This window comes from Dendrobates tinctorius, unplaced genomic scaffold, assembly GCF_039654945.1.
Source record: "Dendrobates tinctorius isolate UK_male_01 unplaced genomic scaffold, ASM3965494v1 ptg000199l, whole genome shotgun sequence".
Lineage (NCBI taxonomy): Eukaryota > Metazoa > Chordata > Amphibia > Anura > Dendrobatidae > Dendrobates > Dendrobates tinctorius.
The window spans coordinates 5,749,231-5,893,409 of NW_027361866.1; the positions used below are offsets into that span (position 1 = coordinate 5,749,231).

At 43.5% G+C, this 144,179-nt stretch overlaps 1 protein-coding gene across 6 annotated transcripts; it reads right to left on the reverse strand.

The window, feature by feature from the left end:
- Positions 1–2,502: 2,502 nt before the first annotated feature.
- On the reverse strand, positions 2,503–99,554 carry IKZF2 (IKAROS family zinc finger 2). 6 transcript variants are annotated; one of them, XM_073553212.1, is made up of 8 exons: positions 98,874–99,546; positions 86,481–86,529; positions 82,285–82,389; positions 26,847–27,035; positions 18,665–18,832; positions 11,436–11,573; positions 9,930–10,073; positions 2,503–5,596 (listed from the first exon to the last, which is right to left on the reverse strand). In XM_073553212.1, exons 2-8 carry the CDS (start codon positions 86,512–86,514, stop codon positions 4,872–4,874), a joined length of 1,503 nt encoding a protein of 500 aa, XP_073409313.1. In that variant the 5' UTR covers positions 86,515–86,529; positions 98,874–99,546; the 3' UTR covers positions 2,503–4,871. The 6 variants fall into 6 exon arrangements, with proteins under 6 accessions (XP_073409313.1, XP_073409311.1, XP_073409315.1 ...); XM_073553210.1 differs by having other exon boundaries at positions 26,769–27,035; XM_073553214.1 differs by lacking the exon at positions 9,930–10,073 and having other exon boundaries at positions 98,874–99,554.
- Positions 99,555–144,179: the final 44,625 nt, after the last annotated feature.

The window sequence follows — 144,179 nt, forward strand, 5'->3', positions numbered from 1 at the left end:
TTAAGAGTTTCTCACAAGTGAGGCTCCAGCCTAAGACTGATTATAGCACCCAATGGCATATTGGCATACATGTATTTCAAAAGTTAATTTTATTTTGCCAAAGATGAGACTCAAGGATAGTAGAGTTCTTCCTCATGACTCCGTTATCTATGTGAACAATATTCCAGCCTCTTGAATTCCACATTCCGCGAGTGAAAAAACACAAAACCTCCTGAAAATCAATTGAGAACAATCCACTTGATATTTTCTTTGGCCGTAATATGTCACATAATATTGAGCATAGTTTTCCATTTAGCAAAGGCAAAAAGAAAAAGTCTGATAATTTTTCTCTTTTCATTATATAAAAATAATGCTACTCAATCTAGAGCAGGGATGCACAATCTTTTCTGGTCTTAGGGTCTCATTGTCATAGATGTGGGTGTCAATTCAAGTACTTCATTCCATCACACAAGTTGAGGCCACTTCTTTCCCAGTCACACTACAGAAGAGCCCAGCTCTATCCTTATTGTTTAACCCCTTCATGACTGTGATTTTAGGTATTTTTTTCCACTTTAGTATTTTCCTCCGCTTCTTTCCAGAGCTATAATTTTTTTTTATTTTTGCGTCAATATGGCCATGTGAGGACTTGTTTTTTTTGCAGGACAATTTGTACTTTTGGATTACACCAATGATTTTACCATGTAGTGTACTGGAAACTGGTGCTGTGAAAAAGTTCAGTGAAATTGCAAAAAAAAGTGGAACTTTACAATTGGTTTTTGTTTGTTTTTTTTTTTCATTTACCATGTTTAGTACGAGTACGCAGATGACAATTATCTATAGGTTTTTTTTCTTTATTATTCAAGTGGTGAAAAAAAATACTTTGTGAGAATATTTTGGGATTAGGTCGTCATTTTTCGAGACACGTAGCATTTTCATTATTAGAGATCTGGGGCTGGGTAAGGTCTTTATTATTTGTATCCTGAGCTGACATTTTATTGATACCATTTTAGGGTAGATATGACTTTTTCATAAACTCTTATTGCATTTTATTGCACTTCTACAGCAGCCAAAAAAAAAATTTAATTCTGGCATTTTGATCTCATTCCTCAGATTACTAAATCGGATTGTTTTTATATTTTGATTGATTGGACATTTCTGAATGTAGTGATACCAAATGTGTATTTTTTACTTTTTTTAAATGTTTTTTTTTTTATGGGGCAAAAAAGGGGGGTGATTTGAACTTGTGCTTTTTTTTCACACTTAACTGACCTCAATAGTCCCCTTAAGAGATCTGATGCAGTGATCGCCTGATCACTTGTGCTATAGCAGAAATCAAAATCTGATGAATGGCAACCACAAGCTGGCGTTCACAGGAGATTGACACTCACAGGCACAGGGGTCTTGTTCATAACCTTGGCTGTCATGAAAAACCATCGTCGCCCCACGATCATGCAACAGTAGCGCCGATGGGCGGGATTTGTGACGCGTGTTAAATATACGTCAAAAGTCATGAAGGAGTTAAGAGAGTAGCAATAATGAATGAGCTTTGCAAAACTCCCCCCCCACCCAAAAAAAAGGAGAGAAATCAAATAAAGCCACAAACATACATTGGCATCTACTTACATCCTCTTTCTCATGTGCCACATTGGTCAGGAGATTTCTGCTTATATATGGTGATGCAAAGATGCCGCCAAATTACACCACTGGTACTTAATGGCCCCGATCCAAGGAGACCTACTACTCTGCTCCAAGCATAGAAATATATGTGAGCTGGAACCAGACACAGAAGGTTACGAGCCACAAGAAAATGGCATCATCAGCTGGATGTAGTCCCAGACAAAAATATACGAGTTATTTTTCAAAGCCTCCATCTTCACCTGTACTCACTCCAGGAGGAAATATCTAATTTTTGTGAGGTCATTACAACATATCAATTGACGTAGGGTAGGGATCAGGACTATCACAATTTATAGGACAAACAAGTTTGCAGACCCATTATCAGGAAATAAAAGCCTTTTTGAGTTTACGTCTAGGTTTTTGGAACAGCTAGAATGTTAAAAGAGGAGATGACACAGTTAAGGCGATTTATGAAAAGGTCAAAAAATATTTTTAAAAAATAAAATTTATGTCCAAAAATGTATGAACAAAAAAAAAAAAAAAAAAAAAGCTCCAAATGACTGATGCTGGGCCAAGTGCCATGGTTGAGAATAGCATGAAATCTTTGTTGAACATGCCTTAAAGTGAACGGGCATGTGGTACAGTTATGCATGAATGTTAAAATATATTTTACTGTTAAATAAAAATTATACAAATTTTTCAAACTTGGGAGAATAAAATATTAAAGTTGTTTTACAGATGAAAACACTGCTGTTAAAGTGTATAAAAGGGAACGTGAATTCAGTTGTTAAAACTGCACGACACAAAATGTCAAACCACAAGCGAGACGTCCTGAACCCCGCCTTTACAGAAAGGGTTGTCCAAGAATCTTACATTTTCCCCTTAAGGTCTGAAACCTGTTAGAAATAAGAAATGTCAGCAAAGCCATGTACAGTATATACAAAGACCAGATGAGGCCAGTGACAATGCTGGAAGGAACTGATATATTTTTTTACTTTTTAAAACATTTTTTTTATTTGCTGGTTTCAAACAGATTTCTGGCCTCCTTAAATGGGTATTTTCACTTGAGACCTTTATGTCATATCCACATGATATGCCATAAATGTCAGTTGTGGGGTCCCATCTCTATCTTGAAGGGGAAACCCTGGTTCCTCAACTTGTATTCACAGTCACTGGAGTTAAGTCTCTGCATGTGTGGTCTTCTCCATTCATTTCTATGGAAGTTTTGAAAATAGCAAGAGCAGGAGAAAATATGGTGCGAGTAAAAGGGCCGCCACTCTAAATGTAAAGCGTCCTAGATAAACTTCAGAAATTAAGACCTAGATATAATTACTGTTAGACACGAATTAAGCAAAACATGAATGCTTTGTTTGACTGGTGTGTATGAGCCCCAGGAATGCCTAGGGTTTGCATGAACTTTACAGCTTTCTCTTGTTTTGTCTTTAAAGGGGTTGTATATTCCTTGGCCAACCCCTTCTCATTTGCTATATTGCCAAGGCTAAATTATAAACAGCCTATACTCGGGTCTGGTGCTGACGGAACTCTGTCTTCCGTGATGTTGTTATGGCACATGCATCCATCAGCCGCCATTTTACTCTCATTTCCTTTAGCTGTAAATTATATCCGAAGGAAGTCAGAGAGCAGCAGCAGCTCCCACTTCTTCTAGGTGTCAGTTCTATCGGAAAGGAAGTAAGACTAAAGCGGATGCTCAATTGGTACACATGGTTATTTTTACATGTGGGAATATAGTAATTGAGAAAATGCTGTCCAAGACCCACGAATTTCAGTCTTTGAATAAAAATTAAAACGACAGAAATTTGCTAGTGGGGCTGGATTCTCGGACTTTTAACTTGAAAGTCAACCTGATCAATTTATTACCAAGTGTGAACACAAACCACAATGGACTATGGATCGCATCAGTTTTGGTTGAAAGGAATCTTCCATAACTAAGAATTTACAATATGTTCAATAAAGGAAATCCATGTTGAGCTGCTTGGCAACCAGCTTATTCTTACCTTTTATTGAACTTATGTTCTTTTTTCAAAATTGTGGTAATCTTGATCTTAAGGTTATCTTAGTCTAAGACTGACAATATGTTTTATGTTCTCAGAAACTAATGATTTACATGCTTTATGTTTAGTTTTGTAGGTGAAGTGAAAAAATCAGGAGTGTTGTTTATCACAGAAGAAAAGTACCGGTACTTGTGCATATTTGTAGACCTTTAGATCTTCATTTTCATGTATGCATTCAATTTCTATAAACTCTAGAAAGGGAAACAAATAAGATAGGAAATAAGGGTTTGATCACTAGGGGTCCTTTCATCAGGACCCTCAATGATTATGAGAACAGGAATCTAATATCCCCAGTCTGAACAGACAGCAGGTAGCGCATGCACGGTATACTGCTCATAAAGAAAGTAGAGTACCATCACACATCGTACACATGCACTGCCATGGCTCCATTTGAATGAGGAACACAAAAGTTCTGATCTCATGATCAATGGGGGTCCGAATTATTATCACCTATCTTGTATCATGAATGATAAAAACTTACCACCAGTAAGTCATCAAGTGATCATCATCTACAGAACAAGGACTGATTCAATTTTTTAGCTATATATATTATGCATTGCAGGTTAGAAATGTGTACAATGGAGGTCATGTACAAGAAAAAAGAATGTTGACTTTGACAGTAAACTTTTACTTACAACATATCTGCAGACCTTTAAAAGGTCAGTTGAAAATTCTCTGCCATAATCACAAAATTTTAACACACCGAATGTTAAAACTATGGTCCAAGGATAGCTGAAACTAAGTGAAGGCTAACACCAATTTTTGGCTATTGGTACAGAATTATTTTAGAAAGCAATGAAGGCTTTCCACCATTTGAACCACCGATTCCCAATTTAAGTAAATAGTAGCTTTACATAAGCTACATCATATTTATGGATATGTTTTACGAAGTCTGATCTCAACCAGGAGATCAGTTTTGAGGATTCAGTAGTACATGTATTCAAAGTTCACTTACAACAACACACCTCCGCAACGTAAAGTCCCATAGGTTGTACCAAAACATTGGTAGTTGCTCCTTAAATTGTTTCACAAGAAGTGTGGACATTAACATTTTATGAAGAAAGGATATTCTACAAGCTTAAAAATACACCTAACTTAAAATTGCTTTAGAGCAACTAAAGTCTGGAAAGTGGGTGCGTAAGTGCAGTATTCTTCATGTGCAGTTCTACTTCTACTTCATAGAAGCACCTCACCAGTTCTGAGCTATTGAAATGGGTGCTCTCCACGTACTATGTGTGAGGAAAATTCATAGCGGTCCTGACTCCTGTGACCACAAATGTTACATTCAAGAGGGTCCCGATAACCGTGACAGCCCATGTGGATCGTATACATCACATGATCTAGAAAAAGCACACGGCAGTGCTCACATTTGAAGGCTTTGATTTGTTCCCCTTCACTATTATATACTTTATAGACATCTTTGGAAGTGCCCAATCCAGCCTTCGAGGCATCTAGAGCTTTGCCATCTTCCTTGGAATATACTGGACTTTGCTTTCTTTTCGTATTTAAGGCATGATTCCCTTGGTATGACGGTCGATCATCATGGCTGCTTTCAGAATCAGTGGTGTCCAGGCAACTGTTGCTGGGGGATACTTCCCTCTCTTGATGGTGACTCTTTGGTCTGATAAGGGAGATTGGGCCATCCATATGGTTATCAGTGCTGTCTGAGGTTTCCCTGCTGGTAGGCCTCTCCACCCTGCTTGGATGGTAGACTTGTGAGTAAACTGAACTGATAACAGGAGCTACTTCAGACATGGTGCCAGTGGAGTGGTGAATCAGGGGCCGCAGTGCATCTGCACCCAAGTAGGTAATGGCATTGTTAATGGCCTGGTCCATCATCTGCGACTGCATTAATTCCGCTTCTTTCTCGTAAGCCATATTCATGTCAAAGGGCAAATCTGGATAACCAAACCTCATAAGTTTTTCACCTACAAACAAAAACATGCATTAGCAATTAATCATTAAGGATATACATTATTAGGCCAACCTAAAGATTTATAATATAAGTAGTGCAAAACTGTCGAATTTTAACTATCAAGACATACAATGCTTATGTCCAATACTAGGTGAAGTGCTTAGGTCTTGTTGGCTGACTACATACACAGATTTTTTGAGTCTGAGGCATTTTATTATTGAAGCCTGAAACATGTTTGTCAAAATGAACAGTTTTGGGAGATTTATGATATGGACTAATAGAAAAACTGACTTTGTCACCTTTAACAACCAATCACATTGCAACTTTTATTTCTTACAGTGCTGTTAAAAAATAAAAGATGCAGTGTGATTGGCTGGTATTCGTTTACATGGTTTTCATAAATCTGCCCCTAAACTCCAGCACGCAGAGTTCTAGCAGCAAGGGCTGGTCTAAAATGGATGATCTCCAGCATTGTTAAACTTCCAATTACAATGTACACAGTAGCTCTCAGCTTCTCAGCTTTGGCAAAAGTAAAGATAGCCATACACTTAAGAGAAAAGCTGTTGGCTGAACAACCCAACGTCAAACTTAATTCTACAACAAGCAAGATGGAGATTGTAAAAAAAAAAAAAAAAAAAAAAAAAAGAGCACATCTAGATTCTTTTAACAGCTGCCTACCTCCCATTGTAATAATGAATTGGTCATGTTGAAATCCAACATGGCCAATCCACTTGTCTTCTCGTCATCCATCATATATCCCACCATTTAAATGGCTAGTTTCCCTACAGCACTGGTGTGGGGAGAACTGGATTTCAATGGGTGGTCATTATCTAGATATCTAAATCCTCAGAAAAAGCCATGATTGAGTGGTCATATAGCCATGTCAAACAAGGCTGCTTACTGGAATATTTCTAGATTTGCAATTATTTTTAGAAGATCGTAGAAAACGTGAGAAAAAAAAATTGTATTACTTTATATAAGGCAAAAACAAAAAAAACTGCCTTCTTTAACAATATGCTAACAAATTTTCAAGTACCATGTTAATTCTGCACACAGGTACTTTCCCATTATACGCAGTGAAACGTTCTATTTTTCATGTTTTGGACGTCTTTAAAATGGATGTCATTTCCTTTCATAGGAAGCAGTGGTTTACTAACAAAGAATATTCTTACTCTGAAATTTTCAAGGGGAAACAATATCGACACTAAATCTCTGTAGGTAGAGAACAGCCTCATGCACATACATAATGATGGTGGAATAAGGCTGAAAAACACTTTTTTGTTGAAAACAGGAATTTGTAGAGGACTCTTCAGCAGCACAAAACAAGTATTGTTTAATTCTGCTCTGAAATATTGGCCCAAATGGAATGCTTCAATGGAATGGGCGTTTAGAGAGTATAACTGTGTTTGTTATTTTTAAATGAACAAGGAAAGGACTTTATTCTGGCTGTGTGATTATTTACAATTTAAGTATAGGATTAGTAATGGAGAGGTGTCATATACAGACACCTCTCCATTACTATCCCGTGGGCTTGATGTCACCGGACAATACAAAGGTGACATCAACCCCACAAATATGAACCCCTCTAGCCACCACTATGGTGCAAGTGGTAAAAGCTGGGCAAAGCGCCATAAATGGCACATCTAATAGATGCGCCTTTTCTGGGCAACTGCGGGTTGCTATTTTTAGGCTATGTCCATGTTCCCTTACCAGTCTGAGAATTACAGCCCCCAGCTGTCTGTTTTAGCCTGGTTGATTGTCAAAACTAAGGGGAAACCCACGCTGTTTTTTAAAATTATTTTTAAAAATTCAGAATGGGGACCCCTCTATTTTTGATAACCAGCCTTGCTAAAGCTGACAGCTGAGGGCTGCAGCCCACAACTGTTAGTTTTTTGCCTGGCTGGTTATCAAAAATACAGGGGAACCACCACCGGCTTTTTTTATAAATATTTATTTAAAGTGCATGCACAGGCTCATGAATACTCCCATCAGCCACCGCCTGCTCTCGCTGTTATCAGTGGCAGCAGACGTAGGCTGAGGAAGTAGTAGTCCCGTTAGCCAACATCAGTGATCTAACCTTTTTACCTCCAATCACTTGACAGTGTGGGAACTGCGGCTCTCTGACCAGCGGTCATGATGCACATGACAGCGTGGCAAACACTGGATGTTCGGGCCAGCCATTCAAGTGAATGAGGTCCGGGTTTGGGCCCGAGTACCCAAACTTTTTTTTTTTCTTCTTCACTGTTCGGTCAAACTCGCCAGACCCGAACATCCAGGGGTGAGCCCATCTCTATTCACCAACTAAAACTCAGTGGGTCTGCAAAAAATGGAGTTGAACCAGTTTCGTGTCCAAGTATGTTCCAACAGAAAATGGTCCGTTATTCACTGATGCAATCAAAGAGAAGATTTCCATCGTTGAGCTAAAAAGAGCCTAACCTTCAAAAATATTATGAAATTATGAGGAACTTGCATAAATAGCAACTCTCCAACTTGTGATTATAGGACTATCAATCAGGGAAGTTCCCACTGCTTGATATGCCAGACTCATCAGCAAAATACAGGCAGCCATCTACAGCAGTCTGCATTCATGTAAATCCCTGTAGATACAAAAGAACATAATTTCCTAATAAGCTTTACACCAGAAGACTGCAAACACACTAAAGAGAATTTCAACTCAAACATAAAGCTAGCCATATATTAGCAAGTTGAAAATTGGAGCAGCCATATTAGTTTTTGCTTTTGAAGAGGCTTCTCAGAAACTGACCACCAACTTATTTTGTCAGTTCAATTATCAAGTCACTATTTTACTATCAATTGATGAATAGATACACTATGTGGTGAACAGTATTGGGACACCTACACATTACACCTACAGGAGCTTTTAGGAAACCCCAGTCTAAATCCATAGACATTAATATGGAGGTGGTTCTTCCTTTGCAGCTATAACATCTCCCTCTCTTCTGGGATGAAATTCAATAAAATTTTGAAGGTATCTGTTGAACTTCTTGCCCATTCATCCAGAAGAACATTTGTAAGGCAAGACACTGAAGTTAAATCAGTGGGCCTGGCTCACAATCTACATTCTAGTTCAACCCAAAGGTGTTGGATGGGATGGAGGTCAGGGCTCATATCCTGTCACACTATACTGCCTTATCCATGTCTTTACAGATCCTGCTTTGCTAACAGGGCTATAGTCCTGGGGAACAGAAAATGGTTTTCCTCAAACTGTTCCCACAAAGTTTGAAGCATATAATTGTCTAATATGTCTTGTTTTTCAGGGGTTGGCCTAGACCCATTAGGGAAGGGAACTCTAAAGCCTACAGAACACAACTCCAAACTTTACATTTGGCACAATCAGACCGGCAACGTTCTCCTGACATTTGCCAAACCCAGACTCATCCATCATAGTGCCAGAGAAGTTTGATTCATCAATCCAGAGAACACATTTACTCTACTTCAGACTCCGTGATGATGTGCTTTACATCACTCCATCAGACACTTGGCATTGTGCTTGAAGACGCAACGCTTCCATGAAGCTTCATGGGCATGGAAACCCAGGCCATGAAGCTCCCAGAACACAATTTTTGTGATGATGTTAATACCAGAGGAGGTTTGGGGCTCTGTAGTCAGAGTCAGGAGAGCTTTGGCGATTTTTGTGCACCATGTGCCTCAGCGGCCCTTATTATACATGACCTCCTTTGTGGCGGAGTTCCTGAAGTTTCTAAATGCTTTCACTTTTTAATACCATTAACAGTTAATGTGGGAACATACAAGAAAGAGGAAAGTGACCTGTTACAAAGGTGGCATCCTACTTCGGTGCCATACTAAAAATTAGTGAGCTCCTTACAATGAGCCATTCTTTCATAAGATATTTGTAAAGGCAGACGACATGACGAGTGGCTGGACTTTATACATCTGTGACAATAGGACAGAAAGAAAAATCTGAATTCAAATGATGAGGTGCTTCCCAATACTTGTTTTTAGTTTTTTTTTTTTTTGTTTTTTTAACTTGAAATGTCCTAACCAATATGGCTAAACATCCTGTAGCCAATTTTGTAAAGATGGCTGCCAGTATGCAAGCAACAGAAACAAAAATGATGAAACCTTGGATATCACAGCAATATCTAATATTTTTATATCTTAGGTGGGAATTTTCTATTGGATAAAGTAACTACATTATGTCATAAGCAGCAAAAACTTCCCAGTTTTACTGTCACACAGTCAAAAATCTTATAAAAAGAAATATTGTCAACTATAATTACTGGGACATTGCTTAAAATGTTGAAGCTACACAGAATGCCGTCATTTGTACATTATAGACTAAGTAAAAGAAAGCAGATGCTTACCCACAAACTTCTGTGGGGTGGAGCTCTTACGCTTCCCCATGTTGCTGGCAAGTCTCTCTATAACAGCTGGTCTTTCAAAGGGCATCAGAGACATGTTGCTTTCCATCAGGATCTCTGGATTCTTACACTCCTCCATAGGAGATGCTACATAGAACCAAAATGTCACATCAGAATCACTAACCAGCAAGCCACATCCAAGTAAGGCACCACTATAGAACAACAAGGCTACTACCTGGTTAAAAGAGACCTTTCATTGCCATAAGAATAGTGGACAATGCTGTCCAATCTTTCTGGCTACTAGAACTCTGCGTATAGGAGCTGATGGAGTGTATGTGTCATGCCCATTAGCACCATTTAAAAATGGCAGACAAAAACTTTGCAAAACTTTGATCATCCAAATTAAGCCATGCAAAAGTAAAATAAGCAGCTACACCTTTCTACTGCAAGTATTTCATATGAAAATTACTAAACACGAACATGATTTTCTCTGCAAGCCAATCAGTATATATTACCGCATCCGATGCAACTTGGAATGAAAAAAAACTTATGATGGCTTTTATCTTATCAGCAACTTTCTTCTAACAGTTGCAGATATGTTACAAAAACAATTACAAACTATAGAAATTTGTGTATTCTACTTAAAAGGCTATTTCTGCTCTTGTGCTGCTTATGTCACTTGTGACATTAAAGGGAATATGTCACCTATTTTTTCCTATGAGATGCGGCCACCGCCATCAGGGTCTTATCTACAGCATTCTATAATGCTGTAGATAAGCCCCCGATGTAACCTGAAAGAAAAGAAAAACCAGTTGTATTACACTCACCCAGGGGTGGTCCGGGTCTGGAGGGTGTCTCGGTCCGGTGCCTCCCATCTTCTAGCTATGAAGTCCTCTTCTTTGCTTCCCGTCCCGGCTCCGGAGCAGGCGCACTGCTCTGCCCTGTTGAGGGCAGAGCAGAGTACTGCAGTGCGCAGGGAAAGGTCAGAGAGGTCCGGCGCCTGCGCACTGCATTATTCTGCTCTTCCCTCAACAGGGCAGAGTAGTGTGCCTGTTCCGGAGCCGGGACGGGAAGCAAAGAAGAGGATGTCACTGCATAAAGATGGGAGGTGCCGGACCGGACCGAGACACCCTCCGGACCCGGATCGCCCTTGGGTGAGTGTAATACAACTGTTTTTTCTTCTCTTTCAGTTTACATTTGGGGCTTATCTACAGCATTACAGAATTCTGTAGATAAGCTCCTGATGGCGGTGGCCACATCTTATATGCAAAAAAAAAAAAAAATAGGTGACAGATTCCCTTTAAGTTCCGTAATTAAAAGGGAGTGAGCTGCAGTACCAGATATAGCCTATGGATAAGACTGTCGCTATTTCTGGAAAAACGTGCAAAGTTTTTCCTATTTCAGAACAGTGCCTTCAAGCTTAATGGTGTGTCCTATAACGTGAAGTTATCGTTATAGGAGCACAGAGATTGGCCACAAATAAGCAGATATTGATGTTAGTCTACTTACCACCATGAGACCCTGGTCCATGACCTCTCTCCATTCCCACATTTTGCAGGTAATTGTGACAGCGTTCTTTATGTTCTTCCAAGGAGCTGCGCTGCTTGTAGCTTCGGCCGCAGTAGTTGCATTTGTGAGGTTTGCCTACTGCATAGTGATGAAAAATCAGGTTAATAAATTTATGATTTAAGCGAAAGCAGTTTGGTATTTTTCAGAAAACACTAACAATCGAGTATATTTCACCTCTCCTTTTATGATTATTTTGTGTACCTTCAGATAATGTTTATAACTTTAAAATACATAAATTATGCCATTTATATTAGAGATTACCAAATCTAAAATCAACGTGAATTTAATTTCTGTTGAAGTTTGAAATTCGCAGATTCCAGCGACAAACAATTTTCGATTAGATTTGCTTTGTAGAAGACTGCATCAGACACAGGAGGCTGACATGACCCGAGGCTTTCACAATGCCTTGCAGCTTCCACATCACATTACATGGTATTTGCCCAGTAAATCATGAGAGAATATCAAATTCCGTATAAAAGCTAAGGCAAGGAATGCAGCAGCCATTTTAGGGTGATTCAGGATAGTTAAAGGACATCTGAGTTCACTACTCAGCAATATATATGAAGAGTAAGCCCTAAAACATTGGACAGATACTCCAGACAGTAGTATGTGGAATGGCAGCAGTGAAGATGAGAAAATTTGTCTGTGAGTAATACAGAGATGAGAGAGATAGAGACAGAGAGAGCGATAGATAGAAAGAGAAAGAGAGACAGATATAAAAAAAAAAAAAAAAAAGCAAGCCAGACAGAGCGCGCAAGAGAGACAGAGCGCGCAAGAGAGACAGAGACACAGAGATGTTGGTTTATCAGTAGGCTTCAAAGAACAGTTTTCCTGATCACAAGTGGCTAAGAATTTTTGGACAGTTTTTAATAACAAAAAAAGCATGAAAAGTCTGTGAGTGAACCAGGTTTTTAAATGGATTGTTAGTTGCTACTGGGTTACTATCAGTTTCTATGGAAGGGTGACTGACACTTCTAAGACTGGGTTTGTGACAAAGAGCTTGAAAGAGGTAGGATACAGTGCTAGGATATCACAGAATGTTACACATCTTTCTACAGCAAATGGGGGCTTTGCAATTTTGCAATTCATTAGCAAATTGATTAATTGATAATCACATTTTTGGCAAAGTTTGTGGGATCTGACAAATTCAAATTTCAAAAGCTTCACCATCTTTAATATAATCTGTGTATGTACACATGTATACATACACATAGACACACCTCTATACATATACACACACACCTCTATGCATAGACAGATGCAGCAGTGAAGTGGTGTGGTGTAGCGAGAATCAGTATATGAATAAGAATTTTTTTTTCATTAGTCTGTTATGTACTTTTTGACGGCTCAGTCTTTACTTCATGATTCAGATTGTTATTGTGCATGGTGACATGTTTAAATACACATTGTTCTCTCGGGAGCCCTGTGATTTGGGTTTATTTTTGTAAAATACCATTAAGAAACTGCGCTGCTGTGGTAGAATTCAAGATATCTTTATTGCCAACGCGTTTCCTGAGCCAGTCCCAGCTTACTTCATCAGGGCAGATGAAGTGAGCTGGACTGGCTCAGGAAACGCATTGGCAATAAAGATATCTTGAATTCTACCACAGCAGCGCAGTCTCTTACTGCACTACCAGCCTTCTCTTTGTACCAAGTCCTTGGACCTCGTGCAGACTGCTGCAGCTGTTTTATGCGATTATAGGTGTGGAGACTCTCACAACCCTATCAGGTGAGCCTAACACTTGCTGTGTACTCATCTACTTTCCATACAGACCTACGCATTGGAAGCGCCCTGTCTCCCCCTTTTCTTTTGTAAAATACCATTGAAAGAGGGTTTCCATGCTTTAAAAAAGTAACTATGGCAATCACTGGCTTCAGGAACTCCATGTCATCCCATTACCTAATCACATACAGAAATGTAAAGATGATGGGAGTCTACAAGATATATGAGCAGGATTAGTCGGGGGGGGGGGGGGGGGGGGGAAATTTAGAAAGCAAGTACATTTCTATTTGTCATTTTAACCAATATCCAGCTTATTGGGAAATATACATTTCAGCCTGTAAAACCCTGTAAGACGTACCATTATATGCAGGTTCATGAGCGGGGGAAATAGTAAAAGGGGTATTCCCATTTTGTAAATGTATGGCAAAGCCACAAAATATGCCATAAGGGTATGGTAGATGCAAGTACCATACATGAAACCTACATCAATCTTGAGAACGTGGCCTCGTCATATGCAGCTGGCAGGGTAGAGGTACAAATGAAAGGGAATGCTGACTTCCCTCCACTGACCGTGGCATACAAGGCAGATGGAGATCCAAAGTTATGGTATATTAGATTTACACCTAACACCATGGATGTTTTTGCTAATACAGCAAAAGACATATGGAAGAGTAAAAATCGCAACTGCAGATTACGGTATGTATTTCATATCTTTCAGCTTATTCCTTTCAGGCTAAATTCTTTAGTTAAAACCAGTCCGTCACCTACTGCAGAATTGTTAAAAACAATGGTAACTAACCGATGAGAAAGAAGCTAATAAATACACACAAAAAAAAAAAAACAAAGCAAAAAAAAAAAAAAAAAAAAAAAAAAAAAAAAAAGATTTACACACTGCAGATCAGCAGAATTTTGGGGTTAACCAATAAAGGGGGTTCGGAATTTTTATTTATTTATTTTTTTAAATTGCCATTTGAAAAAGTAGGCGCAGAGCCGCATAATTTTTTGGGTCTCACGTATGTGCCATTATTTATTATTGCAACTACACTTTAGTGGTCAACACCAAGGACGAGGATTGAGGCCATACCAGTCTTCAACAACTTCAACTTCCAGCTACCTGATAAGATGTCTAAATACACTTCAGTCCTAACAGGGCTCTTCATAGTGAGCATCGCATATACACAGGTGGTATTTATATCAGTGCTTGGGTTAACTGATCCTCAAACACAGCATTTACCAAAAACTTCAGTCCTCACAGCCCCAACAGATTGCACTGGTGATTAAATAATCATCAAGGCATCAGATATTTCCACAAGTTCTCTCACCTGTGGAATACTAAGGAAATTCTGAAAACCCGATCTGTTGGGGGTCCGTGATGGCTGGCGTTTGGGAAACGCTGGTCTAGGGTGTCAAGTTTTGGGGGTGCACTGGGTCCTTTACTGTGTTCTTACAGATCCAAGTCAGAAAACAAATTACAAGAAAACCAGACTGAAGCCTGTAGTCACATTTCAGGGTGTGGAGTCCCCAGCTCACTCCAGGAATGCTGCTGGACAAACACTCCCTCTCAGACAGGATTTTTTTTCCTCTCCGTTGGGTTTTAATCCCTCAGGGATGTTGCTGAAGTACAGATTTTTTTCTCTGGGTGAAAGGACTGTGAAATATGACATTAGTATGAAACGTGCACATTTTATAAGGTTTCCCTCCTAAAAGGCTTATTTATGGTTAAAATGGAAAAAATGTTGCTTGGCATCATCAAGGTATAGAGGATCATACAACATAAGCTTCTCATTCGAGCAGGACAACCTGTATTCAGAGAAATCTACAGACTGTAAGAGAAGCCTGGGATACAACGTTGTAACCATTGTCCAGCAAAAAAGTGTATTACGTGTCAAGGTTAGTGTGTGTCCGTATATAAGGGTTTAACTTAATTTTTATTTAAATCTCAGCAAAACATGGTTAAGTGGATACGGCGTCAAAGTGTATGTTCCTCTGATCGGCCTTCTCCCAAAGCCAATGGCAGGATCTGGAGTCTGAAAGTAGCAATAATAAAAGAAGAAATGATCCAGCTGAGTGCTCTGGTGATTTATTGAGTGCTGTTCAGACAACAGAACGTTGTTAACGCGTTTCTGGCTAGATGCCCTTAATCATAAAAAAAGTAGCACCTAGAATATAAGGCTGGGGCAATACATTCTAGAGATCAGATCATCTTATGTGTCTCATAATCAGAAGGCAGACAGAAAACCATCATCTAGGACCCCAAATAAGTCCATAAGGGGTGCTGTAAGCAAACCTCTCCAGGGTCATATGAGAGCTTCATAAGCCATATACAGTAGGAAAAATATTTGATACACTGCTGAATTTGCACATTTTCCCACTTACAAAGAATGGAGAGGTCTAATTTTTAACGTAGTTACACTTCACCTGTGAGAGACAGGATCTAAAAAAAAAAAAAAAAAAATCTAGAAGATCACATTGTATGATTGTTATATAATCAATTTGCATTTTATTGCATGAAATAAGTATTTAATACAATAGAAAAACAAATTAATATTTGGTACAGAAACCTTTGTTTGAAATTACAGGGGTCAGATGTTTCCTGTAGTTCTTCACCAAGCTTGCACACACCACAGCAGGGTTTTGGCTCATTCCTCCATACAGATCTTCTCCAGATGTTTCAGGTTTTGGGGCTGTCGTTGGGTGACATTAAGTTTCAGCTCCCTCCAAAGATTTTCTTTTGAGTTCAGGTCTGGAGACTGGCTAGGCCACTCCAGGACCTTGAAATGCTTCTTACAGAGCCACTCCTTAGTTGCCCTGGCTGTGTGTTTTAGGTCATTGTCATGCTGGAAGACCCAGCCATGACCCATTTTTAATGCTCTTACTGAGGGAAGGAGGATGTTGACCAAAATACGGTGCAGTATTTTTTGATGAAAATCACCCCCAAAATATGATGTTTCCCCTACCATGCTTCATGGTTGGGGTGGAGTTCTTGGGATTGTACTCATCCTTCTTCTTCCTCCAAATACGGCGAGTGGAGTGGATACCAAAAACTTCTCTTTTGGTTTCATCTGACCACATGACTTCTCCCATGCCTCCTCTGGATCATTCGGCTGGTCATTGGCAAACTTCAAACGGGCCTGGACATGTGGTGTGAGCAGAGGGACCTTGTGTGCCCTTTAGGATTTTCATCCATAACTGTGGTCCCCAGCTTTCTTCAGGTCATTGACCAGGTCCTCCCATGTAGTTATGGGCTGATTCCTTCCCTTTATGAGAACCAACATTACCCCAACAAGCCAAGATCTTGCACAGAGAGCACAGTAACTCAGTGGTTGGCACTTCAGCCTTGCAGCGCTGGAGTCCTGGGTTCAAATCCCACCAAGGACAACATCTGCAAGGAGTTTGTATCCCTGTGATTGTTCTCCCCGTGTTTGCGTGGGTTTCCTCTGGGTTCTCCGTTTTCCTCCCACATTCCAAAGACATACAGATAGGGAATTTAAATTGTGAGCCCCATCGGGGACAGGGATGATAATGTATGTAAAACGCTGCGGAATATGCTGGCCCTATATAAAGAGATTATTATTTTTATTATTATGGAGCCCCAGACCGAGGAAGAGTGACAGTCATCTTGTTTCTTACATTTTCTAATAATTGTGCCAACAGTTCTTGAATCCTCGCCAAGCTGCTTGCCTATTTTCCTGTAACCCATCCCAGATTTGTGAGGTCTACAATTTTGTCCCTGGTGTCCTTGCTAGCTAGCAGATCTGTGACAGCCAAAATTGTTGCTGGTTGGTATGTGATCAAATACGTACTTCTTGCAATAAAATACAATTTAATTATTTAAAAATCATACAATGTGATTTCCTGGATTTTTATTTTTAGATTCTGTCACTCACAGTTGAAATGTACCTTCGATAAAAATTTCGGATCTCTCCATTCTTTGTAGGTAGGAAAACTTGTAAAGATGGACAGCAACAAAAAGTACAATTAAACTTTGTTAGTGTCATTGCACTCTGAGACAGTCATCAGGGCTGGAGTAGGCACATGCTCACACTATACCACTCTTGCTGGAGTAGAAGGCACCTACGGTAATTCATTAAGAGGCACATGCCACTTAATGAATTTGGCGCCTCTCCTGAGTGGCATGTGCCTCTGTGCACCACCCCATACACATTATTCCAGTCGGTGACGGGAGTAGCATTTCTGGGTGAAAACGCCTGCACTTTTGAGGAACTTGACAATTTTGTGACTTTCAAAAATTGTCAGTCAAAAATATATATTTTTTTAAAAAATAAACCCTAATGAAAACATTTTTTTGGGCCTAAAATATATACACATGTGTGTATATACATATTATATGGAGTCCTAAAAAGGTGGGTTATATTCTTTAATAAAATCCCCTTTAAGTTGCTTTTTGCTTACTTTCGTGTCTTTTTAGACTCTCCTGAAGGTTTACTCAGGTATGCAGATCATAATGCTAATGCAGTTGTAAAGTTTATCCCCCCAAAATTTCTATTCATTTTTCATGTTACACCAACACTTGGATCACCCATAAAGTCTTGGAGAACCATGTATTACTTTGCACACGATCCATTTGGATTAAAAGTAGAATTAAATTAACACTCCCCTTAAGTCTTCCACAATATTTGATACGACACTTTTTTTTTTTTTTTAAATCACAAAACACTGAGAGGACGACTTCTGAGGAAGCCTTGAATTTTGCTCCTGAGCTTCCTTGATGAGTAATGAGCATGGCAGGCAGTTACACCACAATACACTGGAAAATCCAGTCAAAAAAACTTGATTCCAGTCAGCACCACACCCCCAGCTCTTAACAAGGTCTAAACTGCAGAAAAAGAGATTGTGGTGGCAATGGTGCACATCGTGAGAAAGGAAAAGATTCAGAAAACATGTAAAATATTACAGTCACATGCAGGGCTGTGGAGTCAGAGTCATGGAGTCAGAGCCCATTTTGGTGAAGTCGGTGTCATGGAAATTGAGGACTCGGAGGTTTGGCTTACCGACTCCACAGCCCTGGTCATGTGCACACCTTCATACATGGAGAGACAGACACACTGGGTCTGATTAACAAAAAACATCCAAAAAATAACTGAAAGCTACAGTGTGATTGGTTCCTATATCCAACTAGGTTTTTTGTCCACTGGTATCCACGTCTGATGAACAATGTAATGAACCATTTTGATTAAAAATTAATAAAAAAAAATATATATTTCTGAATTCTGACTGAAGTTTAGCAGCTTATACATTAGTATCTCACATAAGCATAGTTGCCAACATTTCTTGGGGCACCGTACCCATCCAATTCACCCCAGACGGCTACCGTTCCGGCTGCGCTTTCATAAACCTGAATTCCATTTTGTCTCAAAGGTTCAGGGAAATGTAGAAAATCATGCATTAGTGGACATCCCCTTTATAAACAGAAATGCCAACTTACCAGAGTGCGTCCTGAGGTGGCCTGTGAGTGCGTCTCTCCGCCGGCACGCATAGCTACAAAATGGACACTTAAAAGGTTTTTCCCCAGAATGCAGCTTAATGTGGCGCAATAAGTTGCCCTTTTGAGTAAATGAAGCTCCACATTGGTTGCAGTGAAACGGGCGCTCCCCTAGACAGAGACAAAATTAATGCCATTGAAATAAACCAACGTACATTAGGAACTATCACAAAGCATACCAGTGTAGATCTATGAAGACGTGGTCACACAAACCGTCACGCAAACTACAACTCAGCAGAGATGGCTCTTACTAATCAAATGGAAGAATTTACTATATATCTCCACCACAACCAGCGAACTATTTTTTATGTCCTATCAGGTCAAGGATGGATGGATGGTCATATACTGCTACTGACAACCTACTTAAATTGAAAACTTTACGGAAATGGTGTCCAATTTAATTTACCTACACATTAGGCCAGATTCCCACATCTGTGCGTTGTGGGCCGATAACAGACAGCGATGCCTGGACTGGCCACAAGTTTCCAGACTCAGAATTGGCAGCTTCACATACGAGGCCATTGGGATCTCGATGGGAAACCAATGGCCGGTTGGTGAATCACGGATGTGTGAATGCAGCATTCATATTAGTAGAGTATGCCATGTAGAGGAGCAGAATGGTGGCACCTCGCTCTTATACATTATACATGCCAACCATAGGATAGATGAGACAGTTGAATACATAAGAATAGATTCAGATCCCAGAAAATGACAAAAAATGTTTTGTTTTTTTAAGATGCAACAAATCAGCATTGGAGACACCAGGCTCAAGCCCAACCTATGAAATATTTATTCCTCTGCAAAGTGACTGCCACCAGCTAAAAATGATACATATGAAGTATATTGGGATAGTTGTATGCTATTAATGTTCATTAAAAACGCAATAAAAAAAAAAAAAAAAAAAGCTTTACGCATTTGAATTAAAGAGATTGCAATACAAACAATTAAATTATAAATTTCCAATTAAGCCAAGTGAGCAGACAGCACATAAAACAGTGGGAAAGTAGATAACAATACCCCAAAATAACACAGGGTGGTCTACATATGTGTTTTGGACAGCTTTTTCAAATCACTGAACTGTGTAATGCTTCATTTCACCTGTGGGGGCAGTGCAGGGGAACTGAACACTTGCTGCAAGGTTTCTTCTGCTTACTGCTGATCCAGGACGCCTCCAGCAGTGGGGAAAAAAAGTGAGTACATAATGTTTGACATTTCTCTATTCTGTTAAGAATTGGAAATGGGTACACACATTAGTAGGCATCCCAACAATCTAACTTTTATGGAATATTCATCAGCTATGTCGCAAATGTTAAAAATCCTTTAAGACAGCCAATATTCTGTGAGAAGCTGCCAAAATATGCACTGCAATACACAAAGTAAGCTCTTCTTTCACATAATACAGACTGCCAAAAACAGCTAATGGTTTGAGATTTTCACACAAAACCTCCTTGTACAACTTTTGGAAGCTTCTTTCTTCCCTGATGATAGGGACTTCTTGGATTTGTGACAACATTTTCTGTGTATGAAATAGACACCGTAACGGTGGCCACCAGTAGTAATTCTGTGTAGCAAAGGACACCAAGAAGTAGGAAGATGGCAGGGAGCAGAACGATGTCACCATGTCAGGGCATAAGTTAGGAAGACAAGTTATGAAGATAGGGAGAAAAGTGATTGGGGGAAAAATTTGGCACAGGTGATTTTAATTAGCAGGAGACTGCAAAGAAAAGGGTCTAGTCCATTTCTGCTTTCACTGAAGAGCTTGAGGAAGTAGAGTTTCAATGCTCCTTACATTTGGCGTGGGTGCTGTGTGGTGGCCATTGTTGCTATGGTTTTGTGCTTGTTGGGCGGTGCGATCTGGAGTCATGGGGACTCAGTCTTGCATCATGGGCGCTGTGAGGCACCAGGCCGTCTGCCCTGCCAGTGAATTGTCACTGCGGTGATGGTCGGTACAAGGCTCCGCTAGGGACCCACTACGAGGTTCACCGCGACGTGGCAGTGGGCTTCATACAGTCTGATCAGAATGTTAAACTAAGAACCTCATTGTCAGTTTTATATATTTTTGCCTAGCGGTATTAGATCAATGTATGGTTTTTGGAGGTGCGGTTCATGATCTTTTTCAGCACATACAGAATGATATTTAGGTTTGCTGGAAAAGACTCAGTAAAAGTCCCCATTCACAAGTCTGTGTGTAAAACTGGTACTGTTGTTTAGGGATCAGTGTTTTCTCAGTATATGGTCCACGTGTCTGTATTTAACTTCACCATTTTCCACGGATGGATAAATAAGTTACAAAGCTTCTCCTATTCTTTGAATGTTAAATACGTACAGAACATGTGGCACACAGATGCCATTTGTGTGCTATATGTGTTTTTCATTGACCCATAGACTTGTATTGGCACTTTTCATCCGTGAAACCAGAGAAAAACTGGCATGTCTCTCTGGGTTTTTCACAGACACACTGACCATGAAAAAGCACAGACATGTGAACAGCACCATAGACTACAATAGCCAAGTGTTGTATCATTGAAAAACACAGACAGAACATGTACGTGCAATACGGTCATGCGAATGGGGCCTAACTTGTATTTTGTTAATTGAAATTCCTATTGTCTGTATGTATACAAGTCCAGTGAGTGGTCCTACTCAATCTCTGAATGCACAGTCATAGAGGGAAGACTGTCAATCACTGACTAGGACCACCTACTGGACCTGTATGCATACAAACACCAGGGATTTCAATGATTAAAATGTAAGTTTTACTGAAACTTTCCCCACAAAAATGATCAGCTTCTCCTGCTCTATAATTATCCATCTATGATATCAAATACCATTTTCAACATGACAGGTCCCATTTAACTTAGGATGAAGAACTCCATGCAGAATGTGATCCACTGGGAGACAAAACCAGGTTCTGCCATCCTAGAACAAAAATCTTGTTATACGGACATTTGTGCCTGATAATGGATTATCATCATTCATCACAAACTTTTCTTGCACTTTGAGTGTCTGTAAGATAATAAAAGGCTGTTGATTTAGCTGGTGTCAGTTACTTTGACGAAGGTTTGAAGAGGATGGATATTGGGTTGGCTGCTCCACTGAAGAATGCCTGAAGGATCAGATTGTAATATTACCTGAGCTATTGCAAGCACACACATGATTAGCATAAACAATTTTACCAGATTTAATGCTCAATGACAGGTAATACCCAACTCGCACTCCAGTTCTTTCTGAGCTACGTCTTCCATGGTGCGCATCCAGTTGAGGTACGGCGCTTATTCCCACTAGTGGTTCAGATCACTGTATATGGCTTATTTTTCAGAGCATGTCTCAGGGATCTGTCAGTGCAAAGTAATTTCGTTCACCTGACAAAAAGGCTAATCAAATAATAAAATACCCATAATGTTAACTGCCATTACCGACATGTCGTACTGCTCTTCTGACTGTGCTGAATAATGAGAACAGCAAGTGTGATGAGTTTCGCCCCAACTTTTCTAACTCGAGAAGAAAGTTAAACAAGAAGTTTATAATCAATTTGGAGTTGGCCAACTTTGCGTACTTCCTCAAATAACTACCTCTTCTGTTGAGGGTACAGGGGTTAGATTCTTTGGAAATAAAGTGCAAGTCTTGTGACGCAACTACCGAGTGCTGAAATTGGACAATGCCATGCAAACTAGAATTAAGCCCAATGGCTAAAGTCATACAGTAGCTACATCATCTGATTACGGCAGTCACCTTCCAGATAATGGTTACATAAAGAATTATCTGCGTTTCTATCTAGTACATTAAAGTACAGCTCCAAAAGCGAGAACGTAAACTTTATTATCTGCCTAGAAAAGAGCCAAATCCACTACCACCTGAAATCCTGGGAAGCGCAAATTCCATAAGTTCTCCATTCCTACGAATCACACGAATAAGCAAAACCCCATGATCCACAAGGTCCTCTGCATACAGAAAGCACAATTATGTTGGCTCTCACAATGAATCATATTAGGGACTCCTACATACATTTAAAAGCACAGGGAAAAAAAGAATGTAAAAGGCTTTACAAGTTTTAAGCGTTTATAAACATGCAATACCCATGGCGCAAAGGAAAAAGGGAAAAAAAAGAAAAAGGACTGAAACAGTGGTAAGAAAGGGACTCTGAGCGGAGTATGTAGCACCTGAAGAAATACAACCGAGCTCCCACTGCATAATAAAAAAAAAAAAAAAACCACACACACAACAAGCGCAGCTTTCCTATCAAAAAATGGGGCCATGCACACCAATAGATCGACAAAAAAAAAAGTCCTTCCATAGATTTTAATTTTTCAGTCCTTTGACAAAAAAATCTAAGGTCCATTATATTGGACAGTAAGGCTATATTCACAAGTAGCTTTTTTTTCCTGCTTTTTTAATCCAAATTTTAAGCTGCATTTTGAAGCACCAGCAAAAAGCTTTGAGAATTTCAGAACTCTCACACACACACTTTTTTTTTTTTCTTGAGTGAATTGGAAAACGGCTGCGTTTTTGAAAACTGCAGCATGTCACTTCTATCAGTGTTTTTTTGATCAGTAGAGAAAGCAATAAGTGCAGAAATGCATTAAAAACAAAAAAAACAAAAAAAAACCACAGGTATCTGGTTTAGCTGCATTTTTGGTGCAGAAAACTCAGGAAGTTGCATCATGTGGTTTTTGGGGGACACTAAACTTTATCAAAAAGGCACAAGAGACAAATGTACCTGATGAAAAAGGAGCAAAACTGGTTTTCTGTAAGCAGCTTCTTAACTGCCAAGAGAGCAGTTTTGCCTGCAGAAAAAAAAAAAAAAATGAAGCAAAAACGCAAGGTGTGAACAAAGCCTTAAGTAGAATTCATCACTCAAAAGAAACAAGCCCTCAGACATCCATGTGATCAGGAAAAAAAAGAAAAAAAAAAAAGAAATGGTTCTTTAATAATCTATAGGGGTAACTAATATGTGTGTGCAATCAACCATTCACCTGGGAGCAACTCAATGCAAAAAAAAAAAAAGCAAGCAAGCAAACATGGTCAAGGGGTTCAGTCATTGTCACACCAAAAATAGAATAACAGTGTCTACAGGTTGCATAGCGTGCAACATAAAGCACCTGGTGAGTGGCAGTCTTGTTAGCAATGACGCCCTGATAATGAGAGTTTAGGAAAAAAATGGCCAGATTAGCTGAAGATGACAATTGACAGTACCTCAGATATCCATGCGTCACAAGAGTGGTATGTGGAGGAACATCTCTGAGCGCACAATTCAGCCTTCAGGTACGGGAACTACAACTGCAGAATACCACACACCAGGCTTTCAGTTGAAAAAAAAAAAATAAAAAAAAAATAATAGAGAAAAAGAGGCCTCACCTGGCACAGGCCAACCAAAAATGAGCTCTCCACCCTTCCTTGTGTGAAGGGTTTGGACGGATGATGGTGGAAAAATGGCCACAGTCTACCAATAATCTAGCAACTAATTCTAGCAGGATAAAACAACATGTCACATGCCAAAAACGAAGAAAGGCAGGATTCTTCAAAAGTGTATCACTGTTCCATCAGCAATTTACAAGACATATGACATTTCAACTCTATATGGGGTCCTTACCAAAGACTTAATATATGGTCAAACCAACTTCCCATATAGGATTGAAATGTTGTCAGTTGTGTGAGCCGATGGTGGAAACAGTTGTAAAGAACCCCTTGGATTTTATTACATACTTCTTTATTTTTTGCACAGTAGTATCCTACCGTGCAATATGGATTCTAAACGCAACGGATAGGTGTGATTTGAACAAGAAATGCCGACATACCAAGTGCAGGTAACCGAGGATTACAATAAACTTTGGTGTACTTTAAAAGGGAATCTGTCACATGAAAAAATGCTATTAAACCTGAAGATATGGGGTTAATCCGCAGGTTACCAGAGTGTTCTCAAGCTGTCCAACAACGGCACTCTCAATACACAGAGCGGTGACTGAAGCCGCACCGATACCGCCTCTCTAACTGGAAGAAGAAAGCTGCCGGGAGGGGGGGGGGGGGGGGGGAGAAAGAGGGGAATAAAATGAATTTCCTCCTGGCAGCGGGGCTCTCAGTGTGGGCACAGGGCAGGTTCAGAATGACTGAAGATTAATCCCTTATTTGCTGCAAATTCCCTTTTATGACCTCTACAATCGCTAAATCGCAGTCAAAAACCGAGCACCTTTGGTATGTGTTGGAACAGGATAATTGCAAAATGAAAAAGTAGCCGTCAATCCTGAGGCAACAGAAAACAGTGGAAGCGGAATATTTCTCTCTTCTGGTTGGGATTAATAGCACAAAGAAAATTAAAATAAATTTTGACAGCCAAGAAGAAATGGTTTTACCCAGCACTAGAAAGGTGTACCTAAAAAAACTACTAAAAAAATGGTCAACGAGTTATTACATGGCTCATACCAAGCACTGAATGTGTTCCAGCTTGTAACTACAATACAATATGGTAAAAAGCGATACAGTCTTCAAATATAGAAATGTGGGACTGAGGCTAAAGGAAGCATAGCATAAATCCATGAAGAGAATGGCATGGACAAACATAGCATTCAACTGGAGCATCAAGGAACTTGGGGATCAGAGTCAGCAATCAGTTATAGGAGCCATAAATAGTCATTGTAAAATACGCCTTTAGATTCACTGATAAAAATGTAATTTGTGTTGGATTTAGGCTTAGAACTACACGGCGACATGTATCGCACTGACACATTGCAATAATGGATGCTTCCTGCAACATACTGTGGTGCAGAGTTGCATAGGTTTAGAAAAGTTCTGGATGCTGGTGACAAGTCACGTGCCACAGCTTTGGCCAAGTTGCAGAAAAATTGCATACAACAATTTTATTTACAGCAAAATCAAAACTCTAATATAGTCCCGTAACACATCTCCATAAAGCCCCAGCCTAAAAGGGTCAGATAAATCACTATATTATTAATGATAGAACCTGAATGAAGTGTAAGTAACAAATTATTGCCCACGTTAAATATCGGTGAATAGTAGCCAAACAATCAAAGACTAGGGCTATAGCTATGCTGTACCTGACAAGACTGAAAAGCGCCAGTACCAGTATATACAAAACATACATTATCTCATCGGTATCTATTTACCCAAAACTAGCACTTTGCTCGTAAAACAATGCAGACAATACTCATCCAGGCAATGAGCTATAGAGAGCTTTCACACAATATTCGGTAATCATTATTTTACTTCTAATTACGACAGGCTTCATCATACCTCAAAAGATTCCGGAAACACTACTGGAAGGCATTGCCCATCTGGATGCTAATCCACCTTCTATTTCCCATCTCAGATTAGAAGGATTGTTCCAAAAGAGACAGTAGTAGCTCATTTGTTTTTTGCCATTTTTAAAAAAAAAATTTCAGCCAATTTTAAGTTAGCATATTATTAAAAGTCAAGAAAGACTCAACAATTCAAAATGCAGCCAACGGGGTCCATGCCCTTTCACGGGGTTAGACAGGTCTTATAAATGCCACTTCAAATTCATCTTATAGGCCGTTTCGTAGGATAATTGGTAAAGACTATCTAGATGTCAGACTTGGGGGCAGATACAGGAGTTCTCATTACTGTTCTACTACATACAATGTCCATTTTCAATGGTGCTCGGACTAACAAAAAGGCAACGATAATCTCAAAATGTTATTATATGCCCTACAGAGAGAGAATATATCTCCAGCATTTGCCATTCTGGACTGAAAAGCTGGTGACAAAACCCCTAGGAACTGTATTGGCCGTCGCCCAACTTTTCTAGAAACCAAAGTTCTATTCAACGTCTTACTTATACCTAATCTTTTTAAAGCGGTAACTTATTTTATTGCAATTTCTATATTAGAGGAACCTACTGTGAGTAAACGGATTACCAAAAAAATTACAGAACTAATACATTCTCTGCTTCTTTACATTTTTTAGTAACATTATGGAGTCTTGCAAAGGGTACAACATGTAAGCAATGACAGGCAATAGTATCAGGTAATATTAACATCAGATTCAACAGGCAGTTTGGCTTCTGGCTGCTTACCCGTATGACTCCTCTTATGGACCATTAGCACATTGGGGCCAATGCAAATCATGCCACAGACGTCACATTTCAGTTTACCATTCGGAAGCCGGATTCCACCGTCCAGAGACATATCCTGGCTCATGCGGCCGTCAGAGATCCCATTGGTGTCAGCTACTGATTCTTCCAGTCCACTCTCATCATCCTGTGACTGTAGTGGTGTGTCTCGACGAAGTGTCTTTCGGTCTCCTTCCTCATCGCTATGCATCTCTAACTTCACAGAATTTGCTAAAAAATAAATATATTAAATATTATTATTATCAACAACAACAACATGCTTTCAATGTAGATCGCTTTACTATTTGGTTCTTACCATACAGAAAATGTTCTTAAAATGGCACGATTACATTTCTATAAACAGTATCAACGCACTAATACATGATATACATTGCATATACTCTACATTATTATAGGTTTATACTTCTATGTATCACTAGCAAAATATGACAATTATAAGGCCGTCATAATAGTTTCCAGAGAAATGGTCATTCGTCATCCCAAAAGTCCTGGAAGGCATCATGGGCTATGCAAGGTAAGCCCTATAGCCGTATTACTACAAACCTAAACAGATATGCCCATCAGTACTCTAGGAAAGCAGTGGGAGACCTCCTATAGAAAGAAAGGACGGTAAGGATGAAATCAAAACACTTGTATACAAGAGGAATCTTAAGATTTTGAGAAATTCAACGAAAAAGTTATTTATACAAATAAAGGCTCCTTCACAGATCCGTTTTTCTGCATACAAGAGCTTTCCGTATATCTATAATAGTGCATTTGGGACATTTCCCATGGCCGAGATTTTTCGAGGACTAAGTGGTCTGTGCAAACTTGCGGAGACATGTCCGAGTGTTGGATGAAAATTGGCAATGCCAGTCTTTGGGTTAGTGACAGAATAAACAAACAAGAAAAAAACAACAAAAAAAAAAAAAAACAAAAACCGGACAGTAAGTGGATACCATTAGTGCTGTCCTTGTTGCAAGGACTGCTAATTTGGAAAAGGTAGAGAACCTTTTTTTGTTTTTTCTCATCCAAGAAAAACTGATGGAACTCAGACCAAACTATAAAAATGGACACTGACCAAACTGTTGAAATTCGGACCAATTTTCTCGCACAATGAAATTGCTGGAGTCTGAATGAGCCCCGAGTAAGAGAATTGGTAATGGACTGTGATCTCAGCCTCGTCAAGTTACTGGCCACAGAGTTCATGAAACTCTGAAGAGACCTCAAACCCCTTCGGCTTGATCAAGAGGTAGTGTATGTAGCATGTACTATATTAATAATATATACAATTATTAAGTAGCAACAAACTAATGCATGAAGCCAAATAAATACATTTATACAGAGTTCTTGAGACGAGATGCAAACATCTTAGATCACGCTTGAAAGGGAGGCTGAACCTCTAGGAAGAGGATCTGGCTTATCACTGTTGGCTGACTACGGTAATTTCACAGTTATGAAGAGCTGAAATATTTAGTATAAAATTTCTGTATCATTCTAGTGTACATGCATGTGTGTGCAATATGTAGTAAATCTTCCTATACATTTGCTTAACTCTTTAGCCTCTGAGCACTCTGGTGACCATTAGGCTGTGTGCACACGCTGCGGATTAGGTGCGGCTTCATCCGCGCGGATTTTGTAAAATCCGCAGGTGAAACCGCAGGTCAAAATACCTGCGGTTTTACCTGCGGATTGCTCTGCGGTTTTTCATCTCCTCAATGGAGGAGATGGCAAACCGCAGGAGAATCCGCAGAAAGAATTGACATGTCAATTCTTTCTGCGGATTGAAAACCGCAGATAATCCGCGCGGAAAATTCCGCACCGTCTGCACTGCGGTTTTTGATTCCCATAGGGAATCATTGTACTGTACATCGCAGCAGAAACTGCTGCGGGTCCACAGCGGCCAAAACCGTTGCGGAACCGCAGCAAAATCCGCAGCGTGTGCACACAGCCTTAGGCTCCCGATAGGTCACCAAGTTGGCTTAAACCTGATTACATTGCTGGTTGTGTAAATAAAAGACAAGTAAATACATACCTTCCTGGGCGCAAGTGTACTGGGGTGCCTGCGGATTCCCAGCTAGAGCATCAATCCTCTGCGTAGCACTACCCCTATGTGCTTGATTGACATCTGCTCAGCGCTGCCATCAGTGACCGAGTATGGCCGATGTCAATCAAGCACATGGCGGTGCAGCTAGGTGGTAAAAAACGTGGAGGACTGCTGTGAACCACCTCATCCACAGTGCACATCACAGTAAATAAGGTTCAGTGATGTGGGGGGACAACAGTATTGAGAAATAAAAAGAAATCGCCATGTGGCAACATTACTTATTTTGTATTGGTGTCCAGGATCATCATGAAGAGAAACTAAGAATAATGAGCTCTAGAATTTTATATTTTGAAAGATTATATACAATCTTGACTTTAGCATGTTTTAAAAAAAATAAAAAAATAAAAAACTGGCTCAAAAAAGAAAATACTATGCGGAGTAGACAAAGAATGACTTCATTGACATTGATTTAATTACCAACGGTTACCCCTTTATGCTTAATAATTAGCACATGGTCTTTACCAGTAACAACACAAAATCCTAATTTTGCCTAAAATAATATATACCTTAAGATAAAATTAAATGGAAATGTATGTACATTGCAATAAATTAGCATGACATTTTTTCAGAAAAAACTAATCACGATCTGTGTAAAATAAGCGGACGCGCCAACATTATGCCAGGATTAAAAAAAAAAAAAAAAAAAAAACAAACAAACAAGCATCAAAATATTCAAGAATACTCTTGCAGAGAGTTGACTGTTTCTTGCTCCCAACTTCTCACCGTACGGTCTCATCTCGCTGCTTTTTGGCTCTCCTCCAGTAGGACAGAACATCTGCCAGGTGTATGCTGCAAGCTGTTTGCCCCTCTCCTTGTGGTGTGCGCGTAGAAGCCCACAAGTAAGAGTGCAGGGTCGATGGCAGCGCAGGAAGGAGTGAAGCCTGACCTCGTGCAGCCCCGGGCTCCTGCTTAGCACATCTCCATCCTTCCACTTATAGATCCTGCCGTCAGTGCTTGTTGTGTGCCAGTATCCTCTCCCACTGGGATGGAAAGGCGAACAGCAGATCTCCATAGAGGATAAACACTGCAAGAGGGATCTCCTCGCAGCTATACAGAACCTACAGTACCTGTACAATAATAATACAGGCACATACATGGTACTGCTACTGTGAATGTGACACATTTTACCACTCTGAATCAACAAGAACCTGTATTATAAGACATCTGGTCATAGACTTGAGTATTACAAGATAGCAACAATATGGCAGAAAAAGGACAGTATCCTTTACGCTCCCATTTTATTAAGCGATATTAGGCACATAAGTTATAATTCTATACAAGTACATATTTTTATATTTAGGCGCCAAAAAAAAAAAAAAAAAGAGAGGAGATCCACAGGCTCTACAAAAAGATTGAGAAAATCCTAAATTCATATCACTAAGGCTACTTTCAGACTTCAGTTTTTTTAAATCCGGCGGGCTGCGGCGAAAAGTTGTCAAACCTGATCCGGTAGAAGCCGCAGCCCGCCGGATTATCTGTTGAGGCCGGAGACGGTGCAGGAGAGGGCGAGAGAGTCTTCTGGCATGTGCAGTGGAAAAAAGCGGTCCGGCGCTGTCAAAAAACGTTGCAGGGAACGCTTTTTGCAGACGTATCCAGCAAGAGCCGGACATGCCGCATGGCCATCAGGTGCAATGCGGCGATAATGCTAGTCTATGGCAAAAAAAGCCGGATCCGGTGGCAACCGGCGCCGGATCCGGCTTTTACACATTTTTCGCCGCATCGCGCCTGATGCAGAAAAACTGAAGTCTGAAAGTAGCCTAAATGCCAGATATTTTAATTGTTATACAGTTACGGCTACCCCCATCATCCATGGATACTAGTCTCCCACTACTCAGAGTAATCGTTGATTTCTATTCATGAATCATAAGATGGCGGTAACAGAGGGTTTGCAATGATAAAAGAACACACAAACACATTGTAAACGGTGAAATACATACACTGACAACTACATCAAATGGATTACGTGTTAAATTTAAAGCTCCGCGGTTGGGAAGTCTAAGTAACGCTGCAAACGAAAGTATAACAAGTCATAGGCTAGTAAGGCACTGTTCACATCAGGGGAGAGCCGTGCATCAGACGCATTGGTAGACCTATACATCCTCGGGAAGATGCGGAAGTCCCTGCACGTTGTTCACTACCCACAATGATAAAAGGAATCTGTCAGTAGGATGAACCCTCCTAAAGCGTCTATAGGACAAGTAGATCATAGAAAACTGAACTTTCTAGGATCTTCATGTCCATGTAGATGACTTAGAAGGGTTTATCCTACCAACAAATTCCCTTTAATTAAATAAAATAATAATAAACTATGTATAGTTTTTTTGTAGTTGCTTGCTGTATACAGGAAAACACAATCTACTTCACTTATTTACATTTTAAATAACTAGGGTATATAATAAAAAAAAAATCTGTGCTTTACATGACAAAAAGTGGACAGAGCTTCAAATTGGGGTGAAAGTATATTGTGTATCTGAGATGCATTTTCTAAGCTGCTTCTTAAGGCCATGTTGTGACAATGCATGAAGGCTACATTCTAAGGCTATGTGCACACGTTGCGGATTCCGCTGCGGATCCACAGCGTTTTTTGGCCTTGAGGATCCGCAGAAGATTTTGCTGCGTTGTACAGTACCTTTAATTTCAATGGAAAAAAAAAAAAAAACCGGATTACTTACCGGTAATACTCTTTTGTAGAGTCCACGACAGCACCCACTGAGAGAGGGGATCCGCCCCAGGAACAGGAAACCTACAGAGAGATAAATGGGGCGGTCCCCCTCGCTCCCTCAGTTTGTATTACCGAGAACAACGGAGGAACCGCCATACATGTTTTAGTCATTTTGCTTGGGCGATTCATTTATCTTACCCCTATGCAGTTTTAAGCTTACTAAGTTTAATCACATATCTAACTTAAATCATAATCTCCACCACCAAGGAGACCCATGTGTGAAAAAATTCTTACGGGAGGGAAGTGAGCGGGTGCTGTCGTGGACTCTACAAAAGAGTATTACCGGTAAGTAATCCGGTTTTTCCTCTTCGCCACGACAGCACCCACTGAGAGATTTTCAGAGATAATCACTTGGGCGGGCACACCGTGTTAAGGACTGATCTACCAAAAGTTAGATCCTCGGTAGAGGACAAATCTAGTCTATAGTGACTATAAAAGGTAGATGGAGAAGACCAGGTTGCAGCCTTACATATTTGTTCAATTGGGACGTTCGCCCTCTCGGCCCAGGAGGATGATATGGCTCTAGTAGAGTGCGCCTTAATCCCCAGTGGAGGGTCTTCTCCTTTTGTCAGATACGCCATTGTGATCGCATCTCTAATCCATCTGGATATCGCGCCCGATGTAACTGCAGACCCCTTCCTGCTGCCCTGGAATGAGACAAAAAGAGACCTACTCTGCCTCCAGGGACTGGTCCTATCAAGGTAGGCTAGCACGGCTCTTTTCACATCTAAGGTGTGATATTTCTCCTCGTCCTGTGTTGACGGGTTCTCATAGAATGAAGGTAGGCATATCTCTTGAGACCTATGAAATTTAGTTGCCCGTTTGGGCAGGTAGGACGGGTCCGTCTTTAAAATGAGACTGTCTCGTGTTGTTAACAGGAACGGTGGGTCTACTGACAGAGCATGAAGATCACTCACTCTCCTGGCCGATACTAAGGCCACCAGCATAGCCGTTTTCAATGAGAGGCACTTTACTGATGCTGAGCTTATGGGCTCAAATGGTGCCTGAGTGAAGGCATCCAAAACCAGAGTAAGGTTCCACGCTGGAAGTCGAGGCACATGCACCGGTTCTGCTCGTTGACAGGCCGAGATAAACCGAGTCACCCATCTATTTGCTGCCACGTTATAGTTAAACAGGGCTCCTAGGACTGACACGTGGACCTTAAGAGTGCTTACTGAGAGTCTAAGTTCTCGGCCTCTTTGTAGAAACTCTAGAATGGCCGTAATGGGTACTTCACCAGCTAGTTTTGTTGGGTGAAAAGCCAGGAACTTCCTCCACACCTTAGCATATATTTTTGTCGTGGACTCCTTCCTGCTTTGTAGCAGGGTATTAATTAGGTTCTTTGAGAAACCCTTCTGCCTCAGTAGCTCCCTTTCAAATTCCAGGCCGCTAGGTGCAGGGCTTTGGCCTGTGGATGGTAGCAGGGTCCCTGCGAGAGAAGGTCCTGGTGCAGCGGCAGGATCCACGGGTCGGTTATTGACATGGCTCTCAGCCATGAAAACCACGGTCTTTTTGGCCAAAACGGGGCTATCAAGATGACCCTCGCCCTCTCCTGTCTTATTTTCCTGACTACTGTTGGTAGTAGTACCATCGGAGGAAAGGCATAGGCTAGTTGGAATGCCCAGGGTGTTTGGAGGGCATCTAGAATATCTGGGTTGTCCGACCTGTAGAGAGAAGCAAACCTTTTTACGCGCCTGTTGGCTCTGGTTGCGAATAGGTCTATCTCCGGTCTGCCCCATTCTGACGCTATCATTTCGAACACGTCTCTGCTGAGGACCCACTCTCCCTGGTATAGGGCCTGGCGACTGAGATAGTCTGCTCGGGAGTTGTCCACTCCTCTTATATGGAGCGCTGACAAGGAGAGAAGATGGACCTCGGCCATCTCCAGAATCTTTCCCGCGATAGACATCAGCGGCATTGACCGCGTGCCTCCTTGCCGGTTTATATAGGCCACTGCGGAGGTATTGTCTGTCTGGATCCTTACGTGGGCGCCTCTTAACTGCGGGAGGAAGCGAGATATCGCATAAAAAAAAATCGCTGTTAGCTCCTTTACATTAGAGGAGGCCTCTATTTCATTCTCCCGCCACCAGCCTTGTACCATGTGCTCCTCTAGGTGGGCTCCCCAACCTAAGGGACTGGCATCTGTGGTGAGTATCTTGGAGGGAGTCACCCACCACTGTACTCCCTTCGATAGCTTGGAAGGAATTAACCACCATTTTAGGGATTCAACCACCTCGGGCGATAGGGATATCTTCCCTTCCAGCCGCCCCTGCAGTCTATCTATCTCCTGCAGAATAGCCCACTGTAGTTCTCTAGAGTGGAACTGAGCCCATTGCACCGCTGGAATGCATGATATTAGTGACCCCAGCAAGGACATGCCCTGTCTCAATGATATCACGGGTCTTCCTGTAGCATTCTGTACTTTGTCAATTATGGCCATTACTTTGGCGTTTGGCAGAAAACACTCCTCAGTTACGGAGTCTACTTGCAGGCCCAAAAACCTTTGACAGGTCACTGGCTCTAGTCTGGATTTCTCCCAGTTAATTAGCCAACCCAGTGTTTGTAGGGATGAAATAATCCTAGCTATTCTTGCTTCACACTGTGAAACAGAATTCCCCACTATGAGTAGGTCGTCTAAATAAGGGACAACTAGGGTGTCATTCAGCCTTACATATGACATTACTTCCAGCATTAATTTGGTAAATACCCGAGGAGCCATGGATAGCCCGAATGGCATTGCCGCAAACTGGAAATGCTGAATCCGACCTCTGAACCAGACTGCTACCCGCAGGAACCTTTGGTGCCCTCGATATATGGGGAGATGGTAGTAGGCGTCCTTTAGGTCCAAGACCGCCATATAACACCTGGGAAACAAGAGCTTTATTGCAGACTTAATTGACTCCATTTTAAACGACCTCAGTCTTAGGAAGGTATTAAGTTTCTTTAAATTTATTATAGTCCTGTAAGAGCCATCTGGTTTTGGGACTAAGAATAGAGGAGAATAAAAGCCCATCCCTGTTTCGTCGTCTGGGACCTCCACTAGAACCTGTTTAGATAGCAGTACCGCAATCTCCATCTCCAGTGCTTCCTGCTGAGATCGGGACTTCATAGAAGTCAATAAGAAGGAGTTCGGTGGATACCGAACGAATTCTAATTTTAGGCCTGATGATACAATACTTAGGGCCCACGGGTTTGATGTCACCTTCATCCATTGGCGGCTGAATCTTAATAGCCTGCCACCTACCGGTATAACGGTTTTATCGGGATCTGTCTCCTCTGAAGGGACGTTTCCCGAATAGGTTGCCTCTTTGCTTGGGGTCCTTATTTCCCCAGCGGTCCTGGGGTCTAAAGTCTTTCTTTTTACCGAACGGCGGCTTCCTGTAGGCCCTCCTGTTGAACGGAACATACGGGTTAGGGAACCCCTTTTTCCTCTCCCCCGCTTTTGTCAAAATTTCATCCAGTTCTGTACCAAACAGGTACTTACCCTGGCAGGGTATAGCACACAATCTAGTTTTTGTTTGTGTGTCTCCTTTCCACCCCTTCAACCATAAGGCCCGCCTGCCAGCATTGGTCAGTCCTGCCGCTCTAGCAGACAACCGGAGAGAATCCGCGGAGGAGTCGGAGAGGAAAGCCGCTGCTCCTTTAATGAGGGGCATAGAGGAAAGAAGCCTACTCCTAGCTACTCCATTTTTAATATTGTCCTCCAAGTCGTTCAGCCACACCAACATAGATCTTGCCGTACATGTGGCTGCTATTGCGGGCTTAAAGGCTGCCGTACAAGCTTCCCAAGATCTTTTGAGGAATGTATCGGTCTTACGATCCGAAGAATCAGCCAAAGTTCCCGAATCCTCCACCGGCAAGGAGGATCTACGGGAGGTAGAGGCCACTGCCGCATCCACCTTGGGGGCTCTCGACCAGGCCGTTAACTCCTCATCGTCAAAGGGATACTTACGCTTTGACGTTAAGGGGAGGAAGGTCCTTTGACCTTGTTTCTCCCATTCCCTCTTAACTAGGTCTTTTACAGCTGAGACCACTGGGAATGCTCGGATCTTTTTACGAGAAATACCAGCAAACATAATGTCCTGAGGGGTCTTGGGGTCCTTACTCTCCGGCAACCCCATGGTATTTCGGACAGACTTTACAAGATTACTGACACTGTCCGTGGGGAAACACGTCTGATCCTCGTCCTCTGAGGAAAGGTATTCCTGGGACTTATCGGAATCTAGTTCTCCGGTATCTGACGGTGACCTGGACGCCAGCGAGACTCCTCCTTTTGGTGAACATATTTCTCTCATGGAGGAGTGACCCCCTAGACTACTGGAACCACCTAAGGCCCGTAGTTCCTCTCTTATCATTGCCCGGATATCCTCCTTCTTTCGTGAGGATTCCTCCTGCAAGGCCTCCTCAACACATGATTGGCATAATCTCTTTGGGTGGCCATCCGGGAGGGGCTGCGAACATAAGGCACACTCTATGTTTCGCCTTCTCTGTTCTTTTAGCCTAAAGGGGTATGGACCAGAAAGAGAAGGCCATCAATTTTCTAACCTGACCAAAAAACACTCACCCGTGAATTTCGTCAGCAACTACCGGCTGCGGTGTCCGGGACCCAGGCTGAGGCGAGGCATGGGACGACTTCTTTTCCTTACGTTTCTTCTCTAACGGCTCATCTTGCCTGGAAGGTCCAATGGAATCCTTCCTAGAGCTGCCACTTCTTCTGGTGCTATTAGATCTTCTCGTAGCACTGCTCTGTCGACTACCAAGTGGGGATACCACTGGCTGACCTAATGGGAGCGAAGCTGAGTCATCTAAGGACGACATGACTGCGCACTGGCGCTGTGTCTGTGGCTTCCTTTTAAAGCCTTTGCTATAGCTGCTCCTCCTTTTTTTTTTTTTTTTTTTGTCCACCATTCTTTTTTTTTTTTTTTTTTTTTCAGCCCCTACTGCGCATGCGCGGGCGTTGTCCCGCGGTCTCTGCCTTCAGCCTGAACCCGGAAGTCCTCCTCCACTTCCGGGTTGCCTCTCCTGCGCTGGGTCACCGCAAATAGTGATGCGGCCGGCGTATCGCGCGTCTGCGCCCCCTCTCCACGCACGGACTCCTCTCCTGTCCAGGTATGACTCCAGCAGCGCCGCTCAGCACACGCCGCCCACTCGGGGGGGGATGGGCGCCGGCCTCAGTACGCCCGATGGCGTTCGCAATGCGTCCAACCCCGGGGGGGGGGGGAGGGGGGGTATAGCCATCACCCCAGTGAGCTTTGGCACCACTTTCGCCTCCAGCCTCACCTGCATTACGCCAGCTCTGGGGGGGGAAAATACACCTCTCCGCCCGACGCTGCCTCCGGACCTGGGGCCCCTGCTGCTCATATTATGCAGGCAGGCGGCTACCAGACCAGGTATCCTCTTCTGCGGGTTCCTTCCTAGGAACAGGAAACCAAACTGAGGGAGCGAGGGGGACCGCCCCATTTATCTCTCTGTAGGTTTCCTGTTCCTGGGGCGGATCCCCTCTCTCAGTGGGTGCTGTCGTGGCGAAGAGGAAAAAAACGCAGTGCACATGCTGTGGATTTTTCCGGGCGGATTTGCTGCGGTTTTAAATCCGCAGCATGTCACTTCTTTGTGCAGATTCTGCAGCGGTTTGACACCTGCTCCATGATCAGGTGTCAAACCGCAGGGGAAAACCGCACGTTAATCCGCAGGTCTCATCTCAACTAAAAGCAGAGATCCTTAGATCAGGAACAGACATTTATAGGACATTTGATAACGTTCCCAAATTCTTAAGAAAAAATGTATAGCACATTCTGCATTGTACTACTGTACCCAGTGTATTATATATTTTAGGAGCCAGTCCATTTTATACAGACGCCACCAAAACGGACACGGACTCCACGACTGATAATAGTAGAGTTGAGACTGCACTAAGCTTCATTACCATGTAGATGCCCAGAAGCCAAATGTGGGATTAACCTCCCACCCTCCACAAGAAAAATTTAAGTAACATAAAGTAGCTTCAGCATCCAACGATCAACTTGCTTCATAACAGCATCAAAAATGCATACACTTCAGCAACTAAGTGAAATCCTTAGAACAGAAAACATACAGTAGTATTAATCGGTCAGACCCTATACCTAGTGGTGAATGAAGCTATAATAGCACAGGACACTCCCATGGTTAATGAAAACACGGAGGAAAAATAGAGCAAAAAAATTGTCCCAGATACGGTAAATAAAAACGTATCAAAGTTTATTAGAAAAAACATATTTAAACATGATAAAAGGGTAACAATAACTAAATATCAGACAAAGTGTATACTTGAATACACAGGCGTAAAAGCAGAAGGTCCACAATTATTTAGTGGATGGGAAGAACAAAAAATAGCAACAAATTACATGAAGTGCCAGCGCCTATGAAGTTAATGCTCCCATAAGTGTGCATGTCTCCAAGAAGATACCAACACGAAATGTCTCAAATACGAATAAAAGGCACCTTGAAAAAGAGGCGAAAAGCGCGTCGGTGGCGGCGCTGCTTGTGGTCCTTGGCAGAGTTCAATATGGGTAAGCACTATGGCTTGGGATAGTGGATTTTTTCAGGATGCGCACCTGTTAGGATCTCTCTTACTTTTATATCCCTCAAATATGGCCCATATTTGTTACAAGCACTAAGCACTTTATTTTGTTAATTCTTAGGACTAACAAGCAGCAGATACTATCTGATCCTTCATATATCTTTTGTCATTTATGTAATTGTCAGTACTATATGTTTAATAAATTTTGATTATTTATATGATATTGGACTTGTACTCCATTTTTTCCCCTGTTTAATATAGTGCCATCTATGTTGATTCTTTTCCCTTAAAGCGTTATATATCTATTCACTTGGCTAGTGATATACACCTCTCCAATGTTGATCCCTCACTTATGCCTCTTAATACTAGTTACTTTCCTTGCACTACCTTATTTATTTGTATTTGAGACATTTAGTGTTGGTATCTTCTTGGAGACATGCACACTTATGGGAGCATTAACTTCATAGGCACTGGCACGTCATGTAATTTGTTGCTATTTTTTGGTCTTCCCATCGACTAAAATAATTGTGGACCTTCTGCTGTGTATTCAACTATACGCTTTGTCTGAAATTTAGTTATGGTTACCCTAAATATTTTTTTTTTTTTTTTATAAAACTTTGATACTATTTATCTGGGACAATTTTTTGCTCTATTTTTCCTCTGTGTTGTCATACACTTCAGTAACGTTCTGACTCCCTAGTATAGGTCCGGGTCAAGCTTGGAGAATGCATCAGCTGTCAGGTTCCCTTAAAAAAAAGTGCTGCACTGTCAAATCTGCACCGAAAATGTAAAAGAAAAAAAAAAAAAAAAAAAAAAAAAAAAACCACACTGAACAAAGAAAAACTTAAATAAAAACTACCCAGCAAAAATGTAACAGCAAAAACCAGACTGCTATTGCGCAATTTTAGTGCAGATACCTGCAAAAACTAAGAGCAGCATTTTTCCACATGGGAACATGGCCAGTAGGTTTCAGTTGCATCAGTACAAGTGAAATGGAAATGGTTTGCCTATTCTTAGAGCCCATTAACAATACAGCTAGCCACTTGCCATCCATTTCTAAGGACGTAGTAGAAGGCCAGTGTGACTTATGGAAGCTGCACTGTGATTACACCTCACACGTGAGCGGAGCACTACTACCATGATGTAATAAGACATGGAAAGTGAAAAGGTATACATATCACATCTGGGTAGATAAAATCGTACGATGAACGTAAAAAAGACTGATCTTCAGACAAGGTGATCGTACATGGCACTGAGAAGAGCATGTGGCAAGATGTGTGATAGATATAAAAAAAAGATTATCTCACTGCTAGATTACAGCGATAGATCTCATCAGCACAGGAAATATTTATGCAATCGTTCAGGATTAGGGTTTTATTGAGAGGTTCTTGACTACGTTTTGGGGTATTCAGATGCCTAGTGAAGATTTAACAGGAGGGTTCAACAAAACCAGAAAGCTGTTGAGGTCACCAATCCATTGCCTTTGAGTGTATTCAGTTGTTCGGCACAATACAAGGAATTCATTAAGTCCTCATTCAGGCGCAAGAGAATTTTCACGCCCGCATTTCGCCACTGTTTTGGACCAGATTTCATCAGTGATTTTTCACATATGACAAAATAAGAAATAAGTTACAAAACTTCACCTGCCCATTGAAATGTTGTTAAAAGGGACTTGGTCAGCACAGAGTAACTGTTCAAATCGTGTACCGCTGCTCAGTACAACTATGGTGTGGCCAAACATTTACATTCACTTTCCCACCTGCTTGATTCCCCTTATTAGGTACCTCCCTTTTGGATTGACAGCTCAGGCTTCATAGAGCCAGAGACGGGCTGACATAGAGCAGTCAAGAGCTTTGACAATCAAAAAAAGACATGGAGGGAAACAAAGTAGGTGGTATGGTGCACTGAACTGTTTGGCCACACCAAGGGTGCACAAAGCGCCTGTACTTGGTTTGAACATTCCTTCTGTGCATATAGACTCCCTTTAAGTCACATGCAGGACATAAATTGCACATCCGTGTGCTGTCCGTAATTCTCCCAGACTCATACTTGTGAGGAGCTTGGATCTGTGACTCGGATCAAAATAAAATAGGTCTCTGATTTTTGTATGTTCTTCCCATGTTTGAGCGAGTTTCCTGTGGGTTCTCTGGTTTCCTAGCACACTTCCAAGACATACTGATAGGGAATTTAGATTGTGAGCCCTAATTGGGACATCAATGATCATGTCTGTAAAGCGCTGTGGAATATGATGGGGCTATATAAGGGATAAATAATTTTATATTTGATACTTCTGTGGAACCTTCTTTGCTAGCTGAGTATGTGGTATGCAAGTAACATGCAAGAAGTAAAGGCTCAGTAAAGTATCTGGGTGGCACTGTACATTATTAAGTGCTTACAGACCTGCGGCATACTTTGTCTCTTATCGCCGGAACATGCAGACACCTTTAAGTCAATGTCATATTCAGTTTCACAACCTGTTGTTTTCAGCCTTTGATAAGGGAATGTGACAACCATCTCATCATTATGAAAGCCTTCGCTATCTAGCTTTCCTTGTGCTGTTTGAGCAACATTCTCAGTAACTGTCTCTTCCTGCATTCACATGACATTTTCAAACTTGCCTCATGTCGCGGATGATCTCAAAATTATCAACAGAAGACATCTTAGAAATTAGAAGAAAAAAAAAAAAATAACCTGTAAAATCTCTTGCTCATTCAAATTCTGAAGATTCTTTTACCAGATACTTCAGGGGGAGCTTGTACCACATATTAAGGCATCATCAGTAGTAATTCTTGGGTGTGCTTACCAATCTCGTGAAAGCTCAACATCTACAAGAGGCTAAAAAAAGGAAACTAAAAAGGAACACTCCATAGATCCAAGAATTCACAAAATGGGAAGACAGTAGCACCTTTAAAAAATTATACCTCAGATCAAATGCTACAAAATATAAAGTACACATTATGTAGTGTAAACTATACGATGGTCTCATTATTTTCTATTGTATCCCGCGGTACACCAAGAGCATCTCCCAACGCAATGGTTTGATCTAAAAAAGGCTTCGGTAAAAAAATAAACTATGTTCACAAACTTTTTGAAAGTGTTCAAAAACAATTAGGTTTTCCCAGCAGAAAAGGTTCAATTTTTGGGACATTTTGGTTTCCTGAAACGGTTTTGAAGATTTTTTTCCTGAAGCTTTTCTTGGAGCATTTTGATTGGACAGTAGTTAAGTTCGGAACAGATTCCATAAGGACCTGCTTCACAGAAATGCCATGCAATGTGTTTTTTTTTTTTTTTTTAAAGAGTTCAAAACAAAAAACACAACTTCAGTAAGGAAATTAATATTAAGACCAGACAGTGGTCCTATATCCATTCCAGATTCTTAAAGGGGTTGACCATTACACAGAGATGCCCCTTCTCAATCCCTAGGTTTCCCGCCCAGGATATAATGAAGTAGGGCGCGTCTTCCCCTGGACTAGTCATGATCATCTAATCCCACCTACTTGTATGTAATTATTAGGCTCCGTAAAAAGGAGCTTATTGAGGTTCTTAATAATAATAATATAAAAAAAAAAAAAAAAAAAAAAAAAAAAAAAATTTCTGGAAAGTTGTTCTAATCAATTAACACAACATGACAAGGAACCATTTGCCAAACTTTTATTTGTGGGCACTTCATGCCATCCTATGTAAATGCAAGCTGCAATATTACTGATGGACTAGAATAAACAGAAGCCACAAATGTTCTTAAGATCAGACTATTGTTTGGCGACTGTAGAGATGTGTTGACGTGAACACTGACAACTAGAACACCGTCTCCCATCTCATCCCAGCAGTCACATCAGGAAAGTCCCTAAGGTCTAATTACTTATTGGATACCCAGAGAACAAGAAATCCAGCCCTACATAGTTTTAAGACAAGAAATCCACAGCAGGACAAAAGCCAAGATGATCTGTCGGAATACAATCGGCACATAAGATAGAGAACTAGAGGCACGTTAGAACATCACCTGCTAAACAAATCGAAATCAGTGGTAGAATCAGTCAAATATCAACTGGTTAAAGTATTTCCTAAGGTAAGAAGTACATATACGATATTAGTTTGCATTTTTGATATTGATAAAAATAGAGAATGAACAAAAAAAAATCTAAATTAAATCACTATTTGGCGTGATTATCCTTTCTCTACAGAAAAGAATCAAATATTCTAGGTACGATTGTACAAAGTCAGTGATTTTGTTTGATTATAGTGAAGTGTATGTGTAACCAGTTATACCTAACAGATTCATGATCATCATTTTCATATGTAGGTTGAAAAAAGTTTAACTGAAATGAACAGCTGTGTAGGAGGCTTAAAACTGGGTGAGGAACAGACAAACTCTGCTACAAAAGGGGAGGATGTGGAAGACAGTTTGTTACACCATGGAAAGATGGAGCACAGCAACAAGGCAGGTAGATAGGCAGCGATAATATATCAGAATCAGCTTTCAAAGCAGACTGGAGTTTAAGATGTGCTGTTCAAGATCTTTTGAAGCAGCCCAAATAAATGGGCAATGTTGAGGACCATAGATGCAGTGATCAGCCAAGGAAACTTCGTAAAACAGAGGAAAGACATCATGCTTCATTCGCTTTGAAATAGAAAGATGTCCAGCAGTGCCAGCAGTTCAGAACTGGCAGCGTCCAGTGGGATCCAGCTACACACATCGATTGTTGTGAGATGTTCGCCCACAAGCGGTCTTCATGGAAGAACTGCATCCAAAAAGCCATACTTTCTAAACGGAAAAATTTGAAATAGGTTTCGGTAAAAGAAGGCAGTTTGTTAGCCCAAGGGCTGGAGAGCAGTAAAATAATGAGTAGCTGCAGGCAACAGTGAAGCATGGTGGAGGTAACTTGCAAGTTTGTAGTTGCATGTCCACAAACGGAATTATGTATTTCGTCAAAATTACTGTTCTGAAAGTTATGATATGGCCCCTACACAGTTCTAGCTGCAACATCGAGTCTGTGGGGTGTTATAAGACGAGACAGCAGGATTTACGCAGTCCTACATCCACAGAAGATCTGAGGTTGTTTCTTCAAAAAGTATGTAGCAAAGTCTCTGCCGAGTGCCCTTAAAAACTGTCCAAGTTTACCTAGAAGAACTGACTCTGGTTTGAAAGCAAAGCGCGGCCTCACCAAATATTGGTTTGATTTAGTTTTCTCTTTTGTTAGTTCACTTTGCATTATGTTAATTGATAAAAATGCACAATGAATAGACCACTGACACTTTAGTAGGGTTTTTCATTTACAGATGGCCCTTCAAATGTTCATCAGTAGGACATAAAAACATGTGGATTATTCTAAGACTGGAAACCACATGTCACACATTTCAAGGGGTCATGCATCAATCATGTATGGCCATTTCAGTTAGGTCAGTCACACATTCAGCACTTGGTCAGTATTTTCCATCAATATTTGTAAGCCAAAATCAGGCTTGGGTGAAAAATACAAAAGTGGTGACGTGTTTCTATTATATACTTTTCCTCTGATTGGCTTACAAATACGGATGTAAAATATCAGGAGTCGAACAAATACTGAAAAAGAGTGCATGTGGCCGTAGTCTTCCTGGACTAGCCACTCCGTTAAAAGGTGGACTGGTGATACAGGTGCATCTCACAAAATTAGAATATCATCAAAAAGTTAATTTCTTTCAGTTCTTCAATACAAAAAGTGAAACTCATTATATAGCGTAGAATGCAAGTCCGCAAGGACAGGGTCCTCTCCCCTCTGTACCAGTCTGTCATTGCAAATTTGTTTACTGTTAACGATGTCTATAACTTTGTATGTAACCCACCTTCTCATGTAGAGCACCATGGAATTAATGGCGCTATATAAATAATAATAATAATAATAATAATAATAACTATAGCGTCATTACATACAGAGTGATCTATTTCAAGTGTTTATTTCTGTTAATGTTGATGATTATGGCTTACAGCCAATGAAAACCCAAAAGTCATTATCTCAGTAAATTAGAATACTTTATAACACCAGCTTGAAAAATGATTTTAAAATCCGAAATGTTGGCCTACTAAAATGTATGTTTAGTAAATGCACTCAATACTTGGTCGGGGCTCCTTTTGCATCAATTACTGCATCAATGCGGCGTGGCATGGAGGCGATCAGCCTGTGGCACTGCTGAGGGGTTATGGAAGCCCAGGTTACTTTTATAGCAGCCTTTAGCTCGTCTGCATTGTTGGGTCTGGTGTCTCTCATCTTCCTCTTGACAATACCCCATAGATTCTCTAAGGGGTGTGGTGTAGTAACCACTGTGTCCACTAGGGGGCGGTGTGTGGAGGTGCCAGGAGAAAGGATGAATGGCAGAATATTGAATGGCCGTTAGGTATCTCAAAGGGGGTGGCTTTGAGATGGAGACTTATGCGTGTGTGATCAGCAAGGTCTTTGCTGAGATGCTGATTTAATATGAGAGGGAGAAGTCTCCAGGTAACGAGAGATGGGAGGGTTCTGGTTACCTACAAACCCACCCAGGGGTGTGTCTGAAAACACCTGTAGTAAAAGGCTATGTGAATGTGTGAAGGACCTGTGATGAGGTCATAGTCACGTGACCCGGTGGGCGTGGCTATAGACCATATAATGTGGCCAGGGTAGGTCACATGTGGTGAATGCAGAGACCTGGTTGGTCCCGTGTGCAGGATTGTTTCCTGGCTAACAGCCTGTGTGTGGCTTTGTGTAATGGCTGCCAGAGCCTGAAAGTTCCCTGGAGGGATAGGGACGTCTGCAGCAGGAGTTACGGAACCATGTGGAGACCCTGACGTGGGTGAGATAAATGTGGTTAAGAGAGCCTGTATGCTGGACATTGAACAACGTGTGTGAACACTGGGTTTACAGAGGGAAGCTATAATGGACGCTCTGCTGTTTATGTGAAGTTTTGTTGATTGCTTCTATCGGTTTATGCTGCATAATAAACCGCATGGACTATGTTTGATGGAAAACCCGTGCCGGATGTGTTTTGTTTGCTAACTTCGCTGCCAAGCGTGAATTCCCCCAAGTAAATGACAGCGCTACCTCACATTTGCTGGAGAAAGCTATGGGCAATATTGTAGCCTTGTTGCTGGGAGCAACGGAAGAGGACTGCAAAATCAGTTGCTAAGGGCAACGGTTTCCAAAGGCGTATGTTGCAGTGCTGGCAACGCTGAGCCAGGAAGGCTGACGATTGGGGAAGCCACTGCCCGGCTGTGGTTCTGGAACCGTGGGGCGGCCTAGTGAGTAAGGCACTGTCCGGATCGGTGAGCCCAGTGCGGCCGTTTCCTCAGGAGAAAGACTGTTGTTTGCCAAGATACCTCAACGGTAGAGGGGTCCGAGAACCTGCGCAGCCAGCAGGTGATGGTCGTGAAAAACGTGTTTTACTGATCAGGATCAGTGAGAAAGAGACTGGTGATTGCTATAGGGTGCCTCTGAGGAGAAGAGGTATCCGAGGACCTGTGTGGCCGACACAGGTAACGGACAGGTGTTCGTGTTGTACTGACCTGGGTCAGTGGGAAAGACTGTGTTCCTGGAGGGTTCAGTGAGCAAGGTCCTGGAGGGTCAGTGTTGGGAAGATCCCTGGAGCACGTGGTATGACCTTGGACCTGGTGAGGCGTAAGTGTTGGGCAGTCTCAGGCCGAGACGGATGTCCTGAATAGCACCCGCTAAGCCCCTGGACCTGGTGTGGCCGGTGTGTTGGGAAACCCTGGGAGGAGGGTCGCTCCCTGAATAGCACCCGATGCGCCATGTGTGTGTTGGACGGTCTCAGGCAGAGACGGTACGTCCTGAATAGCACAAAAAGGACACGTGAGAGTTTTTTTGTGTAGTGTTTTTCTTTTCTTCTTTTCTCAACTCAGCCTGCGGTGGCTCAGTGGGAGTCAAGAAGGTGACAAGCGGCTTGATGTGGCTCAGTGGGGTCACGAAGGTGACAAGCGGTTTCCGGTGGAACGGCGGGTCCACGAGGATGGCGCAGCAGGAGTTGCAGTGATTCCAGCCGCTGTGTGTGAACAGCAGCCGGTGATGTCGGTGACAGCAGGAGCTGTGGTGGTGCCAACAAGGACTTGTGTGGTATCGTTAAGACAAACTGTGTTGTGTGAACTGTGGTCTGAGAAGACCGGTAAAACGGACATGGGGAAATCCCGAAAGGGGGCGGTGACCCAAATTGGAGTGGTAACCCAAAAAGGGGTGGAGTCCCGGGAGGGGGCGGTAACCCAAATTGGGGTGATTCAGGAAATGGCAGCACTGGTTGACTCAGTGGGTATGTCTGGAGTACCGCAGTGTATGTGTATGTCTTGGGAGGAATGTAAGATAGACTTTCCGGGTAGTAATGACGGACCCCAGGTGTGTACCATGATGCTGTACCAGGAAGGAGTCTCTGGTAGGCTGGACTCAGAGTCAGGTGACTGACAGGAACTCAGCTCGTTTTATCTCTGACCGAGAAAAACGTCAGAGTTCGCTGCGTCCACAGGGTCGTTGTAAATTATAAGGTGGACAGAGTCCTGATTGAGATGAAAAAGGGGGAGTGCCAAGGCGGTAGTATGCCACCAAACTTAGTGCGTACCTATGAGAGGCACCGGGTAGTCCCGGTGCCTCTCATAGGTATGCACTGTCATAATTGTCATATTTGAAGATGTGGGGCAGGAGGGTAGAGACGTTTCTACTGTGGGGCTAGCAGACACTGAGACGCTGACGCCTCCTAATGTGGACAGGCCAGACGTAGGGGTGACCGGAGAAAGAATGACGTCGGACGAACTTACTGACCTGACATCACCTGAAGGGTACAACGGTGTGAATGAGAAGGGTGTGGTAAACAAAAAGAGTGGAGCTGACACACAGACAGAGAGTGTCTTGGAGATTTACCGAACGGTGTGGTGTGATTGTGACGTGTTGTTGCCAGTAGCCACCACTAGGACAGAATCTAGTGCTGTGCTGACTGAAACTCGTGACAGGACTGATGGGAACTTGATCAAGAAGATAACGGAAGTAGAAATACGGTCAGAGGGTAACGGGGGCTCGACTGACAGGACTAACCCAGGGGTACCCTTTGACGATATAATTAAATAATGGTGCAACACATACTGGCCAAAAGAGAACTAGAGCAGGAGATACAGTTAATAAAAGAGACAGTGAAGGAACATCTCGAGCAAGAAATTTTGTTGAGACAAACGGCCGAGTAGAGTGGAGGAGCTCGAGAAAGAAGTCTTGCAACTCAGAGGTCACCTGTCAATGTGGCACAGCGTGAACAACACCTTAAGAGAAGATGTGGAAGGGCTTGAGAAGAGAGTCTTAGAACTCGGAGGTCACGTGTCAATGTGGCAAAATGTGAACAAGACCCTTAGGGAAAAAATGGAAGAATTCAGAGGAGTAGTTAAAAGTCTTCTGCGGGAGAAATTGGACGAAGACTACCGCGGGTGAGCGCAAGTGATAACAGTACAGAACGGCCAGTAGCCCTCGTGGCAAAAGGTCATGAAGTGGTCAAATCGTGTGAAGTTGGCGAGTTAAGAACTGAGGAAGACAGTCATCCGGTTGGGTCAACTGTAGTGAGGGAAGTGTCCGTGGTAAAGCTAGAGCCTTCGGTCCAGGAAGAGAGCAAGACCGCAAGCTTCCAGTCGGTGATTGATGTACCAGAGGACATGCAAGAAGCCTGTGCAGAGGAAGGTGTGCATGAGGCTTTCAAAGAAGCGGCCAAAGCGTGTAAGGTGCGCCGGGCACCTGACACTCGGCAGTTGGTGATAGTATGGGACAGAGAAGATACATCAAACCGAGTAGCTGTCCTGAAAGATGCATCTACAATGTCTCCACACCAAACAGCGGGTCAGGCAGAGTAATGTGAAGGCTGCTCGACACCTAGAGTTAGTAAGGGAGGCTATGGATCAGCAGGGTTTGAGGAAAGATGTGGTGCCGGTACCCAAAGCTCTGATTGGGAGAATCATTGGAAGATCAGGGAAGGTAATGCAAGACCTTGTGAATATCTCTGGTGTGATGAGAGTGAGGATCCCTCCTGATGATGAAGACCAGATATCCAGTGAAGTGGGTAGGATTCCCATCCTGGTGGTTGGCTCCATGGAGAGCCTGAGAGACTTTTGGATGCTCTTGGAGTATCGAGTGGGGTACCTGCAAGAGATTCAGTAGTTGAGGCAGGACCGCCGGGGAATTAATAAAGAAGTACGGAATACCAGGTGGCGGCCGCCTGCAACCCAACAAGATGTAAGGACCCGAGGAGTTCTGCCAAGAAGTGACAGGGCAGATGGCCGAAGAATGTCAGCAAGTGGTAGTTCGACTGGCAGGATGACGTTGAGAGACCGTAGTTCCTGTGAGACCCTAAATGAGTCAGACTCAGGCCAGACAATAGGCCTGTTTAAGACTGATGACCGTACCAACTGGGGGAGCTGGTCAGGGAACGGAACAAACAGAGAGAGGAAGGTGGTGACTAGACAGTGTCTGATGACGCACACAGATTGTAACTGGAGGGTCAAAGAGCAGGACCGATATTCTGATCGCTGGGGGCGGGGGAGGCATAACGTAGAGAGGAGGCCGTATGACAGATGGGAAAGGTTCTCTCGACCTGTGGGGCAAGATGTAATGAGTGCCCGGTCTCGAGAGCCTGATGTAATGTTGTGTGTTCAACCCCACAAGTTTGAACAGAGGGGCGAGGTGTGTAGTAACCACTGTGTCCACTAGGGGGCGCTGTGTGGCAGTCCCAGGAGAAAGGATGAATGGCAGAATATTGAATGGCCGTTAGGTATCTCAAAGGGGGTGGCTTTGAGATGGAGACTTATGTATGTGTGATCAGCAAGGTCTTTGCTGAGATGCTGATTTAATATGAGAGGGAGAAGTCTCCAGGTAACTAGAGAGATGGGCGGGTTCTGGTTACCTACAAACCCACCCAGGGGTGTGTCTGAAAACGCCTGTAGTAAAAAGGCTATGTGAGTGTGTGAAGGACCTGTGATTAGGTCATAGTCACGTGACCCGGTGGGCGTGGCTATAGACCATATAATGTGGCCAGGGTAGGTCACCTGTGGTGAATGCAGGGACCTGGTTGGTCCATAGCGGAAGGTCCCATGCGCAGGAATGTCACCTGGCCAACAGCCTGTGTTTGGCTGTGTGTAATGGCTGCCAGAGCCTGAAAGTTATAACAAGCAAAAAGGCAGCAACACTTACCTGCCCAGGTCTAGAACAAATGCACTGCAGGGTGCAGCCAGCCCATAAAGCAAGATGTTAGCAACACAGGTGCAAAATACCAGATTAACAGCCACTCTCCACATACCCATTCCTGGAGGGGGTGACTGCCCAGCATACAATTGCACAATGAGGGTCCGCATAGGGTACCGTTCACACAAGGGAACTGCATGGTGTCTGGTTCACAGCCTATTAGTAACGCCCCTACTATTCGATTAGGCGGGCTGGCCAGCACCCTCTCAATGCATCCCAGTGTGAACACCCCTCATACGAGACCAAACGTGTCTGGGCTCGGCTGCACCCCGAAAAATGTAGTGCAAAAAAATTTTTTACCAATTAGTGAGGTATTAGCTGATATTTTGGCCAAAGTACTTGAGCCCGTAAACTGCGCCAAAGTTCCTCACGCTTACGGGTCCCTACACTAAACTAAATAGCAAAGCCACTGAAGAAGACTCAGGTCTTCAAAAATTCATTTATAACAAGCAAAAAGGCAGCAACACTTACCTGCCCAGGTCTAGAACAAATGCACTGCAGGGTGCAGCCAGCCCATAAAGCAAGATGTTAGCAACAAATTGGTAAAAAAATTTTTTGCACTACATTTTTTCGGGGTGCAGCCGAGCCCAGACACGTTTGGTCTCGTATGAGGGGTGTTCACACTGGGATGCATTGAGAGGGTGCTGGCCAGCCCGCCTAATCGAATAGTAGGGGCGTTACTAATAGGCTGTGAACCAGACACCATGCAGTTCCCTTGTGTGAACGGTACCCTATGCGGACCCTCATTGTGCAATTGTATGCTGGGCAGTCACCCCCTCCAGGAATGGGTATGTGGAGAGTGGCTGTTAATCTGGTATTTTGCACCTGTGTTGCTAACATCTTGCTTTATGGGTTGGCTGCACCCTGCAGTGCATTTGTTCTAGACCTGGGCAGGTAAGTGTTGCTGCCTTTTTGCTTGTTATAAATGAATTTTTGAAGACCCGAGTCTTCTTCAGTGGCTTTGCTATTTAGTTCAGAGCCTGAAAGTTCCCTGGAGGGATATGGACGTCTGCAGCATGAGTGACGGAACCATGTGGAGACCCTGACGTGGGTGAGATAAATGAGGCTAAGAGAGCCTGTATGCGGGACATTGAACAACGTGTGTGAACACTAGGTTTACAGAGGGAAGCTATAATGGACGCTCTGCTGTTTATGTGCAGTTTTGTTGATTGCTTCTATCGTTTTATGCTGCATAATAAACCGCATGGACTGCCATGTTTGATGGAAAACCCGTGCCGGATGTGTTTTGTTTGCTGCCAAGCGAGAATTCCCCAAGTAAATGACAGCGCTACCTCACAGGGGGTTAAGGTCAGGCGAGTTTGCTGGCCAATCAAGCACAGTTTGTAAACCAGGTATTGGTGATTTTGGCAGTGTGGACAGGTGCCAAGTCCTGCTGGAGAATTAAATTTCCAACTCCAAAAAGCTTGTCTGCAGAGGCCCCGACAATCAATGTTACTGGTGGGCCTTTGACAACCCTATCTGACACTGCTGGCCATATACAAGTTAATGTGACCTCAACATAACGCAAAACCTTCTGGATTTTACTATCCATAGATGTGATATAACAGCCCAAAATGTTACACAGTAAAAAGCTGCTATGTGGCCCTAACACACAGCTTACGCAAAACAAAAAAAACAAAAAAAACTGAAATTTAAAGAAATTTAGTGAACAATTTTTCTGAGTGCCTTTTCTATCCTTCACTTGAAAATAACTTCTGTAAATAATCCTAATTACCTTAAAAAACAAAAAAAAAAAAAACACCATTAAGCCATTCAAACACTGTTCTGAAAATGAATACAGAAGCAAAAAACAAAAAAGAAAGATGTAGAGAACAAAAAAGAAAGATGTAGAGAAAAGCAAACAACCTATTGGAATCTCTGCCCTAAATATCATCTTTAGTCCTATAAAATACTAGTAATATGAATATTAATTTTCCAAGCTTCAGTACATTACAGTGCTTGCCAAGATCATATAGATATTACCGCAAAAACTGGATTTACCATATTCCACAAGTGACATCATATTTACAATAACAATTATTGGACTCATCTTACGAGAAACTCATTACACGTCATGTGTAAAAGAAATGTCTTCAACACATATGATAAGCATCTAGAATACATTTCATAGGAGACCATTTGCACAAGCATTTTCAATAACTTTAGGACTGTGAAGGGGGGTTCACAATAGTTTATGCCACAACAATGTCCATTTCTCAGAAAATTCTTTTCATTTTGGAATTGTCTAACCAAAATGCGGGATATACAGGGTGGGACATTTATATCGATACACCTAAATAAAATGGGAATGGTTGGTGATATCATCTTCCTGTTTGTGGCACATTAGTATATGGGAGGGGGAAACTTTTCAAGATGGGTGGTGACCATGGTGGCCAATTTGAATCCAACTTTATTTTTTCCAATGGGAAGAGGGTCATGTGACACATCAATCTTATTCAGAATTTCAAAAGAAAAACAATAGTGTGCTTGGTTTCAAAGTAACTTTATTATTTCATGAGTTATTTACAAGTTTATGAACACTTATAAAATGTGTTCAACGTGCTGCCCATTGTGTTGGATTGTCAATGCAACCCTCTTCTCCCAGTCTTGACACACTGATAGCAACACCGCAGAAGAAATGCTAGCACAGGCTACCAGTATCCGTTGTTTCAGATGCTGCACATCTCGTATCTTCACAGCATAGACAATTGCCTTCAGATGACCCCAAAGATAAAAGTCTAAGGGGGTCAGATCGGGAGACCTTGGTGGCCATTCAACTGGCCTACGATGAACAGTTTCCTGGAAAGTGGATTGGTCATGTAGGAATGCTCGGACCGGACACGCATAATTGATGATATGGTGTGGTATATGACGTACAAAGAGAGTGGGGCCATTCTTCATCAATGGAAACCTCAATGCCACTGGATATCTGAAACAGCTACATGCTGATGTGTTGCCCTCTTTATGCACTGAAGATGGCACGTTCCGAGTTTTTCCAGCAAGATGGTGCACCACCACATTATGGGTGTCAGTCCGAGCATTCCTACAAGGAATCTAACCCCCTTAGACTAGCATTTCTTCTGCGGTGTTGCCATCAGTGTGTCAAGAGTGGTCGAAGAGGGTTGCATTGACAATCCAACAATGGGCAGCACTTTGAACACATTTTATAAGTGGTCATAAACTTGTAAGTAACTCATGAAAGAATAAAGTTATGTAAAAACCAAGCACACCATTGTTTTTCTTGTGAAATTCTCAATAAGTTTGATGTGTCACATGACCCTCTTCCCATTGAAAAAAAATAAAGTTGGATCCAAAATGGCCAACTTCAAAATAACCGTCATGGTCACCACCCATCTTGAAAAGTTTCCCCCCTCCCATATACTAATGTGCCGCAAGCAGGAAGTTGATATCACCAACCATTCCTATTTTATTTAGGTGTATCAATATAAATGGCCCACCCTGTATACACGTCATCTTTAAATTCGCCCACATATGATATATAACAAAACATTCTATACAGAGGACCATACATTATTCCAAGTCCGGCCAATCATAACTCTAATCACTGGAGCTGCCAATACCCAATTATGATTGTGATGAAGACAGAACCTTTTTAAAGAAATAATTCTATGCAAGAAAATATGGGACAATATAGGATCCCAAAATAGACACACCCTACTCTGCACTTGCACTGGCTGCACCAATACTAGCTTACAGCCATGAAACCGGTTCCATAACATTTTCCTTAGAAAGTAGCTGAAATTAATGAATTCTCCCCCTGGCCGACCAGTCTGAGACTTGCCCGGTTTTGTTTTTTTTTGCATTACACAAGTTTTTTTTTTTTTTTTCTCATGACTTGTCTTAAGTGAGGTCGAAAAACAAACCTGTCTGTTTATTTGTGCTCCCATATCTAGAGTTTAATATCATTTGAAGAAAAATTTCTGAATAAAGAGCAGAGAAAGTCCTAACAGGACTCTACAGTAAGGCCGGGGTCACACTTGCGAGAAACTCGCATGAGTCTCGCATCTCAATAACCAGCACTGCCGCCGGCACTCGGAATGGAGTGTGGCTGCATGTATTTCTATGCAGCTGAACGCTTCGGTCAGAGTGCTGGCGGCAGTGCCGGGTATTGAGATGCGAGACTCGTGCGAGTTTCTCGCAAGTGTGACCCCGGCCTAAGAGAGACAATAAGTGTCTGGTTTACCCTGCCCATAGATTGTGACTGAGAGCCTTTTCGGCTGACCTATGGTCAACCTTTGTTGCAGTGTGATGGGTAGGCTGGTGTGAGAAAGAAAGGGTTTGGCTTGACTAATGGAATGACCATGATAGCCAAGCCTTCCATACATATCACCAAGACACAATCAGCAGTAGGAAGCCCCCTGCCACCGGTGACTGATGATGCTTCACAGCTTACAGAATAACCTGTGAACATCCAGGACCACATGGTGAAATCGGTATATTAGTAAAATTATATATTTTAGATTTGCAAAACATGTTTTTTTTTGTGGTTTGGAGTAACTTTTGAACAGACAGCTAGATTTTAATTTTTTTCGGTCTTGAGTAGAGTTGAGCGAACTTTTCAAAATTCGGTTCTGATTACGATCGGTGCTGAATACTGTTTTTGCAATATTCGCCGAACACAGCCTGACGTCAATGGGAGTTGAAATGACCGAATATGTTTGGATTTGATCGTCAAAACATAAATCGGCACGATTGAGGTACCAATATGGCAAATTCAGATTCGGCATCTTGACAATCAAAGATAATTCATTTTACCAGCTGACAAATTTGGTTAACAAAAAAAAAAAAAAGTATTGCTTGATCTATTGTTATGTGTTTTATCATCTAAAGTCTTTCTAATCCCCTTAAAATAAAGGCAAAATTGCAATACAGTTCTATTAAATGCATAATTAATTATCTTCTGCATGTTAGTGGAATCAGCACAATATGAAATCCTTTGCCCTTGGTAATGTAATGGGAATTTTGTAGAAATACATATGGTAATTTCTAAAAAAATTCCCAGGTTTTCTCTCCACATTTTCCTGGAGTTTCCTTACTAGTTTCCTCACTGCATGACTGATTCTTTTTATTACATTACCAAGGTCAAAGGATTTCATATTCTACCAATTCCAATAACATGCAGAAGATAATTATGCCTTTTATCGTACTGTAATAAAATTTTGTCTATATTTCAGGCAAAGTTATCACACAAACTTGTTTTGAAAGCCCCAATGTCACGATTCGACTGGGGAGTGACCTGGGACCAGGGGCACCTTTCCTGCCACTCATATTACAGAGGTATTCACCAGGGTGTGTAGGGAAGGGGAAGAAGGCAAAACAGGGAAGGCTAAAGGAATTACCAAGCGTACAAACCAAACAACAGTCGCTAATAAACTCCAGCTCCAGTTCTCAAAACCAACTTCTCCACTCCTATGTCTTGCAGCAATTGCTAACTTTGAGGAGGACTTGGTAATCAAGCCCAGATTTTACCGAGAAAAGGAGTGGCTAACCGAGCACAGCTGAATGCAGGAGTTTACAATATGGCCGATTAACCCCTGCTCTGCAGGAAGAAATAAACAAGTTTAATACACTGGAGTAGTGCTTCCTCTTGGTGTAGTAGGAGCAGCCATACGCTGCGATCTTCTGGCTCTGCTCCGTTGCGGTAACTCAGTCACACCCGAACTCCATGAATATTGGATATTTATTGCATAATTTTACTGTATTTCAAGATACTTGCGATGGAAGAATAAAGGAATTAGGGAGGTCTCACTTTTTTATGCCCTTCTGGTATTTTATTGTTACAATTTTTAACTGGGCAACCCCTTTAAGCCCCAGTGGAAGTTATAGTAAAAGTTAATCTGGAAACTTCAGACATAGGAACTAAAAGCAGCTTGCAAATAGGGGTAGACTGGTTGCCCATTTGTCTGTAAATTAGAAGATTTTTTTCTAGTCCTATAGGCAATTAGACTGGTGGAGGAAAGAGGATGAGAGACCAAGTCTTAGGCTACATTCACACATCCATGTGAATGTCACCATTCCAGAGAAAAGGATTGATTTCTTCCCCTCAGGTGTCATCCTAGATTTTTTTTTTTTTTTTTTTTTTACTGGAGCAGGTAGACTTTCTGAATGTTTTTATGCATGGACTCTTAGGGCCATATTCATCAATATTCTAAACTGGTCCATGGACATAGACAGCCAAAGGGCTGAAAAAGTGTCCCACATGCTGCACTGTGTCCTCCCCTGCACACCGTCCATCTGCCGCAGCCCCCGCTTGCTGCAACTGTTCTCTGCATACACTGGATGCAGACAACGGTGAATACATTGGTGGAGTATGGCGCCACAGGCTCCATCTTCCACCAATCAGTGTGTGAGCCAACAGTCAAGATGATGTAATTTAATCGCATCAGCTGTGCATTGCAGAGAGTCAGTGCATCGGAGAGAGCAGAGGCAGAGTGCCGGGGAATGGGAGCAAGGAGAGTAGGAGCCGTTTATTTTCATATGTACGAGATATTTTTATGTATATAGGGGACTGTGTGGGTCTCATACAGTATATATGGGGGCTCATGCTGTATACAAGAGGCTACATGCTGTATATGAGGGCTACGTGGGGCACATGCTGTATACATCAGAGGCTATGTGAGGGCACATTTGGTATATAGGGTGATGACAGAATACTTAGGCTGTGTGCACACACTGCGGATCCGCAGCAGTTTTGGTCCTGCGTATCCGCAGCAGAACTGCTGCGGTGTACAGTACCATTAAAGTCAATGCAAAATGAAAACCGATTTTTCCGCACGGATTTGCTGCGGTTTCAAAACCGCAGCATGCCAATTCTTTGTGCGGATTCCGCTGCGGTTTGGCACCTGCTCCATGGCAGGTGTCAAACCAAAGAGGAAACCCACAGGCTAAACTGCAGAAAAATTGCAGATAAACCGCAGGTATTTTGACCTGCGGATTTACCTGCGGTTTTTGACAAATCCGCAGGACAATCCGCAGCGTGTGCACACAGCCTTAAAGGAAACCTATCAGCAGTTTTGGCCAATATAGGCTACGGCCACTGCCTTTCAGGGTTTATCTACAGCATTCTATAATGCTGTAGATAAGTTCTCATCTTTCAAGTCGGATTGGGGGCTTAAGTTTTATTATACTCACTCAGAGGGTGGTCCGGTCCGATGGGTGTCGCGGGTCCTGGTCTGGTGCCTCTCTCCTGCTTGCTTCACAGGCTCTCCGGCATCGTGCTCCTGCGCAGGAGCACTTCTCCGCCCTGTTGAGGGCAGAGTAAAGTACTGTAGTGCGCAGGCGCCGGGAAAGGTCAGAGAGGCCCAGCGCCTGCGCACTGCAGTACTTTGCTCTGCCTTCAACAGGGCAGAGAAGTACGTCTGGCAGTAGCACGATGCCGGGGAGCCTGTGATGCAAGCAGGCGGGAGGCATCGCAAGAAGATGGGTGGCGCCGAACCAGGACCTGCGACCCCGATCGGACCCGACCACCCTGCAGGTGAGAATAATAAGGGTGTGTGCACATGTAAGCGTTTTTTTTGCGCTTAAGTCTTCTTATCGGCAAAAACGCTTAAAAGAAGCATCTCATTCATTTTAATGAACTCTGCAATTTTTGTGCATTTTCGCGGAAAAAAAACGCAGCATGCTCATTAATTTTGCGAAAAAAATCTGCATTTCTAACTATTTTCTATGAGACTGGGGCCGCTCCGGAAAAAAAAAAAAACGCACTTTTTTTGCGAACGAGTCCGGTTTTCAGTCAGGAATTTTCTGCATATGTGGGTACATAGCCTAAAGGACCCGTCACACATAGCGATCTTGCTAGCGAGATCGCTGATTTTGTGATGCCACAACGATCTGGCCAGCGAGAACGCTGTGTGTGACGGGGGATCAGCGACTAACCCCCCCCGCCGTATCACTGATCGTGCTCGATCGGCCTGTGCCATTTTTTCATCGCTGGTCTCCCGCTGGCCGCATCGTGTGGCAGCGAGAGACCAGCGATCAGCGAAGCTGGACGCTGGTTTCTAATGTAAACGTCGGGTATCCAGGAGCTGCGGCTCCTAGATACCCGCTGTTTACATTAGAAACCAGCTTGCTCGCTGGTTCTGATCACTGGAGGGGCCGTCTATGTGACAGCTCATCAGCGATCAGCCTAACGATGTCCCAGCGATCCCATCCATGTCGGATCATTGGTGGGATCGCTGGGACATAGTTATGTGTAACGGGGCCTTTAAAGTTATTTTTCTTATATTTCATGTCAGATCGGGGGCTTACCTATAGCATTATTGAATGCTGTAGATAAGCCCTGAAAGGCAGCAGCTGTATCTTATATCGGCCAAAACTGCTGACAGGCTCGCTTTAACTCTGCTCAATATTAAGTAATTATAATTAATAATTGTATGAATGCGTTAATATTAATATTGAGCAGAATTAATGGCAGCCAATTAGTTCGGCCTCCACAACAGTCAGTCTCTCATGTGACCTCTTGGGAAAATGAATTTCCCACCATTAAGCTAACCGATCAGTGTTTAACTGACAACCTATCCAACAGGATAAGGAATTTGGCAGACAGCCATCTTCATAGATCTCCCCTTGTCAAACTCTTCATCTGCTGTAGTCAATACGGACAGCTGCATCTGAGGGGCTCTCCGGATATGCAGCAAGAGCCAGGCTGTGTGTAACCGCTGGCTCCTGCTGCGGATGGCACGTGCATAACTCCTGAGCCAGATCCATCCATCAGACAGAACTGCCTGATTTTGGAAAATCACTTGCAATCTAGAAGTACAGTCCTGCCCATTTGCGGAGATGGCTTAAATGCAACGTTGCATGGTAACCATTGCTGCCATAACACTGCACCTGCAGGGGAAGAGACCTGGGTGGGTAACAGCATCCCTGCAGCTAGACAAAATTCTCATTGGCTTTGGGCCAGAACATCCTCACAGACTCAGCACTGACACAGACTGAACTGTCCAAAGCAGGGAAAAAAAAAAAAAAACAACACACACACACACAACATGGATAGCACTTAAGGGTTCGCTCACATCCACGTGTAAAATCAGAGTGCAGTGTGATACAAAAAGAAAAAAAAAAAAATATATACTCATTGCACTCGCACCAATGTTATTTAATGAGGCAGTGTTCATCTGTGAATCTTTCCTCAGCTGGGAAAAACCTATAAATTATACACATGCTGTGTGTGGCATTGTACAACAGCTGAAACGCGCCAATGCAAGTCAATGGGTGCGAGAAAAAAAAAAAAAAATCTCAAAAGGAGCCATGAAATTTCAATGGCCAAGTACAGCAACTTCACAGGCCAGAACCCTCAGGATAGATAGATGTTCTGCAGATACACCACAATTTCACAAGTCCCCAACATATAATAAACTTGCACCGTTTAGTGACTTTCATGTGACAAGAAAGGGTGTTTAGCCTTATTTAAATAAATAGAATGACGTGGGGTCCCCCAAAGGTAAAGTAAACTCTACTCTATTATGGCGTTGTCTGATAGACATCTTTCCATTACTAACCCCAGGGCTTGATGTTAGCTGTGATTTTTGACAAATCACAGCTGACATCAACCCCAATTACCATTACCCCAATTGCCAAGGCACCAGGGTAATCAGAAGGAGTCGGGTAAACACCAGAATTGGCTGCGGCTGGTATTTTTAGGCTGGGAAGGGCCCAACAACCATGGACCCTCCCAGCCTAAAAATATCAGTTCACAGCTGTTCGCTTTAGCTATGCTGGTTATCAAAAAATAGAGAGGGGGGACAAAAATTGTTTATTTACAGGACATCTAGCCATTTTATCTATTAGGCTGGAGTCACACACTACCATTAAAAAAAGGACCCATTTTAACGGTCTGAAATCGCACAAAGGTATCTTAACCAGTGATCCGTTTTTGATGCGATTTTTCGTAATTGATGCGATTTTAATCGCATGTAAGGATCCGTTTGACATCCGTCTGGCGAGATTCTCTCGCAGGGAAGCTGAATGGACATATAATGGAGCCCAATGACATGTTTCCCCACACAAAGAATGAATAGATCTAGACACACACATTATATATATTTTATACATGTCATAGAGACACATTAATATATATATTACAAATTCATACAGTTCATCATTGCAGAATAGCCGCAGAAACATTTGCCGGCTTTTGTATAATTATTCTCCTGCCCGACATGAAATGACACATGGTTTACATATAGTTAACCATTTAATTTCATGTTTTTTTTGTTATGTCTATCACAATTATATGAGGGTTTGTGGGTAAAATTTTGGACTTGTAGGGGTTAATTTAAGGGGTTAATTCGCTGTATGAAATTGCAGGGACTCCTGCTGACGTCACTGAGGCTGCAGGGAGTCCCCGTAATTTCATACAACGAATTAACCCCTTAAATTAACCCCTACAAGTCCAAAATTTTACCCACAAACCCTCATCTAATTAATTGTGATAGACATAACAAAAAAAAACAAAAAAAACATGAAATTAAATGGTTAACTATATGTAAACCATGTGTCATTTCATGTCGGGCAGGAGAATAATTATACCAAAGCCGGCAAATGTTTCAGCGGCTATTCTGCTATGATGAACTGTATGAATCCGAAATATATGTATAAATGTGTCTCTATGACATGTATAATATATATATATTTGTGTCTAGATCTATTCTTTCTTTTTTTAACCGGTCTCTGTGATTTTACTGTATTGGAAGAATTGTCGGCTTTTGCTAAAGGACACCGGGTGCGATTTTAATCGCAAGTCACATCTTGTCCGTTTTTAGTCCCATTTTTTCCTCGCCCCCATAGACTTGTATTGTCGAATCCGATCCGAAAATCGGTGACAATCGCAGCATGCTGCGACTGTCTCGGTCCGAGGATCGGATCTGATCAAAAATCGCATGATGGGAGCAGCACCATAGAATAACATTGGGACGAATGCAATGCGATTTTTTTTTTATCGCATTGCATTCATCCGATTTAATCGCCAGTGTGACCCCGGCCTTACACTGGAATACAGTGATTTTGGGGCTGTCGATGCCTAAACGGTTTTATATTAAATATATTGTGCTGATTAAGAATATGACTTCAGTTTTGCCAGATTGGCTCTAGTTTCTGAGATAATTAATTACAGTAGAATTCTGGCTTCAAAATGTTGCTTTTATAGCTTTGTAAGCCTACAAATTATAATACAAAAGAATTATGAGATATTTAAATACCTAAGACACTGCTAAAAAGTAAAAAGACAGACCAAAAGGTATTGCATTTGTTATCACATTGGGGGAATGATTACATTACTTTCATGGATGGAATCTCAAAAACAAGAACCAAATCAGCAAAAGTATTTTTTTTTTTTTTTTTTTTTTTTTAAATTCAGCATCCTCAAAATGCCCTAAATTCGTTAAAAAAAAAATATTTTTTTGTAGACCTGTGGTATCTATAATATTTACATTATATCATCTATCTTTATACAAGATTGCTTTATTAGGTTTGTTAACTAGCTTTAAGTTACATAGAGTAATACAGTGCATAAAAGATGTTAAAAATGGATTGTATATGCATGTCACATGGATGCTAGGTGAGAAAAAAAACAAAAACATGCACACTTACATTGCACTCACATGACATACTGAGTGGCATACGCTGGACACTCGCCCAAATTTTCAGGATGAACATTGGAGCGATTTTTTTTATAAGCAGATGTGAGGGAACCTTAACAATGAAAGTCTATGGGTGGCTCAGCTTATTTTCTTTGCACACACTGGTCTGCAAAAAAAAAAAAAAAAGCACAGACACATGTCTGATATTGATCCGATTCTAGGAGAAATATTGGAAATGCACGTCTAGGCTAAGGGACAGTGAAAAAAATAAAATAAATAATATCACATGTCACCAGCGTGCAGTATGATTTTCAGACTGTTTTGTAAGAGTAGCTGGAGAAACCTCTTTTTATTCCATCCAAGAAAAAAAAAAAACTGATGAAACTTTGATGGTAAAAACTGGCTCTCTGGCCAAACTCTGATGACCCTCTGATAAAAGACACTGATGAAATTCGGACCATTTTTATTGTTCGCGATAAATCACTGATGTCTGAATGTGTACATACAAGGGAGAGACCCGTCAATCACCCGCAACAGCTCTGGGAGGAGCCGGACGGGGGCAGAGAAAGACTCGCCTGGTTTCCAAGTATGTTCTCCAACTGAATCGTTATAGTAAATTTTCTCTGAAACGCCAGAGTGTTTCGGAGAAATATATACCTAGCTGCAATTGTGCATCCAGGCATCTGATTCATATGGCCCCATGGTTTGGGCAGCATGAATCAATGACAGGCTCCCTTTAAGGCCGGGGGTCACACTTGCGAGAAAGTCGCACGAGTCTCGTATCTCAATACCCGCACACTCCGGTCCCGAGTGCTGGCGGCAGTGCAGGGTATTGAGATGCGAGACTCATGCGGGTTTCTCGCAAGTGTGACCCTGGCCTAACACTGCGACTAATCAGTGGTTTGGCACTGATCACTTGTAATTCAAAGATTTAGGCAATGTGCAGTCACAAAGTCTCATTAGGTGCTGGACATGACCAAATGAACTTGTTGGTGAAACCATAAGAAAATGTAGGCAGGGAATGCTGCAGTTGGGGGTAAACACTGGAAGACCCACCGTAGCAATGATGAGATGAAAGTAGGTTGCCATTTTGGCAGAAAACAGGAGCAGCACATGGGCCTACAGCCAAATTAAAAGGATCAGTCACAATAGAAGTGAGAAAACAAGTTCTGCAAATGTTTAAGTCTTTACCTCCACCAAGTGTGATCTGCAACCATTAAGCTTATTGTACCACGTCTTGGTCCGTAACCACCAAGTATTTGTCCCGCTATTTGAAGATGATAAAACATCTGCTAACTGCTACAATCCACCATCATTCTTGAAAGGGAAACCGGTAAGCACTTCTTACAAAACATGTGGTTCTTTGGCTTAGCTGAGAACATTTGTATAATTATGCAGAGAAAGTGGTTTCCTTACCATCATCAGTAGACAGTGAATTAAATCCTTTACCGTCATTGCAGGAAAAAAAAATCTAACATATCTTACCCAAGTGTGTGTAACGAGAATCTAAATCCCCGAAAAACCTTACAGTATTTGGGAGATAAAGACGTTAGATAAAAGGTTGATTCAGATGACTATGAGGTGTCTAAGCTCAGCTGCAGATCAGTAAACAATCGCACACATGTCACCCTTCTGCTCTTCTCCTTTGGGCACCGCTACTCTTGGGAGATACGAAACTCCAAGGAAGATCTTTAAGTAACGGAGAAGGAGGAGAAGAAGGACTAAAATATCAGAGCAAAGGAAAGAAAAAAAAAAATCCATTAAACTACTGTAGCTCTTCATAAAAACTAAAATGAAAGCTCAGATTGCAAGCACCCTGGAATTCTGCTAGTAAAAAGGGGGAAAACTGGATATTTGGGACCGTCTGCAGGTGATTTATTTATGGTGGCATGCATTGATCACCCACCTTTTTTTTGTAAGTGATTGTATCGTCTATCACTTCAAGAGGTGTTACAGCTGTGCAAGACCAAGTTTTAAGACAGGGTCACACGAGTGTATGTTCTCTCATGCGGGCAGAATACTCCAATTACCCTCGGCTCAAGCTCTGTCAAGAGTTTGAGCAGAGTGTCATCTTACTGAGACAGTTGCATCAGAGGTGCGGAGAAGATGGAGAACTTAATTTCTCCATCTTCTCAGTTGTCTGTCTGGGAATGTTGGACTGCACTCGGATGACATCAAAGTGCCGTCTAATGTTGCATATTCATACAAGTCTATGGGTGCGTGTGAATGATCAGAAATCGGCTTGATGTAAAAAAATAAATACAGTCTATAATTGCAGATCTGCGTCGCCCCATAGTATAACACTGGTCAGAGTGCTATCCAATTGCACTCGGCCGTGCAATATGCTTATGTGAGGGAGCCCTTAGGTTACAGCTACACAACGACAAGTGTCGCATTGCATCCAGCGATTGCCTATGGTGTAATACGGAGTCGTAAATATGCTGGATTTTTGTTGCCAATTGCAATCTGCATTACTTTTCGGGGGAATAGATGTTGCACAAAACATGAAGTTACAGGTGAAGTAAGTACAACATGGTAGACGTTGCTGACAATGTGGATGAACAGTTAGCTCTAATATTAGTATGCATTTTAAAATAAAACCAGAAATACTTTTATGGGAGATTCATACAGGTATGTATATATTTTTTTCTTTTTTAATTTTGCACGAAATTGAGCCCCGTGGTTTTTCTTTTAAGAATTGTGGATGTGCTGTAAAAACAAGGCTACAAACTAATATATTCAAACTAATTTACCAACTTTCACACAAAGTGCATATACTAAAGCCTCTTAAAGTTCCATGCACATGTCGCTGGGCATTTGCCACAGATTTCATCCTCTGCATTGCAGAGTCCGGAGTAAAAAGCCACAAAATATCTGGACATGATGTAGAGTTAAAATCTATGTGGATTCCATAAAATCCCATCCACAATGCTATTATTGTAAGAGCCTGCAAATTTTTACCCAAAAAATTAGCAAAATACCTGCTGTATGAACATGCCCCAATATAGGGCACATCTAGCCAGAAAAAAGGCCACATGATTGAAGGGTTTTTCCCGCTTAAACATCAATTTCGGGAGCTAATCTATATGACTGCAGACTGCTGAATACTGACCGTGCGCAATGGGCACGCTGGCAGGTTTCACCTTAACGGACAGGTCAAGCGGCGGTTGTCACGTGGCCACAAGTATGCCATTTGTATAATGGTGGTGATGTGTCAGCAAGCTTCTCTCAACAGAACATCACGTTTAGGCTGTTTGAGCCGGCAACAGGAGGGGAATGTGCACACGGTCAGGATTTGGTAATCTGTAAACCCTTTTAAAAGAAAAAAGGGGCACATGCAGACATGCCAGAAAAGAGAATTGCAATAATTCTGATCAGTTAGAAATTGAAGCCAGAAGCTGGTGACTGGTAACTATAATAATAGGGTCAGAGACCCTCACACTAGTGGCACCACTCCAGCCTTGAAATGAAAATCTAAAGCTGGAGTGGCACTTTATTGTGCGGTCTATATGCATCTTAAAAAGGCCATACAAGATTCCCTGACACTAGACTGTTGGTGATAAGAACAAGTTCCTTGTTTAAAGCTTAAAAAAAAAAAAAAAAAAAAAAAAAAAAGTGTGTAAATCCACCCGGATACAACCTTGGGATTGTTTAAGAGAAAATGTGGAAAGACCAGAAACCTGTTCTGTTGGAACAAAATACAGGTGGGAGGGAATCTGTCAAAAAAAAAAAAAAAAAAATATAAACTTTTATTTGACAGGTCGTTTGGCCAGAAGCCAGAATAACCTGGAGTATCTAGGAAGGTGCGGAGGGGACTGGCGAAAGGCTTGTTAAGGAATGGGGTGGATGGGATGGGTCAGGCAATTTCAACTGTAACACATACAATTTTAACTCTTTCTTAGGACCAAATGCAACATACAGGTAAAAGAGGTTTTCAACAATACTGGTGGTAAGAGTTTTACGGCGTTTTATACAACTGTACTCACCAATATAAAAACGTCCAATGCTGACATGCTTGTAGTGACAAAAATATTGGAACACGCGCTTTTTACCATGAAATTAAGGTTTTTAAGGTTTTTCTTTCAGTCCCTTTCCCACCGGTGTATAACATCAATTCCCCCCACCTTGCAGTCTGCCTTTATAAAGGAAGGAATGGCTCATTCTAAAGAGCTCACTGAATTCGAGAATGGTCCTAAAATAGGATGCCACAGTTGGAACACGTCTATTTGTGAAATGTCTGCCCTCCTAAAAATATTCCATGATATTATTGAGAAGTAAAAGGGTTTAGGAACCAAAGCAACTCAGCCTCAAAGTGGAAACCCACATCAAGTTAACAAATGGAGCTGATGAGAACTGAGGAGTTTTGTACAAAAATCGACAGTGCTCTGCTGACTCAATAGTTGCAGTTTCAAACCTCTTCTGGAATTAACCTCGGCACAAAACCTGGGAGCTCAATGGCATTATTTTCCATGGCCAAGCCCAACATCACTGAGCACAATGCCGTGCTGTGGATGGAGTGCTCTAGAGCAGTGGAAACAGGATTTGTGGCTAGAAAACTCACACTTCCTTATCTGGCAGTCTGATGGACGAGTCTGGAGTTGAAAACACCAAGAGAGCATTAACCTTCCGGTATTGTGAGAACTGTAAAGTTTGGTAGAGAGGCAATAATGTAATGGGCTTGTTTTTCCAAGATTGGCCAGTTTGTGCCAGTGCAGGAAAATCTTAATGTTTTAGCATACTAAGGCTACTTTCACACTTGCGTTAGGAGGCGCAGCGTACGCTCGGCATGAAGCTCCGCCCCCTGCCGCGCCTCCTCTGGTCAGCTCCGCCTATGGGCGCATGACGCTGCATGCGACCTGCGTACCCCATCTTTAGCATTGGGTACGCAGGCATGCTTTTGCCGGCGCATGCGTCCTTTTGACGGTGCGCCGACCGGCGCCAAATGCAACGTGTTGCATTTTGGTGTGCCCGGTGCACAGTCAAAAGGGCACATGCGCCGACAAAAGCATACCTGCGCACGGCCTGTGTACCCAATGCTAAAGATGGGGTACGCAGGTCGCATGCAGCGTCATGCGCCCATCGGTGGAGCTGATCGGAGGAGGCACGGCAGGGGGCGGAGCTTCACGCCAAGCGTACGCTGCGCCTCCTAACACAAGTGTGAAAGTAGCCTAAGACATTGTGGACAACTGTATCCTTACAACTTTGCGGGAACAGTTTGAGGAAGACCTCTTCCCCTTTCTGTTCTAGCATGACGGTGCTCCAGTGCACAAAGCAAACCATGGTTTAGTGAGGCATGATGTGGAAGGCATGGTTGGGGACTTTTGGGGTGGAAGAACTTGACTGGCCTGACTTTAACTTCAAACACCTTTGGGATCAACAAGAAAGGAGGCTCAAAATCAGCATATGACCTCACAAATTCTTCTCGATGAATACGCAAAAAATTACCTCCAAAATCTTGTAGACAACTTTTCCAGAAGAATTAGCGCATTTTTTGTTAAAGGGTAGAGGAGAGGGTGGACCATCTGTTAACATCCCATTCCAAATCCATGGGCATGAGTATAATTTGAACCCATGGGTATAATGTGTAGGCGTATAGAGGGGTGGAGTAGTCAACTCACTGGGAGATCAGGTGCATGGGCCTAATTACACAGCATCACCAACAGAAACGAGAAAAGTGAAGCCCGGAACACTTGTGTGGATCTAAAGTACATCAACTTTACTTTTCATGGTATTAGCTCCTTAAAGGGAATCTGTCACCCCTTTTTTTTTTGAGATATCATACAATGATATCATTCAATTGTGTCACATAAGGATTCTCTTAGTACTTTTGCTTCCCCCTGACCCCGCACCTTTCATGCATAAATACCTTTTTTATATCGGTTCAGATGCATGTAAACTGCCGCAGTCCGGTCTGATGGGCGGGGCTTATTCACCTGCTTCCCCCCTCCCTGTCTTGCTCTACGCATTTCTACTTGTGTAGAGCAAGACAGGGAGGGGGCGGGGGCAGGTGAATAAGCCCCGCCCATCGGACCGGACAGCGGCAGTTTACATACATCTGAACCGATATAAAAAAGGCATTTATGCATGAAAGGTGCGGGGTCAGGGGGAAGCAAAAGTACTAAGAGAATCCTTATGTGACACACAATTGAATGATATCATTATATGATATCTCAAAAAAGGGGTGACAGATTCTTTTTAATGACCGGAGCTTTTCTTGGTTTTGCGTTTTCGTTCCCCTTCTTCCCAGAGCCATAACTTCATTTTTCTGTCAATATGGCCATGTGAGGACTTATTTTTTGTGGGACGAGTTGCACTTTTGAAGGACATCATTGGTTTTAGCATGTTGTGTACTGGAAAACGGGAAAAAAATTCCAAGTGCGGTGAAATTGAAAAAAAGTGCAATCCCACACTTGTTTGTTTGGCTTTTTTGCTAGGTTCACTAAATGCTAAAACTGACCTGCCATTATGATTCTCCAGGTCATTAAGAGTTCATAGACACCAAACATGTCTAGGTTCTTTATCTAAGTGGTGAAGAAAAAAATTCCACAGTTTGCTTAACAAAAAAAAAAAAAAAAAAAAATTTGCGCCATTTTCCAATACCCGTAGCATCTCCATTTTTTGTGATCTGGGGGTTGGGTGAGGGCTTGTATTTTGCATGCCGAGCTGACTTTTTAAGGATACCATTTATGTGCAGATACGATCTTTTGATCGCTTGTTATTGCATTTTAATGCAATGTCGCGGCGACCAAAAGAACGTCATTCTGGCGTTATTTTTTTTTCCCGCTACGCCGTTTGGCGATCGGGTTAATCCCTTTATTGATTGGGCAATTCTGAACACGGCGATACGCAATATGTGCATGTGTGATTTTTTTTATTTTTTTTTTTTTATTCTATTTTGAATGGGGCGAAAGGAGGGTGATTTAAAGGGAATCTGTCACCCCATTTTTCGAGTATCAGCTGCCGGCATCACCGTCAGGGGCTTATCTACAGCATTCTGTAATGCTGTAGATAAGCCCCGATGTAACCTGAAAGATAAGAAAAATGAGTTACATTATACTCACTGGGGGGGGGGGGGCGGCGTACGGTCTTGGTCCGATGCCTCCCATCTTCTAACGGTGACTTCTTTGCTGCCTGTCGTGGCTCCTGCGCAGGCGCACGGCTCTGCACAGTTGAGGGCAGAGCAGAATACTGCAGTGCCCAGGCGCCGGACGTCACAGTTAGAAGATGGGAGGCGCTGGACCGTGACACCCATCGGACCAAAACCGGACCCGGACCGCCCCTGGGCGAGTATAATATAACTCATTTTTCTTATCTTTCAGGTTACATCGGGGGCTTATCTACAGCATTACAGAATGCTGTAGCTAAGCCCCTGATGGTGGTGCCAGCAGCTGATACTCGAAAAATGGGGTGACAGATTCCCTTTAAACTTTTATTTATTTATTTTTTAATTTTGGCATGCTTCAATAGCCTCCATGGGAGGCTAGAAGCATCCACTACTTGATCGGCTCTGCTACATATAGGCAATGAGCAGATTGCCTATATGTAGCAGAATTACAGCATTGCTTCGAGCGCCGACCACCAGGTGGCGCTCATAGCAATGCCTCATCAACAACCGTAGAGACCTCAGGTTGTTGTGGCAACACATCGCTGACCCCCGATCACGTGACGGGGGTCGGCGATGCGCGTATTTCCATCCGTCAGCGCTGGTTAAATCCCTCTGTCAGTGTTTGACAGCGGGATTTAACTAGTTAATAGGCGCGGGTGGATCGCGATTCCACCTGCGCCTATTGCGGGCACATGTCAGCTGTTGAAAACAGCTGACATGTCCCAGCTTTGATGCGGGCTCACTGCCGGAGCCCTCAAAGCAGAGGTACTGCCATTGGACGTACTATTGTGTCCAATGGCAGCAAGGGGTTAAAAGGGAATCTGTCAGCAAGTTTTTATTATGTAAGCTAAAGACAGCATGAGGTAGAGGTTAAAACACATCTCAGTGATGCCTCTCTTATCAATCTCTGAGGATTTGTTTGCTTACAATGATTGTTCTAGCATCAAGAACTTATCATTGCTGTGACTAGGTGTTCGCTGTGAGCCCTGGTCTGACACGCCCCCTACTGTGATTAGCAGCTCTCTACTTATGGACATTGTATATAGAGAGACTGATGGGGGCATGGTCAGCTTTTCAACTCTGCTTCATTACCAAATCTCAGATTACTGGGTGCAGCTGCTCTCACACAATCAAAGTGATACATCGTTGGATTCAGCTTCTCTTCGTCTACATCATGCTGTTCTCAGATGAGGTAGCAAAAACCTAGAGACAGAGTCCCTTTAAACCCATAACAATGGAAAAACAAGGAATTCTTCTTACGTATTTTGAGTACAGTGCATGGTCTTAATCACAAATGAGAGGGTATATTTCTGCAAATTAATAAAAAAAAAAATAAAAGAGCACTTCCAAGTATGATCCTAGTTTGGTTACAATTATAAAAACGTGGGTATTGCTGGCTACACCTGTTTCTGGGAAAGCTGGGCGGCAGCCAAAAGAACATCACTACAACTTTTATACGCCAGCATGAGTAGCACGGTGGTCAGTGGTTAGTACTATAGCCTTGGAGTGCTGGGGTCCTGGGTTCAAACCCACCAAGGACAACATTTGCAAGGAGTTAGTATGTTCTTCCTGTGTTTGCGTGGTTTTCCTTCCACATGCCAAAGACAGGGAATTTAGATTGCCAGCCCTATTGGGACAATGATGATGAAGTATGTAAAGTGCTGTGGAATAAATGGTGCTATATAAGTGAGTAAAATAAATAAAATTAAAGATAAAATAGGGATATCTGATTTTGCATTTAAAACATTTTTTTAATGATGAATTTACGTTTTCATGCATAAAAATAAACAGGAATTGCCATTTATTAGCTTTAAAAAAGTATAACTAGATGTAAACTAATTTTATACAAAGGATTTTTGGGGTTTCTTTTTTAAGGGACAGCTACAATGAGAGGCATTTGGGTAACCCTGTGAAGAGACAAGATGGGGCGATATCCCCATTTTGTACTAGTGAAGGGTGACAACGATGAGATTTTGATAACCGTCTTGGACAATAAAAGCTAAATAGATTGTGCTAAATAAAAGAGCCAGGTTGTACACCGGACAGGTGATACGGTCAGAGATCACTACGTAATGATATACTCCACTAGAACGTCTCATCACCAGTAGACAACAGAAGACTATGGTGGCAAGTCCCGAGCACTGGCGGAAGGATTACGAAAGGATGAGAATGCTAGCGGCAAGAAGCACGATGAGCTAAAGAAAATCTTACTACATCGATAAATTATCCAGATTTCAGTATAATAAGCCAGAATCAACCTCGTGTATGAAACTACTTAATTTGTGTGACTTCATAGAACCACATAGAAGATCCAATTCACATGACAGTCTTGCACCAATGCACAGCTGACACTAGCTGGAGGGCACCATAATTACGTGTCATGAACAGGACCAGTTCGTGTCAGACGTAGCTTCTCTCAATATTGTACCACTTGATAAAATGGGCAATCATTGCATGATTGCCGAGACCCTTCAGGTTTCTACTGCTTTCTTGCTTTATCAATAGAAGTTCCACATTTGATGTATGTTCAAGGTGGAGTAAGAGTTACGACTTTTTATTTGGGGTATAATGTCCCTACAAGTTCCACTGTTTTGCTGCACCTTTTACAAAGATGAAAGCCTTTATCTCAGGCAGATCTTACCTGAGCTGTCCATCAATATGTATCATGCTTTAAGGGAGTTGGAGAAATTAAGTTTCCCAGACTCCCAGCAAGAGTGTCAGTTTTCTTCTGCTCGGAGGCTCAGTTTCTCCCTTTGGCCACCCTGCAACACCTCCCCCTCTCCTGCCCCACCCAATGTCAATTAGAGAGTCGGAGAACCACCATTTGGGAGAGAAGTGTAAAAGTCAGAAATCTGATAGGGTTGTCACCTCAGATACCTGAGGGCACATGGCTATCTGGGCATGGAATAACTCACCTGTCTTCATTTACTCTTCTGTAGAGGAGAACATACAAGACATATCTAAAATATCTTCATGTTCCTAGCAAAATTACTATATGAATCACCTTGCTGCATTAGGGACTTCCCTGAAGAAGCAAAACTGATAGAAGACATCGGTGAGGGGACTACCAACACTTCCATACAGTCCCGGAATTGGAGTCAGGAGTACAAGAAAATAATGGACTTTATATTAATTTTAATTCAATTTGTCTCCCTGTGGGTATTTTATTTTTTAGGCAGGAATTTGCTCCTGTAAATTTTGGTGAAAACCCCTACATAGCTCTATAAACATTATTTTAGCTTACGATGTTCTACATCAAAGACTCAAAATAAGTGCATAGTTTTCTATAACCAATTATACAGAAAGACAGATGGACAAGGCCAGACAGACAGTTTTCAGGGAGTACTTATAATTGCAAAACAGAACTCTGAACTTCACCCATAATGACTGCATTGCTGGAGGGAGAATGAAAAATACCTCGAAGAAGGTGGAATTTGACAAGGGCTGTTTAGACAATAAATCAGAACTGGATCTTCTTGCTTTCCTTACCTCCATCCGAAACCCAGAACTTTTTCCCAATCTACAAAGTAAATTTATACAAGCTTTTTTTTTCTGGTGCACAATATATTTGTTGTACTTTTTCCTTTAAAAATATTTTAGAGACTGTAAATCAACCAGAATTCTAATAGATAATTAATAACAAAGCTGATTCAATTATAAAAATAATACTCAGAGAATTACGGAGGTAAAGAAACCTACATATACCTTCTGCAATGCTCACAACATCGCTTGGAAGCCATAAGTAGTAGGCCTTGATGGCAATGTTCTAGAATGCAACATATCGGATTCTTTATCTTTCTAAGTGCTGATATACTACTGCAGAAATTGGTATGGAAAGAGACAACCATGTTTAGCGCTTTCTGCCATAAACTCGTCCCTTTATCACCCTAACAAAACTCTAAAGTTAGGTTAGGACTTGAAGCCAACCTTCAAAACCGATTCAAGGGTTATGCATTTTTCCCTAGGCCCCCTAATTAAAATGGTCTCTGACCACAGCAATGGAGTCTACAAAAAGAAAAGACTCATTAGTGAAGGCTTGGTTCATACTTGCATCAGACTCTCCATCAAGTCATGTTCCCAAATAGCGCAATTTTTTTGCTTTTTTAAAGAAAATTTGCTGCATTCAATGATTCAAGCAACGTGGATGTGATTTCATATAAACTAATGCCCAGCATGGATTTAAAGGCACCTTTAGGGCAGTTTCACACGTCCAGATAAAACCGGTACCAGAGATATACGTATGCCATCCGTGTGCTATCCGTATATCCGTCTGTACCATCTGCGTGCTGTCTGTTTGCTGTCCGTGTGTCTGAAAAATTATTTTCAATGTTAAACCTTTGACTTTTAAAAACGCACGCGGATCGCACACGGACAGCATCTGTGTGCGGTACGTGTTTACACTGACCCATTGACTTGTATGGGTCCGTGTGATCCGTGCGGATCACGGACATGTCTCTGTGTTTTGCACACGGACACACGGTCTGTGAAAACACGCTGACATCTGCATAGACACATTCATTCGAATGTGTCTACGTGTGTCAGTGTCTCCGGTTACGTGAGAAAACTGTCACTACACGTACCGGAGACACTGACTTGTGAAACTGCCCTTAAACTGTGCGTTCTTGGAGAATTTTTTTTTCCCCTTTAATGGTCTCTACAGGGAGACTGAAGGGGGAAGAAAAAAAAAAAAAAAAAAAAAAGCTTTGTAAAAAACTATTGTGCATTCAACGTGCAGGTTACCAGCGTTTGAGTAAAATGGGGGGAAAAAAAAGATTGGGGGACGTTAAAATGCAATTATTCCTGGCCGATCGCTTTTGAAAATTTGGATGTAGATGGCAAACAAAAAAAGACAAACAACAACCCAGAGTTGGAAATAAACCAGCATTTTTGTATATGGGAACTAGTCCTTAGTGGAAACCTTGGATAATGTTGCATTTTTTTCCTAATGAGAAGGATCGACACCCAAACAGAAACCTAACGGACCCAATTATACTCAGAGCACCATTTCGGTCCATCATGTGACAATTTTGTTTTTCCCCCTCGTTATCCTGTTCCTATAATGGAACAAAAAAACCATAACTCTGGTGAAGCGAGTGTGAACCAGGATTGCAAACCAACCAGAAGTTCCAGTCCACAAAAAAATAGGCCGTTTTTGCCCCGTCCGTAATTTGAAGCTAAAGAACCTTATTTTGACTGTAATTCACATCATGTTATAGTTTACAATGAATGCCGTTGCTGTCTTCTCATCAGAATTAGAGGCTGTAGACATGTATCACTGATAATCATAATGATTTGTTGTGGTTTTACAATCTTTCCATAAAAAAAATGTGTGTGATTTTTTGATAAGTTGTCTTAAAAAAAAAAAAAAAAAAAAGTCATGTTGGCAATCCTGGTGTAAACTCATCCTAAAAGATACAGGCGGATGGGTGCTATTTGTTGCAAAAAGGGTGCACAAAGCTACATTTATAGTCTATGATGACAGCAATCCCATAATCAGAAGGATCCAGAGGGAAAAAAAAAAAAAAAAAAAAAAAAATTATATTTGAGCATTTTTAATTTTTCTCCACTGCTTGTGGGTTGCTGAATCGGTGGATCTCTTATGCCGTTCTGATGATGTCACCTACATTCACCATGAATCTCGGTAGACGTCATCAGGGGAGGGGTCTTTTATAGCCCATTTTACAATTACTGCAGTTTGGAAGTGCAAATATGGATGATCTTTATTAATAGTGGGGCTTGTCCACTGCTTAAGCTTTCAGCGAATATATTCTTTTCTTTATTGTATAAACAGCACAACCAAGTAAAGTATTGCATATATCAGAAAACTGAAGCAGTCTCCACTTCTGGTCTCCATGTCTGTGTCTGCTCTATTATGCGTTTTCGGTTTAGTATACCAAGTGGAGCTCAATTTCTCAATGGTACCGGAGTTCAAAAGGTCTGGAGGCCTCAACAATACTTTATAGTCCAATTATGCATCTCGGGTTCTCTCATCTAGTACACAAGACATTCACCATTGTTTTATGCAAACCCATCTAAGGGAAGCAAAACGTAAGAAAGACTATGATTTGAAATTCTAATGGTGGGTCACTGTGTAATCCCATCCACACCACTGCTTAGCAGTGTTCTGCCTATGCACAGCATACACAGAAATCTGTCAATCGGTGGGGGGGACAGGGTTATACAGAGCTCCTGAACGTGCAGGACTACCTGGCAGCAGGTTCACTAGTCTTTTTATCAGCAGAAGATCATCATTAGGGCTTGCTACCACTTGCGATTAAATCTGATGACTGCAATCAGATTAAAAATTGAATTTCATTAGTACCAATGACTTATTTTCCTGCTCTGATCACTTTTGGACCGGGGGGGAGCAGCATGCAAGATCCAGATCGCACGAAAACATATACTATATATGTCTATGGATGCGTGTGAAACATCGCACTTTACTCAGATATCACTCGAGTGCAGTGCGACTCTCCAGGAAGGCGACAACAGAGGAGACACAGAAATTACTTTCTCGGTCTTCTCCACAGCTGTGCTCTGGATCTGGTCATGTGGGAGGATCAGAGCACGGACACTTGGATCATGCTCACAGCAGAGCAGTAGCCGAGGGTCACTAGCATATTACATCCGCTGCGATAATATTGGATGTGATACGCTAGTGTGTAATAGAAAGAGGGTGGCGCTCCAATTCAAGGTAAAAGCACTGATAGACTATACTTCCAAGGAATAAAATGTAAGAGGAGACGGGGAGCGGGTTTCACCTGGACCCATTGAAGAGTCTGCCCCGACGTGAAACAGCCGTCACCCCGCAGGAAACCCGCTGCCCGACTCCTTCTTTAGTCAGAAGTTGAATTCAAGAATCTTCAGATTTTCAAGAAAGTGCTGATTTTTTGGGTCAGATGACAGTTGACCACTAACGTCTATGAAAAGCACTAAGTAGGCAGGGGAGTAAAGCAATCAAAAGGAGTTTGCTGGGATATTTATAATGATGGTCTATCCTTAGATCGGTCATCAATATCTGACCGGTGGGATGAGACACGGAGCATGCCCCGCCGATCAACTTCTTCTGAGCTGCACAACTCAGTCAATATAATAATGGCCACGATCGGGTACTACAATAGGGGGCAGATCCGCAGTACATGGCAGCGGCCACTATGCAGTTGACAGGTCTGTGCAGTGCAGCTCCACACAAGCAGCCGCCGCAGGCACTAGGAACAGCTGATCGATGGGGTGCCATTTATCTCACCCCCACAATCAAATATTGATTACCGTATCTACCCCAAGAGTAGGCCATAAATATAAAAGTGCCTGACAACCCCTTTAAGAATATGTTCACACTGAGTCTTCTTAGGAGGTTTTGGAGCAAAAATTGAGTGGAAACTTACAAAATCTTCCTGAAAAACTTGAAGGGTCCACTCAGTTTGTGCTCTAAAAAAACTTTTTTTTTTTTTTTTTGCAGAGAGTATACCCCTAAACATAGCTACCAGCATGACCCTCAAGCTGTGATCACATGTCTTCCATGGGCTGTCCATTTACATGCTGTGCCCTAGGATCTGTGCACTGAACAAGCCCTAACTATATTTATATCTGGTGTATATATTAGACCCATGTTATTGCTCATATTATTCAAGAGTTTACCTGTAATTACGGTATAGAGGCAAGTAAAAACACTTACAGTTTTCAATGTATAACAGATAAAATGTAATGTGCAGCTGATAAAGATCACAGATGCATTTGTAAAAATGCAATACACAGCCTGATTAGAAGACCAGGAATTTGAAGCATCTTCAATTTCAGGAGGGTTATATTCGCATAAGCATTGTGAATTCATTTTCTGTTCCATCATAGGACCAGATAATTTCATTTAAAGGGAACCTGTCACCCCATTTTTGGTCTATAAGATGTGGCCACCGCCATCAGGGGCTTATCTACAGCATTCTGTAATGCTGTAGATAAGCCCCCGATGTAACCTGAAAGATAAGAAAAACGAGTTAGATTATACTCACCGGGGGGCGTGGTCAGGTGCGGTGGGTTTCGCGGTCCGGTCCGACACCTCCCATCTTCTAGCGATGACGTCCTCCTTGCTACTGCCGCAGCTCCTGCGCTTGTGTACTATATCTGCCCTATTGAGGGCAGAGTAAAGTACTGCAGTGCGGAGGCACCAGGAGAGGTCAGAGAGGTCCGGCACCTACGCACTGCAGTACTTTACTCTGCCCTCAACAGGGCAGATAAAGTACGCCTGCGCAGGAGCCGCGGCAGAAGGAAGAAGGAGGATGTCATCGCTAGAAGATGGGAGTCGCCGGACCGAATCGCGACACCCATCGGACAGGACCCCCGGGTGAGTATAATCTAACTCATTTTTCAGGTTACATTGGGGGCTTATCTACAGCATTACAAAAAAATTGGGTGACAGATTCCCTTTAATACTGTAAAAGATCAGACATGTCAGACTCGACTGATGAACAACAGATCCAGTTGACATTACTTTGATATCTGGTCAGACACAACAGACAAAGTTATGGAAGAACGAGGTGGCATTCCAAGTGAGTTGCAACATGTGACTAATGTGTAACCCTTCTCAGGCTAATGGAGCCAAAACGTCGCACGTTGGGCGAATATACTTGTTTGCAACTAATTTGGAGAGCTGCCTCTGATCTCCATTTCTTTGATTCTTGTCTGGTGATTTGACTGAAAATTATCCACCAAAGAAGAACCTTGATTTATGCTAAAGGAGCCAGAAATTGGAGTGCTGTTCACACTGCTTAATCTATGGATCGCCAACGTCCCCAAGTACAAACAGCGCTGCATGAAGCGCCAACTTTCTCCCCCACCCGAAAAAAAAAAAAAAATATATATATTATTATTATGAAAATCTACTCTTGAGCCTCAAAATAAAACAGAAAAAGTAAGCATGGCCTGAGAATGGATTTAAAAGGCAGTAGTCAAAAAAAAAATCAATCATTTTTATTAAAAATATAACAGGGGCTGCCCACTACTCAAACAACCCCTTCTTAATTATTATATTACCTAAGGTAACAAAGACAGCCAGTACTTACCTCCAATGTCAGCTCTGGATCTTCCGAGGCCATGTGAGCCCTGCAACCAATCAGCAGCTGCTGATGGACCTCGTCGCTCATACTTCCTTCTCGCGCTCACTTCCTTTCAATGAAGCTGATATCCGGAAGAAGCTGGCGCTTCTGCTTCTCTCTCACTTCCTCCAGATGTCAGTAATATTGAGTACAGGCCATTTTTATTTTATATGGAGGAATATAGTACTTGAGAAAAGTTGTCCGAGAAGTGGGTAACTCCTTTAAATGTTTATAATTCTAGGTCTGGGTTTTTATTAAGGTTAGAAAAAGGGTCTATATTTTTTTAGCCCCAGAATCAGTGCTTCTACAGTCAATGGCCTTCCTATAAAGTCCAAGAGTAGCATTACTTTTTGGAGAAAAAAAAAGGCAGAGCCTTCTTCGTAATCATAGACAACCCACTAAAACAACATGTTAAATTTTCTCAAATAGGAAATAGATACAACTAAACATGGCTGAAAGGAAGTTGTAATAGGTAAAATATTTCTGTTATAGAAAAATGTGATACAAAGCAATCAACAGGTGATATTAGTGATGAGCGAACATGCTCGGATAATGAGTTATCAGATCACACTCGGGTGCTAACCGAGTGTCTTCGGCATGCTTGAATAATAGGTTCGAGTCCCAGCGGCTGTCCGAAAGCCACAACACATGCAATCACTAATACTAAAGCATATGTGCCTTACTCACACACAACTATTCTATTTTCCAGATAAAGTTAATAATTTCTACATTATCTAAAACTCAGTGGGAAGACAAATTCCATTCATTAGAAGCTTCCTCTAAGGTCTGATATGAAACATTAACGGAAAGGCCATTTACCGTATGTTATGTAAATCTTTCCTAGATGTGATAAGACTTCAGCTCCTGGAATTCCCTGCCATTGGAAAAAGATACAGAACAAACCTTTGCCTTAGTTTGTGTTGAGAGTCGTGATTTACGCAGTATTTGCTTTTGTCTTACATAAAAATATGCTACGCTACATCATTTCTGTTGTCCCATTTAACAACTTGTTTTTCAACTCCCCTTTGTCACCCGTTGACATTGAGAAAATCCAGCTAGGTTGGGTTCTTTCTATAGAATAGGCTGGATCCCGTCTACTCTGCTATTGTGTATGGATTTGTCAGAGAATGAGGTCTACAGGAAAGAGAAAAGGTCCTGGATACCACAAACAGACACAGATAGCGTGGAGCTGAGAGGCAGACTTCCTCCACAGTAACCGGCAAAAGTCTTAACCGGAGCCTTATGTAGTGGAAGGAGCAAGGTGACCTCTGGTCAGAATGTTTTATGAATTGCCATCTCGGGTAACATTGAAGAACTCTAGACTGTAGCAACACCATCTAAAATGTATCCCAAGAGTGAGTGGTCATATATAGAGGGGTCTGGTCTCCTATTTCCAAAGTAGATACACAGAATTAAAAAGCTTACTCAGAAAATAAAAATTACAGTTTGGACTACATGGATATAGAATAAAATTAATCACATGGAGCCAAAAAAAAAAATGTGAGGTTGTCCATAAAACTGGACCACTCATTTTTGTAGTAGTCTCGGACAACAACATACGGTAATTGGAGTTACTCTTTAACACAGCATAGTAGTAACAGTATTTAAAATAGTATTAATAACCTTTATAATCCACAGAGAATTTGTCGGGTACTCATAGGTTAACAGCCACATCTACCCTCCCTGAATCTACCTTATATATCATGAAGGTACAATGTGTGGTTGCCAACAAGACATATTAAGGAAAAACCACAAGGTGTTATATGGATGGTGTCTTGGATCACCAGTGCCTAAAAATAGGTTCACAAAGAACTTTTTGATGTGGATTTTAGAGCAGATTTTGGTCCAAAATCCACATAAAATTCTGTTTCAGATACTTTTTTTCAGAAGCTTAATCATTTTAATGGGAACGTACATCTGAACTGTATATGGTGCTGGTTTTCATGTAAATTTTTGAGGCATGAAAAAAAAAAAAAAAAAAAAAAAAAAAAAAAAAAAAAAATGCTCCAAATTGAAATCCTGACTCACATGAAGTACAAAAATGGCTTCAAAAAAAAAAAAAAAAGTAATTGGGATTTTTTATAGCACATTTTTAAAGGAGAAAAGTCCACGAGAAAAGACTGGGTTAACATACCTTTACAGAAAGTCTGAAAGAGATTAATCTGCTGTGGGTTTTTCTGATGAAGACAAGTTTCTCCTCCCTTGCAAAAGTGTGACATTTTTTGGTAAAAATCCACAGCATAGATTGAAATGATGCGAATGTAAAATCCACAGTGCTGGTCAATTTACTCTGTGGATTATGTCAGCAGTATGTGGATGACATTTCATAAAATCTCCTCCACGAGGACATGTGTTTACAATACACTTGTATGTGATACGTTACAAAAAAAAAAAAAAAAAAAAGTGCATGAAAACGGTAGCTACACAACTTTAAAAGGGATTGGCCAACAATGCAAGCATTTAACACACAGCTTGCAATGGTAATATATAAAATAAAAGAAAATAATAACAAACAAAAAAAAAAAACAAACGTACATGAATACTTTGCTGTAAAATATATGTAACAATAAGCAGCAAGTGCTGGTAAAAGAGGATGACAAAAAACAGGGTATTTAGTTGATACTTTTTTTGCAAAAAATGTATACGAAGCCACTCCACGGTATACCCTTCTCGGAGCAGTCCTATCTAATGTATTTAAACCTGATCATGTGAACAATACCTACATGAGCAGGATTCAGAAAGGCGCTGCCCGGTATGGGCACGCTGGGCAAAATGGCTCTTCATGTGCAAGTCCCACAAGAGAGAGGCAGGGATCTCCCAAATCTTGCATGAGTGCCGGCGGCAGTGCCGGGTATTGAGACACATGCGAGTTTCTCGCAAGTGTGACCCCGGCCGTAGTGGCGATGTGTCCAGACCACTGAGGTCACCACTGCGGCGAGTGATTAGCTACAAAATTCACGCATTAAAAAAAAAAAAACTGAAAACTGAGCCAAAGTAGAAATTGAATAATATGCATGATGTAGATGCATGTTCACACTGGCCGTAGAAACAAACAAAACCAAAGAAAGGACAATCTGTGCATATACCCTAATGAAAATAAGTAAAAAAGCATGTGCATTAAACAATAAACCTAGGGTACTTAGTAAACACTGTTTTTGATCAAAAAAATAGCATAAAGCTGTCCCACCGCGACAAGATGTACCCCATTCGAACAGTAACTACACTCTCTAATGTTAAAACTCACTTAATGTGAATAGTGGCAGAGAGCCACCGGGTCCCAACCGGAATCCACTTATTGTATGGATGTACTGTGGATTGAGCTGGGGGAAAGTGACCAGGGTAACACCATGGAGGTGTCAGTACAACTGTCTGGAGTTGCAGCTAATTGGTAAAGTGGCGCATTACCTTTTTTTCCCATCATTTTTAACTTTTATAAGTTTGAGAAGAAAAAAAAAAAAAAAAAAAAAAAAAATCATAGGGTTAGAAAACATCTTTAATACTTCTTGAAGGAATAAAAATACATTTAAAAAAAGTGGAGTCTCTAGTATTTTAAATCACACCATCATGGGTATTCCTATAGACTGCGACTGTCTGGTGACCGTGCTAATACAACCGTTCCACCAGATAAGTCTGTGTAACCCTAGGCTTAAGCTGATGAAATTAGTCACTAATTTTACGAACGTTCATTAGTTTACGGTAATCCCCTGGAAAAGTGAGTGGCGTAGGATCTCTTCCAACAAGAAAAAGTTTACAACAGGGCTTGTAAAATTGCAATCCCTCAATAAAACGGTCATTAGAAGAATAAGGCATGAACATATTGAGAGCTACCTGCACACAAGCAACACCGAGCAGCACCTGTGAAGGAATCACCTGCTTGTGTTATCGAATGCTGGGATCCCAGGAGAAACTAACACCGCTGTTCCGGGAGATGAGGTGTTCGGTTCTCTAGAGACCGGCGGATAATTGGTCGTGTTTGCTAAAGCACAAACTCCGCCGGCTGTATTCAAATGACACTTCTGCAGAACGGCCTTCCAAAAACATACAGAGACCTTGAGACGTTGGCCACAAAAGGAAGGAAAATGGCCCGGGCCATAGCACTTTATCTCGTTCAACTATTACACTGACCACACTTAGACGCTTACTCCACATTGTGGTGGGCTTTATCGCACAGCCCTGGAACAGTCGTCGTCTTACAGCGCGAGCTCTGGAGGCCTCATTACAATTTCAGAAATTGAAAAAGTGTAAAACAATGCTTCCAGCAAAGAAGAGCCATCAATAGAACGGTTTTGCTGCAGTAAAAATAATTATGCAGCACACTTTCAATTTAAGTATTTCAGGCACATGGAAATAATTACTCGACCAAAACCTAATGGAGCGATGAATATTTAAATTATATTTAACACTAAATCGGAATTCATTATTATTTAATGTAATGCCAGAACATATGCTCAAGTCACTGGGAGAAAAAAGGCAAAAAACACCAACGGGGACAAAAAAAAAAAAAAAAAATTAACATAAAAGCTACTGACTATTGCTATTCAAAAGACAAGTCACAGTGCCCGTTACTCTGTATCCAAACCTGCAGGCACAATGCCACCGATATTCTTTATCTACATGGATCACGTGTTCAGCAACGTTAGGAAATAACTCCAATATTTAGGCACTAGTAGTACAAGTGCATGGGTGACCTGGCAATCAACTGATCAAAAGGGCAGTAGGCTGGGAAGGTATACATTTTGCCTGCAAATGTACACTATTATAGATTGGTGCCCATTCAGACATTTTTTTTTTTTTTTTTTTTTATTATTACTTTTAATTTTAAAAAAATCCAATTTTCATCAATTTTTGGTCGTGTCCATTTTCCAGTGTAGCATCAGTTTTTCTCCTATTCCATAAAAATAAAAAAATCCAAGTGTTCCCAACCCAATTGGCTGGAACATGGATGGCGTCCAAGTGCTACTTATAAAAAAAAATAAATAATATTACACTTTTACATACTTTAACTTATGGATTTGCCGTTTCTAAAGGGTTCAATACTTTAAAATGAATGTTACTGATGTAAGAGAGCACAAGACTTACTGCTTGCCAAGTGGTTAGGGGAGGAATGTTGCCCATTGGGTGTGCAGGAGGTCAAATCTATAGCCATATTGGAGTGGTCCCTCTCGGGTACAAGCTCATTATCACCTGTTTGAGGAAAAGGAAAAGAAAAAAAAAAAAAAAAGAGAGTGAAGATCAGTTAGAAATCTGACTGTGGAGCAACAGCCTGATGAACGCCAAGAATGTAGCAATCAGAAGACCAGAACTACTGCTCACGGAACCTTCTATACTCCGGAATTACTGGGATGTTCTAAAGTACTTGGTGGAATGTTTAACCCTGCAGATATTGCCTTGGTTATGTGCAAGCGAGCCATATTGGCCCTGTGATACAACACATTACAACGTTACAGTGGGCAAGGGCAATTTTACATGCAGGTCAGTTGTACCTATCAAAATATTGGGCAATCAGTATAGAGATGGTATTAACGGGATCGAGCCGACAGCTGTCCAACATGTCTGTAAACAGCCATAGTCTAAAGCAAGGACGGAAATAAATAATTCCTACAAAATTACCCATCACCACTTCATTATTCTTAGACAATGTGCTGTTCTTTAATAAAGGACAGCAAAGTTAGACTCTCAAAATCTGCAATTTGAGCACAGACACCAATGTCCATCCAACAAAACACACTCCTGAGGAACCACATCTGCAACAGGATCCTTCTCTTCGTAGAATGTTTTCTTCCAGAGTCTTAACATGTTCTTTCCTGTGGATACAATTCCCAGCTAGAAGGGCATTCCATTGCTTAGGGATTTTATGACTTCTTACAAGTGAAGAATTATTACTAGCAAGAGCCTTTAAAGTATCCAAAAAAAAAAAAAATTATATAAATACAAGCAATAACCGTGTCGTATTAATTCTTGGGTTGATTCACCCATAATGAATTCCGACAATGTAAAAAAAAAAAAAAAAAAAAACCTACTTTAAGACCATAGGAAACCCCGCAGCATAAATGACTAATCTTACTGAACTGTAAAACACAACTTTTATCATCAGCGACAGAGCAAAAATCTAAAAGTTAGACGCCAGAAAATTATTTTGGTGGAATGGTGACTTGGGTCCTGAGATTGTAACGACTTTAAAATACAGTCAGTCAGTGTGTAACCAAAGATCTAGAGGTGAATGCTTGGTCTGGTCTTTAACAGAGAATAATAAAGGCTGGCTTCGCAAACATTTGCCAAAAAAACAACACTTTTTTGAGAATTCTTGAGTATTTTGTTTGACCACAATAAGCTGTAGTCACATGATCCATTAAAAAGTCTATAATAAAATATATAAATCGCACTTTTTTTTGGATTACAATAACTTTTTTGGGGGTGGATAGATTGAGGGCAGTGGGCTTTTTATTGCTCTTAAAGATACAGAATGATCTGGCAATAGCTGCTTTTCCCATAGACTTCTCTGGAAAATGTGAAAAATATCAGTTAAAGCACACCAAGGAAAAAAAAAAAAAAAAAAAAAAAAAAAACACACACAATATGAAAAATGATTGTAGAAGTGTTCAGAAATGCTGAAAAAAAGCCCTAAAGGAAAAATCTGTTATGACCAAGAGTGATGATCTATGTACATATCCCAAGTCCATGGAGAAGCCTCTATCGGCAAACTGCCCCTGCATTCTCTTAATATCAGCGCAAGTAAAAGAAAATTAGAGAACTTTTACTGCTTGGGTATCTAAAGGAGTATTCAGATGAGAGACCTTTATAACATACTCTTAGGACACACCAACATATCGGATAGGTGGGAGTCTTTTTTTGTAGGACGACTCCTCATGTGCTGAAGGGGATCCTGTTGCCTCAACTTACAGGATTGCCCACCAAGACAGGCCATGAAAGGTATGTTGTTGGACCAGTCATTTAAGCACTAGTCACATAAAACCAAACAGGCCAAAAAGTAGGTTGTAGATGCTCCATCAGAATAGGCAACTTTTAACCAAGACATGAAACATTACGAATGAATCACCGATCTGAAACCAATAAAGGTTTGTGTTGAATTCAGTTTCACTAAAGCTTACCAATATAGGTCTGATTTGTGACCCACATTTTTCAATTACCCTAGCGGTATCATCCTTGAAGCGATGACAAGGAGCCGTTTCATAGACGGTAGGCGATTTCCTAGATGGTGGTTGATGATCACAGGCATTTACGGAGCTGACCACCATACAGCAGATGACTATGTCTTTGGAAATGATGTGGCAGTGTAGGCTTCTATTGTAGTTTACAGAATTTATGCAGAATAGAAATTATGACGTTAAAGTCTGTAAGGAAAATGTGGATGTCACCAGTCAAAATAGAACCCAAGGCTCAGTTTCCATTACATTACACTATTTATTAAGATCACAATTGAATAATTAAGGACATGTGCATCACATTTGCAATGTGGTTTTCTTAGGAAACTGAAGACTGCTAAAACCCGTAGCAGATGGTAATTAAGAAGCCACAATAGTGTGAGGATTCACTATTTTATCAGTAATGTAACTGCACACCATTGTTATTCTCACCAGACGCTGGGCTCTGGGCAAGAACAATATATGGGCCCTTTGCAGTCCAAGTCCACATTATTTAGAGGTGGAGGTGGCAACCTTAACTCAAGGACCCCTGTTCAACTGCACAGGTTGCACCAATGGTACGCCCAATCCTGATCATCACTGCTGAATAGTTGGAAGCATTTTGTAGGTTTGATGACCCTTACCATGAAAACCATATTACATTCACCTTACATAATATATAGTAAACTCAACACCGGCATCTGGGGATTAATTTTACGCAGAAACGCTGGACCCTGTATTCATTTGTGACCATCTAAATTATCACTTTCACCCCAAAAGCTTATGGGACACATAAGACACCTGACGTATTGAAGTTGACCAAGATGTCTTGATGAATAACCCAAAAGAAGCACATTATCAGAAATCATGGGAACGACTGACAAAGAATTTCACATCATGCAGTATACTACTGTTGAGAGAGCGTCGGTAAAGGAGATATTATGTCATCCATGGACATTGTATTGTGATCTATGGCATTTAAAAATGAAGATCAAAATACAGAAGCACAAGTCATAGGTAAAACATGGTCTACAGGCTGAGACACAACATGAAGCATTAGTATATATAATGGATAATGCTAGTCTACAGGAACCGATTAGCAGTCCACCAATTATCTGGAGGTCGGATCTTCTGTAGGAGCAGACAAAAAGCAAAACCAGCTTCATAAAGTACAACTGATTGATGGCACTGTGCCACGTAAGTAAAGTATCTTTGTGCCAAGTACATGGTAATCTATGTAACCATACAAATCATACATGACATTGTACAGAACCACGACTGAACATTCCTACCTGGAAGCAAAAGTGCGTTACAGAATAGTAAAGGTTTGCAAAATGTCATCCACAAAAGTCGGATCTTCCATGTCCTACTAAATAGGATGTTATTACTTATGTGCGGCTTGCACATTCTCCACTGCTGAAATTAGTAAATCAGCCCCATGTAAGAGTAGTATGTAATCAATATCTTACACATCAGTTCACTATAAGATCAAGTTCTGGGCAACTTAGTGAAAAACTGTAAAAACTAGTGGCATAGTGTAATGGATCACCCAGGAGATATTGGTACATATGGGACATTCAGAAATCAAGAAGAATGGTTTCTAGTAAAACACAGCCATGATCAAGAGAATCCCCATCACACAACCAAACTCTCAAGATCTTACAGGCTCAAGTTCAAGGGATAGTAACAGGTGTATGCATATTATTTCATATCTATGTAGGAAGTAACCAAAATGTAGAGCTCAACCAAGAAATGGATTTTAACCAAAGAACACACTGAGAAACATGGGAGGTCACGGTGGCTGAAGAAATCTTCGGGATCCAGACACATGTCTCTTTAATATGTCCCTCTAAACCAGCGCTTCCCAAACTCTAGTCCTCACGGCCCACCAACAAATCATGAGTTTCCCTAGTTGTACGGATGATGGAATTATTAGTAAGGGTTCGGACAATCGGCACAAGTTCTGTCACCTGGGCCACTCTAAGGAAATCCTGAAAATAGGATCTGTAATGGAGGCTGTGAGGACTGGAGAATGGGAAACATTGATCTAAGCTAGGCATAAAACATCCAGGGATGAAGAAAACTATTAACCCAAGTAGGACAGGCAAAGGACATAAAGAATTGGTAACTTACTAGTTACGTATCCATCGGGTCTCTCTGTTTCCATAGTCAAAGAGCAGTGCTGAAACACAGAATAATGGGACATCTTTAAGAACAACAGACATTGCTACAAGATAAGAAACGTGTGATACGTAACACAAACTGATTACATGTGTCTGCTGCACTGTGCATAGACCTGGGCCACCAGGGGAGATCCAGTACTTCATCTTTTTGTAATGTAAGACCGATCTGGAGTCAATCTGCTTCAAGGTTTTGGAAAACTGACCCTCTTTTATGAAAGCCCTGCTGGTGTCCTCCGTGAAGTGCACAGCAGCCATTATTCAGATCAGCAGGTACTAAACGTAGCACTTTTCAGATGGAACATTTAATTTCATATTAATTTTCCAATATTAATCAAACTAAGTCCCATCAAATCCTCCCAAAAAAAATATTATTAGAAGGTTATAGTCCTATCACCAGCAGATGCACAACATAAAGAGAAAGCGTTATAGGAGAGCCCCTGTAAGAACACAGCATAAGTACCTATGTCCTCCCTGTCAGCCGAGCGCCGTCACACGCCACTATGCTACTATCTTCCTGTCTTATGTCACTTAACCCCTTTGAAGCCAACAAAAAGCTAGCTAGCACTCCACACAGCGTGCCATAGGTTACCATGATATCAAAGGACAAATGACATCATGTAATTACACTACTGGTTACCAATTAATAAATGGTGAAATTCACATTGATTTCAAGAACACATCAGATACAGGTCATGAAAAAAAAAAAAAAAAAAAAAAAAAGGTTCTTCATTTCAGCAAGTAGTTCTTGCCAAGCTCTTATCAGTTTACTGGAATTACTGTCAGTTCTTCAGCCTAGACTCCAATATCAGAAAAAGCCGGTAATTAGAAAAATATAAAAGTAGAGCGAATGACACTTGTCGACCGAAACCAAAAACACACACAAAATCAGCTTTTATTCGTGGTGGTCTGTGCGCCCTATAAAACCCACATCTTAGAAGAAATGAATCTTACCTGATGGTGGTTACACAAAAGTACATGGTATATTGTATCACCCGTACGTGATATATCAGCCAGTCTCCTCCACTGCAGGGTACAAACTAGGAGATGGACAGGGAAATGGTGGGAGATTAAATAATATATGGGCTAGCGTACATCGCACAGCAGAAACTCTGCTGGGTCCAATCTATAGAACGGAATGGCTATGTGGTCAGTCTGTGATTGCTTCCCGGGCTGCGTCTGATCCCTTGGACATTGCTCTGCACATAATGTCTGCAGGACAGCACTTGTAGACTTAACGCTCCAAAAACAAGCGTATAGTAGACTGGAGAAGCTAAAATAACAGTTCCATGCTACAGACATGGCAAGATGCAGAAGTAAATATACATACCAAAGGAATTGCTACCTAAGCAATTTTCTACTATTTTCTTAATGACTTAACCATTATGGCATAAGTCATACACAACAGGCAATACATACTTTCTGCAGGAATTGTTATGTGAGCAATTCTGGCCCTATTTTATTAAAGATTTTCTACTGCATAATGAAAAAGGACAACCGGCGCGAACAAAATACACATTTTAGGACTTGCTACTTAAGCCATTCTCCCCTATTTACTATTGCAAAATGAAAAGACAACCACCGCGAGCAAACAACACATTATAGGAATTGCTACTTAAGATATTCTCCAACATGTTCTTACAGATTTGGAACTGGTGAATGGAAGATTACAATCAGGCAGAAAATCAGATGCCATGGTCAATGCAGATGGACTATAGGAATTGTTACTGAAGCAATTCTCCCCTATTTTCACATAGATTTGGAACTACAGAGGAGAAGAGTACCATCAACACAACTCATCCGCCACGGGCAATACAGACGGCCTACAGGAATTGTCACTTGAGCAATTCTCCCCAATTTTCTTACAGATTTGTAATTCCTGAAGGAAGATTACAATCAGACACCACGGGCAACACAAACTTACTAAAGGAATTGTTACTTAAGCTATTCTCCCCCATCTTCCATTGCAGAACGGAAGATTACCACTATCTTCATAAAGACCCGCTTGTGAGCCGTCATCAGTTTATTTCTACAGCCACACATCAAATTGCAGTAATACTTAGAGCCCGCATGTCAGCAAACAAAGTGACAAAATGTATATAAAATAAAAAAAAAAAAAACCTTCTCTTTTCACTACACAAAATACCTTGAAGATAAATATTTAGGGTAAGTGGAACAAGTGCAGAAAACAATAAACACATCAAAAGAAACAATCGAATCGCCGGTCAGAACCTAGAGCTAATATCATGGGGAACGGAGAGGAATTTTCTTGTCACCTCTTCCTCGTTTGCTCTTAGCTTCCAAATCGTTCCAGCACTGCCAGTTAAATTATTCACAACCAGCCATTTCAGTATTGATCCACCAAGTATATTTAGCTCCTGCTCCTGGAATTTCTGCATTACTTACTGGAAAGTGAGCGGCTTCAAGTCCTGTCTCCAAATCACTTCCCAAAAAAGTAAAAAAAAAAAAAAAAAAAAAAAAGTCTATAACTCTAACTGCAGCCTTTATGGCAGGAGGGAGCACTTTTCCCTCTTTCTAGTCTCATTTTCCCCCCCTTGTCAGACAGATTAAATCGCCTTCACAGACGGCAGATTACACGTTGGTTTCGACATGCTGCAGACCCACCGTGAATGACAAAGAGGAAGAGATGCCTGGACTACTTCTCAAAAAGGAAATTCAACAGGTTGGAAAGTTCAGTTACTTAGGACTTGTGTGTCACATAGGAGGGCGGAAAAGATAATAATCAGGAACCAACTCTGAATTGAGGCAACCGAGATAAGAGGGAGTGAAGGCATGGCACAGTGAAGAAGAAGCACCCAAGGGTCCCAAATTCCAAACGTAACTTTCCAAGGTGGTTGGTATAGAATTAAACGGATAGTTCTGGACATAAGAGCCAGAAAAGAGGAGGAATCATCACCCAATAGCTATATGGCACCAACATATGCTGCAGCGCATCATACAGAATGGAAGAGTTGCACCTGCCCTTATTTAAGAATTGCATGTTAGGCTCTGTGCACACGCTGCGGATTCCGCTGCGGACCCGCAGCAGTTTTAGCTACGGTGAACAGTACCATTCAAATGAATGGTAACCAAAAACCGCTGTGTAGACGGTGCGGATTTATCCGTGCGGTTTTCCTGCGGTTTTGAAACCGCAGAAAGAATTGACATGTCAATTCTTCCTGCGGAATCCGCAGCAGTTTCCTATCTCCACCATTGTGGAGATGGTGAAACCGCAGGACCAAACCGCAAGCTAAACCGCAGGTCTTTTGACCTGCGGTTTTTGCAAAATCCACGCGGATGAATCCGCAGCGTCTGCACACACCCTAAAGAAAAGTCCTTTAGACATTAGTTGGCAGAGAAAACGGATAAATCTGGTCTCCGCCTAGGAAGATGTGCATACAAAGTCTCAGAATGTAGGAGGCATAAGCCTCAGAAGAGACCAGCTATTTGCCATCTGACACTGCGTACTTAAAAATGCCGCAAAATGAATCTGCACCCATCACCAGACGACGGACACGTTAACGTTCTGTTGGAAGTGTCAGCACCGCATGGAGTCTCAAGCTGCTTCATGCACTTGGCACAAGTCTGTGCGCCACTTTTACCGGATTTGTAAACGACAACCAAAGCGTCTCATATGTGCGCAACACAACGTCTGTAGAAATCTTAAAAAAAAAAAACACAAACTGCATGAAGATATAGCAGAGCCAAGCCTGGTAGAAGTAGCAGGCGGGATATTGGCATTTAGCAGAACAGATTGCGATACTTTGAGCCACCTGTGGTTTTACAAAGGACTGCAGGCAATCTTGGAGAGGTACGGAGACCATTACAGGCGTTACCAAAAATTTTATTAGGAAACTGACACGGCACAGAAACCGCACACAACCAAATCAGCACTGCTACATCTGTATGACGTAAGAATTACTGATCTCCATACACTAACATATATTGGAAGGATTCCGGACACATAAGATTATACAAAGCCATAATGGAAGAAATACTGATCACCCAATGTAAAGCATAGTGAGCATGTGTGATGTATGTAGAAGAGATAAGAGTACACATTAAAGATGTCACTACCTCATGTGTGGGGCTGGCCCATTGATGTCTGCTAGCAGGTGAAGAGTGCGGAGGAGCAGCACAATCCTGAGATGACAGTGGTGGCAGTAGTGATGAGTCCAGGGAGGTGCAGAGCAGTGAGGATGAGTGTGGTGAGGTGCAGACTAGTGAAGAAAGTTAGGAATGTCACGTACTTTCAGGAAAGCAAGAGGGAGGTCATTGCTCCAGCAATGAGATTAACAAGAAACAAAACTGGATCCACCGGTTATTTCTGAAGCAGCTGAGAAAGAAACTAGGAGAAGAAAAAAAGGGGAGGAAAGGGGAGGAGGTAGAGGGGTGAGAAAAAAAAAAAAAAAAAAAAGTGTAGGGAGGAAAACAGGGAAAGGACAGCTCCTAGGTGAGGACAAGGTGGGCGAGGTGCCAAGATCAAGGCCATCAATAGCATCCAACTCCAATGATGGGGAGGTCCTCAGGCACTGCTGCCATCTACTGAGGCACAACACTAACCTTTTCATTGTCCGGTGATACCTACCTTGTCACGGGATGGAGTTCTGTTCATGTCATGCATGTCTACAACCTGCTGTGAATCTACAACTCCTAGCTTGCAGTGGGAATGTTGGGAATTGTAGAAAGCCAACAAGTTAGTCTTATCAACCACATGTAGGTTCGCTCCAGTTACTCCATAGTTATTAAATTTCCCAGAGGAGCATTGAATGGCAAATAAGCCTCTTGACTTTGGCATGCCAGAGCTGGCATGTCACTCTTCACAAGTAGCAACGTTACCCCTTAAACCTCAGTCCAGAGTCTCTCACCCTAGCCAAATCAGTTTTTGCACTGACAAGGGGAAATAGCCCGAAACACCATGTTTTCAAATTGAGATTCTGATTTGGCTTTTATCTCATGTCGTATTGCAAGACTCGTTAAAGGATCGATAATGACTTGTAGGATTGCTACTTCCAATAAGTGGCGCTATAGAGTTCTAGTTCTCTTTCTGTCTGAATGGGCAATATGCATATTCCATTGTCACTAGTGCTCCACCTAGTCATGTCACACCCATAGCAGATTTATTATGAAGTCACTTGGAGGAACAACCCAAAAATAAGCACAAGGTGTGCGTCAACAATTTTATCGATTCTCTCTCATATCCAAACTTAACACCACATCAAGTGAGAGAGAAGTCCTGGACATAAAAGGTGAAAAAAAGAGGAAACCTTTCAGGTTCTATACTCTTCATTGGGCGTGGGAAAGTCACCAAGAAGACTGCGTAAAAAAATTCAAGGTCCAGAGAGATATTCCTCAATGGCAAACCAGTTAGCGTCAAGCTTCCAGTACAGAAACATATGTTGTGTGGCCACCAAGTCATCCATGTCTTCCTGGTGACCAACCTATGCCAGACGAAAGGTAAAAAAAAACCCAAAACCTTGCTACCTTTCACATTACGCCAAGCACATCTTGTGTCTATTGGTGCATAGTTATCCTAAGTGACTTTGTAATACCAAAGTATAAAGAAGGAAAGTGCTCTGCTCTAGAGGAACGAGCTCTCATCCTCAGAACAAGTGAAGGTAGCGCAACCCATGGCATTTTATAGGAACACCCATAGCAGCTGTCACACCAATACCAGTGTCCCCAACATGACCAACACCAATCTGTTCAGCAAGTAGCGGTAAGGCCTGGGGTATAACACTGGTGACACTGTCAGCCATGCCAAAGTATCCCCAACATTAAATTGTACCATCATAAAAAAAAAAAAAAAAAAAAAAAAAAATATCCTCTTCTCATAAATTGTAAAAAAAATAGATTTACCCTTTCGGTCTTTTTTATTCCCCCATAGAAAGCTTTGTGACAACTAAGGCCAAAGTCACATCTGTGACACATGTAGAGAGCTTGGTTTTCGATATTCACCCTAGCGTCTGGTCTCTTGACGGTGGGTTGCCAGATGTGACCTATCTAGATGGGTATTATGATCGGAGCCAAAGTTCCAGGCAACACAGTGGCTCAGTGGTTACCACTGTTACTTTCCAGTGCTGGGGTCCTTGGTTCAAATCCCACCAATGACAACCTCTGTAAGGAGTTTATATGTTCTCCCTGGGTTTCTTCCCACACTCCAAAGATATACTGATAGGGAATTTACATTGTGAGCACCGATGGGGACAGTGATGACCTATATGTGAAGTGCCGCAGAATACAATAGCTCAATATAAGTAAAGCTTAGTAAAGTTTCATTGATGTTTGAATGATTGACATTATTTTGGAATTTTCCCCCCCAAAATTGCAAATAGTGAAAAACTTTTCCAATCTGATGTTAGGACAGTTTCACACGTCAGTGTCTCCGGTACGTGTAGTGAGAGTTTTCTCACGTACCGGAGACACATTCGAATGAATGGGTCTATGCAGATGTCAGCGTGTTTTCATGGACCGTGTGTCTGTGTGCAAAACATGCTGACATGTCTGTTTTTGTGCAACAGCACGGATCACACGGACCCATACAAGTCAATGGGTCCGTGTAAACACGTACCGCACACGGATGCTGTCCGTGTGCGTTTTTAAAAGTCAAAGGGTTAACATTGAAAATTATTTTTCAAAAACACGGACAGCATACGGATGGTATACGTATGCACACGGACACAGATAGCTCCAGTACCGGTTTTTCCGGTACCGGAATTATCTGGACGTGTGAAACTGCCCTTATTGAGTGCCCCAAGCCTGCCCATTATTAATCCATAGTGTTGTATTGTGATAACCTACGAATTAATTCAGCAATAGTTCCCATATAAAAGCAGTGTCAAACACTCCAAACCACCACTTTATAATGTATACCACGGTGCACAGTCCTATTATTACTCCTATGACTGGAAGTGTTGTCATAGTGTCACATCAGTAATTGTCACCAGGGCCATCATGACATACATTGTCACATCAGTCACCTCCAGGTTACATGACTTCCAGTGTCCCACACAATTTCGCAGATTGTGTCACAATACAGGCAAGTCATCGGAGTTGCACCCATGCACTAAATTTCACAATTTAGGAAACGCAATGAAACTAAAAAGCCAGAGCCCAGGGAATCTGCAGACGATCACAGCTCACCAATATCAGGTTGTTTAGTCTGCAGGAAATGAGGAGCCCATCAGCCACATGACATTTGCGCTTCATGATGGAGTGCGATTCATTCGACATTTCCATCACATGACAGCCCTGTGACCGGTATAGCAGAGCTGTGCGGCAGTCCTGGTCCAGGATTACATCCCACCTCAGTACATGGTCACCCGTCATATGAGACTTCACTGCCAAACCCCATCATTGGGAATATCAACCTGGCCATTGGCCAAACACGAGATAACGGCGAGACCCCATCATCAGATTTCCACTTCTTCACCATATGTATTCACACTCCGACCACATGGACCGCCGATATAAATGAGTGTGATGTTGTACAGTCCCTGGCACAGCTGTCCTGGCAGCTACATGTACTACATGCCCTGCATACAGCCTCCTACACTCAGACAGCCAAAGGAAACCTGGGGTCAATGATGCCCACAAACTGCAGACAAGACCGGCTCCATGCGTCTCTCCGTGTATCAGGCGCTGCCGCCATTTACAATTACTAATCTGCTCCGTAAATCGAATCAGAGTAGAAAACGATGGGAATGTTTCTATGTAGATAGTCAGCCATGGTCACTGGAACACTTGCTATATTGGGTGCTTGTGGCCTCCATGTATGGTCCGTGGAGCACACAGACAGCACACTGCCCAATTATACGCTTGTCTGAACAAGCCCTTACTGTCTGAGCAAAAAAAAAAAAAAAAAATGGTGGTCAAGACTGATTGTGATCTAGATACATCACCAGTAGGTTTATGCACCCCAACATTTCAGACACACAGACTCCCCCCTCTCTACCTTCATGTGGACCGGCCACCATCTGAAGCATTTTAAGGCTGAGTTCACACGTGGCGTTTTTTTCGCGTTTCCTTGCCGCGAAAAATAAGCATCCCATGCATTCCTATGGGATTCCGCAATGCTGTGCTAATGCTGCGGTTTTTACCGCGGCGGAATCGCTTTGCAGTAAAAACCGCAGCATGCTCATTAATTTGCGGAATCGCGGCGATCCCGCACCCATAGGAATGCATTGTTCCGCTTATTTCCCGCATGTGGCTGTGCACACCATGCGGAAAGTAAGCAGAACAATTGCGGATGGTACCCACGGTCCGGAGGAGAGGAGACTGTCCTCCGGGCTTTGGGTACCATATCCCTGTAAAAAAATAGAATTTAAAATAAAAAATATTGTTATTCTTACCTTCCGACGTCCCGCGCAGCCTTCCCGCTTCTCTTCACGCTCTCGTTCCCAGTAGTCCTTTGCGAAAATGCTCGCGATGACGTCCCTTCTCGCGGGATCGCGAAGTCTCGCGGTCATTCGCGCGACGTCATCGCGAATGACCGCGAGACGTCGCGATCCCGCGAGAACTGACGTAATCGCGGGCATTTTCGCAAAGGATTACTGGGAACGGATGCGCGGGACGTCGGAGGGTGAGAATAACACCGTTTTTTATTTTTATTTTTTTTACATTCTATTTTTTACTACTGATGCCGCATAGGCGGTCTCAGTAGTAAAAAGTTGGTCACACTCGTCAAACACTATGTTTGACGAGTGTGACCAACCTGTCAATCAGTTTTCCAAGCGATGCTACAGATCGCTTGGAGAACGCTAGCATTTTGCAAGCTAATTACGCTTGCAAAATGCTAGTTTTTCCGCGGGAAAATCGCGGGAATTTAAAATGCGATTTTCCCGCGGACTGGAATTCCGGAATTCTCGCGGTAATTTCCGCGAGAGTTCCGGTACGTGTGCACTTAGCCTTACAGTCACTGACTGATAATGGCTGCATATAAAACCAGATGTACACGTGTGTAGCTGGACCTATGTCTGCACTGGTGACAGGCAGACGGAGGGGTTGGGGGGCAATCACTGGTGACAGGCAGACGGAGGGATTGGGGGGGGGGGCAATCACTGGTGACAGGCAGACAGAGGGATTGGGGGGGGGGGCAATCACTGGTGACAGGCAGACAGAGGGATTGGGGGGGGGGCAATCACTGGTGACAGGCAGACAGAGGGGTTGGGGACGGGGCAATCACTGGTGACAGGCAGACAGAGGGGTTGGGGACGGGGCAATCACTGGTGACAGGCAGACAGAGGGGTTGGGGACGGGGCAATCACTGGTGACAGGCAGACAGAGGGGTTGGGGACGGGGCAATCACTGGTGACAGGCAGACAGAGGGGTTGGGGACGGGGCAATCACTGGTGACAGGCAGACAGAGGGGTTGGGGACGGGGCAATCACTGGTGACAGGCAGACAGAGGGGTTGGGGACGGGGCAATCACTGGTGACAGGCAGACAGAGGGGTTGGGGACGGGGCAATCACTGGTGACAGGCAGACAGAGGGGTTGGGGACGGGGCAATCACTGGTGACAGGCAGACAGAGGGGTTGGGGACGGGGCAATCACTGGTGACAGGCAGACAGAGGGGTTGGGGACGGGGCAATCACTGGTGACAGGCAGACAGAGGGGTTGGGGACGGGGCAATCACTGGTGACAGGCAGAGGGGTTGGGGACGGGGCAATCACTGGTGACAGGCAGACAGAGGGGTTGGGGACGGGGCAATCACTGGTGACAGGCAGACAGAGGGGTTGGGGACGGGGCAATCACTGGTGACAGGCAGACAGAGGGGTTGGGGACGGGGCAATCACTGGTGACAGGCAGACAGAGGGGTTGGGGACGGGGCAATCACTGGTGACAGGCAGACAGAGGGGTTGGGGACGGGGCAATCACTGGTGACAGGCAGACAGAGGGGTTGGGGACGGGGCAATCACTGGTGACAGGCAGACAGAGGGGTTGGGGACGGGGCAATCACTGGTGACAGGCAGACAGAGGGGTTGGGGACGGGGCAATCACTGGTGACAGGCAGACAGAGGGGTTGGGGACGGGGCAATCACTGGTGACAGGCAGACAGAGGGGTTGGGGACGGGGCAATCACTGGTGACAGGCAGACAGAGGGGTTGGGGACGGGGCAATCACTGGTGACAGGCAGACAGAGGGGTTGGGGACGGGGCAATCACTGGTGACAGGCAGACAGAGGGGTTGGGGACGGGGCAATCACTGGTGACAGGCAGACAGAGGGGTTGGGGACGGGGCAATCACTGGTGACAGGCAGACAGAGGGGTTGGGGACGGGGCAATCACTGGTGACAGGCAGACAGAGGGGTTGGGGACGGGGCAATCACTGGTGACAGGCAGACAGAGGGGTTGGGGACGGGGCAATCACTGGTGACAGGCAGACAGAGGGGTTGGGGACGGGGCAATCACTGGTGACAGGCAGACAGAGGGGTTGGGGACGGGGCAATCACTGGTGACAGGCAGACAGAGGGGTTGGGGACGGGGCAATCACTGGTGACAGGCAGACAGAGGGGTTGGGGACGGGGCAATCACTGGTGACAGGCAGACAGAGGGGTTGGGGACGGGGCAATCACTGGTGACAGGCAGACAGAGGGGTTGGGGGGGCAATCACTGGTGACAGGCAGACAGAGGGGTTGGGGGGGCAATCACTGGTGACAGGCAGACAGAGGGGTTATGGGAGGCAGACGGTGGGGAGCAGGCACTGTTGACAGGCAAGCACCGGTGAAAGGCAGGCACTGGTGACAGGCAGACGGTGGGGAGCAGGCAGGTAAATGGTGGAGCAGGCACTGGTGAAAGGCAGGCAGTGGGGAGCAGGCACTGGTGACAGGCAAGTATTGGTGGAAGGCAGACGGTGGGGAGCAGGCAGGCAAATGGGGAGCAGGCACTGGTCAAAGGCAGGCAAATGGTTGAGCAGGCACTGGTGACAGGCAGACGGAGGGGTTGGGGGGGGCAATCACTGGTGACAGGCAGACGGAGGGGTTGGGGGGGGCAGACGCTGGGGAGCAGGCACTTGACAGGCAAGCACCGGTGAAAGGCAGGCACTGGTGACAGGCAGACGGTGGGGAGCAGGCAGGCAAATGGGGGAACAGGCACTGGTCAAAGGCAGGCAAATGGTTGAGCAGGCACTGGTGACAGGCAAGCACTGGTGACAGGCAGGATGAAGAGTAGAAGGATGAGCAGCAAAATAAGCAGGATTATCAGATGGACAGCAGCAGTATAGGCAGGCAGAAAATGCTACCAGTGAAATGTAGAAAAGCAGGTAGCAGAAAAAAAAAAAAAAGAAAACAGGTACAAGTAACAGGCAGACACCAGTGACAAACAGGCAGATATGTTGTGCACTGACATTGTAAAAGTAGAAATAACAGAACAAAGATAAGCAAGTGAACAGCAGAGTGACAGGCAGTCAGAACAAGCAGGCAGGAGGATAGACAGGGTGGGCACTGGTAATTGGTTGGATGAAATTTAGTAGGGCCGGCAGCAGAATCAGGATAAACAGGTGCACAGCAGGATGACAGATAGACAGGACAGGTGACAGGTAGGGTGAAAAGTAGTGATGCAGCAGCAGAAAAAAAATTCAGCAGATGGACAGAAGAGTGACAGGCCCAGGTGGCAGGCAGATAAGGCAGGATAAGCATTTGGACAGTGGGGTGACATGCAGATAGGCAAGACAAGGAGGACAGGCAGGAAGGGAGAGAAGCGGCAGACAGGTATAACGACCATGAGTCCAGGAAGGGTGACAGCACCATGACAGCCAGGGGCTGGGTGACAATGCTATGACAGGCAGGGTGACAGTCAGGATGACAGGCAAAGGTAGAGTGACAGTGCTGTGACAGGCAGGGTGACAATGCAGTGCAGGCAGGGTGACAGTCAGGATGACAGGCAAAGGTAGAGTGACAGTGCAGTGACAGCCAGAGGCAGGGTGACAGCGCTGTGACAGGCAAGGGTGACAGCGCTGTGACAGGCAAGGGTGACAGCGCTGTGACAGGCAAGGGTGACAGCGCTGTGACAGGCAAGGGTGACAGCGCTGTGACAGGCAAGGGTGACAGCGCTGTGACAGGCAAGGGTGACAGCGCTGTGACAGGCAAGGGTGACAGCGCTGTGACAGGCAAGGGTGACAGCGCTGTGACAGGCAAGGGTGACAGCGCTGTGACAGGCAAGGGTGACAGCGCTGTGACAGGCAAGGGTGACAGCGCTGTGACAGGCAAGGGTGACAGCTCCCTCCCCTCCTCCTGCTATCAACAAGTCGGCAGCGCAGTGACACAGTGCCAGACAATAACAAGTTTGTGCCTCCCTCCCATCCCTCCTCCGTCACCTGCAGCAGCACGGAGCGCACGGCTGCCATTACCTTAGCAGGGCATGTGGGGCCACACTGCCATCCCTGGGGACGTGGCCGCCGCCTCTGGTGCTCTGCAGCTGCTTTGGGCACTAGGGCAGTTGTGCTGCAGCTGAGGGTAATCCAGCTCCCACTTCCTCCATGATCTGCACAGAGCCAGGCAGGGGTTAGCCCGGGACAGCTGGTCAAACCCAGAGAAACGGATGAAGCAGGCAGCAGCAGCCTCCCCAGACACACGGCCAATAAATACAGGCTGGCAGCTCCAGGCGCTCGGCAATCGATTACAGGACAGTGCACTTGATCCGCTGCTCTGAATGTCTCCAGTGATCTCAGCAGCCAGGGGTGGATCCAGGACACAGTATCCCCGGGATGTGCAGCCCCTGCCGCCGCCGCTCTGCGCCCTCCCCGGCTCCTGCGTGTGCTGCTGCTGCTGCCGCCGCCGCTGCCTGGGTTTTCCCACAGTAGAGCCGGGCATGACACCTGTGACCGGGCGTCATCGCCACCACTGCTTAACCCTGCACTGGCCGGGCTGTTAGGAGAGACATGTCGCCCATCCGATGCGGCAAAAAAAAATCTCCAGTAACTAGGACTCCCGACATGTGAAATGATCACCTGTGTCCTCTCCTGGAGTCCGGGTGGCGGATCTCTTATTTGTGCACTTCCCCACACTGTACCGGCAGATCTGCCGGTCAGTCCTCTGGTAAAGCTGGGTGACAGCCTCTGTGATTGCTGCGGGAACAGTTTTTTTCTTTTTTAAGCAGATCCGCTCTAAAAAAAAATCCTTAAAAATAATTGGAAATCTATTCACTTCTGTAGGGAATCCACTTTGCTGCTCACACTAGGTTTTTCTTTTTAACTTTTTTATTTTCTGAAGAGGCTTTCAAAAGTGCAAGGCTGGAAAAAAAAAAAGCGGTAGTCAACCTCAATCCCATCCAGACTGGGCACTGGCAAATGAAAAGTAAAAAAAAAAAGATTAGTAGAAAAATAATTCCCAAACTCTACAAATAAAGATTAGGAGAAGAAAAAAAAAAAAATCCTCCAGGGGATTCTGCTTGGGAAACTTGTTAGGTTTTGAACACTAGAGAGGATATATTACACCGAGTTTTTTTCATTTTTTTTGCAGATCAGTTGGAAAATCCTAAAAAGATTTTAAAAAAAAAAAAAAAGTTTCGAAACACTTGCAAAACGTTTCCTGTTTATCTGTATGGGAAATCCACTTAATACATGTGTGTAAAAGCTCCAGCGTTTTTTTTTCTCTTTCAGCACTGAAGTGGTGCTTCTAATGTAAGGTCCCTGCACTTAGGCCGGGGTCACACTGGCGAGGAATACGGCCGAGTGAGAGGCGCTAAAAGCCCGCATTACACACGGACCAATGATTCTCTATGGGGTCCCTCGCACCAGCCGTATATTTCGCATCCGCATTCTACGGTCCGTGCCAATCGCAGCATGCAGCGATTGTCAGCGTACTACGGCCATAGTACGCCAATGCAAGTCTATGGGTGCGCAAAAAATACGGATTACACACGGACCACATGTGTGACTTGCAAGAAATACGCACCCAGTGTCTTTTAGCAAAGCCGGCAATTCAGTGCGAGATACCGTAAACTCACACTGACAGGTTTAAGAAAGAAAGAATAGATATAGACACATAGAATATATATATCTGCATTCTATGTGTCTATATCTATTCTTTGGTTTCTGTTAGAAACCCTGTAATAGGGCTCCATTATATGTCCATTTTGCAAGCCTGCAAGAAAATCTCGCCATACGGATGCCATATGGATTACATACGGATGCTGACATGCGCAAAATACGCGACCACACCTTGATTACGGATGACATACGGAGCACTATTTAGGCGTCATTCATCCGTATTACGCATGTAAACTACGGACCGTATTTTGCGTCGGTTAGTGTGACCCCGGCCTAAGTCTTATACTTACCAGCCGCTATCTTCACCTATCACCACTGTTCAGGTCGGTCTCTTGCCAGAACGTTGCTGTCTCTTATGGAGCGAGCCAGAGGTCACAACTCAATGTAAGTCTATGAGGGCTTCGTTCTGGCCTCGTCCGGGCCCTGTCGGGGTGCTCATGAACTTACATTGAGAGCTTGTGACTGTTACTAGCCAGTCAGAATTTGCGGTCACAAGATGGTGGCGTGGGACCAAAGCGGTGTCGAAAAAATGTGAAGATGGAGGGGGATGAGTAGGAGAGTAGAGCAGGGAACTTAGGGTTAGAAGCACCACCCCAGTGCTGAAAAAAACCCACTGGAGTGGTGACATTACTGTGCACATGATCCATCTTATGTCACGTCGTTTAACCGCTTCAGGGTTCAGAAACAGTTAAAATAAGCGACATGCTCATTCTTCGGCCTGCCCTCTATAAGGCCACATTCACACGTTCAGTATTTGGTCAGTATTTTACCTCAGTATTTGTAAGCCAAAACCAGGAGTGAGTGATAAATCCAGAAGTGGTGACGGGTTTCTATTATACTTTTCCTCTGATTGTTCCTCTCCTGGCTTTGGCTGACAAATACTGAGGTAAAACACTGGCCAAATACTTAATATGTGCACAAGGTCTAATGCTCTATGAGACCATGTTCACACTGAGTATTTTCTGAGTTTTTTTTACCTCAGTATTTGTAAGCCAATACCATCAGTGGGTAATAAGTACAGAAGTGGTGACGGGTTTCTATTATACCTTTCCTCTGATTGTTCCTCTCCTGGTTTTGGCTTACAAATACTGAGGTAAAATACTGACCAAATACTGAACGTGTGAATGGGGCCTAATGGAAAGTATAGGGTAGAAGATGCCGGCAGTAGAGCTGCCGCAGGAACAACGGTAAAACCTCCGGCAAAGCTGCTTCAGAAAAATGTCATCCGGTGTTTTCCTGAACTGACTTTGCTTGGAAAATCTTAGCAAAGCGCACCGGTGTGAAAAAGACGTGACCGTACCCTCGAATAGAAGTCAGTTTATCTGCAGCTGCAAGACCAAAATGCATATTAGGCTGGGGTTACACTTGCGAGAAACTCACACGAGTCTCGCGTATCAATACCCGGCACTCAGACCGGAGTGTGCGGCTGCATGTATTTCTATGCAGCTGAGCGCTCCGGTCCGAGTGCTGGGTATTGAGACTCGAGTGAGTTTCTCACAAGTGTGACCCCGGCCTTACTCAATATTACTGATTACTCACAAAATGTTGTATTTGCAGCTATATCAGATAAGCTTATCTTTTTTCAATAAATCATTTATTATCGGATAAGACCCTATTTGCGCTTATTTGTTCCCCAGCCCTCCTATAAAAATTCTTGAAGAGGTGCACTCCACTGAATGAATTTGGTGCCTCTTGGAAGCCCGGGCTCTGAGCCAGAAATGTTGCTTCAGTAATGGACTGGAGTAGCATTTCTGACATACCCACGCCACCCCGGCTCCTCCCCATATCTGCCCATTTTTGCAGGGCTAAGTTAAACTGTCAAAAAATAGACGCCAGAAGTCAAAATATTTTTCCCCGTTGCGCAAAAATGTTGCAACTTTTTAAAACTTTGACTCAAGTTTTTTGATCAATCGAGTCCTAAGTTTTCCTGTGTGTTCTTTTTTTATATTTCAGATTTTGTGCATTTTAAACAGAAATAATGTAATGTGTTTTTATATTTTTGTGTATTACACGTTGCTGATTGGTTTGGCATATTGTTCTTCTGTGCATAGTGATGCATTTTCTGCACGTTGCAGGGGATGACGCTATTACGCTAAGTTCACACTGGCCGTTTTTGTAACTTTTTTTTATGCTTTTTTTGTAATGCAAATTTTCAGCTGCTTTTTACAGTACCAGCAAAGTCTATAGGATTTTAGGAATCTCATGCACGCACATTGTTTTTTTTTTATCATCAGGATTTTGTGCTTTGCATGTTTTTTGCACAATGAAGCATGTCACTTCTTTCAGCGTTTTTTCAATGTTTTATTGAAATGAATGGGTGGTATCATGTTTTGCTGCGGTTTTTGGGGGGCCAAAATCTAATTCTATAGAATAGGACTTTTTGTTTCAATGCTAACCTTTATCAGCATGCACAAAAGACAAATCTACCATGCCAAAACCGCAGAAAAAAAATGCATTAAAAAACAAGGAAAACATGCTTTTTTCTGCAGCTTCTTTCCTGTCAAGAGATCAGGTTTTACTGCAGAAACAAATATTAAAACCTCCCAGTGTGCATTACCCTTAGGTTTACATATATTTATCTATAGAAGTGAGTGGAAATCAGTAGAACGAGATCTACAAGTTTTTCTGTTTGATAGTGAAATCATAAAAAATATAGAAAATTATGATAGAAAAAAGCAGATTTCAATAACTCTTCTAGTTGGCGTCGCAGGCTTTTAAATGATTTTCACCAATGTTAGAGAGCTTACAGTAGGCGTCTGACACAGTAGACGAGCACACTGTTTGAAGATTTGTTGGTTACGTATAAAAGTCTTTGTAAGGCTATGTTCACATGTTGCGTTTTTGCATGAAAAATTTTCAGCTGCGTTTTACAGTATCGGCAAAGTCTATGCAATTTCAGAAATCTCAAGCGCGAACTTTGATTTACTTTTCTGACTGATTTGGAAAACATACTCTGTACCAGCCAAAGGTATGAGAAAATCAGAGTCTTGTATGCTGAAAACGCACAGTACAACATTAACGTTGGAGACACAGAGCCTTATATACCGACGTGCTGCCTGTCCGCCACACCCCAGTCTTTGCTGTATCATGAGAAAACCGAAAGATTGTTTATATCGTAGAGAGAGATTTATGACATTTTGTTTCAGGCCATATGTGGCCAACAGAAATAAGATGTTAGGGAACCTAAGGATCGTAAATGTGTCTGTTTACAGTACAATCTGTACAGCCGTTCATGTAATGAAATCCTTTAAGATGGGACCAACAAGCGTGGTGACGAACGCAGTGTGAAAACACAATTTCCCATTTCTGAGATATGAGATGGCAGTGGGTTCTATGGAAGCTGCAATAGAATCTCCGTGTCTGCTTGTAGTTCATCTCTCACCCATCTCCATAGAACTTTAAAAGCACCAACTGTCATCTTCTAGCTCCATAATGGTAATATCGGTCATCACTGAATGCAGGTTTTTACAAATTCTACCAATGAATAGAGAGTGAAAGATCAGTCCAGGAGGAGAAAAGCAGATACTTCTAAGATATAGTCTCGTACTTTCACCTGTACTATTAATTTATTGCATACAAATTAAAATGACAGTTACTCTTTTCAAACCTGTTTTATGTCAATGATTTTTAAATGTATTTTTTATAAAAAAAATTAAAATGTTTCATTTGCCAATTCTGCATTTTTCTCCAAATAAAACATACAGTAGGGCACTTTTCCTGTGTTTGCTGTTGTTTGCACCACATTTATCAAAGTGACTCGTGATATTCGATAAATCGTGCGCATCTTAAAAGGTAACACTTCCGTCTACAAATAATATTCAGATTTTTACTCCACCCTTTCACTAGAGTTAATATTCAGATTTTTACTCCACCCTTTCACTAGAGTGAGTTTGCATCTTTTTGAAAAGAAATCACATTTCGTTATTCTGGCTTAAACATCATTGCCTGGCCAACATGCTCAATTTTGGAAAATGAACAGAGTGGAGTGAAATCATAAAAAAAAGCAAAACTTTTACCGAAATTTGAGACTTTTTGACATTAGAAAATTAGTGCAAAAGCTCTGATCCGTACTGCCCATAATTTATAATTTGACGACTCCAACCATTTCTCGGAATCCCAAATTCACTCCAAATCTAAAATATCTTATTACATAGCATATTTAATGACAATCCACAGCATAAATTGACATGCGGCACCGCTTCAGTCAATTAGAGGCGCAGCTTCAGTCAATTTTAGCTGCAGATTTTCTTTGTAGTGTGTGTGGATGAAAATATATAAATTTTTGGTCTTGCGTGCAGAGCGATTTTTTTGTTATTTTTCCCACATCATTGTTTTTATACTTTATATAACATTTTTTCGTAAACCTACATTAATATTTTATTTATATAAATTTTTATTGTTGCAAAAATGATGAAAAAAAAATCCCTTTTCATAATTATGAAAATAATCTTGTTACAGTGATAACAATACTAAATATGTGTATAGTTTATTATTTAACATTTTGGGATTTATTTAATAAAGCAATTCTTTTCCAATTTCTCCCCTTTTTTTTACCTTTTTTAACCTATAGGGGGATTCTTAATTTCGATCTTTTAAAAATATTGTAATGCATATACTGTATCGTGTACCTTATGCTAACAGTCACAATCCATTGTAGGGGCATATCATAAGCTCATGGAGTACCGGTATATACCCTACAGTAGACACAGATAAGATAAATACCCGGACATATGTCCTCTACCCATTGCAATAAAAAATGCATACTGCACGGTATATGGGTTTTTTTTCCCCGTGGCTCTATGTATAGGAAAGTGCAGTCTGCTGTTACACAGTTAAAAAAATGACCTGCAGATGCACACCAGCTGGATGGAGGCCAAAAGAACACACCAGTCATCTGGCAGGGTGCACTTCAAGCCGTTGCTCCTGATCATACAGACACTCATGCTGTGTCCTATAAACATCATGAAGACTCTGCTAGTTGTGGTGTTCTGGTATGGAGAGGTGTAAAAACAGTTAAAATATTCTCCAGCTAAAAATATACATCTTTCCAAAAAGCCACGTGTTTTCTTCCCTCCGTTCAAGATCATTGTTTGCTATCAGAGTATGAAAACGTTTCTGGTCTACACCTAACGCCGTGGGCCAAAAATTTGAGTTTGATACACATTTTTCGTTTTCACCAAGTCTCAGTGATTTTATATCCTTTAGTCAGGAATTTCTATGGTTACTGAAGTACAATTATAAGCATCTCATCAGTTTTTTACACTTTTATTGTCAAATATATGAAGTTTATGCAAAGACTCAAAATTTACAGTGTTGATCCTTATTTTTCAAATTTTGGCAAATCTCCCCAGCTGCTGGATATCGGCTTTTGGGCCAAATCCTGACAGATGACAACACATTCTTACCTAATGAGTGCTTGGCGTTTAACACAACTTCTATGTTTATTTTGTCCTTCCATGTTTTGAGCATTTAACACAGGTTCTCAATCAGTTTCCTAACCAGGGATACAAAATTTCAATGTTCTGTTCATCGAGCCACTTAGTTAACACTTTTGCCATGAAACATGCAACTCCATCATGCTGGAAATTGCATTATTCATCACCAAATTCCTCCTGAATAGAGTTGAGCGAAACGGGTCGAAAAAATTCAAAAGTCGCCGACTTTTGGCAAAGTCGGGTTTCATGAAACGAAACCCGACCCTAGGATGAGGTCGGCCACGAGGTCGGCGACTTACGCGCCAAAGTCGCGTTTCAAAAGTTTGTTTTGCGCTCTTTTTCAGCCAATCAGGATCCACGGACACTGTGGGCAACGTGATGACCTAGGCACGGGTCACCACCATCTTTCAGAAGGGCATGCAAGTGATTGGCTTGCTTTGGTGGGCGTCACAGGGGGTATAAAAGGGCGTGCACGCCGACCGCTATCTTACTTCTGCCGATCTTAGTATAGGGAGAGGTTGCTGCTGATTCTGTAGGGAGAGCGTTAGGCAGGGAAGAAGACAAAAAACTGCTTCTGCTGCTAGCGATTTGGCCTGCACAACACACAAGTCACTGTGTGTGCAGTGCAAGGGGAGGCTATATAGTGGTGTATCAGTGGTGTTGGTTGTTGGGCTGCCTTTTAAGGCTTCCTGACACGCTGGCATTGCTGTTTACCCACTGCTCCGCAAACAGCTTTTTTAAAAGCAATCCAATCTCCCTTATCCTCTAGTCACTTTTGTCACAGCTGTGCCATCGAGCGTGTCACATAGCGCTCAGATATCAGTGGGCCTCACACAATCCACAAGTGTCCAGTGTCCAAAAGTGTGCGCAGAGATTCAAAATCTCCATTATCCTCTCGTCACTTTGGTCACAGGCAGCTGTGCCATCGAGCGTGTCACATAGCGCTCAGATATCAGTGGGCCTCACACAATCCACAAGTGTCCAGTGTCCAAAAGTGTGCGCAGAGATTCAAAATCTCCATTATCCTCTCGTCACTTTGGTCACAGGCAGCTGTGCCATCGAGCGTGTCACATAGCGCTCAGATATCAGTGGGCCTCACACAATCCACAAGTGTCCAGTGTCCAAAAGTGTGCGCAGAGATTCAAAATCTCCATTATCCTCTCGTCACTTTGGTCACAGGCAGCTGTGCCATCGAGCCTGTCACATAGCGCTCAGATATCAGTGGGCCTCACACAATCCACAAGTGTCCAGTGTCCAAAAGTGTGCGCAGAGATTCAAAATCTCCATTATCCTCTCGTCACTTTGGTCACAGGCAGCTGTGCCATCGAGCGTGTCACATAGCGCTCAGATATCAGTGGGCCTCACACAATCCACAAGTGTCCAGTGTCCAAAAGTGTGCGCAGAGATTCAAAATCTCCATTATCCTCTCGTCACTTTGGTCACAGGCAGCTGTGCCATCGAGCGTGTCACATAGCACTCAGATATCAGTGGGCCTCACACAATCCACAAGTGTCCAGTGTCCAAAAGTGTGCGCAGAGATTCAAAATCTCCATTATCCTCTCGTCACTTTGGTCACAGGCAGCTGTGCCATCGAGCGTGTCACATAGCGCTCAGATATCAGTGGGCCTCACACAATCCAAAAGTGTCCACTGTCCACAAGTGTGTGCAGAAATTCTAAATCTCCCCTGTCCTATAGACACCTTGTACCTTGTTTTACATTACTATATAGTTTGTTGGATTTTGTCTACATTTCTACCAAAAATGAGGAAGGCTGGTGGAAGAGGCCGTGGAATTGGGCGGGGGTTGGCAGCTGGTAATGATGGTGTTGGTGGTGGATCTGATGGTAGTGGCAAGAGCAAAATAGGACCGAATGCAGGAGGTGCTGACCCTGCGTCATCGTCTGTCTACATAAGGCCTCGAACGCTTAGTTTTCTAGGAGTTGGCAAACCGCTTTTAAAGGCAGAGCATCAGGAAAAAGTTTTGTCTTACATTGCTGACTCAGCCTCCAGCTCTATCGCCTCCTCTTCTTCAGTTGTAAAAAGTAAAAGCACTGAGTCGTCATTGGAGGCTCATGTTCATGAACCACACCTTTCCTTGTGTCCTTCACCCCAACCAAGATTGAAGGATGACGCAGGCCATACTACTGATTACTCCATGGAGCTGTTTTCACATACCATGCCTGGATTATCAAGTGAAATGGTGAATTACCCAGGCCAAGATGAATCTGACATGGAGTGCACTGATGCACAGCCGCTGATGGATGATTCTGCTGGTACATTCACTCAGAGCACTACATTGTCCTCGCAGTGTACAGAGTCAGATTCTGACCCTGATGAGACTCAGGTGCCCCTTCCTGCACACTATACCACCATACACGGTGACACAGAGGAAGGTGCACATGACATAGAAGAGGAGGTGATGGATGACCCAGTTGTTGACCCAGATTGGCATCCATTGGGGGAAGAGGGTGCTGCTTCCAATAGCTCAGATGAGGAGCATCCACAGCAGACATCGACATCGCAACAGCTGTTATCTGGCAGGCCCGGAGCACTCCAAAGACAGGTTCCAAACATCAAAAGAGTTGCTGGACAGCTTGTCCAGAGGGTCAAAAGATCACAGCGTGCTAGGCCGCAAAATGTCTGCCAAAGTAGGAAGAGTGCAGTGTGGCACTTTTTTGAACAAAATCCTCATGATCAGGCCAAGGTTATCTGTAAGAAGTGCGCAAAGACCTTTAGCCGAGGGAAAAATCTGAAAAATTTGAATACCAGTTGCATGCTTAGACATTTAACCAGCATGCACTTGCAAGCGTGGACACAACACCAAACCTCAAGTGCCACATGTGCAACTGATCACAACGAAGGTAGTCAGCAACGCTACATTGTTTCCCCCACTGTAAGCCCACCGGTTAGCACAGCAGCAAATGTTGAGGTGTCGTTGCAAGGCCACAGCAGTCAGGGAATCCCACTGTTATATCAACGAAAGACTGATTCTAGGCCATCAGAAAGAACACCAACTCCATCACCATCATCAACCCTCTCTCAGTCCGCCCTGTCCACCGCTACTTCCACCATATGCAGCTCTCAAGTCCAGCTCACCCTCCCAGACACTATGAGTAGGTCAAGAAAGTACTCAGTCTCTCATCCGCGTACACTGGGTTTGAAAGCCCACATTGCCAAACTAATCTCGTTTGAGATGATGCCCTTTCGGTTGGTGGAAAGCACAGCTTTCCGCGAACTCATGGCCTATGCAGTACCACGCTATGACCTACCCAGTCGCCACTTCTTCTCTCGCAAAGCCATCCCAGCCCTCCACCATCATGTGAAAGACCGCATTGTCCATGCACTCAAGCAGTCAGTGAGCGGAAAGGTGCACTTCACAACTGATGCATGGTCCAGTCGGCATGGCCAGGGCCGTTACGTGTCCATCACTGCGCACTGGGTTAATGTGGTGGATGCAGGGTCCACAGGGGACAGCGGTGGTGGGACAGTGCTGCCTAGCCCACGGTATAGGAAACAGTTGGCTGTAGGCGTTCGACCCTCCTCCTCCTCCTCCAGAAGCGAAAGCTCGTCCACAGAGCGCAGTCGTACGAGCACTCCATCTGCAGCTGCCACTGTTGCACACGATGTGTCCCCCTATCGAGCAGCTAGTGGAAAGCGTCAGCAGGCTGTGTTGCAGATGATGTGTTTGGGCGACAGACACACCGCCGAGGTGCTGGCCGAGTACTTGAAGCGACAAACTGAGTCATGGCTGGGCAGTGTACATCTTGAGGCAGGCAAGGTAGTTAGTGATAACGGCCGTAATTTTGTGGCAGCCATAGCCCTTTCAAAACTCAGCCACATACCTTGCTTGGCTCACACCTTGAACCTGGTGGTGCAGTGCTTCCTCAAAAATTATCCGGAGTTAACAGCCCTGCTCCAGAAGGTGCGAAGACTGTGCGCGCACATCCGCCGGTCGCCTGTACACTCCGTTCGTATGCAGAAGCTGCAGCGATTGCTCCACCTTCCCAACCACCGCCTCATTATCGACATTGCAACAAGGTGGAACTCCACCCTGCACATGGTGGAGCGGCTGTGCGAGCAGAGGCAGGCCATAATGCATTTGTGGGAGGATACACGGCCAGGCACTTTGAGAGCAGACATGGAGTTGACAGGCGTGCAGTGGTCGAAGCTGAAAGACCTTTGTAAAGTCCTTCAGTGTTTTGAGGAATGCACACGGCTGGTAAGCGCAGACGACGCCATCCTAAGCATGAGCATCCCACTTATGCGTCTGCTCATGCAAACTTTGACGCACCTTAAGGAGCAGGCGTCTGCAGCCAATGTTGATGAGGAGGAAGAGGAGGAGGGAATCCTTGATGACATTCAGCCATTGTCTGCTCAGGGACCTCTCCTGGACGAGGTGGAGGAAGAAGAGGAGGAGGAGGAGGATGATGGGGATGAGTACTTAGGGGAGGAGGATGCATCTCGTGGGGCAAGTGAAAATGTTGGCGTGGCAAGGTCTGGTACAGGGTTTGTGCATGACTGGAGGGATGTGGATTTGCCAGAAAGTGCTCCTCCACCCAGCACTCGCAGTGCATCATTGACACCGGGAACATTGGCCGACATGTCAGATTATGCCTTGCGGATCCTAAAAAGGGACCCCCGCATTGCCAAAATGATGAACGATGACGACTACTGGTTGGCCAGCATCCTGGATCCACGCTATAAAGGCAAATTACAAAACATCATGCCACAGGAGAACCTTGACCTAATATTGGCTAATAAACAAGCAACTCTGGTAAATCGGTTGCTTGAGGCATTCCCAGCACACAGCAGCGGTGATGGTTCTCACACGAGCCGTACGGGCCGGGGGCAGCTTGGCAGAGGTGTTCGTGGTGCACACAGCAGAAGTGGCGTTGGAGACAGGGGTTTCATGACAATGTTGTGGACTGATTTTTCAAATACCGCTCACACAACTGGTAATACTGCATCGATGGAAAGTGACAGGAGACAGCAGTTGTCAACTATGGTTACAAACTACTTTTCCTCCCATATCGATGTTCTCCCACACAGGTCATTTCCCTTTGACTATTGGGCCGCTAAACTGGACACCTGGCCTGAATTGGCCCAATATGCCTTACAGGAGCTCGCTTGCCCAGCTGCAAGTGTGCTATCGGAAAGAGTCTTCAGTGCAGCTGGATCAATCCTGACAGAAAAAAGGACCTGTCTGTCAACCCAAAATGTGGATGATCTAACCTTCATTAAAATGAACCACGCATGGGTTTCCAAGGATTTTGTCCCACCTTCCCCTGATGACACATAGGGTGACAGAAAAATGGCTTGCTTTGGTCCACCTCTTCCTGGTACTTCACCTATTTCGCCTTTTGCATCAGCTGAATGTCCAACATCAACATATGCCACTTTCTAAAACTCCCTAACTGTGCTGCCTCCCCCCCCATGGCCGGGGTCACCACCTAGCGCACGACACCGTGAGAGTGCCGTTGCCCTGGACAGGTGGGTAGGCCGACTCTTGGGCGCGGGCACTGGCACAGGGTCCCTCATAGTGCAATCAAGTGTCTCTGACGGTGGTGGTGCACACCGGCCGTCAGACACACCGCTGTACTATGAGGGGCCCAGTGCCAGTACCGACGCCCATGAGTGGGCCCCCCTTGCTTGGGCAGGGCCCCAGCATTTGCAATCTTTACCTCTCCCTGCTCCTCCGCTGTGTAATCTGGGCCGTCAAATCCATACTGTGCCTGACACCGTCTGAGCCTGCCTCCTGAGACATATATTTTGAATGTGTACGCTATCCATACATGTTATCCGGGGATATGGTACCCTTTCTAACCTTTGTGCAATCACGTGCAATCCATACTGGGCCTAACACCGTCTGAGCCTGCCTCCTGAGACATATATTTTGAATGTGTACGCTATCCATACATGTTATCCGGGGATACGGTACCCTTTCTAACCTTTGTGCAATCACGTGCAATCCATACTGGGCCTAACACCGTCTGAGCCTGCCTCCTGAGACATATATTTTGAATGTGTACGCTATCCATACATGTTATCCGGGGATACGGTACCCTTTCTAACCTTTGTGCAATCACGTGCAATCCATACTGGGCCTAACACCATCTGAGCCTGCCTCCTGAGACATATATTTTGAATGTGTACGCTATCCATACATGTTATCCGGGGATACGGTACCCTTTCTAACCTTTGTGCAATCACGTGCAATCCATACTGGGCCTAACACCGTCTGAGCCTGCCTCCTGAGACATATATTTTGAATGTGTACGCTATCCATACATGTTATCCGGGGATACGGTACCCTTTCTAACCTTTGTGCAATCACGTGCAATCCATACTGGGCCTAACACCGTCTGAGCCTGCCTCCTGAGACATATATTTTGAATGTGTACGCTATCCATACATGTTATCCGGGGATACGGTACCCTTTCTAACCTTTGTGCAATCACGTGCAATCCATACTGGGCCTAACACCGTCTGAGCCTGCCTCCTGAGACATATATTTTGAATGTGTACGCTATCCATACATGTTATCCAGGGATACGGTACCCTTTCTAACCTTTGTGCAATCACGTGCAATCCATACTGTGCCTGACACCGTCTGAGCCTGCCTCCTGAGACATATATTTTGAATGTGTACGCTATCCATACATGTTATCCAGGGATACGGTACCCTTTCTAACCTTTGTGCAGTCACGTGCAATCCATACTGGGCCTGACACCGTCTGAGCCTGCCTCCTGAGACATATATTTTGAATGTGTACGCTATCCATACATGTTATCCAGGGATACGGTACCCTTTCTAACCTTTGTGCAATCACGTGCAATCCACACTGGGCGTGAGAACGGCTAGCGAGCTGTTAAGCAAGCTACAGCACCTGTCCAGACAAGTACAGGGATTCCCTAGCGAGGAGACTTATTTGATTGTTTTCAATGTTGGGACAGCAATTTTTGGGGAGCACTATACTCTGGAGAATGATAGATGGGGCCCACCATACACTGGAACATTCCAAAGGTGGACATCAGACACTGGAGCAGCATTTACAGGGCCCATTATACACTAGAGCATTAGAAATGGGGCCCATTATGTTTGGAGCATTATTTGGGCCCATAAGACAGTGGAGCTTCATCCATGGGGACCAACATATACTGTAGCATTATGTGGAGCTCATCATATACTGTTTCAAACATTATATGGGACCAATGATTCTGTATGGAGAAATAGATGGGCCTCGTCATGAGATGTAAAAAGTGAGGTATTTTTCATTGTACTATACCGCTATTTATCTGCCGTATCGGAGCATGATGAGTTGTGGTATGTGTTAAAGGGGCGCTCTTTCGCCCAGGGCACATGAAAACCTGCAGCCAGCCCCCCCCCCCCCACAACTTTAGCCAAATAACCCCCATTTTTCAGTGCGTAACTTATATTATGAAGTTAATTAAGGTTGACAAGCTTAAGTAAGAAGAATTGATGCTTTTGGCATTCAAATGGGCACTGTAGGTGTGTTTCCTGTCCTCCTCTCACTGCCGACTTTTATTCCCCATTGACTTACATTGGGTTTCGTGTTTCGGGATGACCCCGACTTTTCCCTATAATCGGACGATCTTGCTCGACCCGACTTTTGGAAAAGTCGGGTTTCACGAAACGAAACGCGACCCTAAAAAACCAAAAGTCGCTCAACTCTACTCCTGAATCTTTGTGAAAAGTTGATCTTGGAGGTTCTTTGGATCCCATTCTTTATTCATGGCAGTGATATAAGACAAAATTGTGAGTGAGCCCCTCCATAGATGAAAAGCAACGTCACACATGAAGGGTCGTGTGGTCTACTGTCGGCATGACACAGGACTCCTGGTAGTGCTCACGTTTTCTTCTCCATACAACCATTCTTTTAGATGTCTCAAACAGACTATCAGGGGCTCCATCAGACAAAATAACGTTACCTCTGTCCTTTACAGTCCAATCCTCATACTTCCTGCAAAGTTAGATTTGAGACCTACCCATAGGTGGCAGGAAGCTGTCGAGGCAACACCAGGAAAGCCTTTTATCTCTAGATACAGAAGTGAGAGGTACCAAATGAGACTATATTCACATGTCCAGTAGTTATTTCTGTTTTTGCATCCATTTTTGGATGACAAAAGTAGAAATGTAATAATGCCATACTGAATCTATTCATTTGAATGGGGTGAGAAAAGTCCTAAAATGCCATCTGTTTGACTAAAATCTAGCTGCAATCTGGTTTTAGCTTGGTTAAAAAAAAAAACATGATCTTCACAACTTTTTTGTCCAGCCAAAAAAAAGTAACTGGATCCATTTTTTAACATTGAAGTCTATGGAAAATAGATCATCATGGATTTCATTTGTTAAGAGATCTGTTTTTTTAAGAACTGCGCCTTTAGTAGGGTTGTTAAGAGACACTTCTAGTAAAAATTGATCAAATACAAACGGAACAAAGACGGAAATCAAAACCTGCATCCATGTGTGCTCTGTTGGGTCTACTTTCTCCAAGGTCATAAGACTGGGGTCCCATTTTAGCTCTAAAAGGTCACAAGATAACAATGATGAGGGTGATGACTTTTAAAAGAACTACCTAGAAAAACAGATTGCTCTCATGCTACATTATGTAAAAAAGAAAGCCATTATAAAAACATGAAAGAAAGATCAGAAATTGCTGTTGGGTGATAAGTTGATAATTTGACTATTCTTGTGACATTCTAAATGTAACCACTTCCTGATGAGGGGTGTTGGGGGCTATGTGAATATCTTGGTTACAATCTAGACAAAGAATAAAAGTAGGGCATTTTCGATGATGGAAGGGAACAGAAAAAGATCTATTTTGCAGATTTATTTTTTGGATGTTTCCAAATAAAGGGTAGGTTGTTTTTTTTTTAGCAAAGACATCACTTGTCTTATACATATTCCAACGGCTTCAACTGCTAAACACTGATTCTCATATCAGCGTGACTGTCGTTTGTTCAGTGGGATGCGTTTTTGGAATATGCATGAAATGGCTTATTTTACGACATCATGTACTGATTTTAATGTACGGCATGAAATCTAACTTACTACACATAGCACGACATTGCTTCATTTCCAAACAAAAAAACATTAGCCTGAATGTAAAGCAAACTGAAAGGGGGCATAGAAATGTGATGTTAAGACCACATCATATTTGCACAGTTTACGGGTTGTCCAATATAAAGAGATATATCATTTATTTAACCCCTTCACGACCAATGACGCCACATAGGCGTCATGAAAACTGGTACCAATCTGACCAGTGACGCCTATGTGGCGTCATGACTTTAAAGCCCCCCTGCGGGTCAGGTGACCTAGGTCACTGAAAGGTCACCCGACCCGCAGATACAGGGGGCTTTGTACTTCACCACGGGGGGCGTGGCTTCGCCCCCACGTGGCTACGATCGCTCTGATTGGCTGTTAAAAGTGAAACAGCCAATCAGAGCGATAGTAATATTTCATCAATGAAAATTGAAGAAATATTACAATCCATCCCCCCTACCGATCCAACCCCCCCACGGTTAACGGGGGCGATCTGCCCCCGCCACTGAATGACAGCGGCGATGTGCCGCCGCTGTCATCATCTGCCCCCCACCTTCCCTCCGCTCCCCCCGCCTTCCGATCGCCCCCCCTCCCACCCCCCGGTGTCCCGCGGTCCCGGACCATGGGTGCCGCCATATTGGAAAATGGCGGGCGCATGCGCAGTGCGCCCGCAGGCTGCAATTTCCTTTCATTCATTTTGATCACTATGATAAACTCTGACAGTGATCAAAATAGAATGAAAAGTAAGTAAACCCCCCATTTATCACCCCCATAGGCAGGAACAACTAATAAAATAAAGAAATTATTTTTATTTTTCCATTAGGGTTAGGGTTGGAATGAGGGTTAGGGTTGGAAAGAGGGTTAGGGTTAGGTTTGGAAAGTGGGTTAGGATTGGAAATAGGGTTAGGGTTGGAAATAGGGTTAGGGTAGGAATTAGGGTTAGGCTTGTGGTTAGGGTTATGGCTAGGGTTGGGATTAGGGTTAGGGGTGTGTTGGGGTTATGGTTAGGGTTGGTATTAGGGTTAGGGATGTGTTGGGGTAAGGGCTGTGGTTAGGGGTGTGTTGGGGTTAAGGTTGAAGTTAGAATTGAGGGGTTTCCACTGTTTAGACACATCACGGAGGTCTCCAAATGTGACATGGTGCAACCATTAATTCCAGCCAATTTTGCGTTCAAAAAGTCAAACGGTGCTCCCTCCCTTCCAAGCCCCGACGTGTGCCCAAACAGTGGTTACTCAGGAGAAATTGCACAACAACTTTGGGGGTCAAATTTCTCCTGGTACCCTTGGGAAAATAAAAAATTGCTGGCTAAAAATCATTTTTTTGAGGAAAAAAAAATATCTTTTATTTTCACAGCTCTGCGTTACAAACTTCTGTGAAGCACTTGGGGGTTCAAAGTGCTCACCAGGCATCTAGATAAGTTCCTTGGGGGGTCTAATTTCCAAAATGGGGTCACTTGTGGGGGGGTTTCTATTGTTTAGGCACATCAGGGGCTCTGCAAACGTAACGACGACCGCAGACCATTCCATCAAAGTCTGCATTTCAAAACATCACTACTTCCAATCCGAGCCCTTACGTGTGCCCAAACAATGGTTCCCACCCTTATATGGGGTACCAGCGTACTCAGGACAAACTGGACAACAACTTTTGGTGTCCAATTTATCCTGGTACCCTTGTGAAAAAAAAAATTGCTGGCTAAAAATCATTTTTTTGAGGAAAAAAAAATATCTTTTATTTTCACAGCTCTGCGTTACAAACTTCTGTGAAGCACTTGGGGGTTCAAGGTGCTCACCACACATCTAGATAAGTTCCTTTGGGGGTCTAGTTTCTAAAATGGGGTCACTTGTGGGGGGTTCCACAGTTTAGGTACATCAGGGGCTCTGCAAATGTAACATGATGCCCGCAGACCATTCCATCAAAGTCAACATTTCATAATGTCACTACTTCCTTTCCGAGCCCCGACGTGTACCCAAACAGTGGTCCCCACCCACATATGGGATACCAGCGTACTCAGGACAAACTGGACCACAACTTTTGGGGTCCAGTTTATCCTGGTACCCTTGTGAAAATAAAAAACTGCGCACTAAAAAATAATTTTTTGTGGAAAAAAAATATTTTTTATTTTCACGGCTCTGCGTTATAAACTTTTGTGAAGCACTTGGGGCTTCAAAGTGCTCACTATGCATCTAGATAAGTTCCTTAGGGGGTCTAGTTTCCAAAATGGGGTCATTCGTGGGGGAGCTTCAATGTTTAGGTACACAGGGGCTCTCGAAACACAACATGGTGTCCGCTAAGGATTCAAAGTAATTTGCATTTCAAAAAGTCAAATGGCGCTCCTTCCGTTCTGAGCCCTGCCATGCGCCCAAACAGTGGTTTCCCCCACATAGGGGGTACCAGCATACTCAGGACAAACTGGACAACAACTTTTGTGGTCCAATTTCTCCTGTTAGCCTTGTGAAAATTAAAAATAGCGTGCTAAAAAATCATTTTTGATGAAAAAAATTATTTTTTATTTTCACTGCTCTGTTATAAACTTTTGTGAAGCACTTGGGGGTTCAAAGTGCTCACTACACATCTAGATAACTTCCATAAGGGGTCTAGTTTCCAAAATGGGGTCACTTGTGGGGGAGCTCCAATGTTTAGGCACACAGGGGCTCTCCAAACGCGACATGGTGTCCGATAACAATTGGAGCTAATTTTCCTTTCAAAAAGTCAAATGGTTCTCCTTCCCTTCTGGACCCTGCCGTACGCCCAAACAGTGGTTTATGACCACATATGAGGTATCTGTGCACTCAGGAGAAATTGCTCAACAAATTTAGGATCAATTTTATCCTGTTCCCATGTGAAAATGAAAAAACTGAGGCTAAAAAAATTTTTGGTGAAATAAAAAAGGACGTTTTTTTTTACAGATCAATTTGTGAAGCACCTGGGGGTTCAAAGTGATCATTATGCATCTAGAAAAGTTCCTTGGGGGGGTCTAGTTTCCAAAATGGGGTCACTTGTGGGGGAGCACCAATGTTTAGGCACACAGGGGCTCTCCAAACGCGACATGGCAACCGCTAAATATTCCAGCATATTTTCCATTCAAAAAGTCAAATGGCGCTCCTTCCCTTCTGAGCCCTGCTGTGCGCCCAAACAGTGGTTTATGACCACATATGAGGTATCGGTGTACTCAGGAGAAATTGCCCAACAAATTTTAGGATCCATTTTATCCTGTTGCCCATGTGAAAATGAAAAAATTGATGCTAAAAGAAAATTTTTGTTGGAAAAATTAAAATGTCCATTTTTTCTTTCAACGTTGCTTTAGTTCCTGTGAAACACCTGAAGGGTTAATAATCTTCTTGAATGTAGTTGTGAATAGCTTGAGGGGTGCAGTTTTTAGAATGGTGTCACTTTTGGGTATTTTCTGCCATATAGACCCCTCAAAGTGACCTCAAATGTGAGGTGGTCCCTAAAAAAAATGGTCTTGTAAATTTTGTTGCAAAAATGAGAAATCGCTGGACATTTCTCATACCATAAACAGGTCATATAGCTGTATAGGCGCTTGCCCCCCAATAAATATGATATCTTTATTGTAGAGATTCGATGTGCCAATAGTGAGAAATCTAGCGTAAAAGACATATGCCAATCAGACTAGAAGTGCACAGAGGCAATGAAGGTTTCATCTTTATTGGGAGTCAGAAACCTACCGTATATATTAATACTTATATTTTCATATTTAAATTAGTGCTAATAGCTTTCCTTTGCAACCTATGATAGACTAATATGTATTTTTTTAAAATTTGCTTCTATTCTAATATTTATGCAGCCACCAATTTGTCTTTCAACATCAGACTGATGAGAAACAAGGATGGGTATAGAGAAAGTATATGGCAGCAGTTGATCTGATGCTCTTTTTTGCATTAACAAATTTATGTGGATGTTGGGGGAGGTGTTAGCTAAATAAGAAATCATAGTCTGTATAGGTGCAATCACACACAGCTGTATAAATCGGGCTGAAATTGAAACACAATGCATGGACAGGCTGGCGGCTCTCCCAACCCAAATGTTACCACTGCATAGAATCACATGAAGCTGTCATGCTTGGGTAAGTAGAGCCACCAGCCGGTCCGTGCACTGCGTTCCGATCTCAGTCCGATTGATACTGTATTCTAAATGAAAGTCCTGAGCTGAACCAGGGTGTGAGTCTTAACTCATCAAAAAGAATATTTACCTTATGATAATACTTAGGAAACGAGGTTAGACAGTTGCCAGAACAGGGCAAGCCATTTTCAGAATTAATTTATTTTCAGACACCCCCTTCTGAAAAATTAATTTAGTAATATTTGGCAGTGGAGATGTCAATCTACGACATCCTCTAAACCAATTTATTAATAAGGTATCCGAATGGATATCTGACCTCCACTCAAGCAGATTGATATATTCCAAACTTGAATTCTCAGATGTCACTTTAGTATAGTTTTTGTTTTGATACCAATGTAGGAGTGGATCATAAAAGATAGGAGAGTGCATAGATGTTATTATCTATTCCTTTTTTTTATCCACTGCTAGTTTGGCTTCAAAAACTGTATTCATTATACTTGATTGCTGTTGTGGTGTAGTTACCACTATGTCAGATAGGGGGCGCTGTGTGGGTGTCCCAGGACGGGTGTACAGGCACATTCAGTGTGGTAACAGGAGCAGGGTCCTAAATGACCATTATGGGTCTCAAGGTGGGTGGCCTTGGGATGCAGGCTCCAGGGTGTATTGATCAGCAGAGGTACTGCTGATCTTTCTGTTACACTGTGTCAGGGAAACCTGTGTGTGTCTATACAACCTTTAGTGATGTCATAGCCATGTGATCACCTGTGGGTGTGGTTACAGGGCTATGTAATTGAGGTGTTTGGCACATGTGAGAGAGAGTGGAGTGAGTCTGTCTGAGTGTGGACAGACTTCCATGTGTCCAGGTGGGACACTACAGAGAGTGTATATGGGGAGGACTACAGCTCCCAGCATGTGCTGAGACTCTCAGTCCAAGTCTGAAGCCACGGACCTTTCTGTTCCTTTGCCTGAAGTGAAGGTTACATTTCAGTGTTATGCTGTCTCTGGTTTATGGAGTAATAAACCTGGTGAAATTTTAAAGGAACGTGCCTCATGTTTGTCTCCCGCTGCACCTAAGCGAGTCACATCCCTACAATTGGTGACAGACTGCGGGCAGCGACTCCCAGAAGCACGTGTGGCAGTGCTGGCGATTCTGAGCCAGGAGAGCAGACGGTCTGACAACCGTGAGTAATACTGACCGAGGTCAGAGAAAGTGACTATTAATATTTGTGGGATACCTCTGAGGAGAAGAGGCGTCCAGGAACCTGTGTGGCCGACACAGGTAACAGACAGGAGTCTGTGTTGCACTGACCAGGGTCAGTGAGAGACTGTGTTCCTGGAGGGGTCAGTGAGCAAGGTCCTGGAGGGTCAGTGTTGGGAGGTTCTGGGAGAGGAATCGGATCCCTGGAACACATGATATGACCTTGGACCTGGTGAGGCGTGTGTTGGGCAGTCTCAGGCGGAGACGGATGTCCTGAAGAGCACCCGCTGAGCCCCTGGACCTGGTGAGGCTGGTGTGTTGGGAGACCCTGGGAGGAGGGTCGGCTCCCTGAATAGCACCCGGTGTGCCCTGTGTGTTGGACGGTCTCAGGTGGAGACGGTACGTCCTGAGTGGCACACGAACAGGACATGTGAGAGACTGTGCATGTGTTTTTTTTTCTTTTTTTTCTTTTCCTCTGCAAAACCTGAAGGTGCTTGCTGTGGCTCAGTGGGGTCACGAAGGTCTCGCAGCACAAGGACCTGGTGTTTTTCTTTTTTGGGATCTGCCCTGGGAGCATTGGTAGCAGACGCTGTCTGTCTACACCATCCTGCTGCAGCTTTATTGCATGTGACTAAGCAGATACAGTAGTTGTGGCTTTACACAACTATTAAGGGTGAGTACCCTGTATTATTGCTGCATAACCCATTATACCTGCACTGGTAAGGCCCTATGGGCGCACTTTTTTGGCTTTATCTTTGAAGGTGACAAGCGGCTTCCAGTGGATCGGCGGGTCCACGAAGATGGCGCAGCAGGAGCTGCAGTGACACCAGCCGCTGTGTATGTGTGTGAACAGCAGCCGGAGGTGCTGGTGATCAGTGACAGCAGGAGCTGTGGTGGTGCCAGCAAAGACTTGTGTGGTATCGTTAAAAGACAAACTGTACTGTGTGAACTGTGGCCTAAGAGGTTATGCAGGACGGACATGGGGAAATCCCAAAAGGGGGCGGTGACCCAAAAGGGGGCAGTGACCCAAATTGGAGTGGTAACCCAAAAAGGGGTGGAGTTCCAAAAGGGGGCGGTGACCAAAATTGGGGTGGCAACCCAAAGCGGGGTGGTGGTCCAGAAAGGGGCCAAGTGTGAAGAAGTGACAGCACTGGGTGTCTCAGTAGGTACGTCTGGAGTACCGCAGTGTATGTGCAGGTCTTTTTCAGAATGTGGAATATCCTTTCCGGGGAGTAATGATGGGCCACAGATGTGTACAGTGATGCTGCACCGGGAAGGAGCCTTTGGTCGGCTGGAATCAGAGAGTCAGGTGACTCTGACAGGAACGCCTCTTGTTTTCTCTCTGACCGAGAAAAACATCAGGGTTCGCTGTAAACACGGGGTCACGGTGAACTATGCAGTAGACAGAGTAGTGTTTGAGGGGACCAAAGGTGGTGAGTGCCAAGGTAGAAGGATACCACGGGACTTAGTCTATGCCTGGGAGAGGGGCCGGGACTTTCTTTTGTTTGATGACGTTTGGTCTGACGATGGAGATGCTTCGACTGTGGGACAAGCAGACACTGAGACAGTGACGGCTCCTGACATGGACAGGTCAGAGGTAGAACTGACCAGAGGAAGAAGTACATCTGCCCAACTGACGGACCTGACGTCTCGTGATAAGACAGATGGTGGGCTGGGAGATGAGACTACTGGACTAGACACATTGGTGCTGGACGGTAACTGGAGGGTTCACTCGACTGGGGTGACTGACCCAGTGGTACCCTTTGATGATATAATTAAAGAGGTAGTGGTGAGACACGTGCTGGCCAAAAGAGAACAAGATCATGAGATACAGCTGATAAAGGAGACTGTAACAGAACATGTCGAACGGGAAAGAGTCCTAAGGCAAGCAGCTGAGCACAGAGTGGATGAGCTGGAGAAGGAAGTCTCTGAGCTCAGAGGTCACCTGTCAGCATGTAAAACCATGAACAAGACCCTGTTGGAAGATATGGAGGTGCTCAGAGAGGCCCAAGAGAAGCATCAACAGGAGATTCTCAGGAGAGAGGATCAGCGTCGCTACCTGGCAGAGGAGCGAGATAAAGTTCTGCAAGAACTCAGTGGAGTAGTAAAAGGTCTTCTGCAGAAGAAGTGGATGGGTGAAGACGTGCAGCGGCCGTGCCCGACTGATAGCAAGGCAGAACTGCCAAAGCCCATCTTGGAAAAGGGTCCTGAAGACTGTAAATCTCAGGAAGATGGTGAACCAAGAGCTGCACAAGACAGTCACCCGGTCTTGGCAGATACCTTGAGGGAAGTGTCCGTGGGGAACCCAGAGCCATCTGTCCAGGATGAGAGCAAGTCCATGACCTTCAAGTGCGTGATGGAGGTACCCGAAGACGTGCGAGAAGCGTGTGCCAGCGAAGGTGTGCATGAGACCTTTAAAAAGGCAGTAAAGGCCTATAGTGTGAGCTGGGCACCAGAAACAGACCAGTTGGTGATACTGGCAGAAACGGAAGACACAGAGAGAAGGGTGGCTGTCCTGAAGGAGATGCACCTACAATGTCTCCGCACGAAACAGATGCTCGTGGAGCGTAATAGGAAAGCCGCTCGACGTCTGGAGCTTGCAAGGGAAGCACAAAGTCGGCTGGGCTTTGTGGAAGACATAATTCCGGTACCCAGAAATCTGGTGGGGAAAGTCATTGGCAGACTTGGAAAGGTGATGCAGGAGATGGTGAATCGATCCTGTGTGAAGAGAGTGAGGATCCCACCTGCTGGTGAAATCCAAGTCATTATTGAAGATGACATGGTTCCTGTCATTGTGGTTGGTTCGGTGGAAAGCATTGGGAAGCTTCGCATGCTCCTGGAATATCGGGTAGCGTACCTGAAGGAGATTGAGCAGCTAAGACAGGATCGACTGCAGATGAATGAGCAGATAGAGAACGTCAGGTGGCGTCCACCTCCAACCCAAGGTGTAAGGACCCGAAGGGATCCTCCAAGGAATGAAAGGACAGGTAGTCGAAGGCAAGAACGTCGAGAGTCCGCAAGTGGCCGTTCTAATCGTAGTAACATAGGCACGAGACCCGGTGGTGGACATAGTGACAGAGGGTCAGACTCAGACCAGCCAGTTGGCCCAGCTGGACGTGGGACTCATGACAGTGTGAACTGGGAGAGCCGGCCGGTGAGAGAAAGGTCGGGTGTCGGAGCGCACTGCAAACAGGTGGAGACTAAAGAGTGCCTGGTCACCCTGACGGACTTTGACGGGAAGGCCAAAGCCCAAGGCCGAGATACTGACCGCTGGGGGCGGGGGAGGCCTAACGTAAATATGATGCAGTATGACTGCCGAAACAGATGGAGACGGTCCTCTCGATTGGTAGGGCAAGGTGACATGAGTGCCCGGTCTCAAGATCCCTGGGTGATGTCATGTGTTCAACCCCACAAGTTTGAACAGAGGGGGGAGGTATGTGGTGTAGTTACCACTATGTCAGCTAGGGGGCGCTGTGTGGGTGTCCCAGGACGGGTGTACAGGCACATTCAGTGTGGTAACAGGAGCAGGGTCCTAAATGACCATTATGGGTCTCAAGGTGGGTGGCCTTGGGATGCAGGCTCCAGGGTGTATTGATCAGCAGAGGTACTGCTGATCTTTCTGTTACACTGTGTCAGGGAAACCTGTGTGTGTCTATACAACCTTTAGTGATGTCATAGCCATGTGATCACCTGTGGGTGTGGTTACAGGGCTATGTAATTGAGGTGTTTGGCACATGTGAGAGAGAGTGGAGTGAGTCTGTCTGAGTGTGGACAGACTTCCATGTGTCCAGGTGGGACACTACAGAGAGTGTATATGGGGAGGACTACAGCTCCCAGCATGTGCTGAGACTCTCAGTCCAAGTCTGAAGCCACGGACCTTTCTGTTCCTTTGCCTGAAGTGAAGGTTACATTTCAGTGTTATGCTGTCTCTGGTTTATGGAGTAATAAACCTGGTGAAATTTTAAAGGAACGTGCCTCATGTTTGTCTCCCGCTGCACCTAAGCGAGTCACATCCCTACACTGTTTAGAATTTTTCAAAATTTAAAAAAATGGCCTTGAGGTGGCCTTTCATGTTCTGAAATGAACAAATTGCAGGGTTTTTTCACTTTTTTTTTATTCCCAGAAAATTATACATTATAAAAGGAAGGCATATTGCTTTTTTTTTACTTTGAAATGTAATTTGTGTGATAACATAGATTCTGAGTGTGAGTTATATTTGTATTCTGCACAATTCATGTTTCTGAATTGCGTATCGACATTTTTCCATTGAAGTAGCAATGCGTGGGCTTGCTTTTTACGGGACGAGTGGAATTTTTGAATTACCTCATTCATTTTATTATGTCATGCGCTGAAAAGTGGGGGAAAAATTTTAAGTGCGGCGAAATTGTGAAAAAAGAGCCATTGGAAATATTTTTATATTTACCATGTTCTCTTTACGGTCCAAAGTATCTGGGACTAAGATTCTGCAGGGCAGTACGATTACTGAGTTGCCAAATATCCAAGTGGTGAAAAAAAAATCAGATATTGGTGAAAAAAAAAGTACCTGTGATGCCATTTTCTGAGACCTGTAACAGTTTTTGGTCAATAGGACTGTGTGAGGGCTTGTTTTTTGTTGACACCATTTTGGGGTAGATATGCTGATTTGATTACATTTTTTGCAGTGTTGTGGCAGCTAAAAAAACATTATTCTGGTATTTAGATTTTTTTTTCTAATCAAGCCGTTTACCGGTCAGGTTAATTCATTTTTAAATTTTGATCGCTTTGTATTTTATGGATGTAAAATACCACATATATAACAGCCAAAATTATAGTCCTAAGAAAATGAATACACTTTATACAAGATGCAACAACCTGAAACCCCACACATAAAGTTAATGTCAAAGGGCAAAAGAAGCGATACAACAAAATAAACTAAAAGTATAATTTTATTGAAAAATATTAAAACATACCATAAAAAAGCAGAAAGATGCTGTAAAAGGGAGTAAATAATATACTAGGTTTAATAACAGTTCAATAACCCCCCATAATCAGATGAACAAACTATCTACATGATGCAATACATAAATATGTGTGCAAGAAAAAAGAACCCCCACAAAATGGTGGATTTAATATAGGTTAACAAAGCCCAGGTGAAGTAAAGGGATATCAGAGTACACTATGTATCCCCTAGTGCTTGTTAGCAATAAATAAATAAACCCTACAGCTGAAATACTGTAATGTCTAATATGATAAGATACTGTCTAAAAGTAGGATTAACATTCAGAAAAGAGTAAAGTATACCTGTATGATGTAAAGTACAACCGCCACAAGGGATGTGCTCAGTGTCCTCTCACCCCGACGCGCGTTTCAGCACCAGCTTCTTTCGGGGGCATGTTTTTTTTTCTTGCACTCATATTCATATATTGTCTCATACAGAGAATTTCGTCATCTGGTTATGGGGGGTTATTTGAACTGTTATTATACCCTGTATACCTAGTATATTATATACTCCCTTTTACATTTGCTCTGTGTCCCTTTTACAGCATCTTTCTTCTTTTTTATGGTATGTTTTAATATTTTTCACTAAAATTAACCTTTTAACTTATTTTGTTGGATCGCTTATTTTGCCCTTCCCCATTAACTTTATGTGTGGGGCTTCAGGTTGTTGCATCTTGTATAAAGTGTCTTCATTTACTTAGGACTATAATTTTGGTTTAAATACCACATATGTGTATTGTTTTAGGCCTTTTAATTTTTTTATTTTTAAATGGGAAAAAAGGGATGATTTATATTTTTAAAAACATTTTTTTCCAGAGGAGTCTTCTTAAGGGACTTCAACCTGTGATCATCCGATCATTTGTACTACATACAGCAATATACAGGGCAGCATGGTGGCTTAGTGGTTAGCACCATAGCATTGCAGCATTGGGGGTCCTGGATTCATATCCCACAAAGGATCACGTCTTGACGTCAAGGAGTTTGTATGCTTGTATGGGATTCCTCCCAAACGCCAAAGAAATACTGATAGTGGATTTAGATTGTGAGGCCCGATTGTCGATGGGGACAGCAATAACAATACCTTTAAAGCGCTGTGGAATATGATGGCGCTATATAGGTAAGCATAATAAATAGCAATACCACAGTACTAACTGGCATTTACAAGAGGATTGTCATGATAGATCTTGAGCTGTCAAGTTGCTCATGATTTTGTTGTATGGAAGGACACGTACCCCTACAAGCGTGCAGTAAATGTCACTGTCAGAGGTTGATAGTGGCATTTAACAGGTTAACAGCTGTGGGTGGAGCTACTTTGGCTTGATAACACATCCATCATCTGCCAGGAAACATGTGGGCTCAAAGTCACGGATCCGGTATATGATCTAACTGTGCATCATATGTTGGTAAAAAGTTAATTTTCAGTTGAGGTGGTAAGTGGTAATGGTAAGCGAAATATAGTTTTATTAAATTTTTCCCTCTGCACCTCCATGTATTAATGAAGGTTGGGATGAAACCAAAGCTTCTCATTTTGTCCTGTCTGGAGCTCTTCACCCTGTGGTAGGATAAGTGTCTGCATGTGGGAGTGAGACGTAGCTTCAGTTCTTCTTGTTGATATCCACTGACCCAGTAAGCCTGTATTTCTCAATATCATTCAAAGTTTAGCAAAAGCAGCCTACCTACCACTCAATAGACATTTTTTGTCACACCATTTACTCACTTGCCAGTTTGCCTGGAGTTCCACCCGACACTCCCTCAATTACATTTTAACCATTGTCTATTATGGGGACCGGCTGGGTTCCGTTATGTGTCTGTTTTTTAACAGAAGAAATAGCTCTGCATGCTGCGTGTTTCCTTAGGAAACTTTTCAGAATAAACTGTCGTGTGTGTACATGAGGAATAACACTATGGCCACGTTTCATAAAGGCCAGAATCACACAAAGGGTATTTACAGCAATCTGCTGTCCCGAATTTATTAGGTTCACGTTGTCCCTAGCAGCCCATAAGTCCCACTGTGTACTCATTTCTGCCCTCACATTAACTGTCACTTCCTGCTTCTGTTACTAACACTCAGTTCCCCCCTCCCATCTGGGCTAGCCACTTCAGTTAACCCTGTACCAGCTAACTGGAGCCCCAGGAGTTATTTTACCTGTACTGCATACAAGTGTCACGTGGACCCGTCCTGTGTGACGCGACCAGCAGGCCGGTAACTAAAACAACAGGACGCGGCATGTGATACTGTCCTGTGTGACACGGCTAGCAGGACGGTAACTAAACAAGACAAAGGGAAGGGAAACAGTTACAACGGTGGGCCCTGCAATAGGGAAAGGGGATGTGGAGACCTCCTGTACTCCCCTGAGTCAGTGTCCCTACCGCTCCTAACGTTCCCTATGCCGGTTCCGCACCGGGCGCCGATTAGGAACCTGTCGCCCTAGCACACCCTACACCTATCCCTTGCTAGGGAGCTGGGTGGCGCAGGCACTGGCCCCACCGCTGTACTAATACACACTAAGGAAAAACACAAACGGGGAAACACAACTTAGCTTTACTCTGTTGCACTTGCTCCTGGCAACAGAGTCCACCACCAGCATGCAGCTCTCCTCCTGAATCGCTGCCACCAAGCTCTGTCAGAGCTACAAGGAAATCCCCTATGATTCCTTCCACACCATGGCTAAGACAGTGCTGCAAGGAACGCTCTCCAGCTCCTTCCTCCACCAAGGATGGTTGAAATGAACACTATCACCAACACTGATTGCAACACCTGTGACTCTTTTATAGCAGAGCCAGCAATCACACCTGTATTATAATCATGTGCACTTAACTAAAGAAACTAGAGTGCAATGATGCTCACCACCACCGGGGGCAAACTTAGAACAAACGACACCACAGTGCAATAATCCTAATGGCCACCGGGGGGGGCAAAAACCAAACAGCTTAAGAAAAAAAAGGTTACCTGTGCTTTTTATCAGTCATGATCCAGCATGGATCATGACAAGTACATAAAGCACATTTAACCCTTGGGCGTCAGGGAGAAATCCGTGAGCTCCTGTAGGGAAGGTGACCTGATGGACGGACGGACTAGTCAGAGTGAAGAAAGATAGGTTTGCACAGTGTAGGTAGGAGTCAGTGATTACAGTGGGGAAACAACTAGGAAAGTGTAGTGGACGTGCAGTACCTTGGGATGACCGTTAGATGGCAGGGAGGAGTGTGAGCAAAGGACTTTACAGCAGCTTAGGGCTTTAGAAACCGTTGGTCATGGGGGGCGTGGTGACAGTTAGAGTGACAGTTTCAAGGAACCGGGAGAGTTATAAATACTGAGGGAGGGTTCCAGAAGGTTCCAGTCCCCAGGGGGAGCTCAGGTGACAGGAGGACTACGCCAGTCTGTGTGCCCTGAGGAGAATCCGACCAAGGGGACTGAGGAGAGGAAACGTCAGGGGGGTGGTCCTGACAGGAAAGGACCGCAGCAGAGACGAGGCTCTGGGTGAAGGACACCGTATGTAACACGACGACTGAGCAGTAGAAGCGCTGTTGGTTTACGGGCCTAAGGCGGCCACAGTGACGGACCTGTCAGGAGCGTCGACAGTAAAGGAGGGGACGGTGTGTGCAGACACGTCCCTAGTGTACGGTGTGAGAAGCGGCTCTGGAAACGGAGGGCCGCGAGGTGTGCCGTCAGTCGGACGGCCAGCGTGAATAAACTTGGACCTGTTGCACCCAGAATCTGCCTCCATCGTGTCTCTGTTATCATCTCTGCGCGGTAAGAAGTGGGACCACCCCCTATCATCCCCCAGCTCGGCCCACTACCGACACTACATTTGGCGTAGTCGGCAGGATAGACGCCGCTAATACATCATCTTCTGCGGCAGGCCTGCCTCAAAGACTGGAAAAGGACTTGGACTACTCTGTTTGGATTACAATTACCTGTGGATTACAAATGACCTACCTGTGGAATACAAATGGGAAGCGCTGTGGCGGATCTGTGTGGCCAGCAGAGGATCCGGGGCGGTACCAGGTACTGTGCAGTATGGCGGTGTTGCTTCAGCGCAGAGGAGAGGTCCGGGTGTTTGCAGTCATGTTGAATGGACTGGGACCCCCTCCAACGTATCCCAAAAGGAAGCAGTATGTGCCTGGAGATCGACGCTTCCATATATTGGACCCTGACAGGAGGGTGGAGAGGCCTGCCGACACCTCACCTCACAGAGGGAGTGGCACAGAAGAAAAACTTGGCTGCGGCTGTCTGATGCCATTCGAGTGCTGCCCAACGGACGGTATGAGACTCTGCAGGTGTCGGGGCATCGGCCGCCTAGAGTGGCAGTGGCAGCAGGGGATGGAGCTGTGCCAGAAGTCGCCCTCAGAGCCACGGGAGAGCAGCGGGATGCTGAGCTGGGGAGCGGAGCCTGAGCGGAGTCAGCGAGAACGGCCGCCACCAATACCAGCAGAGGACTTCTCAGCGGAGCCCCCGAGTTTGGGGGAAAGACCCGCGGGACAGTGGAGCGAGGGACGGAGGCTGCGGGTGAAGCCGCGTATTGATGTGATGGAGGCCGCAGCGCCGGGGAAGGTGAGAGTACCCCCGGCACCACCAGTGCCTCCGCCAGCGGCCCTCATCATTCCGCCGCAGCACGCTGCCCCCTGCGCACCGGAAGGCCTGGGTACATCGGGCCCAGTGGTGTATGCAGAGTTGTGCGAGGCCCCTGCTCAAGTCCCTGAGGTACCCCGCCTGGAGCCGCCAGTGCGGAAGTCATCCAAAGAAGACGCTGCTGCGTTCCCCCTGCTGATAGCAGCTGCGTCGTTGGAACCGGCCGTTACTCCGGCTCCATTGGAAGTAGTGGATGCGGCCTGTCCTGAGGCCGCGGTTATGCCGCTGCTGAAGTCGACTGCGGCCGACTTAGTGGGCCTTGTGATTCCAGCCTCCAAGGACCCGGTTGTCCCCATTTGCCACCTGGCCCCAGCGGCTGTTGAGCCGCAAAAATCATCGGCCGCCTCTGATCCACGTCCTTCCTCGGTTAAGTCCCGCCCACCGGACTCCAGGGCTCATGCCGGACCCTCTGTTTGGGTCGCAGGAGTTATAGAGAAGAAGAGGGCCAGGGGGCAGGAGGTCTGGAACCTGCTCCATGAGAGGAGAGAGGCTGGCATGGCGGCTGCACGACCCCCGGGACGGCTCGTTTATACTATCTTGCAGAAAGGGACACTTCTTGCATCCTGGGAGCTCCACGGTTGTGGGGTCCCATACTACTGACCACCGAAAGGAGGATTGAACTCTCAGGAGTTCGTTGCACCGTTGTGCAGGTCAAAAGGACAGTTCGCGGTCAGCTTTTTTAAAAAAAAGAAATGTTTATCTGTGATTTTTATGTCTGTTTTTCTATGTTCCTCTTACAGGATAGATTGTGTTTACTTTTTAGACTGACAGAGCGCGGGATACTTAGAAGAGAGGGAGTGTCCATGTCCAAGGAAAGGAGACATGCAATGTTATGTTATATTTTGGTTTTAAAAGCAAGAAAAAAAAAAATTATAAAAATGGGTACTTGTGCTATTATAAAGTTGTTTAATGTATAATATGCCAAAGTAAATGCAACAGGTCCGGGTAAGGGAAGGTCTGCGGGACCAAAGGAAAGTGTGAGATCCGGTAGGGATCTAAGAGTTGAGGAGGTCTGGGAGACCGGGACGCCGACCATGACATGTAATTGAAAGAAGGAAAATGAGTTGGAAGACGTGAGAAAGACAGCCGTCCTAGGTCAGGTCCCCAACACCACGGACACCCCTGAAGAAGGAAAGGCGGGCGACGGCAATGATCTGGTAGGTGAGTGGCCTCGATCATGGCGTACCAGATAGTGAAAGGTAACAGTAGGGGAGAGTAGGGGAAAGATACACGCCGTAGAGAGAATACGGGTGTACCTTGCCCAATTTGAAAGACGTTGTCATGTGGCGTGCGCGCTGGTGAGTAGCAGTAGGCTGCTCAGAGCATAGTGCTCCCAGTATGGTTCGGCCCCCGCAGATAGTGGGTTTGGCTCAACTTCTGGTCCGACAACAGAATGTAGGTGTAGATTCAGAACGACGAAGGCAGGGATGACGATTGTCGAGGACGACAATGGACAAAGGAAGGGGGAGTGTAGGGAAGGTGACCTGATGGACGGACGGACTAGTCAGAGTGAAGAAAGATAGGTTTGCACAGTGTAGGTAGGAGTCAGTGATTACAGTGGGGAAACAACTAGGAAAGTGTAGTGGACGTGCAGTACCTTGGGATGACCGTTAGATGGCAGGGAGGAGTGTGAGCAAAGGACTTTACAGCAGCTTAGGGCTTTAGAAACCGTTGGTCATGGGGGGCGTGGTGACAGTTAGAGTGACAGTTTCAAGGAACCGGGAGAGTTATAAATACTGAGGGAGGGTTCCAGAAGGTTCCAGTCCCCAGGGGGAGCTCAGGTGACAGGAGGACTACGCCAGTCTGTGTGCCCTGAGGAGAATCCGACCAAGGGGACTGAGGAGAGGAAACGTCAGGGGGGTGGTCCTGACAGGAAAGGACCGCAGCAGAGACGAGGCTCTGGGTGAAGGACACCGTATGTAACACGACGACTGAGCAGTAGAAGCGCTGTTGGTTTACGGGCCTAAGGCGGCCACAGTGACGGACCTGTCAGGAGCGTCGACAGTAAAGGAGGGGACGGTGTGTGCAGACACGTCCCTAGTGTACGGTGTGAGAAGCGGCTCTGGAAACGGAGGGCCGCGAGGTGTGCCGTCAGTCGGACGGCCAGCGTGAATAAACTTGGACCTGTTGCACCCAGAATCTGCCTCCATCGTGTCTCTGTTATCATCTCTGCGCGGTAAGAAGTGGGACCACCCCCTATCATCCCCCAGCTCGGCCCACTACCGACACTACACTCCCACCACCGTTACATAAGGATAGGTCATCAATATAAAAGTAGTGGACAACCACTTTAATGATTGCCTACACTTGGATATCAAATTTCTTACTGACTATCAACTACAAGATGCTGGCAACTCGCTGCCCCACACTCACGGCTGCCCTTACATTGCAATGTACCAAGAGTAGATGATGAACGGCTTGTTATCAACTTTTTTTCAATTTTTAAGGGGGAAAAGGGGTGTGGTTTGAACTTTTACATTTTTTTATTTTTTAAAACACTTTTTTCACTTTCCACTGTATTTGTTAATCTCCTTAGGGGACTTGATCCTGAATGTTAGGCAGTCCCCACATGTATTCAGGCTGTCTAGCAGCCGCAAATAATGCAGCTGCGGCAACACAAACTAAATCTCCAACCATAAACCAAACTACTCGGAGGACACCCGAGCATGCTAGGAAATTTCGAGTAACGAGTATACTCGCTCATCACTAGCAGTAATTGATGCCAAAGGAGCCCTAACCTAATATTGAGTGCATTTACTGAATATACATTTCAGTAGGCCAACATTTTGGATTTTAAAATCATTTTTTTCAAGCTGGTGTTATAAAGTATTCTAATTTAGTGAGATAATGACTTTTCGGTTTTCATTGGCTGTAAGCCATAATTATCAACATTAACCCCTTCCTTCCATTGGATGTACTACTGCAGGCTCCTGGATCCAATATGGCCGCGGGGGTCTTCGGGAGAGCAGGCCGAGAAAGCCTCTGCAGCGCCTGTCGGATAGCTGATCTGACACAGTGCTGTGCAAAGTGTCTGATCAGTGATCTGACACTTTATTGTAATGTCCCCCCCCCCGGGACAATATAATAAACTAAAAAAAAACTCGTGTAAAAATAATTAAAAAAAAATTCCTAAATAAATACAAAAAAAATTTCCCCAATAAATTCTTTTTTTGTAAATAATACAAAAACCAATAAAAATACACATATTTAGTATCGCCGCGTCAATAACGATCCGCCCTATAAAACTGCACCATTAGCGAAAAAATAACAACGTTATAGCTCGCGGAATAAAGCGATGCAAAAATAATTATTTTTTATATAAAATTGTTGTTATTGTATAAAAGCGCCAAAACATGAAAAAATGATATAAATGGGGTATCACTGTAATCGTACTGACCTGAAGAATAAAACCGCTTTATCAATCTTACCACACACGGAATGGTGTAAACGCCCCCCCCCAAAGAAATTAATGAAATGCAGGTTTTTGTTCATTCTGCGTACCAAAAATCAGAATAAAAAGCAATCAAAAAATGTCACGTGCCTGAAAATGGTACCAATAAAAACGTCAACTCGTCCCACAAAAAATAAGACCTAACATGACTCTGTGGGTCAAAATATGGAAAAATTTTAGCTCTCAAAATGTGGTGATACAAAAACTATTTTTACAATAAAAAGCGTCTTTTAGCGTGTGACAGCTGCCAAACATAAAAACCCGCCATAAATAGTAAATCAAACCCCCCTTTATCACCCCCTTAGTTAGGGAAAAATAATACAATTTTAAAAAATGCATTTATTTCCATTTTCCCGTTAGGGATAAGTTTAGGGCTAGGGTTAGGGCTAGGGCGAGGGTTAGGGCTGAGATTAGGGTAAGGTGTGTGTTGGGGTTAGGGTTGAAGTTAGAATTGGGGGGTTTCCACTGTTTGGGCACATCAGGGGCTCTCCAAACGCAACATGTCGTCTGATCTCAATTCCAGCCAATTCTGCAATGAAAAAGTCAAACTGTGCTCCTTCCCTTCCAAGCTCTGCAATGCGCCCAAACAGTGGTTTATCCCCACATATGGGGTATCAGCCTACTCAGGACAAATTGCACAACAACTTTTAGGATCAAATTTTTCCTGTTACCCTTGAGAAAATAAAAAATTGGGGGCAAAAATATAATTTTTGTGGAAAAAAATATGATTTTTTTATTTTTATGGCTCTACGTTATAAACTTCTCGAAAGCCCTTGGGGGTTCAAAGTGCTTGCCACACATCTAGATAAGTTCCTTGGGGGGTGTAGTTTTCAAAATGGGTTCACTTGTGGGGGGTTTCCACAGTTTAGGCACATCAGGGGCTCTTGAAACGCAACATGACACCCGCAGACCATTCCATCAAAGTCTGCATTGCAAAACATCACTACTTCCCTTCCGAGCGCCGACGTGTGCCCATACAGTAGTTTTCTCCCACATATGGGGTATCATCATACTCAGGACAAATTTGACAACAAATTTTGGGATCCAGTTTCTCCTGATACCCTTGGGAAAATAAAAAAATTGGGGACTAAAAGATCATGTTTGTAGAAAAAATATGATTTTTTTATTTTCACACCCGGGCGTTATAAACTCCTGTGAAGCACTTGGGGGTTCAAAGTGCTCACCACACATCTAGATAAGTTCCTTGGGGGTCTAGTTTCCAAAATGGGGTCACTTGTGGGGGGTGTCCACAGTTTAGGCACATCAGGGGCTCTCCAAACGTGACATGACACCCGCAGATAATTCCATCAAACTCTGCATTCTGAAATGTCACTATTTCCCTTCTGAGCCCCGACGTGTGCCCATACAGTAGTTTTCTCCCACATATGGGGTATGAGCGTACTCAGGACAAATTGTACAACAACTTTTGGGGTTCAATTTCTCCTGTTACCCTTGGGAAAATAAAAAAATTGGGGACTAAATGTTCATGTTTGTAGAAAAAATATGATATTTTATTTTCATACCCTGGCGTTATAAACTTCTGTGAAGCACTTGGGGGTTCAAAGTGATCACCACACATCTAGATAAGTTCCTTGGGGGCTCGAGTTTCCAAAATTAGGTCAATTGTGGGGAGCTTCCACTGTTTAGGCACATCAGGGGCTCCCCAAACCTGACATGGTTTCCAATCTCAATTCCAGCCAATTTTGCGTCAAACGGCACTCCTTCCATTCCGAGTTTTGCAATGCACACAAACAGTGGTTTACCCTCACATATGGGGTATCAGCGTACTCAGGACAAATTGCACAATAACTTTTGGGGTCCTGTTTCCCTTGGGAAAATAAAAATTGGGAGTAAAAGATAATTTTTGTGGAAAAAATATGATTTTTTAATTTTGCGGCTGTACGTTATAAACTTCTGTGAAGCCCTTGGGGATTCAAAGTTCTCACAACACATCTAGATAAGTTCCTTGGGGGTCTAGTTTCCAAAATGGTGTCAACTGTGGGGGGTTTCCACTGTTTAAGCACATCATGGACTCTCCAAATGCGATATGGCGTCAAGCCAATTCTGCGTTGTAAAGGTCAAATGACGCTCATTCCTTTCTGAGCTCTGCCATGCGCCCAAATAGTGATTTACCCCCACATATGGGGTATCAGCATACTCAGGACAAATTGCACAATAACTTTTGGGGTCCTGTATCCCTTGGAAAATAAAAATTGGGGGTGAAAAGATCATTTTTGTGAAAAAAATATGATTTTTTAATTTTACAGCTGTGCGTTATAAACTTATGTGAAGCCCAAGGGGGTTGAAAGTTCTCACCACACATCTAGATAAGTTCCTTAGGGGGGTCTAGTTTCCAAAATGGTGTTATTTGTGGGGGGGTTTCCACTGTTTCCGCACATCAGGGGCTCTCCTAATGTGACATGGCGTCCGATCTCAATTCCAGCCAAAAAAGTCAAATGGTGCTGCCTCCCTTCCAAGCTCTGCCATGCACCCAAATAGTGGTTTACCCCCACATATGGGGTATCAGCGTACTCAGGACAAATTGCACAATAACTTTTGGGGTCCTGTTACCCTTGAGAAAATAAAAATTGCGGGTGAAAAGATCATTTTTTTGGAAAAAAACATGATTTTTTAATTGTACGGCTGTACATTATAAACTTATGTGAAGCCCATGGGGGTTCAAAGTTCTCACCATACATCTACATACGTTCCTTGGGGGGTCTAGTTTCCAAAATGGGGTCACTTGTGGGGGGCTTCCACTGTTTAGGCACATCAGGGGCTCTCCAAACGTGACATGGTGTCCGATCTCAATTCCAGCCAATTTTGCGTTGAAAAAGTCAAACGGCGCTCCTTCCCTTCCGAGCTCTGCCATGCGCCAAAACAGTGTTTCTTCCTCACATATCAGGTATCAGTGTACTGAGGAAAAATTGCATAATAACTTTTGCAGTCCAATTTCTCCTTGGTAAAATAAAAAAATTGGACCTGAAGTAATTTTTTTGTGCAAAAAAGTTAAATGTTCATTTTTTTAAACATTCAAAAAATTCCTGTGAAGCACCTGAAGGGTTAATAAACTTCTTGAATGTGGTTTTGAGCACCTTGAGGGGTGAAGTTTTTAGAATGGTGTCAATTTTGGGTATTTTCTATCATATAGACCCCCCAAAGTGACTTCAAATGTGATGTGGTCCCTTAAAAAAAAATGGTGTTGTAAAAATGAGAAATCGCTGGTCATCTTTTAACCTCTTTTAACTTATAACTTCCTAACAAAAAAAATGTTGGTTCCCAAATTGTGCTGATGTAAAGAAAACATGTGGGAAATGTTACTTTTAAAGTTTTTTGTGTGCCATATCTCTGTGATTTAAGGGCATAAAAATTGAAAGTTGGAAAATTGTGAAATTTTCAAAATTTTTGCCTAATTTCTGCTTTTTTTCACAAATAAGCACAAGTTATATCAATGACATTTTACCACTAACATGAAGTACAATATGTCATGAGAGAAACAATGTCAGAATTACCGGGATCCATGGAAGCATTCCAGAGTTATTACCTCATAAAGGGACAGTGGGCAGAATTGTAAACATTGGCCCGGTCATTAACGTGCAAACCACCCTTGTGAGTAATGGGGTTAACAGAAATAAACACTTGAAATACATCACTCTGTTTGTAGTGACTGTCACTTTATATATAATATGAGTTTCACTTTTTGTATCGAAGATTTGAAATAAATTAACTTTTTTCTAATTTTGTGAGATGCAACCGTACATTTAAAACCTTGCCGGGGACTATCCTTCTCTATTGACTAGTCTAAGGCTATGTTCCCACTGTGAGTTTTTGGTGAGTTTTTTACGCTGCATATTTTTGAAAAAATACAAGTAACCTATTTTACTTAATAGGCTGGAGTCACACACAACCATTAAAAATTCTGACCGATTTTAACTGTACGAAATCGCACAAAGATTTCTCGTCCAGGGATCCGTCTGTCATCAGAATATCCGGCGATGAACCGATTTTATTCGCATCTAAGCATCAAATTGACATCCAATGCCAATGCCTGATGCTTTTTTCCTGTTGACCTGGAGAAGTCTTGCGATTTAATCGCAAGTCACACGTGAGGTGCGCTTTCAATGCGATTTTTAATCGCATCCATAGACTTGCATTGGCAAATCCGATGCTGCGATTGTCTCGGTCCGAGGAACGGATCCGATAAAAAAACCATTGATGGGAGCAGCACCATTGAATAACATTGGGACGAATGCAATGCGATTTTTAATTGCATTGCATTCGTCCGATTTTATCGCTAGTGTGACTCCGGCCATAGGTGCAGAAATGCTGCAACATCGAAAGCTCAGCTCACCAAAAGCTCATTGTGAGAGCATAGCCTAAGAGACCAGTCCCCGATGGCTTCTGCCTGCCCCAGTATGATCTGGAAAGTCGGAATGGAAGTCATGTGACTCAGAAGAGGACTGGAGTGGCATGAAGATGGCAGTCAGTAAGTATGTTAGCAGACTTAGGCCGGGATCACACATGCGAGAGACACGGCCGAGTCTCGCATGTTAATACCCGGCACTGCCGCCGTCACTCGGGAGCAGAGTCTGCGGCTGCATGTATTGCTATGCGGCCGCACGCTCCGATTCTAGACTCTGTTTCTCACATGTGTGATCCCGGCCGTAGAGTACACTACACACATTTGCGCAAGTTTAGCTAGTAAAAAATGATTGGGACTTCTTCTTTAACAATGTATCAAGTTTCTATTGTGAAAACTGGTGACAGATCCACTTTTAAAAAAAATATTATGGCGGTCATTGTGTGAATATTTTTGGTATTTGACAAGCTGTGATAAATTTTGTGGTTGCACTTTGCTAGACTTGCATTGAAACACATGAAAATTAGGTCACCTAAAAAAACATTGGTGGCTAAAAATTAGCTGATCTGCAATTGTAGCTTTTAATGGATAGAGAAAACTCACACTTGAAAGGTTATATATCACAAAGTTTAAATATATCTTTTATATGTTTCTGTGTCTACGCAGAGGTTTTCAGAGTTCTGGTTTAGTAAAGCAAAGCCTAAACATGTATAAAGAGTTATTGAATAAATTAGCACAGAATTTTGAAGCTAAACTGACATAATAAAAAGGGAGATTCACTTTAATTTACTAGATCCCTCAAATCACTAATAACTAGTGTTGAGCGATACCTTCCGATATCGAGAAATATCGGATCGGATTGGATCGGACCGATACCCAAAAAGTATCGAATATCGCCAATTCCGATACCGGAAACCAATGCAAGTCAATGGGACAGAAATATCGGAATTAAATTAAACCCTTTCTTTCCTTGTAGGTTAATTCTACATGAAGGAAAACAACTAAGAATAATGTAGAATGTATTGGGGAGGTGGAGGAGACATTAAAGGCCTAGAGGTTTTGCCCAATCAAATGGAATAGCAGGAATTAATTTTTTTTTAAGACGTTCGGAGTTACAAAGATATTGACTATGTTAAAGGGGTTGTGTAGCAATAGAGGGAGATGTTCAGAAAAGGCACATGTTGGCGGAGTGTTGGAACGGAGTGCTTCATCTAGCTAGGAGGCTGAGTGAGCCTCTGACCCAGAGGACACGGCACGGATGTGGGCACCTGTATGCACAACAGACTGTGAGTAAAGCTTTGGAACTACATGCCCTGGTGTCCTCCAGTTATTCTCAGTTACTCTCAGCACTGCTACATCTCTGTGGATGGCACTGCACCATCTACGTCTCTTCACTACCTCTCCATCTACACTGCCCTGGGACTACAGCCCTACCTGTGGAGGGCTATACCATCACTGCTGCACCACACCATCTGTCCCAGAGGATCTGTCTGCAGCGTCGGCTTAACATCTTCATTGCCGAACACCACAGGTGGTGTCACAAATCATTCACTCATAAACTTTAATCATCATCCACACGTTCAACAGCCTCCCTTTTACAATGGACGCCCAGGGCCACGGACCGGGTCACAGCTACCGTGACATCTCCCATTGAAACCAACGGGCCCGGTACCGAGTACCCCACCAGCCCTGGAGGGCAATCCAACTTGGCGGAAATACATAACAGAACAGGTTGTCCGGGCTTTTCACATAATCTCAGTGCATATATAGGCTGCAGAATGCTGACAATAAGTAATTTACCTTCTGTGGCTAGTCTGCACGGTTTCCAAGATATCATCTCTTGCTTCTAAGATAAACGTCCAGGGGGGGGTGTTCTGGCATTGAAACGATAACTGGTCGTTTCCTCCTCCCTCACTAGTTTCACTTTCCATAGATCACTGTTCAGCGTGTGTCTGGGGGAGAAGCAGCTGGGTGGTCTGCTCGCAGCCAATCACAGCCATGCCATTAGTTAACATACCTACCTGCCTAACAGGATGTGCCCACACTTCTTAGGATTCCTCATTGGCTGAATCAAATCAAACTGGCTCATAGCATTATGGGAACTTCCGATTCCGGTATTCGATATGCAAAAAGTATCGGAACTCAGTATCGGAATTCCGATACCGCGAATAGCGGCCGATACCCGATATTTACAGTATCGGAATGCTCAACACTACTAATAACTTTCTTTACTTCTTCCAATAATCTCTAATCTCCAAACATCCATCTCTAACAGACTGTTCTCATCTGTTCTGCAATACATAATACATTTAAATATATGTTTACATTCATATAAAATTACCCCCTCAACCAGTTTGAGTGGTTTTCCCATCAACATAATTTTAATCAATAGATCTTAGAATAATAATAATTTCCACAATTGCATGTATTTAAAAAAAATGTTCCTGTGCAGAGATAATCTTATAAATGTGCCCTGCTGTGTACTGTGTAATGTCTGTGTCTGACTGCAGGAATGTAGTAATCGCAGGTACGTGGGATGCAGTGATGAGATGGGAGGCGGGACAAACTTAAGATGTGACTTTTTATACATATATATATATATATATATATATATATATATATGCCTATAGGGGCTATCTCGAGCAACCAAACAAGCTAACAACAGTTATACTCGCAGGGATCAAAACAAGAATATACTGGTAACACGAACACGACTACTAGGCAAAGACCGGTCACTATAGGGCCGCGGTATGGCCGATTAGGGGTCCTGAGTATTAACTACAACATGTCACTTAGCCTCTCTGATGTCCGGCAGAATGGTGGTTGGTGCTGCTTCGGCAGCTCAGCCGCTGGGCCCAGCCGACGAGGATCTGGCGGAGATTTCGGGCGTTCCTACGCCAAGGCAAAGTGGGGGCACAGCATGCCCCTGAAGAGTTCTCTACGTTGCACCTCCCGGCAGAGGCGGGATGGCGTTGCTCGGGGACTGGAAGGTGTAGGCCGCAGCCATAAGCTGGGGACTGGCAGCGGCAACCGCAGGTTGGAGAATGCGGGCATTGTTGTAGCCTTGTTGCTGGGAGCAACGGAAGAGGACTGCAAAGTCGGTTGCTAAGGGCAACGGTTTCCAAAAAGTGCTTGTTACAGTGCTGGCAACGCTGAGCCAGGAAGGCTGACGGTTGGGGAAGCCACTGCCCGGCTGTGGTTCTGGAACCGTGGGGCGGCCTAGTGAGTAAGGCACTGTCCGGATCGGTGAGCCCAGTGCGGCCGTTTCCCCAGGAGAAAGAGACTGATAGGACACCTCTGCGGTAGAGGGGTCCGAGAACCTGCGCGGCCAGCAGGTGACGGTCGTGAAAGAGAAAAAAAAAACGTTTTTTACTGACCAGGCTAAGAGAGCAAGAAACTGGTGATTGCTATAGGGTGCCTCTGAGGAGAAGAGGTATCTGAGGACCTGTGTGGCCGACACAGGCAATGGACTGGTGTTCATGGTGTACTGACCTGGGTCAGTGGTAAAGACTGTGTTCCTGGAGGGTTCAGTGAGCAAGGTCCTGGAGGGTCAGTGTTGGGAAGAGCCCTGGAGCACGAGCACGTGGTATGACCTTGGACCTGGTGAGGTGTAAGTGTTGGACAGTCTCGGGCCAAGACGGATGTCCTGAATAGCACCCGCTAAGCCCCTGGACCTGGTGAGGCCGGTGTGTTGGGAAACCCTGGAAAGAGGGTCCACTCCCTGAATAGCACCCGGTGCGCCCTGTGTGTTGGACTGTCTCAGGCGGAGACGATACGTCCTGAATAGCACACAGAAAGGACACATGAGTTTTTGAGTTTTTTGTGTGGTGTTTTTCTTTTCTTCTTTTCTCAACTCAGCCTGCGGTGGCTCAGTGGGAGTCAAGAAGGTGACAAACAGCTTGATGTGGCTCAGAGGGGTCACGAAGGTGACAAGCGGCTTCCGGTGGATCGGCGGGTCCATGAAGATGGCGCAGCAGGAGCTGCAGTGACTCCAGCTGCTGTGTGTGTGAACAGCAGTCGGTGGTGTCGGTGATCGGTGACAGCAGGAGCTGTGGTGGTGCCAACAAGGACTTGTGTAGTATCGTTAAGACATAAACTGTGTTGTGTGAACTGTGGTCTGAGAAGACCGGTATAACGGACATGGGGAGATCCCGAAAGGGGGTCGAGTCCCAGAAGGGGGCGGTGACCCAAATCGGGGTGGTAGCCCAAAAGGGGGTGGAGTCCCAGAAGGGGGCGGTAACCCAAATTGGGGTGATTCAGGAAATGGCAGCACTGGTTGACTCAGTGGGTATGTTTGGGAAACTGCAGTGTTCATGTATGTCATTTCCAGATTGTGGGATATTCTTTTTGAATGTTGACGAGCTGCAAGTGTGTACCGAGATGCTACACCGGGAAGGGATATTGGGACGGTTGGACTCAAAGAGTCAGGTGACTCTGGTAGGAACTCCTCTCACTCTCTGTCTGACCGAGAAAATGGTCCAGGTTCGCTGTGCACATGGGGTCACAGTGAACTATGCTTTAGACAGAGTAATGTTTGAGGAGTACGGAGGCCGTGAGAACCAACGTGGCAGTATACCACCAAACTTAGTTTATGCCTTGGAGTGCGTCCGGGATTTGGTCTGGTTTGATGACCTATGCCAGGAAGCTAGAGACGTGTCTACTGTAGGGCTAGCAGACACTGAGACGCTGACGCCTCCTAATGTGGACAGGCCAGACGTAGGGGCGACCGGAGAAAGAATGACGTCGGACGAACTTACAGACCGGACGTCACCTGAAGGCTACAACGGTGTAAGCGAGAAGGTTGTGAGAAACAAAAAGAGCGGAGCTGACACACGGACAGAGAGTGTCTGGGGGGTTCACCATACGGTGTGGTGTAACTGTGACGTGTTGTTGCCAGTAGCCTCCACGAGTACAGAGTCTTGTGCTGTGCTGACTGAAACTCGTGACAGGACTGATGGTAACCTGGTCGAGAAGATAACGCGAGTAGAGACACAGTCAGAGGGTAACTGGGGGGGTTCACTCGGCTGACGGGACTAACCTAGGGGTACCCTTAGACGATATGATTAAAGAAGTAATGGTGCAACACATACTGGCCAAAAGAGAACTAGAGCAGGAGATACAGTCAATAAAAGAGACAGTAAGGGATCATCTCGAACGTGAAACTGTGATGCGACAAACGGCCAAGCACAGAGTGAAGGAGCTCGAGAAAGAAGTCTTGAACCTCAGAGGTCACCTGTCAACGTGGCACAGTGTGAACAACACCTTAAGAGAGGATGTGGTAGGGCTTGAGAAAGAAGTCTTGGAGCTCAGAAGTCACATGTCAACGTGGCAAAATGTGAACAAGACCCTTACAGAAGAAATGGAAGAACTCAGAGGAGTAGTTAAAAGTCTTCTGCGGAAGAAGTTGGATGAAGACTTACCGCGGGTGAGCGCAAGTGATAACAGGACAGAACGGTCAGTAGCCTAAGTGGCAATCGGTCATGAAGTGACCAAGTCAGGTGAAGTTGGTGAGTTAAAAACTGAAGAAGACAGTCACCCGGTCGGGTCAACGGCAGTGAGGGAGGTGTCCGTGGTAAAGCTTATCCGCTATCTCTCAGAAAACTCTCTTCTCGACCCTCTCCAATCCGATTTCCGCTCTTTACACTCCACTGAAACTGCCCTCACTAAAGTCTCTAATGATCTGCTAACAGCTAAATCAAATGGTCATTACTCCATGCTAATTCTCTTGGATCTCTCTGCAACATTCGACACTGTGGATCATCAGCTCCTCCTCACTATGCTCCGTTCCATTGGCCTCAAGGACACCGTTCTCTCCTGGTTCTCCTCCTATCTCTCAGACCGCTCCTTTACTGTATCTTTTGCTGGTTCCTCCTCCTCTCACCTTCCCCTTACTGTTGGGGTCCCCCAAGGATCGGTTCTAGGCCCCCTCCTCTTCTCTCTGTACACTGCCCCTATTGGTCAAACAATCAGTAGATTTGGTTTCCAGTACCATCTCTATGCTGATGACACCCAATTATACGCTTCTTCTCCTGACATCACGCCAGCCTTTCTAGAAAACACTGGCGATTGTCTAAACACTGTGTCTAATATCATGTCCTCACTATATCTGAAACTGAACCTGTCAAAGACTGAACTCCTGGTGTTTCCTCCCTCTACTAATGTACCTATACCCGACATTGCTATTTCTGTGTGTGGCTTCACTATTACTCCCCAGCAACAGGCCCGCTGTCTTGGGGTCATACTTGATTCCGAGCTTTCCTTTGCCCCCCACATTCGATCAGTGGCTCGCTCTTGTCATCTGCACCTCAAAAACATTTCTAGAATTCGACCTTTTCTTACTTTTGACTCTGCAAAAACTCTTACTGTTTCTCTTATTCATTCTCGTCTCGACTATTGTAACTCTCTTCTAATCGGTCTCCCTCTTACCAAACTCTCCCCTCTCCAATCTGTCTTGAATGCTGCAGCCAG

Excerpts from the sequence above, each read along its gene's own strand:
- IKZF2 (XM_073553210.1), bottom strand. The coding sequence starts at position 86,514 with ATGGAAACAGAGAGACCCGATGGATACGTAACTA. Across the intron at positions 11,574-18,664 it reads CCACCTCAGGACGCACTCTG|TAGGCAAACCTCACAAATGC; the intron begins GTAAGTTGGCAT and ends ATCACTATGCAG. Across the intron at positions 10,074-11,435 it reads TGGACCAGGGTCTCATGGTG|CATCTCCTATGGAGGAGTGT; the intron begins GTAAGTAGACTA and ends GGTTCTATGTAG.